The sequence below is a fragment of the Dendrobates tinctorius genome, unplaced genomic scaffold, assembly GCF_039654945.1.
Source record: "Dendrobates tinctorius isolate UK_male_01 unplaced genomic scaffold, ASM3965494v1 ptg000130l, whole genome shotgun sequence".
Taxonomy (NCBI): domain Eukaryota; kingdom Metazoa; phylum Chordata; class Amphibia; order Anura; family Dendrobatidae; genus Dendrobates; species Dendrobates tinctorius.
In genome coordinates, this window is record NW_027361798.1 from 4,139,432 (window position 1) to 4,283,610 (window position 144,179).

Consider the following 144,179-nt stretch of genomic DNA (forward strand, 5'->3'; position numbering starts at 1 on the left):
TCCACGATCCACTGCCACCCAGTGTCCCGCTCTTCTCCCCTCCAAGATTCTCTGCCACCCAGTGTCCCGCTCTTCTGACTTCTAAGATCCACTGCTACCCAGTGTCTCGCTCTTTTGACCTCCAAGAGCCACTGCCACCCAGTATCCAGCTCTTCTTCCCTCTAAGATTCACTGCCACCCAGTGTCCCGCTCTTCTTCCCTCCAAGATCCACCGCCGCCCAGTGTCCCGCTATTCTACCCTCAAAGATCCTCTGCCACCCAGTGTCCCGCTCTTCTTCCCTCCAAGATCCTCTGCCACCCAGTGTCCCGCTCTTCTTCCCTCTAAGATCCACTGCCAGCCAGTGTCCCGCTCTTCTTCCCTCTAAGATCCACTGCCACTCAGTGTCCCGCTCTTCTTCCCTTCAAGATCCACTGCCACCCAGCGTTCTGCTTTTTTCCCCTCCAAGATCCACTGCCACCCAGTGTCGCGCTTTTTCCCCTCCAAGATCCACTGCCACCCAGTGTCTTGCTCTTCTTCCCTCCAAGATCCTCTGCCACTCAGTGTCCCTCTCTTCTTCCCTTTAAGATCCACAGCCACCCAGTGTCCAGCTCTTCTTCCCTCCAAGATCCACTGCCACCCTGTGTCCCGCTCTTCTTCCCTCTAAGATTCACTGCCACCCAGTCTCCCGCTCTTCGTCCCTCCAAGATCCACCGCCGCCCAGTGTCCTGTTATTCTCCCCTCAAAGATCCTCTGCCACCCAGTGTCCTGCTCTTCTTCCCTCCAAGATCCTCTGCCACCCAGTGTCCCGCTCTTCTTCCCTCTAAGATCCACTGCCACTCAGTGTCCCGCTCTTGTTCCCTTCAAGATCCACTGCCACCCAGTGTTCTGCTTTTTTCCCCTCCAAGATCCACTGCCACCCAGTGTCTCGCTCTTCCTCCCTCCAAGATCCACTGCCACCCAATGTCCTGCTTTTTTCCCCTCCATCATCCACTGCCTCCCAGTGTCCCACTCTTCATCCCTCCAAGATCTACTGCCACCCAGTGTCCTGCTATTCTCCCCTCAAAGATCCACTGCCACCCAGTGTCCCGTTCTTCTCCCCTCCAAGATCCACTGCCACCCAGTGTTCTGCTTTTTTCCGCTCCAAGATCCACTGCCACCCAGTGTCCCGCTCTTCTTCCCTTCAAGATCCACTGCCACCCAGTGTTCTGCTTTTTTCCCCTTCAAGATCCACTGCCACCCAGTGTCGCGCTTTTTCCCCTCCAAGATCCACTGCCACCCAGTGTCCCGCTCTTCCTCCCTCCAAGATCCACTGCCACCCAATGTCCCGCTTTTTTCCCCTCCATCATCCACTGCCTCCCAGTGTCCCACTCTTCATCCCTCTAAGATCTACTGCCACCCAGTGTCCTGCTATTCTCCCCTCAAAGATCCACTGCCACCCAGTGTCCCGTCGTTCTCCCCTCCAAGATCCACTGCCACCCAGTGTACCGCTTTTTTCCGCTCCAAGATCCACTGCCACCCAATGTACCGCTCTTCTTCCCTCCAAGATCCACTGCCACACAGCGTCCCGCTCTTTTGACCTCCAAGATCCACTGCCACCTAGTGTCCTGCTCTTCTCCCCTCCAAGATCCTCTACCACCCAGTGTCCCACTCTTTCCTTCTCCAAGATCCTCTGCCACCCAGTGTCCCGCTCTTTCCCTCTCCAAGATCCTCTGCCACCCAGTGTCCCGCTCTTCTTCCCTCCAAGATCCACTGCTACCTAGTGTCCCGCTCTTCTTCCCTCCAAGATCCACTGCTACCCAGTGTCCTGCTCTTTTGACCTCCAAGATCCACTGCCACCTAGTGTCCCGCTTTTCTCCCTTCCAAGATCCTCTACCACCCAGTGTCCCGCTCTTTCCCTCTCCAAGATCCTCTGCCACCCAGTGTCCCGCTCTTTCCCTCTCCAAGATCCTCTGCCACCCAGTGTCCCGCTCTTTCCCTCTCCAAGATCCTCTGCCACCCAGTGTATCGCTCTTTCCCTCTCCAAGATCCTCTGCCACCCAGTGTACCGCTCTTTCCCTCTCCAAGATCCTCTGCCACCCAGTGTACCGCTCTTTCCCTCTCCAAGATCCTCTGCCACCCAGTGTCCCGCTCTTTCCCTCTCCAAGATCCTCTGCCACCCAGTGTCCCGCTCTTTTCCTCTGCCACCCAGTGTCCCGCTCTTTCCCTCTCCAAGATCCTCTGCCACCCAGTGTACCGCTCTTTCCCTCTCCAAGATCCTCTGCCACCCAGTGTCCCGCTCTTTCCCTCTCCAAGATCCTCTGCCACCCAGTGTCCCGCTCTTTCCCTCTCCAAGATCCTCTGCCACCCAGTGTCCCGCTCTTTCCCTCTCCAAGATCCTCTGCCACCCAGTGTTCCGCTGTTTCCCTCTCCAAGATCCTCTGCCACCCAGTGTCCCGCTCTATTCCCAAACGGTATCTGCTGCTTTAGAGATTTTTAGTGATGAGTGAAAGTGCTCATTACTCGAGTTTGCCGAGGGTGCTCAGGTATGCACTGAGTAGCCCGGGTGGTCAAGTGACATGTTCAAGTCCCTGCGGCCACATGTTTTGCGCTGTTGAATAGTCACAAAACATGCGGGGATTGCATGTCTTGTGATTGTTTAACAGCCGCATTATACCAACATGGGGGACATTGTACCAGGATGGAGGGCATTATACCAAAATAGGGACAATATATCAGAATGGAGGACATTATACCATGATAGAGGGGAATTATACCAACATGAGGGGGGCAATATACCAGAATGGGGGACATTATGTCATTATACAAGGATGGGGACAATATAATAGGATGGGGGGCATTATAGCAGGATGGGGGGGGAATTATACCAGAATGGGTGACATTGTACCAGGATGGGGACATTATACCAAAATAGGGATAATATATCAGAATGTAGGACAGTATACCAGGATGGGGGGGCAATATGTCATTATACAAGGATGTGGACAATATACCAGAATGGGGGACATTGTTCCAGGATGAGGACAATATACCAGAAAAGGGACAATATACCAGAATGCGACATTATACCAGGATGGGGGACATTACACCAGGATGAGGGACATTGTACCAGGATGGTGGGCATTATACCAATATGGGGCCATTATACCAGGATGAGGGTGTCTATACAAGGATGAGAGACATTATGCCAGGATGAGGGACATTATACCAGGATGGTGCTCAGGGCGGAAAAGAATATTACAGGGAGCCAGGACAGGGAACATTTTTACATGAGAGGTGAACACGTATATGAGGTGGGGGCCCAACAGACTCTAGTTATGTCACTGGGACTGTATATGGATTCTCCGCTCTCTCATAGCTTTATTCATAGAGGGTATTACCTTTATGAATCCTCTTCTCCCAGCTGCTGATTGGCACCAGGCTGTAATGGAAGCAGGTGTGCCCCAGAGCTGAACTTTGTCCTTCTAAGAAATGTGAGGCATCAGTTCAGGGCAGAATTCAAATGCATCACCTATGGGGGTCCGGTCAATAATTACCCATGTACACATCTTACAGGCTTCATAGAGGGGCATCCCCTAGTTGGAAGCATCCACATGAAACCAGTGTGTTTCCTTCATATATAGGGTTAATGAACTGTGAACGATCACCTTTTGTGATCATCAGGGCACCGTCACATGAATGAATCAGGTCAATATGCTCAACTGAGAAAGAAGAAAACCCACATCTTCCTCCAACATCCCAGGTGGCCCTAACAATAAACCATTTATGAATTACTGGAAATGTCTCCTCGGAGTTGGAAGACAATGCTCCTTCCTCTGTTATTCTTCAGTGTCACTGAGGTGATGGTGACGGGAATATCTGATTACGGCAGGAACTCCTTTTCTCCGAATGGCTTCTGGAGCACAGAACCCCACCCCTGAGTGTGGGGGGGTGACCCCACCCCCGAGGGATCACAAATGATCCGAACCCCGAGGATGGAGCACATGGCCCAGGGATCAGTGAGAGACCTGATGGAGGGCGCGTGACCAGGTCAGTCCATCAGGCTCGTCCACTTAAGGGAAACCGGGGAGAGGAGCCCACCCATCCGGAGCCTGCGGGATATTGGGTGCTGTTAGCAGTTCTTACATGTTATCAGCCTGTAGAATGTAAGTCCGCAAGGACAGGGTCCTCTCCCCTCTGTACCAGTCCGTCATTTGTTTACTGTTATCGATATCTATAACTTTGTATGTAACCCCCTTCCCATGTACAGCACCATGGAATTAATGGCGCTATATCAATAAATAATAATAATCAGCACTGTACACACAATGAGGACACGGCTAGAGGAGAACAGCTTTATTCGAGCACATTATACTGTGTGTATTCCACCATGTACAGGTGCCAGGAGGGAAGGACACGTACAGTGAAGTCTCCGCTCGCTGCAGACATTGCTGCAGTCACCATAGAAGCAGATGACGTCCTCACACTCATCACACGTAGTAGTCACCGAGCGCCCGCTCTGCAGCCTGGTGGAATCCATGTCAGTAGTATAACCAGTGCTGCCCCAGTGCGACACGGAGCGCGGGAAAATACGGCCGGGTCCATCACACAATCACTCCACTAACCGCATTGTGGCAGCAAAAAATACTTGGTTTCCATTCCTCACACTTTACAAAATATCTGAATGTAAACTATGAGCATTGCCATTCCTGGACAGCAAGCAGAGGATGAAAGCACACAGTGCACTGGTGCTGCCCCGGAGATGCGGCTGTGTCACAATGTATCAGCGCCGCCCCGGTTCTGCGGCTGTGTCACAATGCGTCAGCGCCACCCCGGATCTGCGGCAGTGTCACAATGTATCAGCGTCGCCCCGGATCTGTGGCTGTGTCACAATGTATCAGCGCATAACTTATCTCTCCAGTAGAGATGATCAAAGCGGCAAAACACAAAATGCCTAAATTCAATCAAATTTGTGCAGGAAATTGGAATTGTATCGAATTTATTTCATGTGAACCGAATGTGCGCTGTTCGGCTCTCAGCTCTCTGCCTAGGCAAAAAGAAACCTCAAGCGGCCCCGCAGGCCTGCACCCGTCCTGTCCTTTGCACCGTCCCATCCTCACAGTCTTCAGCCGCCCACCATCTCCTGCGCCTCCTGCCCCCATTCACTCTCACGACGCTGTGGAGCCGTCAGTGCAACAGGCGCCGGAGATGGTGGGCAGCGGATGCGGATGATGGCCACGTGAAGATGCCCAAAGTGGGGATGTGCCGTGGGGTTTGTTTTTTTCTAACCCCTTCCCAGCTTTTTATAATGTAGAATTGTGTTCGGCTGGATTTAACCAATGCGATTGGTGAATAATGTGGATTCATTTTTGTAAAATTTGATGCAGATTCGATTTGCTCATATCTAACCTGCAGAACCAGAACGGTGTTGGGTTTTCAGCCTCTGAATGTAAACAAGACTTTGTGTTCACTGACAGAAGGCAGAGATCTTGCAAATGGCGAGGAATGGAAAAGTCAAGTCTGTTAGGAAGTTCCAGAACTCTTAATTCCACAAAGACTGTCCTTTAGTTTTCGGCCTTCCTGTATACTGCACTGCTGGAATGAATCCTATGTATTGCGGTATCTCCCCACTAGAATCCTACAATAGGAGGAGCAACCAATGGGGCAGCCTCCTGCACCATGCTTGTAATGACTTCCCCAACGATCCTTCAGGACCGTAGACCACCCCAGAGTTAGTGCCAGGAAACCATCAGTCACAGGCTTTACATACTGCTAAGAAATATACACAGCTATATACAAATTTGTAGAAAAATCTGGAATAGTTCAGTGCTTCAACACAATGAGCCCATGCGGCCTCCATGCGACGTTTGTCATTCGGTACCGGTCAAGTTTTTTCCCTCCATTGAATAAATTAATATTGGATTCTGAGTCAGGAATTTCTGAAGCTCGGAGTCCCACCAAGACACAAGCACAATGAGTCTTGTAGCTGTAGAAGAGGCAGTAGTCATGGCCAAGACAAAAGGCACCGGGTGGGATCGTTCTTTGGCGACAGGTCGGAGGTCAGTACCATTTCTGAAGGTTCAGTTCATGCAGAGATTTCTGTCTAGCTATATGGAAGTTTCCATGACACAAGTGTCCAGATAAGCCAAAGATGGAGATTTTCATGTGCGACCTCTGCGGGGGTTAGGATACAGAACATTATTGGCACCAGATGGAAACACTTGGATCAGGTCTGTGGTCATTTCTTAATAAAAGTTCCTAATTTCCCCAGCAGTTTCCCCACTTTCTTATCCTTTGAGTCATCCTCGATCTCCTCTACTTCTTCCTTTTTGCAAAACACTTCAAACCTGCTATAAACACGTTTCTCTTTCCGGATACTCTCCATTCGCTTTAGCAGGTTATCTCTGTCCTCGGGAGAGGTCGGAGAAGGTCGTGAGAATCGACTTCGACTTAGGAAACTTCCTGTCCTGGTGACAGAAGTTGAGTCTGAAGTGCTGGTATCATCTGCTTTAGTCTCTGTTGAGGTGGAATTGGCAGTAGCGATGTCCGAATCATTGGTGCTCAAAGCCTGAGATTGTTTGGCCATCTCCGCCCGATTCTTCTGGCTGTTGGCGGATATTTGCTCTAATATCACTTTGGTGTCATCACGGAGGTTACTACTGAAGATAACATTTGAGGTTGAAGAGGACAACCTGGACTGAGAAGTAGATGTGGCTTTGGGTGGAGAAGTAGATATTATCTTAGTGGTCTTGTCTTCAGTTTCCGCCACTGAGGTTGGCTCTGAGACCTCGGTTTTTGAGAGGCGTCTGAGGGCATTGTTCTGTTTCTCTACTTTAGCTGCATCTGAAACAGCCTCTTCTTCTGCCTTCTTTTCTGTTTTTGACTGGAGAAATTGCTTGAGTCTCAAGGAGCCTCTCCGGATAAACTCCATTGGTGTTGGCTCTGTTTTTGACAGTTCCTCCTCTGGTTTGGTTGTGGTGGGAGAAGTGATGATAGGTGTTGGATTTTGGGACATACTTTCTAGAGCATTTCCAAACAGAAGACCAGAGTTTATTACTTTGCTCGAGGGCTTTGGCACTTCAACCTCTGGAGATTTTGGTGGGTCTATAATTTCAGTAATAATAGGTCCACTTTCTTTTGGCTCTGGGAGAGCAGCCATGTTGCTATCTACTGTCTGGATACTTGAAACCCTTTGTTCCACCTTGGTCATCGAGCTTGTCTGTCTATCTTTGCTGAAAAGATCTTGGAACTGAGAAGTGACTGAAGAGCGATACTGCGACTCGAGAAGTGTTCGGCTGAAAGAATCCTTATCTAGAAGTTTGGATTCTAGAGATTTGTAAGCCACAGTTTCAGTAGTGCTCTTCTTCTGCCCATCTTCTCTCTCCTCCTGGATGACTTTGGTGGCCGCTTTGGCTTGCATTACGGCGGTCACGTCATTGTCTTTGCTGCCTCCCCTGTATTTCTCCAGGATCTCAGCTACTTTTGATGATGTCTTGATGATTTCATTGTCTTTGACCACCTCACTCGTGCTCTGCTCCTTCTGAATCACCTGTACCGCCTCAGCAGTGGAGCTATGCTGCTCCAATTTTGAGTTACTAAATATCAGTGATGATCGTAGGCGGGAACTTCTTTGAATTAAGGGGTTAGTTCGCGATCGGAAAGAATCATGTCGTGATAAGAAGGTGTCTTCTTTCTCCTTCTCTATCATAGCCATCTCTTTGTTTGCATCTACTTGCATAGGGGCTTCGCTAACAGCTACTATTGGTTTATATGGGGGGATCGGATCAATGGAATACTTTGCTAATGTCTCATTTGTAGATACTGGTTTTTCCACCATAACTGGACCTTGTTCAAAAGGTTCAGAATCTAAAGTCATTATCATTCCCTCTTCATCCTGGTCTGGCTGAATTCCACTCAAGTATGAAGAGATGCGCCAGCTACGTAAACCTTGTTTGTTTTCTTGAACTTTTTTATCTGCATCTTGGTCTTGAAAAAATTGCTTTTGCTCAGTGCTCTGCTTTTGTGTGGGAGACATTTGACACATAAACTTCTGACGTCCTTGAGATCTTTGTCCAAATCTTCCTTCGTTTCCCAGAACCACTTGGTCTGAGCCATGCTTAACTTCTCGTGAGGAGCTGGAGGGGTTGTAGCCCAGTCTGGTGTGTGGACCCTCAATAGCAAAATTACCTTCTCCCTGCAAAGCTTTGTAAGGGGGAAACCTGGAATCCATGTCATCTGAGTCTTGGAAACCCTGTCGGTTGCCTCGAATCTTTTCGAACAGTCCCTGAGTCCTCCCTGTGCGATCCATTTGTATAAACTGACTTTTCTGGAACTGGCTTGACTGGAAGCGGTACTCGTTATTGTCGGTGTTCATAAACATCTGCCTCGAGTACTGCTTAGAAGCTGAGTAGTTCTCAAAGGTGCCTTCTGCAAAGCTGTGCCTCTTATAGGCGTCAATGTCCAAGTGCTTGTTTTGCATGAAGGACATCTGCAATTTATCCATTTGCATCTGCATTTGGTCAGGAATTTTTGGCCCATGGAATCTCATGCCAGTATTTTCCATTGTGTGTCTCATCATATCTTCTCTGCGGAACGACTGCAGATAATGTCGATCAGGATCTACACCGAAGGAATTGAAAGAGTTCTGGGAGCCGTCATCTCTGGGGTACATGAAGTGAAGCTTACGATCATAGAAAGGACGAGGGCCAGCAAATGGGACCATCCCCATGGAAGGCTTTTCCATCTTGATCAAAGCATTCTCAGGGGGGATAAGAGGGTCAGACTGTGCAAACAGAATCCGGAACTCTTCATCAAAGCTGGAAACCAGTTCTCCCTGGAAGATGTGAGCGATGCTGCGATGGATCTTCTCAAATGACCACATAAAGCTGTGAAAACAGAAGAACATAGCACAGGTCTCAACGAAAATCCACAAAAATATACAAAAACATACACTGGATCCAACTTGCAGTACTCATCACATCAGTCAGGCAGATAAGGATTCTGACACGCAGCTCACCTGTATGTACCACTCAACACCACCGTACAGTCCACCAGCATGAACTTCTCCAGGAGGTTCCCCTTGAACGTAGTTCCTGTCCTGCAGAAATACGTGGGGCCAGAGACGGTCCGCACCCTCAGGAACTGTGAAGGAAAACAAAAAAGAGGCACACGAGTGTGATGTGCAGAAGAGTCCACATTTCATGGTCAGAAGACCTGGATCCAATAATTAGGAGACAGCAGGACCATGTCACGGGAAAAGAACCAGAACCTTGCAGGCTCCCAAATACCAGTATCACTCAAAATACAAAAAACTTTTATAAACTATTCCATGAATCCCAGAGGATCCAAAAATTTGTAAAGACGACACCTATCCATCCAGTGTAGTCCAGACTGGAAATGTCACTGGATGTACCGTAAGTTACATCTGTGTACACAGCAGGGCAGATGTCACATTGAACATAGTCTGATGACTGTTATCTACATATACCATACAGTGTGATAGTGAAAGCCCGTGCCCCTCCAGCAGCAGATTGAGCGGGTGTGACAGCAGTGCACCCGAACAGTTACACCTGTCTCAGCCCAAAAGCTGCTTGGTTTTATCTGCACAGATACAGAGAAATAGAGCAGACGACATACAGAGGGTCAGACGGCATCTGAGAGACAAGGTCACACTGCACCGTCCTTACAGGAAGAAAAAGTCACACCGTCATGAGGGAAGAGTTCGGATATTTACAAGTAAATACAGTGAGAGCGTAAGTCTAACATGGCCAAAAGGTGCCACCTGCAACCAGGCGCTACAGTTGTGTCCCAGGGCCCCATTCACTCCTACGCTGTGGTTATCATTCCGCACCAGTCATTGTCAGGCTCTGGTCATTGTCCCGCACCAGTCGCTGCCTGACTGATCATTGTCTTCCCTGTCATTCTCTGTGGTCATCATCCTGCATTAGTCATTCAATCATTCTAAGGCTCTGGTCACCGTACTGCCCTGGTCATTCTCACGCTGTGGTCATCATCCTGCCCCAGTCGTTCTCAAGCTGTGATAACTGTCTTGCCCTAATCATTCTCACACTGTGGTCATCATCCTGCCCCAGTCAATCTCATGCTCTGCTCATCATCTTGCCCTGGCCATTCTCACACTGTGGTCATTGTCCTGCCTCAGTCATTCTCATACTCTGGTCATAGTCTTTCCCCAGTCATTCCAACACTATGGTCTTCATCCTGAGCAGGTCACCGTCCTGCCACTGTCATCTTCACTCTGTGGTCAATGTCTTGCCCCGGTCATTCTTACTGTGTGGTCATCGTCTTGCCCTGGTCATTCTCACACACTGTTCATCCTCACGCACAGGTCATCCTCACGCTCCGGTCACGATCACAGTCTTCCCCCAATGATTCTCACGCACCGGTCATTGTCTTCCCCGATGATTCTCACGCACAGGTCATCATCTGGTCATCGTCTTGCCTGGGTTATTCTCTTGCACCAGTCATCTTCTTGCCTTGGTCATTCTCACGCATTGGTCATCATCTTGCCCAGGTCATTCTCACACACCAGTCATCGTCTTCCTCTGTCCATTCTCACGCATTGGTCATCATCTTTCCCCAGTCAATCTCATGAACCAGTCATCGTCTTCTTCTGACCATTCTCATGCACCAGTGATCGTCTTGCCCCGGTAATTCTCATTCACCAGTCATCGACTTGCCTAGGTCATTCTCATGTACTGGTCATAGTCTTCCTCTGACCATTCTCAGGCATCGGTCATTGTCTTGCCCTGGTCATTTTCACACACTAGTCATTGTGTTCCTTCGACCATTCTCACGTACCAGCCATCGTCTTGCCCCGGTCATTCTTATGCACCAGTCATCTTCTAGCCTCAGTCATAGAATCATAGAATCGTAGAGTTGGAAGGGACCTCCTGGGCCATCTGGTCCAACGCCCTGCTCAAAGCAGGATTCGCTAAATCATCCCAGACAGATATCTGTCCAGCCTCTGTTTGAAGACTTCCATTGAAGGAGAACTCACCACTTCTCATGGCAGCCTGTTCCACTCATTGATCACTCTAACTGTCAAAAAGTTTTTTCTAATATCTAATCTGTGTCTCCTCCCATTCAGTTTCATTCCATTGCTTCTAGTCTTTCCTTGTGCAAATAAGAATAAAGTTGATCCTTCTACAATGTGACAGCCCTTTAGATATTTGTAGACAGCTATTAAGTCTCCTCTCAGTCTTCTCTTTTGCAAACTAAACATTCCCAAATCCTGCAACCTTTCCTCATAAGACAGGGTTTGCAGACCGGTCACCATTCTGGTCGCTCTTTTCTGAACTTGCTCCAGTTTGTTGTTTGTCATTCTCACGCATCAGTCATCGTCTTCATCTGACAATTCTCACGCACCGGGCATCGTCTTCATCTGACAATTCTCACGCACCGGCCATCGTCTTCATCTGACAATTCTCACGCACCGGCCATCGTCTTGACCAGGTAATTTTCATGCACCAGTCATTGACTTTCCCTGAAAATTCTCACGCATCGGTCATCGTCTTGCCCAGGTTATACTCACGCACCGCTCATAGTCTTTCCCAGGTCGTGTTCTATGTGATCACAATTATTTGCAGAATGCCTGTCATATTTGCCTAAAAATTAGTCAAAAACTTTAAACTTCTGATTTTAAACTTTAGTAAAAACACAAATGTGCCAAGAAAAATCTCCATTAATGACACACCTGTAGCGAGGACTGTAGAAGCTCCGCTCACTGTCCTGATGGGACAAATCTTCAAGAAGGTGAATCCACATAGAAAATGTAAAAATATTAAAGGAGGGATAGAGAACAGACAAGCAAAGAAAGTAGTGGTACGAGAACCGGGAACCAAAGTGAGGAGCTCAGCAGCGAAGGCGCGCAATATGAAATGCGCAATAGTGCCAAGGCTAATGGCGGAGAACAGAAGTGCATGATGGGAACTGTAGTCCATTACCCACGTGAGCAGCTGGTGAACCAAGACCACTCTTCATGCTCCAAGAAGAAGCAACAGTGTGGCAAAAAAAGGTCATGAAACATGATTAGGATGTAGTACAAGAGTCCTGCAGACCTCTGTTAAGTTTCTCATCTGAAAACCAGAGTACTCCCTTTAATGAATTAATTTTACCTCCTTCACAGGGGCTTTTATGGTAATTTCTTCTATACTCTGCAACATGGCGCAGTCAGCATAATGCATGCGAATATGGCAATTAATGGAGCTCCATCATCATCCTGCAGCAGATGAATCATCTCCAAGGTTCAATGGATCCACCTTGTGGTTAGAGGACTGGAGACTCCAGGGGGCAGCCAACTGCTCTGTGGCCCCACGTCTAGAGGCAGAAGTGACCCTCAGCATTGGTGGGTGACCGGCACAGCGAGCAGCAGGGGCCCAGCAGACATATTAGCAGATTTCTTGTGTATGGAGGTACAGCTGAGGCCAGGCTGCGGAGGACACATTGTCCCAGATCATGGACAGTCTATGGGAAGTGATGCCCTTCAGTAATGCTGGGGTTGTGCTGCAGGACCAGTATGTGGTCGGCGTCAGATAAGCCATTGTGGAAAGACCAGGAGGAGAAACCCAAGATAAGGCCTGAACGGCCTGGACGCCAGCTGCAGAAGGGAGGGACCACGTCAGAAAAGGAGGAGAAGGTGGTGACTGTGCCAGAGGCCGAGAAGTCAGAGCTGGAGACTGAAACAGCCAAGAACATGGAAGCCCCAGATGGGAGGCAAGCTGAAGGAAGAGGCCAGAGGGACGGTGCTCAGCATCTGCCCAGGACTGACCACAGCGCCACATTTAGAAACCGGGGGCTTGGTGACAGAGAGCCCGAGGCAATTTATCTTTTATACATCAACAGATCACGAGGAAATAAGAAACTTTGTAAAAGATCTGATCAGGCACGACTGCTTCTTTCTCCACCAGGACTGAGCGTCCATTCTCAAAATTCTCAATTCTCAGTGATAGGAGCGGTCACTCACAGACTCCGTCTCTGCTGCATCGTGGCAAGAGGAGAGAGGGGCGCAAGGAGAGAGGGGCGCGAGGAGAGAGGGTCGCGAGGAGAGAGGGTCGCAAGGAGAGAGGGTCGCAAGGAGAGAGGGTCGCAAGGAGAGAGGGACACGAGGAGGAGGAGGGACGCGAGGAGAGAGGGACGCAAGGAGCGAGGGACGCAAGGAGGAGGAGGGACGCAAGGAGGAGGAGGGACGCGAGGAGAGAGGGACGCGAGAAGGAGGAGGGACGCGAGGAGAGAGGGACGCGAGAAGGAGGAGGGACGCGAGAAGGAGGAGGGACGCGAGGAGAGAGGGACGCGAGAAGGAGGAGGGACGCGAGGAGAGAGGGACGCGAGGAGAGAGGGACGCGAGAAGGAGGAGGGACGCGAGAAGGAGGAGGGACGCGAGGAGAGAGGGACGCGAGAAGGAGGGACGCGAGGAGAGAGGGACGCGAAGAGGAGGAGGAGGGACGCGAGGAGAGAGGCGTGAGGAAGGAAGGGCGCCAGGAGAGAGGCGCGAGGAGAGAGGGACACAAAAGAGAGGGATGCGAAGAGGAGGAGGGGGGACGCAAGGAGGAGAAGGGGGGACGCAAGGAGGAGAAGGAGGGGAGCAAGGAGGAAGAAGGGCGAGAGGAGAGGGGCACAATCAGAGCCTGTGGACAGTATTTTTTTTTCAAAGATTCTGGTTCAGTGCTAAACATATTCAAGAGTTCACCACAAGCGACGGAGCCAGAGGAGCCAAAGTGAGCACAGCAAAAGGGCACCTGGTGTGCCGAGGGGCTGAGGGCACCAGGAGAACGGAGAGCATTTACCCCTCAGGCCCTGCCTTAGGAGTATACAATGTTTTTCCTGGAGCATCCCTTTAACATGTGTGACATGAGCAGTATAATCCCCTGTAGAGTCCTTAGTCTGAACAGGATCTACAGTTTCATATGATCACCATCAGGTATTGACGACCTTTGCACCACGACGTTACGCTGAACATTCTGGAAGCTCATGCTCAGCAGCTGCCGCATAGTCGGCCGCTCCCTGCTGCACGGCGCAGTGTTTACAGATGGTGGACAGAAAAGCATGGCCCACCCGGACTGCAGCTACACTAGGAGGGGATCAGCAGCTGTACAGAAATAACAGAAAATACTCCCCCCCCCCTTCAGAGATATGATCCCATGCAGTGAGGCCAATGTCCCAAGAGAGCGCTGTGCACGTTCATTCATGGGGGATCAACGATGGGAGGGAAAATAAAAGTACCCTGGATGTCTCCAGACCATACAGCTCTGCAGGAAGAGGGGCTACATGAAACTCTGGGGCCCAACACAAAATCTGTAACTGGCCCCCAGCAACTGTGAGCCATGAACTGGGAACTGATGTGGAAAGCCCTGAGGGACAGATGGCCCTGTCTACACCATCGCCTGCAGGCCTGAGGGCCATCTTTCTCTGGGGGTCTCACCTCCACAAAGTTCAGGTTGACTCTGCACTTGGATGCCATGTCAAGAAAGTGCTGAGAATTCATCTCGTCCAGGATGACGTAGACTGGAACCCGTCGAGCGGCAGCATCCAGGAGGTCAGAGAGGATGTCCACGTCGGTGAAGATGTCCATGACAATCCCGATGACCTGAAAAGTGAACACAACACAAATGATAGTTACATCCAGGAGGAGCTCTGCAAGTGTGAGACGGAGCAAAGCTCTGCAGGCGTCAGACACGGAGCAAAGCTCTGCAGGCGTCAGACACGGAGCAATGCTCCGCAGGCGTCAGACACGGAGCAATGCTCCGCAGGCGTCAGACACGGAGCAATGCTCCGCAGGCGTCAGACACGGAGCAAAGCTCCGCAGGCGTGAGACACGGAGCAATGCTCCGCAGGCGTGAGACACGGAGCAATGCTCCGCAGGCGTGAGACACGGAGCAAAGCTCCGCAGGCGTGAGACAAGGAGCAATGCTCCGCAGGCGTGAGACACGGAGCAATGCTCCGCAGGCGTGAGACACGGAGCAATGCTCCGCAGGCGTGAGACACGGAGCAATGCTCCGCAGGCGTGAGACACGGAGCAAAGCTCCGCAGGCGTGAGACAAGGAGCAATGCTCCGCAGGCGTGAGACACGGAGCAATGCTCCGCAGGCGTGAGACACGGAGCAATGCTCCGCAGGCGTCAGACACGGAGCAAAGCTCCGCAGGCGTCAGACACGGAGCAATGCTCCGCAGGCGTCAGACACGGAGCAAAGCTCCGCAGGCGTGAGACACGGAGCAAAGCTCCGCAGGCGTGAGACACGGAGCAAAGCTCCGCAGGCGTGAGACACGGAGCAATGCTCCGCAGGCGTGAGACACGGAGCAATGCTCCGCAGGCGTGAGACACGGAGCAATGCTCCGCAGGCGTGAGACACGGAGCAATGCTCCGCAGGCGTGAGACACGGAGCAAAGCTCCGCAGGCGTCAGACACGGAGCAAAGCTCCGCAGGCGTCAGGCACGGAGCAAAGCTCCGCAGGCGTCAGGCACGGAGCAAAGCTCCGCAGGCGTCAGACACGGAGCAATGCTCCGCAGGCGTCAGACACGGGGCAATGCTCCGCAGGCGTCAGACACGGGGCAATGCTCCGCAGGCGTCAGACACGGAGCAATGCTCCGCAGGCGTCAGACACGGAGCAATGCTCCGCAGGCGTCAGACACGGAGCAATGCTCCGCAGGCGTCAGACACGGAGCAATGCTCCGCAGGCGTGAGACACGGAGCAAAGCTCCGCAGGCGTGAGACACGGAGCAAAGCTCCGCAGGCGTGAGACACGGAGCAATGCTCCGCAGGCGTGAGACACGGAGCAATGCTCCGCAGGCGTGAGACACGGAGCAATGCTCCGCAGGCGGGAGACACGGAGCAATGCTCCGCAGGCGGGAGACACGGAGCAATGCTCTGCAGGCGTGAGACACGCAGCAATGCTCTGCAGGTCCCAGATAAGTTTCAATCACATTTGTCAGAGAGTTTAAGGGACAAATGTATCTGGAAAAGACAGCGAAAAGAGGAGAACGGAGGAGCCAGGAAGGAGGAGGAGAAAGGAGGTGCCTGGAAAGAGGAGGAGAACAGAGGAGCCTGGAAGGAGGAAGAGAACAAAAGAGCCTGGAAGGAGGAGGAGAACAAAGGAGCCTGGAAGGAGGAGGAGAATGGAGGAGCCTGGAAGGAGGAGGGGAACGGAGGAGCCTGGAAGGAGGAGGGGAACGGAGGAGCCTGGAAGGAGGAGGAGAGCAGAGGGGTCTGAAAGGAGGAGGGGAACGGAGGAGCCTGAAAGGAGGAGAACGAAGGAGCCTTAAAGGAGGAGGAGAACGGATGAGCCTGGAAGGAGGAGGAGAACAGAGGAGCCTGGAAGGAGGAAGAGAACGGAGGAGCCTGAAAGGAGGAGAAGAACAGAGGAGCCTGAAAGGAGGAAGAGAACGAAGGAGCCGGGAAGGAGGAGGAGAACAGAGGAGCCTGGAAGGAGGAGGAGAACGGATGAGCCTGGAAGGAGGAGGAGAACAGAGGAGCCTGGAAGGAGGAAGAGAAGAACAGAGGAGCCTGAAAGGAGGAATAGAACAGAGGAGCCTGGAAGGAGGAAGAGAACAGAGGAGCCTGGAAGGAGGAAGAGAACAGAGGAGCCTGGAAGGAGGAGCAGAACGAAGGAGCCTGGAAGGAGGAGGAGAACAGAGGAGCCTGGAAGGAGGAGGAGAACGGAAGAACCTGGAAGGAGAACGGAGGAGCCTGGAATGAGGAGGAGAACGGAAGAACCTGGAAGGAGGAGGAGAACGGAGAAGCCTGGAAGGAGGAGAACAAAAGAGCCTGGAAGGACGAATAGAACAGAGGAGCCTGAAAGGAGGAAGAGAACAGAGGAGCCTGGAAGGAGGAAGAGAACAGAGGAGCCTGGAAGGAGGAAGAGAACAGAGGAGCCTGGAAGAAGGAGGAGGAGGAGGAGAACGGAGAAGCCTGGAAGGAGGAGGAGAACAGAGGAGCCTGAAAGGAGGAGAACGGAAGAACCTGGAAGGAGAACGGAGGAGCCTGGAATGAGGAGAACGGAAGAACCTGGAAGGAGGAGAACGGAGAAGCCTGGAAGGAGGAGGAGAACAAAAGAGCCTGGAAGGAGGAAGAGAACAGAGGAGCCTGGAAGGAGGAGAACGGAAGAACCTGGAAGGAGGAGAACGGGGGAGCCTGGAATGAGGAGGAGAACGGAAGAACCTGGATGGAGGAGGAGAACGGAAGAACCTGGAAGGAGGAGAACGGAGAAGTCTGGAAGGAGGAGGAGAACGAAGGAGCCTGGAAGGAGGAAGAGAACAGAGGAGCCTGGAAGGAGGAGGAGAACGGAAGAACCTGGAAGGAGGAGAACGGAGGAGCCTGGAATGAGGAGGAGAACGGAAGAACCTGGAAGGAGGAGGAGAATGGAGAAGCCTGGAAGGAGGAGGAGAACGAAGGAGCCTGGAAGGAGGAAGAGAACAGAGGAGCCTGGAAGGAGGAAGAGAATGGAAGAACCTAGAAGGAGGAGAACGGAGGAGCCTGGAAGGAGGAGAACGAAGGAGCCTGGAAGGAGGAGGAGAACGGAGGAGCCTGGAAGGAGGAGGAGAACAGAACAGAGCAGCCTGAAAGGAGGAAGAGAACAGAGCAGCCTTGAAGGAGGAGAAGAACGGAAGAACCTAGAAGGAGGAGAACGGAGGAGCCTGGAAAGAGGAGGAGAGTGGAAAAACCTGAAAGGAGGAGGAGAACAGAGGAGCCTGGAAGGAGGAGGAGAATGGAAGAACCTGGAAGGAGGAGAACGGAGAAGCCTGGAAGGAGGAGGAGAACAGAGGAGCCTGGAATGAGGAGGAGAACGGAAGAACCTGGAAGGAGGAGGAGAACGGAGAAGCCTGGAAGAAGGAGGAGAACAGAGGAGCCTGAAAGGAGGAGGAGAACAGAAGAACATGAAAGGAGAGGGAGAACAAAAGAGCCTGGAAGGAGGAGAACGAAGGAGCCTGGAAGGAGGAGGAGAACGGAGGAGCCTGAAAGGAGGAAGAGAACGGGGAAGCCTGGAAGGAGGAGGAGAACAGAGGAGCCAGGAAGGAAAAGGAGAACTGACGAGCCTGAATAGAGGAGGAGAACGGAAGAACTTGGAAGGAGAACGGAGGAGCCTAAAAAAAGGAGGAGAACAGATGAGCCTGAATGGAGGAGGATAACAGACGAGCCTGGAAGGAGGAGAACGAAGGAGCCTGAAACGAGGAGGAGAACGGAGGAGCCTGAAAGGAGGAAGAGAACAGAGGAGCTTGGAAGGAGGAGGAGAATGGAAGAACCTGGAAGGAGGAGAACGGAGAAGCCTGGAAGGAGGAGGAGAACAGAGGAGCCTGGAATGAGGAGGAGAACGGAAGAACCTGGAAGGAGGAGGAGAACGGAGAAGCCTGGAAGGAGGAGGAGAACAGAGGAGCCTGGAATGAGGAGGAGAACGGAAGAACCTGGAAGGAGAACGGAGGAGCCTGGAATGAGGAGAACGGAGAAGCCTGGAAGGAGGAGGAGAACAAAAGAGCCTGGAAGGAGGAAGAGAACAGAGGAGCCTGGAAGGAGGAGAACGGAAGAACCTGGAAGGAGGAGAACGGAGGAGCCTGGAATGAGGAGGAGAACGGAAGAACCTGGAAGGAGGAGGAGAACGGAGAAGTCTGGAAGGAGGAGGAGAATCAAGGAGCCTGGAAGGAGGAAGAGAACAGAAGAGCCTGGAAGGAGGAGGAGAACGGAAGTACCTGGAAGGAGGAGGGGAACGGAAGTACCTGGAAGGAGGAGGAGAACGGAGAAGCCTGGAAGGAGGAGAACAGAGGAGCCTCGAAGGAGGAGAACTGACGAGCCTGAATAGAGGAGAACGGAAGAACCTGGAAGGAGAACGGAGGAGCCTGGAAGGAGGAGGAGAACAGAGGAGCCTGAAGGGAGGAGAACAGACGAGCCTGAAAAGAGAAGTAGAACAAAAGAGCCTGGAAGGAGGAGGAGAACGAAGGAGCCTGGAAGGAGGAGGAGGAGAACGGAGGAGCCTGAAAGGAGGAGAACAGAACAGAGCAGCCTGAAAGGAGGAAGAGAACAGAGCAGCCTAGAAGGAGGAGGAGAACGGAAGAACCTAGAAGGAGGAGAACGGAGGAGCCTGGAAAGAGGAGAATGGAAAAACCTGGAAGGAGGAAGAGAACGGAGAAGCCTGGAAGGAGGAGAACAGAGGAGCCAGGAAGGAAAAGGAGAACTGACGAGCCTGAATAGAGGAGGAGAATGGAAGAACCTGAAAGGAGAATGGAGGAGACTAAAAATAGGAGGAGAACAGATGAGCCTGAATGGAGGAGGAGAACAGACAAGCCTGGAAGGAGGAGGAGAATGGAAGAACCTGGAAGGAGGAGTACGGAGAAGCCTGGAAGGAGGAGGAGAACAGAGGAGCCTGGGATGAGGAGGAGAACTGAAGAACCTGGAAGGAGAACGGAGGAGCCTGGAATGAGGACAACGGAAGAACCTGGAAGGAGAAAGAGAACGGAGAAGCCTGGAAGGTGGAGGAGAACAAAAGAGCCTGGAAGGAGGAAGAGAACAGAGGAGCCTGGAAGGAGGAGAACGGAAGAACCTGGAAGGAGGAGAACGGAGGAGCCTGGAATGAGGAGGAGAACGGAAGAACCTGGAAGGAGGAGGAGAACGGAGAAGTCTGGAAGGAGGAGAACGAAGGAGCCTGGAAGGAGGAAGAGAACAGAGGAGCCTGGAAGGAGGAGGAGAACGGAAGAACCTAGAAGGAGGAGAACGGAGGAGCCTGGAATGAAGAGGAGAACAGAGGAGCCTCGAAGGAGGAGAACTGACGAGCCTGAATAGAGGAGGAGAACGGAAGAACCTGGAAGGAGAACGGAGGAGCCTGGAATGAGGAGAACGGAGGAGCCTGGAATGAGGAGAACGGAGAAGCCTGTAAGGAGGAGGAGAACGGATGAGCCTGGAAGGAGGAGGAGAACGAAGGAGCCTGGAAGAAGGAAGAGAACAGAGGAGCCTGGAATGAGGAGGAGAACGGAAGAACCGGGAAGGAGGAGGAGAACAGAGAAGCCTGGAAGAAGGAGGAGAACAGAGGAGCCTGAAAGGAGGAGGAGAACAGTCGAACATGAAAGGAGAGGGAGAACAAAAGAGCCTGGAAGGAGGAGGAGAACGAAGGAGCCTGGAAGGAGGAGGAGAACGGAGGAGCCTGGAAGGAGGAGAACAGAACAGAGCAGCCTGAAAGGAGGAAGAGAACAGAGCAGCCTTGAAGGAGGAGAAGAACGGAAGAACCTAGAAGGAGGAGAACGGAGGAGCCTAAAAAGAGGAGAACAGATGAGCCTGAATGGAGGAGGATAACAGACGAGCCTGGAAGGAGGAGGAGAACGAAGGAGCCTGGAAGGAGGAGAACGAAGGAGCCAGGAAGGAGGAGGGGAACAGAGGAGCCTGAAAGGAGGAAGACAATAGAGGAGCCTGGAAGGAGGAGAATGGAAGAACCTGGAAGGAGGAGAACGGAGAAGCATGGAAGGAGGAGGAGAACAGAGGAGCCTGGAATGAGGAGGAGAACGGAAGAACCTGGAAGGAGAACGGAGGAGCCTGGAATGAGGAGAACGGAAGAAACTGGAAGGAGGAAGAGAACGGAGAAGCCTGGAAGGAGGAGGAGAACAAAAGACCCTGGAAGGAGGAAGAGAACAGAGGAGCCAGGAAGGAGGAGAACGGAAGAACCTGGAAGGAGGAGAACGGAGGAGCCTGGAATGAGGAGGAGAACGGAAGAACCTGGAAGGAGGAGGAGAACGGAAGAACCTGGAAGGAGGAGGAGAACGGAGAAGTCTGGAAGGAGGAGAACGAAGGAGCCTGGAAGGAGGAAGAGAACAGAGGAGCCTGGAAGGAGGAGAACGGAAGAACCTAGAAGGAGGAGAACGGAGGAGCCTGGAATGAGGAGGAGAACGGAAGTACCTGGAAGGAGGAGGAGAACGGAGAAGCCTCGAAGGAGGAGAACTGACGAGCCTGAATAGAGGAGGAGAACGGAAGAACCTGGAAGGAGAACGGAGGAGCCTGGAAGGAGGAGGAGAACGGAGAAGCCAGGAAGGAGGAGGAGAACAGAGGAGCCTGAAAGGAGGAGAACAGACGAGCCTGAAAAGAGAAGTAGAACAAAAGAGCCTGGAAGGAGGAAGAGAACGAACGAGCCTGGAAGGAGGAGGAGGAGAACGGAGAAGCCTGAAAGGAGGAGAACAGAACAGAGCAGCCTGAAAGGAGGAAGAGAACAGAGCAGCCTAGAAGGAGGAGGAGAACGGAAGAACCTAGAAGGAGGAGAACGGAGGAGCCTGGAAAGAAAAGAATGGAAAAACCTGGAAGGAGGAAGAGAACGGAGAAGCCTGGAAGGAGGAGGAGAACAGAGGAGCCAGGAAGGAAAAGGAGAACTGACGAGCCTGAATAGAGGAGGAGAATGGAAGAACCTGAAAGGAGAATGGAGGAGCCTAAAAAGAGGAGAACAGATGAGCCTGAATGGAGGAGGAGAACGAAGGAGCCTGAAAGGAGGAAGAGAACAGAGGAGCCTGAAAGGAGGAAGAGACCAGAGGAGCCTGGAAGGAGGAGGAGAATGGAAGAACCTGGAAGGAGGAGGAGAACGGAGAAGCCTGGAAGGAGGAGAACAGAGGAGCCTGGAAGGAGGAGGAGAACTGAGGAGCCTGGAAGTAGGAGGAGAACGAAGGAGCAAGGAAGGAGGAGGGGAACAGAGGAGCCTGAAAGGAGGAAGAGAACATAGGAGACTGGAAGGAGGAAGAGAACGGAAGAACCTGGAAGGAGGAGGAGAACGGAAGAACCTGGAAGGAGGAGGAGAACAGAGAAGCCTGGAAGGAGGAGGAGAACAGAGAAGCCTGGGAGGAGGAGAACGGAAGATCATGGAAGGAGGAGAACGGACTAGCCTGGAATGAGGAGGAGAACGGAGAAGCCTGGAAGGAGGAGGAGAAGAGAGAAGCCTGGAAGCAGGAGGAGAACAGAAGAGCCTGGAAGGAGGAGAACAGAGGAGCCTGAATAGAGGAGGAGAACGGAAGATCATGGAAGGAGGAGAACGGAGGAACCTGGAATGAGGAGGAGAACGGAGAAGCCTGGAAGGAGGAGAACAGAGGAGCCTGAAAGGAGGAGAACTGACGAGCCTGAATAGAGGAGGAGAACAGAAGAACCTGGAAGGAGGATAATGGAGGAGCCTGAAAAGAGGACGAGAACAGATGAGCCTGAAAGGAGGAGGAGAACAGACGAGCCTGGAAGGAGGAGGAGAACGAAGGAGCCTGAAACGAGGAGGAGAACGGAAGAGCCTGAAAGGAGGAGGAGAACGGAGAAGCCTGGAAGGAGGAGAACAGAGGAGCCTGGAATGAGGAGAACGGAAGAACCTGGAAGGAGGAGGAGAACGGAGAAGCCTGGAAGGATGAGGAGAACAAAAGAGCCTGGGTGGAGGAGGAGTACAGAGGAACCTGGAAGGAGGAGGAGAACAGAGGAGCCTGGAAGGAGGAGGAGAAAGAAGGAGCCTGGAAGGAGGAGGAGAACGGAGGAGCCTGGAAGGAGGAGGAGAACGGAGGAGCCTGGAAGGAGGAGGAGAACGGAGGAGCCTGGAAGGAGGAGGAGAACAGAGGAGCCTGAAAGGAGGAAGACAACAGAGGAGCCTGGAAGGAGGAGGAGAACGGAAGAACCTGGAAGGAGTAGAACGGAGGAGCCTGGAATGAGGAGGAGAACAGAAGAACCTGGAAGGAGGAGGACGAAGGAGCCTGGAAGGAGGAAGAGAACAGAGGAGCCTGAATAGAGGAGGAGAACAGAAGAACCTGGAAGGAGAACGGAGGAGCCTGAAATGAGGAGAACGAAGAACCTGGAAGGAGGAGGAGAACGGAGAAGCCTGGAAGGAGGAGAACGGAGAAGCCTGAAAAGAGGAGAACAGATGAGCCTGAAAGGAGGAGGAGAAGAGACGAGCCTGAAAGGAGGAGGAGAACAGACGAGCCTAGGAGGAGGAGAACAGACGAGCCTAGGAGGAGGAGAACAGACGAGCCTAGGAGGAGGAGAACAGACGAGCCTGAAAGGAGGAGAACAGACGAGCCTGAAAGGAGGAGAACAGACGAGCCTGAAAGGAGAAGGAGAACAAAAGAGCCTGGAAGGAGGAGAACGAAGCAGCCTGGAAGGAGGAAGAGAATGGAGAAGCCTGAAAGGAGAACGGAGGAGCCTGAAAGGAGGAAGAGAACAGAGCAGCCTAGAAGGAGGAGAATGGAAGAACCTGGAAGGAGGAGAACGGAGGAGCCTGGAATGAGGAGAACGGAAGAACCTGGAAGGAGGAGGAGAACGGAGAAGCCTGGAAGGAGGAGAACAGAGGAGCCAGGAAGGAGCAGGGAACTGACTAGCCTGAATAGAGGAGGAGAACGGAAGAACCTGGAAGGAGGACAGATGCGCCTGAAAGGAGGAGGAGAACAGACTAGCCTGAAAGGAGGAGGAGAACGGAGGAACCTGAAACGAGGAGAACAGAGGAGCCTGAAAGGAGGAGGAGAACGGAAGAACCTGGAAGGAGAATGGAGGAGCCTGGAATGAGGAGGAGAATGGAAGAACCTGGAATGAGGAGGAGAAGGGAAGAACCTGGAAGGAGGAGGAGAACAAAAGAGCCTGGAAGGAGGAAGAGAACAGAGGAGCCTGGAAGGAGGAGGAGAACGGAGGAGCCTGGAAGGACGAGGAGAACGGAGGAGCCTGGAAGGACGAGGAGAACGGAGGAGCCTGGAAGGACGAGGAGAACGGAGGAGCCTGGAAGGACGAGGAGAACGGAGGAGCCTGGAAGGACGAGGAGAACGGAGGAGCCTGGAAGGACGAGGAGAACAGAGGAGCCTGGAAGGACGAGGAGAACGGAGGAGCCTGGAAGAACGAGGAGAACGGAGGAGCCTGGAAGGACGAGGAGAACGGAGGAGCCTGGAAGGAGAACGGAGAAGCCTGGAAGGAGGAGGAGAACAAAAGAGCCTGGAAGGAGGAGAACGAAGGAGCCTGGAAGGAGGAGGAGAACGAAGGAGCCTGGAAGGAGGAAGAGAACAGAGGAGCCTGGAAGGAGGAGGAGAACGGAAGAACCTGGAAGGAGGAGAACGGAGGAGCCTGGAATGAGGAGAACGGAAGAACCTGGAAGGAGGAGAACGGAGAAGCCTGCAAGGAGGAGGAGGAGAACTGACGAGCCTGAATAGAGGAGGAGAACGGAAGTACCTGGAAGGAGGAGAACGGAGGAGCCTGGAATGAGGAGGAGAACGGAAGAACCTGGAATGAGGAGGAGAACAGAGGAGCCGGAAAGGAAGAGGAGAACAGACGAGCCTGAAAGGAGGAGGAGAACGAAGGAGCCTGGAAGGAGGAGGAGAATGTAGGAGCCTGAAAGAAGGAGGAGAATGGAGGAGCCTGAAAGGTGGAGAACGGAGAAGCCTGCAAGGAGGAGGCGGAGAACTGACGAGCCTGAATAGAGGAGGAGAACGGAAGAACCTGGAAGGAGGAGAACGGAGGAGCCTGGAATGAGGAGGAGAATGGAAGAACCTGGAAGGAGGAGGAGAACGGAGAAGCCTGAAAGGAGAAGAACAGATGAGCCTGAAAGGAGGAGGAGAACAGACGAGCCTGGAAGGAGGACGGAGGAGCCTAAAAGGAGGAAGAGAACAGAGGAGCTTGAAAGGAGGAAGAGAACACAGGAGCCTGGAAGGAGGAAGAGAACACAGGAGCCTGGAAGGAGGAGAACGGAAGAACCTGGAAGGAGGAGAACGGAGGATCCTAGAATGAGGAGGAGAATGGAAGAACCTGTAAGGGGGAGGAAAACGGAGAAGCCTGGAAGGATGAGGAGAACAGAGGAGCCTGGAAGGAGGAGGAGAACGGAGGAACCTGAAAGGAGGAGGAGAACGGAGGAACCTGAAAGGAGGAGGAGAACGGAGGAACCTGAAAGGAGGAGGAGAACGGAAGAACCTGAAAGGAGGAGGAGAACGGAGAAGCCTGGAAGGAGGAGAACAGAAAAGTCTGAAAGGAGGCAGAGAAAGATAAAAAAAAAAGGATGAGAACAGAGGAGCCTGGAAGGAAGAGGAGAACAGAGGAGTCTAAAGGAGGACAAGGGGGAGGACAGAGGAGTCGGTTAGAGAAATGGGAGGACAGAGGAGTCCAGAAGAGTAGGTAGAGCAAAAAGGTGGCCAGAGGTGTAGGAGAACAGAGGAGTCAAGAGGAGGAAGAGGACAGAGGAGTCTGGAAGGAGGCAGAGAAGGAGAAAAAAAGAAGGATGAGAATAGAGGAAACTGGAAGGAAGAGGAGGAGAATGGAGAAGCCAGGAAGGAGGAGGAGACTGGAGGAGCCAGGAAGGAGGAGGAGAATGGAGAAACCAGGAAGGAGGAGGAGAATGGAGAAGCCAGGAAGGAGGAGGAGAATGGAGGAGCCAGGAAGGAGAAGTAGAATGGAGGAGCCTGGAAAGAAGAAGAGAACAGAGGATCCTGGAACGAGGAGGAGAATGGAGGAGCAGATTAGAGGAGTCTGGAAGGAGGAAGAACAGATCAGAGGAGTCTGGAAGGAGGAGGAGAAGAGAGGAGTCATGAAGGGGTAGGAAAAGGAGAACAGGAGTGTCTTGAAGGTTTAATGATATATGCTGCCAACACCACAGAGGAGTCTGCCTGCAGGCAGAAAAGTCTAAAGAGGAAAAAATAAAAATCAAGAGAAAAAACAGGAGTCTGGAAAGAAAAAAAAAGGGTTCTGCTAAAGGACAGATGAGAGCAGGGGAACAAAGCAGTCTGGAGAATGACAATAGGAAAGAGGATTCAGGAGAACATAAGTGTGGAGCAGGAAACAAAACATGAGTCTGGAGGAGGACACATGAGTCGGGGGAGGAAAAAGAATTGTGACTCGTGTGTCCCCCTCACGAAATATAGGAGTTCTGAGAAAAACAGAAGTCTGAAAGGCAAGATATGAGTCGGGAGGGGGAAAAAGAATTCTGGAGAACAATGCAGTCTGCAGGAGAACAGAGTATAAAACGGAGAGTCCAGAATGAGAATCTAGAGATTGAAATCAATATACTACAGTCATGGCCAAAAGTTTTGAGAATGAGACAAATATTATATTTTCACATGATCTGCTGGCCTCTGGTTTTTATGTGTGTTTGTCAGATGTTTTTATCACATACAGAAATATAATTGCAATCATATTATGAGTAACAAAAGGTTATATTGACAGTTAGAATGAGTTAATGCAGCAAGTCAATATTTGCAGTGTTGACCCTTCTTCTTCAGGACCTCAGCAATTCTCCCTGGCATGCTCTCAATCAACTTCTGGATCAAATCCTGACTGATTGCAGTCCATTCTTGCAAAATCAATGCTTTTATTTTGTCTGAATTTGAAGGTTTTTGTTTGTCCACCCGTCTCTTGATGATTGACCACAAGTTCTCAATGGGATTAAGATCTGGGGAGTTTCCAGGCCATGGTCCCAAAATCTCTATGTTTTGTTCCCTGAGCCATTTAGTTATCACCTTTGCTTTATGGCAAGGTGCTCCATCATGTTGAAAAAGGCATTGTTGATCGCCAAACTGCTCTTGGACGGTTGGGAGAAGTTGCTCTTGGAGGACATTCTGGTACCATTCTTTATTCATGGCTGTGTTTTTAGGCAAGACTGAGAGAGAGCCCATTCCCTTGGCTGAGAAGCCACCCCACACATGAATGGTTTCAGGATGCTTGACAGTTGGCATGATACAAGACTGGTGGTAGCGCTCACCTGGTCTTCTCTGAATAAGCCGTTTTCCAGATGTCCCAAAAAATCGAAAAGGGGATTCATCAGAGAAAATGACTTTACCCCAGTCCTCAGCAGTCCACTCCCTGTACCTCTTGCAGAATATCAGTCAGTCCATGATGTTTTTCCTGGAAAGAAGTGGCTTCTTTGCTGCCCTCCTTGAGACCAGGCCTTGCTCCAAGAGTCTCCGCCTCACAGTGCGTACAGATGCACTCACACCTGCCTGCTGCCATTCCTGAGCAAGCTCTGCACTGCTGGTAGCCCGATCCCGCAGCTGAAACACTTTTAAGAGATGGTCCTGGCGCTTGCTGGTCTTTCTTGGGCACCCTGGAGCCTTTTTGGCAACAAGGGAACCTCTCTCCTTGAAGTTCTTGATGATGAGATAGATTGTTAACTGAGGTGCAATCTTTCTAGCTGCGATACTCTTCCCTGTTAGGCCATTTTTGTGCAGTGCAATGATGACTGCACGTGTTTCTTTAGAGATAACCATGGTTAACAGAAGAGAAACAATGATGCCAAGCACCAGCCTCCTTTTAAAGTGTCCAGTGGAGTCATTCTTACTTAATCATGACAGATTGATCTCCAGCCCTGTCCTCATCAACACCCACACCTGTGTTAATGGAGCAATCACTGAAACGATGTTAGCTGGTCCTTTTAAGGCAGGGCTGCAATTATGTTGAAATGTGTTTTGGGGGATAAAGTTCATTTTCTAGGCAAATATTGACTTTGCAACTAATTGCTGTTAAGCTGATCACTCTTTATAACATTCTGGAGTATATGGAAATTGCCATTAGAAAAAATGAAGCAGTAGACTTTGTAAAAATTAATATTTGTGTCATTCTCAAATCTTTTGGCCATGACTGTACTATGAGGAGGCTGAGGGCACAAAGGTGTCTAGAGAGGACAGAACGATCCAGGGGGCACAGAGGACATCGTGGCCGGACATCATACAGTATGAACATGGTAGGCCCAGCGAGAGTGAGTGCACAGGACTCTACAGGTATAGGAGGGTGTGCATTATATGGGTTACTGATCTCTCACCTGCTGTGCAGACCGGATCATCCGTCGCACCTCCTCCTTAATACTGGGGCTATCAGGTGGGGGTGGATGAATCAGAGTTGTCACCTCCGTCCCTTGAAAGCCAAATATAGTGGGCCACCCGAGGTCCAGCTCCGGGGCGGCTGTGTCTGAGTGCATGGGCCAGTAGGTCCCTGACGAGCCATCGTCCTCCTCTTGTCCAGTGTAGCTATGGTCCGGGTATAGGCTTTCCTGGGTGGGCTCTGGGGGTCTTTGCAGGTATTTTGAGATATGGTCAATTTCAGATTGACACAAGAAGTCCGGAGCCCCCTCCTCACACAGGAACCGATCATACGCCTCCGCTCCATCCTCCGCTAGGACATCAATAGCAATGCGGTAATACTCCTTGTAGTGTGGGGGCAGGTAATTGGGGTCCAGAGGATTATCCCCCTGTGAAGAGCTCTGGGACCGACGTGCCATGGGTCTACACCAGAGAGAGGGGAGGGAAGAGACCTAGAAAGAAGCATAAAAACCATTACAACGAGGCCCAATTACTGGGAGAGACCCCCAGCCTTCCCTCTGTACTGGGACCGGCCTCCATCATTCGGCTTCACACCATATTCTCGCTTTCTACTATGATGGAGAAACTTTTACAAAGCTGTGAGCTCCCACTATGGATACCCATGCTACTACTCCCTCTTAGCTGCTAAGACGATATGATACTAATGCACACTGACACATAATTGGCAAAAATGTAAAAAGGCAAGGCATGCTGGGTAATGCTCATCGTCATTTAATGCATTCTGAGTCAGAGCCGAACTGCCGGCAGATAGGAGAGGGTCCTGGAGAGGGGCAAGCGGGGCGAGACGGCAGGGTGGTGGAGAGGAACGAGCGGGGCAAGACGGCAGAGTGGTGGAGAGGAACGAGCGGGGCAAGACGGCAGGGTGGAGGAGAGGGACGAGCGGGGCGAGAAGGCAGAGTGGTAGAGAGGGACGAGCGGGGCGAGAAGGCAGGGTGGTGGAGAGGAACGAGCGGGGCAAGATGGCAGGGTGGTGGAGAGGGTCGAGCGGGGTAAGACGGCATGGTGGTGGAGAGGGACGAGTGGGGCAAGAAGGCAGGGTGGTGGAGAGGGATGAGCAGGGCGAGACGGCAGGGTGGTGGACAGGAACGAGCGGAGGAAGATGGCAGGGTGGAGGAGAGCGACGAGCGGGGCGAAACGGCAGGATAGTTGAGAGGAACGAGCGGGGCAAGACGGCATGGTGGTGGAGAGGGACAAGTGGGGCAAGACGGCAAGGTGGTGGAGAGGGATGAGAGGGGCGAGATGGCAGGGTGGTGGACAGGAACGAGCAGGGCAAGACGGCAGGGTGGTGGAGAGGGACGAGCGGGCAAGACAGCAGGGTGGTGGACAGGGACGAGCGGGGCAAGACGGCAGGGTGGTGGAGAGGGACGAGCGGAGCGAGACGGCAGGGTGGACGAGAGGGACGAGCAGGTAGAGACGGCAGGGTGGAGGAGAGGGACGAGCGGGTAGAGACGGCAGGGTGGTGGAGAGGGACGAGTGGGGAGTGACAGCAGGGTGGAGGAGAGGGACGAACGGAGCGAAACGGCAGGGTGGTGGAGAGGAACGAGTGGGGCAAGAAGGCAGGGTGGTGGAGAGGGACGAACGAGGCAAGACGGCAGGGTGGTGGAGAGGGCAGAGCGGGCAAGATAGCAAGATGGTGGAGAGGGACGAGCGGGGCGAGACGACAGGGTGGTGGAGAGGAAGAAGCGGGGCAAGACGGCAGGGTGGTGGAGAGGGACGAGCAGGGCAAGACGGCAGGGTGGTGGAGAGGGACGAGCAGGGCAAGATGGCAGGGTGGTGGAGAGGGACGAGCAGGGCAAGAAGGCAGGGTGGTGGAGAGGGACGAGCGGGGCGAGACGGCAGGGTGGTGGAGAGGGACGAGCGGGGCGAGACGGCAGGGTGGTGGAGAGGGACGAGTGGGGAAAGATGGCAGAGTGGAGGAGAGGGACGAGCGGGGCGAGGCGGCAGAGTGGTGGGGAGGGCCGAGTAGGGCGAGAAGGCAGGGTCAAGGAGAGGGACGAGCGTGGAGAGACGGCAGGGTCCTGGAGAGGAGCAAGCGGGACGAAAAGGCAGGATGCAGGAGAGGGATGAGTGCGGCGAGGCAGCAGGGTGGTGGAGAAGGACGAGCAGGGCAAGACGGCAGGGTGGTGGAGAGGGACGAGCAGGGCAAGACGGTAGGGTGGTGGAGAGGGACGAGCAGGGCAAGACGGCAGGGTGGTGGAGAGGGACGAGTGGGGAAAGACGGCAGGGTGGTGGAGAAGGACAAGCTGGGAGAGACAACAGGGTGCCGGATACGGACGAGTGGGGAGAAACAAAAGGGTGGTGGAGAGGCACGAGCGAGGCGAGACAGCAGGGGTTTTGGAGAGGGACGAGCTGGGCGAGACGGCAGGGTGGTGGAGAGGGATGAACTGGGAGAGACAACATGGTGCCAGGTACGTATGAGTGGGGCGAGACGGCAGGGCGTCAGAGATAGACGAGCGGGGCAATTCGGCAGGGTGCTGGAGTCAGGGACGCCAAGCGATACGGCAGGGTGCTGGAATGACGCCCGCTGGGTGCTGAGGCCTCGTTGAGCAGCTCTGGGTGTGACCAGGATTTACAAGGAGAGCATTTATGAATGGAATTTAAGAGGATTTGCAGATTGTCAGCTCCACTCCTGACACATAACTTGTATAAATATATATACAGCCGCAGCGACTCCACCCAAAACACTCAGCCCCAAACCAATAACCTTTACACTATGGACGCTGCTCTGAAGGCCCAGGCGTCCTGCAGGGGCCGAGCGGCAGCATCCAGCCTACCCCTGATGGACATACAGAGAGGCCTCTGCTGGCGGCAGCTCTGGCCGCCCCGGGGCACATGAAGGCCCAGGATCAGTGCCTCATACAACCAGGTGTATCACCTTCAGAGATTGGCCGCCGGCGGAGCCCACCCTGCACCATCGCTATGTCAGAAATGACAGGCAGCCTCCACAACTAGGTGATTACATCGAAAAACCAACCCAGAAGAGGCAACGGCTGAAAGAAGGAAAGAAGACGAAAAGACGATCTTACAGCGAAGTCTCCACCGTCCGGGACACCACGTGTGAGGAGACACCCTGGTCCTACGTCACTTCCTCACTGCTCGGAACAGAATGATTACTTTACAGTAGTTGTGGTACTACAACTCTCAGCAATCCTTGAGCAGACTGTAGGGCTTGGAGTAGATTAGTCATTCTCTACTCGTAGCACCAAACACCTATTCACTGAGGTGTGTCTCGATGATGGTTCGTCTATGGGAATCTGTTCACTATGGATCGCTGAGATCCACCACTAAATCACACGGTCCACAATTCTTAGTTCTGGAGATCATTTGGGTTCTTATAAGGATCATCAGTGCCCCTGCGACATGTCACCAGCTCCAGTATGCGTAGGCTGCGGGGACTTCAGGCCGATGCATGTACCAGGTTTTTTCATCTTCATATGAAGTCATTGACGCATTTGAGGAGAAGAAACCTGGGGAACGTCCATGCACCAAACATGCCGGACCATGATGGTTGGTGAATACTCTGGGACATCTGAGACCTCTTGCCGATGACCAGTGGGCACTCATCAGATCTCTCTAAGGTCAATGACTTTACAGACTTTTTTTCAAGACACAACTGCAAATAAATATGGTGGAGATCAATGACCCCAAGAAGAGGAAAATCTGAAAATACAAGGACAACACCAAATGCAAACATGAGGATCTGGGACCAGATCAACCCCAAACCTCTACATGCCTCATAAGCTTTATTCTAGGAGACAACTATCAACAAAATGGACACAACCACAAAAGAAATCATAGATCCGGAGAAGACAGAAGCCGACATCCTGGGGGAACACGAAATCTCTACAGTCTGAAGTACCAATGTACAAAAATACAGTGTACCTCCAAAACAAGAGATAATAAAAAGTTCAATATTTTATTATATTAGAAAACATCACATAAGTATATAAATACATGGACAAGGGATACAAAAAAAGAGAGCGATAGGGACATGCAAATAAATATGTAAAACCAGGTCTTACATAGCATATGTATAGAGGAGGGGAAGGACAGCACTAGTCCCTCAAAAACGAATAGGTCAAATCTACAACAAATAAGTGCAAAAAAAGCAGTCCATAAAAGTCAATTGGACCACTAAAGGTCCTCCTTAATAAAGTGCATATGCAGCCTCAATATGTCACACCATGGTAGATGTGACCACACAATATAATTACATACAATCCTAGTGGTCAAAATAGGCCACACAAAGCGATATAAAGCGAAAAAAGGCATCAAAAGCGTCACTCTTACCCATAGTACCTCTCCAGAAAAACCCGGTGTATACAGCCCCAACGCGCGTTTCGCGTTTTGCTTTCTATCGTTTTTGTGGCCTATTTTGACCACTAGGATTGAATGTAATTATATTGTGTGGTCACATCTACCATGGTGTGACATATTGAGGCTGCATATGCATTTTATTAAGGAGGACCTTTAGTGGTCCAATTGACTTTTATGGACTGCTTTTTTGCACTTATTTGTTGTAGATTTGACCTATTCGTTTTTGAGGGACTAGTGCTGTCATTCCCCTCCTCTATACATATGCTATGTAAGACCCGGTTTTACATATTTATTTGCATGTCCCTATCGCTCTCTTTTTTTGTATCCCTTGTCCATGTATTTATATACTTATGTGATGTTTTCTAATATAATAAAATATTGAACTTTTTATTATCTGTACAAATCTCTGGTTAGACCACACATGAAGCACTGTGGACAGTTTTGGGCACCGGTGCTCAGGAAGAATATAATGGAACTAGAGCGGATACAAAGGAGGGCACCAAAATTAATAAAGGGGATGGGGGAACTACAATACCCAAAGGGATTAGCAAAATTAGGATTATTTAGTCTAGAAAAAAGACGACTGAGGGGCGCTCTAATAATAACAATAATACATTTTATTTCTATAGCGCCGACATATTCCGCAGCACTTTACATTTCAGGGGGGACTTGTACAGACAATAGACATTACAGCATAACAATAATCACATAGATCATAACAGATACCAAGAGGAAAGAGGGCCCTGCTCGCAAGCTTACAGTCTATGAGGAAAGAGGGAGACACGAAAGGTGGGTGGTAACAGTTGCCCTGATTGTATGGACCAGCCATAGTGTTAAGTGTGTAACAGTACAGACACAGAGGGCTAATGGATGCATAAAGCATGTGGGAACATGATGCGGGGAACCTGGTTATGGTAAAACTTTTGGCTGTGCCACACAGGGATAGATTAGGTTGATGTGTTGAGGCGATCTAATAACCATGTATAAGTATATAAGGGGACAATACAAATCTCTCTCCGAGGATCTGTTTACACCAAGGAAGGTGACGGTCACAAGGTGGCATTCTCTGCGTCTGGAGGGGAAAAGGTTTCTCCACCAACATAGAAGAGGATTCTTTACTGTTAGGTCAGTGAGAATCTGGAATTCCCTGCCTGAGGAGGTGGTGATGGCGAACTCAGTCGAGGGGTTCAAGAGAGGCCTGGACGTCTTCCTGGAGCGTAACGATATTGTATCTGACAGTGATTAGGTTCTTTAGAAGGACGTAGATCTGGGGATTTATTCTGACAGAATTTTATAGGCTGAACTGGATGGACTAATGTCTTTTTTCGGCCTTACTAACTATGTTACTATGTTTTGGAGGTGCACTTTGTATTTTTGTACATCAGTATTTAGTGAGTGTTCCAAATTAACATTGTTTTTTGGTCCTTTCAAACTTTTTGGATCATTTATGATGAAGGAATAATGCATTCCGTTCTAATTTGCATATAGTGTGAATTACCAGCAGAGGAGCAGCGGCATGTTGTGTACACTGTGCGGCACATGTCCTCGCTATCTGACGTCCATAGGCCCGGTCCTCCTCACTGATATGTTTGGATTTGGAATGATGAATGATTGACATCTTGGTCCCCTCCCCGCTGTCACCCACCAGTCCGGATCTGGCCTCATAATGGAGTCACTCAACACAGAATGCCAGGAATGAGCCCGAGAATTTGGAAATTGTAAAACCACATTTTTGTTCTAAACCACAAAACAGGTACAAGTGCAGCAAAAAAACCTTTGTGAATGAACTGCCCATCCCCCAGCACGCAACGGCCCCCCCAGCACCCCAAGGCATGACTTTACCCCAACACCCAGGCGTATAACTCTCCCACCAAACATCGCAACGCATGAATCTCTCCCCAATATACGACTGCCCCCCAGCACCCCAAGACATGACTTTACCCCAACACCCCAGCGCATGTCTCTCCACACAAACATCCCAATGCACGAATACCTCCCCATACTGTGTGAGGGGGCATCATACTGTGTGTGGGGAAATCATACTGTGTGTGGGGGCATCATACTGTGTGTGGGGGCATCATACTGTGTGTGGGGGCATCATACTGTGTGTGGGGGCATCATACTGTGTGTGGGGGCATCATACTGTGTGTGGGGGCATCATACTGTGTGTGGGGGCATCATACTGTGTGTGGGGGCATCATACTGTGTGTGGGAAAATCATACTGTGTGTGGGAAAATCATACTGTGTGTGGGAAAATCATACTGTGTGTGGGGGCGTCACACTGTGAGTGAAGGTGTCATACTGTGTGGGAGAATCATACTGTGTGGGGGCACCATACTGTGTGTGGGGGCATCATACTGTGCGGGGGCATCATACTGTGTGGGGGCATTATACTGTGTGGGAGCATCATTCTGTGTGTGAGGGCATCATACTGTGTGGGGGCATCATACTGTGTGGGGGCATCATACTGTGTGTGGGGGCGTCATACTGTGTGTGGGGGCGTCATACTGTGTGTGGGGGCGTCATACTGTGAGTGAAGGCGTCATACTGTGTGGGAGCATCATACTGTGTGGGGGCATCATACTGTGTGTGGGAGCATCAAACTGTGTGTGGGAGCATCAAACTGTGTGTGGGAGCATCAAACTGTGTGTGGGAGCATCAAACTGTGTGGGGGCATCATACTGTGTGGGGGCGTCATACTGTGAGTGGGGGCGTCATACTGTGAGTGGGGGCGTCATACTGTGAGTGGGGGCGTCATACTGTGAGTGGGGGCGTCATACTGTGAGTGGGGGCGTCATACTGTGAGTGGGGGCGTCATACTGTGAGTGGGGGCGTCATACTGTGAGTGGGGGCGTCATACTGTGAGTGGGGGCGTCATACTGTGAGTGGGGGCGTCATACTGTGAGTGGGGGCGTCATACTGTGTGGGGGCATCATACTGTGTGTGGGGAAATCATACTGTGTGGGGGCATCATACTGTGTGTGGGCATCATACTGTCTGTGGTGGCATCATACAGTGTGGGGGCATCATACAGTGTGGGGGCATCACACTGTGTGGGGGCATCATACTGTGTGGGGGCATCATACTGTGTGTGGGGGCATCATACTGTGTGTGGGGGCATCATACTGTGTGTGGGGGCATCATACTGTGTGTGGGGGCATCATACTGTGTGGGGGCATCATACTGTGTGTGGGGGCGTCATACTGTGAGTGAAGGCGTCATACTGTGTGGGAGCATCATACTGTGTGGGGGCATCATACTGTGTGTGGGAGCATCATACTGTGTGTGGGAGCATCAAACTGTGTGTGGGAGCATCAAACTGTGTGTGGGAGCATCAAACTGTGTGGGGGCATCATACTGTGTGGGGGCATCATACTGTGTGGGGGCGTCATACTGTGTGGAGGCGTCATACTGTGTGTGGGGGTCTCATACTGTGTGTGGGGGCGTCACACTGTGAGTGAAGGTGTCATACTGTGTGGGAGAATCATACTGTGTGGGGGCACCATACTGTGTGTGGGGGCATCATTGTGTGTGAAGGCATCATACTGTGTGGGGGCATCATACTGTGTGGGGGCATTATACTGTGTGGGAGCATCAATCTGTGTGTGAGGGCATCATACTGTGTGGGGGCATCATACTGTGTGGGGGCATCATACTGTGTAGGAGCATCATACTGTGTATGGGGGCATCATACTTTGTGGGGGCGACATACTGTGGGTGGGTGCGTCATACTGTGTGTGGGGGCATCATACTGTGAGTGAAGGCGTCATACTGTGAGTGAAGGCGTCATACTGTGTGAGAGCGTCATACTGTGTGAGAGCATCATACTGTGAGAGAGCATCATACTGTGTTGGGGCATCATACTGTGTGTGGGGGCATCATACTGTGTGTGGGGGCATCATACTGTGTGTGGGGGCATCATACTGTGTGTGTCGTAGCTTTATACTGTGTGTGATGAAATCATACTGTGTGGGGTCATCATACTGTGTGGGGGGCATCATACTGTGTGGGGCATCATACTGTGTGTGGGGTATCATACAGTGTGGGGGCATCATATTGTGTGGGGGGGCATCATATTGTGTGGGGGGGCATCATACTGTGAGGGGGCATCATACTGTGAGGGGGCATCATACTGTGTGTGGGGGCATCACACTGTGTGGGGGAATCATACTGTGTGGGGGGCATCAAACTGTGTAGGGGCATCAAACTGTGTAGGGGCATCATACTGTGTAGGGGCATCATACTGTGTGGGAGCATCATACTGTGTGGGAGCATCATACTGTGTGGGAGCATCATACTGTGTGTGGGGAAATTATACTGTGTTGGGGCATCATACTGTGTGTGGGGGCATCATACTATGTGCGGGGGCATCATACTATGTGCGGGGCATCATACTGTGTGGGGGCATCATACTGTGTGGGGGCATCATACAGTGAGGGCGCGTCATACTGTGTGTGGGGGTGTCATACTGTGTGTGGGAGCATCATACTGTGTGTGGGGGCGTCATACTGTGTGTGGGGGAGTCATACTGTGTATGGGGGCATCATACTGTGTGGGGGCATCATACTGTGTGGGGGCATCATACTGTGTGGGGGCATCATACTGTGTGTGGGGGCATCATACTGTGAGTGAAGGCGTCATACTGTGAGTGAAGGCGTCATACTGTGTGAGAGCGTCATACTGTGTGAGAGCATCATACTGTGAGAGAGCATCATACTGTGTTGGGGCATCATACTGTGTGTGGGGGCATCATACTGTGTGTGGGGGCATCATACTGTGTGTGGGGGCATCATACTGTGTGTGTCGTAGCTTTATACTGTGTGTGATGAAATCATACTGTGTGGGGTCATCATACTGTGTGGGGGCATCATACTGTGTGGGGGCATCATACTGTGTGTGGGGGCATCATACAGTGTGGGGGCATCATATTGTGTGGGGGGGCATCATACTGTGAGGGGGCATCATACTGTGAGGGGGCATCATACTGTGTGTGGGGGCATCACACTGTGTGGGGGAATCATACTGTGTGGGGGGCATCAAACTGTGTAGGGGCATCATACTGTGTAGGGGCATCATACTGTGTAGGGGCATCATACTGTGTGGGAGCATCATACTGTGTGGGAGCATCATACTGTGTGTGGGGAAATTATACTGTGTTGGGGCATCATACTGTGTGTGGGGGCATCATACTATGTGTGGGGGCATCATACTATGTGCGGGGCATCATACTGTGTGGGGGCATCATACTGTGTGGGGGCATCATACAGTGAGGGCGCGTCATACTGTGTGTGGGGGCGTCATACTGTGTGTGGGAGCATCATACTGTGTGTGGGGGCGTCATACTGTGTGTGGGGGAGTCATACTGTGTGTGGGGGAGTCATACTGTGTGTGGGGGCATCATACTGTGTGGGGGCATCATACTGTGTGGGGGCATCATACTGTGTGGGGGCATCATACTGTCTGTGGGGGCATCATACTATGTGTGGGGGCATCATACAGTGTGGGGGCATCAAACTGTGTGTGGGGGCATCATACAGTGTGGGGGCATCATACAGTGTGGGGGCATCATAAAGTGTGGGAGCATCATACTGTGTGTGGGAGCATCATACTGTGTGTGGGAGCATCATACTGTGTGGGGGGCATCATACTGTGTGGGGGGCATCATACAGTGTGGGGGGCATCATACAGTGTGGGGGCATCATACTGTGTGTGGGGGCATCATACTATGTGTGGGGGCATCATACTGTGTGGGGGCATCATACAGTGTGGGGGCATCATACTGTGTGGGGGAGCATCATACTGTGTGTGGGAGCATCATACTATGTGGGGGGCATCATACAGTGTGGGGGCATCATACAGTGTGGGGGCATCATACTGTGTGGGGGGCATCATACTGTGTGGGGGCATCATACTGTCTGTGGGGGCATCATACTATGTGTGGGGGCATCAAACTGTGTGGGGGCATCATACAGTGTGGGGGCATCATACTGTGTGTGGGAGCATCATACTGTGTGTGGGAGCATCATACTGTGTGGGGGGCATCATACTGTGTGGGCATCATATAGTGTGGGGGCATCATACTGTGTGGGGGCATCATACTGTGTGGGGGCATCATACTGTGTGGGGGCATCATACTGTGTGGGGGGCATCATACTGTCTGTGGGGGCATCATACAGTGTGGGGGCATCATACAGTGTGGGGGCATCATACAGTGTGGGGGCATCATACTGTGTGGGGGCGTCATACTGTGTGTGGGGGTGTCATACTGTGAGTGAAGGTGTCATACTGTGTGGGGGAATCATACTGTGTGGGGGCTATCACACTGTGTGGGGGCATCATACTGTGTAGGGGCATCAAACTGTGTGTGGGGGCATCATACTCTGTGCGGGCATCATACTCTGTGGGGGCATCATACTGTGTGTGGGGGCGTCATACTGTGTGTGGGGGCTTCATACTGTGTGTGGGGGCTTCATACTGTGTGGGGGCTATCATACTGTGTGGGGGCTTCTTACTGTGTGGGGGCATCATACTGTGTGTGAGAGCATCATACAGTGTGGGGGCATCATACTGTGTGGGAGCATCATACTGTGTATGGGGGCATCATACAGTGTGGGGGTGACATACTGTGGGTGGGGGCGTCATACTGTGGGTGGGGGCGTCATACTGTGTGAGAGCGTCATACTGTGTGAGAGCATCATACTGTGAGAGAGCATCATACTGTGAGAGAGCATCATACTGTGTTGGGGCATCATACTGTGTGTGGGGGCATCATACAGTGTGGGGGCATCATACAGTGTGGGGGCATCATACTGTGTGGGGGGCATCATACTGTGTGTGGGGGCATCATACTATGTGTGGGGGCATCATACAGTGTGGGGGCATCATACTGTGTGTGGGAGCATCATACTGTGTGTGGGAGCATCATACTGTGTGTGGGAGCATCATACTGTGTGGGGGGCATCATACTGTGTGGGCATCATACAGTGTGGGGGCATCATACTGTGTGGGGGCATCATACTGTGTGGGGGGCATCATACTGTGGGGGGCATCATACTGTCTGTGGGGGCATCATACTGTCTGTGGGGGCATCATACTATGTGTGGGGGCATCAAACTGTGTGGGGGCATCATACAGTGTGGGGGCATCATACTGTGTGGGGGCGTCATACTGTGTGTGGGGGTGTCATACTGTGAGTGAAGGTGTCATACTGTGTGGGGGCTATCATACTGTGTGGGGGCATCATACTGTGTAGGGGCATCAAACTGTGTGTGGGGGCATCATACTCTGTGGGGGTATCATACTGTGTGGGGGCATCATACTGTGTGTGGGGGCGTCATACTGTGTGTGGGGGCTTCATACTGTGTGTGGGGGCTTCATACTGTGTGTGGGGGCTTCATACTGTGTGGGGGCTATCATACTGTGTGGGGGCTTCATACTGTGTGGGGGCTTCATACTGTGTGGGGGCTATCATACTGTGTGGGGGCTATCATACTGTGCGGGGGCTTCATACTGTGTGGGGGCTATCATACTGTGTGGGGGCTTCATACTGTGTGGGGGCTATCATACTGTGTGGGGGCTTCATACTGTGTGGGGGCTATCATACTGTGTGGGGGCTTCATACTGTGTGGGGGCTATCATACTGTGTGGGGGCTATCATACTGTGTGGGGGCTATCATACTGTGCGGGGGCTTCATACTGTGTGGGGGCTATCATACTGTGTGGGGGCTATCATACTGTGTGGGGGCTCTCTCTTTTTCCCACCTGGCGATTCTCAAGACTTCATGCGGATTAAAAATGTGCAAACTATTGAACATGTGAACGGGAAAATGGTTTTACAATAGAAATGAAGAGGAAAAACCTTTTTTGGGAGAGATTTTTCAGGCAGTTTTTGAAGCGGACCTGATCCAAACGCTCCTCACAAAGCTCAGTGCACACAAACCCTTATTGCCACAACGAATGTCCCCAACTGTGAAAGAGGGGAACACATCCATGTCTGCCCAGGATCACCGGGAGGAGAGAGCACGGCCATAACCACCAGCTCAAGTTACACGACAGAGAGCAGCGTCTTGTAGAGCCGGGGAAGTGTCTGCCAGCGCCCGGTCCCATATCAAGGAAGAGGCCGGAGACACCTTGAACTTTACTCCAGAGCGTTATCAACCAGTGCCAAATCCAATGAAACTGCACGTTGGCCGCTGAGTCACATTCTACCTGCGGAATACCTGCAGTGCCAGTCCTCAGTTACACCGGTCACCTCCAGAGCTGCAAATATAGTATAATGGGGGGTCCAGAGCCAAAATCTGTACATCGGTGACTACATCGACAGGAAGGAAATGAACAATGCTCCGGATTCAGCCGTTGCTCGGAGAGCGGAGCGACAGGGGAATAATCACTGGATGAGAAGAATTAGAAGAGGTCATCTCATGTACAGCACCATGGAATCAATGGTGCTATATAAATAAATAATAATCATCTCTGGCCTCAAGGAAACCTCTAAAAGTGCTGCCGAGGCCTGCGCGGTATCTGGCCCTCTCCCAGCACGGATGTAGAAATACAGCGCTGTGCATGCATGCTGCGGAGAATATAAGGGCTCATCCACACATCACTGATTGTTCGCATGCACAAAAAACAACGCTGAGTTTTATTTGCGGTTTTGTTGGTTTTTTTAGGGAAAAAAAACCTGATGTCAGTTTCTCCAGCTTCTCCTACCACAGTCTGAGGAATGGACAGTGTCCGGGTGCCATAGACAGAGTTGGATCTGAACCTCCGATCAGAACCGGACGTGTCTGTGTTCTTATGTGGACAGTCGCTCTGCAAACATCCCCCGACATGTGAACAGAGCCATAGACTACAATGGCAAGAGCGCTCCATGAGAATCACGGCTAGAGCTCGTACAAAGAAACCCACATCTGAACAAGGCCTTAATAGTTCAAAAGGCGAAGAGAATGGAGTTTATGGAGGATCTCGGCAGGAGTTTGGGCCAAACACCCTGGAGAACTTGCCCCAGATCTTCTGTGCATGAGGCTTGTGCGGATCCTTCTTGTGATCCTACACAGCAGTGCTATCAGCACAGACCCGGCAGTGACCAAAGATGCCATCCACTGAGCGAACGCCATCCACTGGATGGTCACTGAGCGGACGCCATCCACCGAGCGGACGCCATCCACTGAGCGGACACCATCCAGTGAGCGGACGCCGTCTACTGAGCGGACGCCGTCTACTGCCGAGCAGACGCCATCCACCGAGCGGACGCCGTCTACCGAGCGGACGCCGTCTACCGAGCGGACGCCGTCTACTGAGCGGACGCCGTCTACTGAGCGGACGCCATCCACTGAGCGGACGCCATCTACTGAGCGGACGCCATCTACTGAGCGGACGCCATCCACTGAGCGGACGCCATCCACTGAGCGGACATCAACTACTGAGCGGATGCCATACACAGAGCGGACATCATCTACTGAGCGGACACCATCTACTGAGCGGACGCCATCCACTGAGCGGACGCCATCCACTGAGCGGACTCCATCCACTGAGCGGACATCAACTACTGAGCGGATGCCATCTACTGAGCGGACACCATCCACAGAGCGGACACCATCCACAGAGCGGACGTCATCTACAGAGCGGACGTCATCTACTGAGCGGACGCCATCCACAGAGCGGACGCCATCTACTGAGCGGACGCCATCTACTGAGCGGACGCCATCTACTGAGCGGACGCCATCTACTGAGCGGACGCCATCTACTGAGCGGACGTCAACTACTGAGCGGACGTCAACTACTGAGCGGATGTCATCTGAGGTTACACCATCTACTGAGCGGACGCCATCTACTGAGCGGACGCCATCTACTGAGCGGACGCCATCTACTGAGCGGACGTCAATTACTGAGCGGATTTCATCTGAGTGGATGCCATCTACTGAGCAGACGCCATCTACTGAGTGGATGTCATCTGAGGTCACACCATCTACTGAGCGGACGCCATCTACTGAGTGGATGCCATCTACTGAGCAGACGCCATCTACTGAGTGGATGTCATCTGAGGTCACACCATCTACTGAGCGGACGCCATCTACTGAGCGGACACCATCTACTGAGTGGATGCCATCTACTGAGCGGACGCCATCTACTGAGTGGATGTCATCTGAGGGGACGCCATCTACTGAGCGGACGCCGTCAACAGAGCGGACGCCATCTACTGAGCGGACGCCATCTACTGAGTGGATGTCATCTGAGGGACGCCATCTACTGAGCGGACGCCATTTACTGAGCGGACGCCATCTACTGAGCGGACGCCATCTACTGAGCGGACGCCATCTACTGAGTGGATGTCATCTGAGGGACGCCATCTACTGAGCGGACGCCATCTACTGAGCGGATGCCATCTACTGAGCGGACGCCATCTACTGAGCGGACGCCATCTACTGAGCGGACGCCATCTACTGAGCGGACGCCATCTACTGAGCGGACACCATCTACTGAGCGGACGCCGTCTACTGAGCGGACGCCGTCTACTGAGCGGACGTCATCTGAGTGGATGCCATCTACTGAGCGGACGCCATCTACTGAGCAGACGCCGTCTACTGAGCGGACACCATCTACTGAGCGGACGCCATCTACTGAGCGGACGTCATCTGAGTGGATGCCATCTACTGAGCGGACGCCATCTACTGAGCAGACGCCGTCTACTGAGCGGACACCATCTACTGAGTGGATGCCATCTACTGAGCGGACGCCATCCACTGAGCGGACGCCATCCACTGAGCGGATGCCATCCACTGAGCGGACGCCATCCACTGAGCGGACATCAACTACTGAGCGGATGCCATCTACTGAGCGGACACCATCCACAGAGCGGACGTCATCTACAGAGCGGACGTCATCTACTGAGCGGACGCCATCCACAGAGCGGACGCCATCCACAGAGCGGACGCCATCTACTGAGCGGACGCCATCTACTGAGCGGACGCCATCTACTGAGCGGACGCCATCTACTGAGCGGACGCCATCTACTGAGCGGACGCCATCTACTGAGCGGACGTCAACTACTGAGCGGACGTCAACTACTGATCGGATGTCATCTGAGGTTACACCATCTACTGAGCGGACGCCATCTACTGAGCGGACGCCATCTACTGAGCGGACGCCATCTACTGAGCGGACGTCAATTACTGAGCGGATGTCATCTGAGTGGATGCCATCTACTGAGCAGACGCCATCTACTGAGTGGATGTCATCTGAGGTCACACCATCTACTGAGCGGACGCCATCTACTGAGCGGACACCATCTACTGAGTGGATGCCATCTACTGAGCAGACGCCATCTACTGAGTGGATGTCATCTGAGGTCACACCATCTACTGAGAGGACGCCATCTACTGAGCGGACACCATCTACTGAGTGGATGCCATCTACTGAGCGGACGCCATCTACTGAGTGGATGTCATCTGAGGGGACGCCATCTACTGAGCGGACGCCGTCAACAGATCGGACGCCATCTACTGAGCGGACGCCATCTACTGAGTGGATGTCATCTGAGGGACGCCATCTACTGAGCGGATGCCATCTACTGAGCGGACGCCATTTACTGAGCGGACGCCATCTACTGAGCAGACGCCATCTACTGAGCGGACGCCATCTACTGAGCGGACGCCATCTACTGAGCGGACGCCATCTACTGAGCGGACACCATCTACTGAGCGGACGCCACCTACTGAGCGGACACCATCTACTGAGTGGATGCCATCTACTGAGCAGACGCCATCTACTGAGTGGATGTCATCTGAGGTCACACCATCTACTGAGCGGACGCCATCTACTGAGCGGACACCATCTACTGAGTGGATGCCATCTACTGAGCGGACGCCATCTACTGAGTGGATGTCATCTGAGGGGACGCCATCTACTGAGCGGACGCCGTCAACAGAGCGGACGCCATCTACTGAGCGGACGCCATCTACTGAGTGGATGTCATCTGAGGGACGCCATCTACTGAGCGGATGCCATCTACTGAGCGGACGCCATTTACTGAGCGGACGCCATCTACTGAGCGGACGCCATCTACTGAGTGGATGTCATCTGAGGGACGCCATCTACTGAGCGGACGCCATCTACTGAGCGGACGCCATCTACTGAGCGGACGCCATCTACTGAGCGGACACCATCTACTGAGCGGACGCCACCTACTGAGCGGACACCATCTACTGAGTGGATGCCATCTACTGAGCAGACGCCATCTACTGAGTGGATGTCATCTGAGGTCACACCATCTACTGAGCGGACGCCATCTACTGAGCGGACACCATCTACTGAGTGGATGCCATCTACTGAGCGGACGCCATCTACTGAGTGGATGTCATCTGAGGGGACGCCATCTACTGAGCGGACGCCGTCAACAGAGCGGACGCCATCTACTGAGCGGACGCCATCTACTGAGTGGATGTCATCTGAGGGACGCCATCTACTGAGCGGATGCCATCTACTGAGCGGACGCCATTTACTGAGCGGACGCCATCTACTGAGCGGACGCCATCTACTGAGTGGATGTCATCTGAGGGACGCCATCTACTGAGCGGACGCCATCTACTGAGCGGACGCCATCTACTGAGCGGACGCCATCTACTGAGCGGACGCCGTCTACTGAGCGGACACCGTCTACTGAGCAGACGCCGTCTACTGAGCGGACGCCGTCTACTGAGCGGACGCCGTCTACTGAGCGGACGCCATCTACTGAGCGGACGCCATCTACTGAGTGGATGTCATCTGAGGGGACGCCATCTCCTGAGCGGACGCCATCTACTGAGCGGACACCATCTACTGAGGGAACGCCATCTCCTGAGCGGACGCCATCTACTGAGCGGACACCATCTACTGAGGGGACGCCATCTACTGAGGGGACGCCATCTACTGAGCGGACGCCATCTACTGAGCGGACGCCATCCACCGAGCGGACGCCATCTACTGAGCAGACGCCATCTACTGAGCAGACGCCATCTACTGAGCAGACGCCATCTACTGAGCAGACGCAACCTACTGAGCAGACGCCATCTACTGAGCGGACGCCATCTACTGAGCGGACGCCATCTACTGAGCGGACGCCATCTACTGAGCGGACGCCATCTACTGAGCGGACGCCATCTACTGAGCGGACGCCATCTACTGAGCGGACGCCATCTACTGAGCGGACGCCATCTACTGAGCGGACGCCATCTGCTGAGCGGACGCCATCATCAGAATAATCTATTAACCCTTCTGTGTCTGGAGCTTCTGACTACAGCGGTTATTACCCCCACCTAACACTTCTGCTCAGCGCTGTATTTCAAGACACAATGACGACGGGAAACTGTGGACAAACGCCAGCCGATCACAAGCCCTCTACAAGAGGAGACCCCTGACTTGCCGGCCTAGAATCACCCGCCTCAGGCGGTCCTGGATCTGAGGGTGGCTTCTGACAAGGACTCATGTTCTCACTTGTTCTTCTTGTGTTTCGCCACCGCCACCCCACCATGAGACATCCTGTCATATCAGGTCCGCAGCAGCCGATCCACGGGAGAGGGGATCAGTCACAGGACAGAGGGACACAATGTAGCAAGTCACGACACATTGTATCCAGACACTCACTAGGGAGCAAAGCACCCCACAGTCAGGGAACCCCATCTACTATCTGTTACATGGGACCGCAGGTGACATCTACTACATTATCAGTACTCAGAGTTATCACTGTGTTATCTGTGGTATTACATAGGACTGCAGGTGACATTTACTACATTATCAGTACTCAGAGTCATCACTGTGTTATCTGTGGTATTACATAGGACTGCAGGTGACATTTACCACATTATCAGTACTCAGAGTCATCACTGTGTTATCTGTGGTATTACATAGGACTGCAGGTGACATTTACTACATTATCAGTACTCAGAGTCATCACTGTTATCTGTGGTATTACATAGGACTGCAGGTGACATTTACTACATTATCAGTACTCAGAGTCATCACTGTTATCTGTGGTATTACATAGGACTGCAGGTGATATTTACTACATTATCAGTACTCAGAGTCATCACTGTGTTATCTGTGGTATTACATAGGACTGCAGGTGACATCTACTACATTATCAGTACTCAGAGTCATCACTGTGTTATCTGTGGTGTTACATAGGACTGCAGGTGACATCTACTACATTATCTGTACTCAGAGTTATCACTGTGTTATCTGTGGTGTTACATAGGACTGCAGGTGACATTACTACATTATCTGTACTCAGAGTTATCACTGTGTTATCTGTGGTGCTACATAGGACTGCCTGTGACATCTACTACATTATCTTAGTTATCACATTGTGTTACATAGGACTGCACCTCCCACCTCCCTCGGGGCTGTCAGCCATCTCTCGCTCCCAGTCCCTCACATCGCAGGGCCCTATAGGTGATGGGGGTCCTGTACTCACCAGGCGTCGTCGGGGTCCCCACCATGTGGAGGTGTCTGCGGAGCCTCCCTCCTCGCCGTGTGCTGCGTACCTGTCTCTACCTGTCCTCGCTGCATACCTCTCTGACAACCTGCCTCTACCTGAGCGCGTCTCCCAGCGGGGACAGTCATGTGTAATTACCCCCGGCCGGTAACCCCTTCACTGCTGGCACGCTCTGTCAGCAGACACCTGACGAGGTGCACACATTGGAGAGCAGTGGAGCTGCGTACATTATGTGTCCACACCAGGAGTTTTCGGTGCGGATTTTCGCTGTGTCACAAACACAGAATCTTCCAGCTCCGGCAGAGAGGACGGATTTATAGAAATGTGCGGCAGAATGCGACCTGCAGTGCGATATGTGCGGATCCTCATAGAAAATCCACAGGAAAAAACCCGTCATCTGCACGGGACTGTACCACTAACGCAGAACACCAGGAGGGTCAGAAACAATTCTAGAAGATCGGGGGCTTCATAGACTTACGACACGCTATGGAAATGACAAACATCACGGCATTCGAGGCTTTTCTGGGCCTTCTCTTTATTTAATAAAGAATATACAAAAAAAACACAAGGAACCTGATTTACCCAATAGGTGCAGAAGTACTGCAGGAAATCTGCACCAAAAACTCCCCAAATCCTCCTTGTGGGAACAAAGCCCAATATGCCCCGGCCGATATCAGTCATCTCCCCCCTCTGCCGGGGTCCGGAGGTGTCAGACAGCAGATCTGTGCGCAGATCAGCGCAGGATGATCGATCTGGAGATAAGACATCACCTGGATCCTCCGACCATCATCTGCTGGTGGAGGCGCTGATATTGGGGAGTATCACTGCTATGAAGGGGGCGCTGTACAACGCGAGATTGATGATACATGCTACATCCACATGATGCCTGCGGAGCGTCCGTCCTGTCTGTTTCCCATACTGCATTTTGCTACCATCTCTTTCCCAGGTAAGTGACGGACACAACAGTCCTCATGATGGAAAATACAATTCCTCAGACCAGGCCACTCCACCTTACAGGGGAACTAATTAAATCACACCGGGGGACACTGCCCCAGGGCCGCCGTCACCACGCACCGGGGGACACTGCCCCAGAGCCGCCATTACCACGCACCGGGCGACACTGCCCCAGAGCCGCCGTCACCACGCACCGGGGGACACTGCCCCAGAGCCACCGTCACCACGCACCGGGGGACACGGCCCCAGAGCCGCCGTCACCACGCACCGGGGGACACTGCCCCAGAGCCGCCGTCACCACGCACCGGGGGACACTGCCCCAGAGCCGCCGTCACCACGCACCGGGGGACACTGCCCCAGAGCCGCCGTCACCACGCACCGGGGGACACTGCCCCAGAGCCGCCGTCACCACGCACCGGGGGACACTGCCCCAGAGCCGCCGTCACCACGCACCGGGGCACACTGCCCCAGAGCCGCCGTCACCACGCACCGGGGGACACTGCCCCAGAGCCGCCGTCACCACGCACCGGGGGACACTGCCCCAGAGCCGCCGTCACCACGCACCGGGGGACACTGCCCCAGAGCCGCCGTCACCACGCACCGGGGGACACTGCCCCAGAGCCGCCGTCACCACGCACCGGGGGACACTGCCCCAGAGCCGCCGTCACCACGCACCGGGGGACACTGCCCCAGAGCCGCCGTCACCACGCACCGGGGGACACTGCCCCAGAGCCGCCGTCACCACGCACCGGGGGACACTGCCCCAGAGCCGCCGTCACCACGCACCGGGGGACACTGCCCCAGAGCCGCCGTCACCACGCACCGGGGGACACTGCCCCAGAGCCGCCGTCACCACGCACCGGGGGACACTGCCCCAGAGCCGCCGTCACCACGCACCGGGGGACACTGCCCCAGAGCCCCCGTCACCACGCACCGGGGGACACGGCCCCAGAGCCGCCGTCACCACGCACCGGGGGACACTGCCCCAGAGCCGCCGTCACCACGCACCGGGGGACACTGCCCCAGAGCCGCCGTCACCACGCACCGGGGGACACTGCCCCAGAGCCGCCGTCACCACGCACCGGGGGACACTGCCCCAGAGCCGCCGTCACCACGCACCGGGGCGACACTGCCCCAGAGCCGCCGTCACCACGCACCGGGGGACACTGCCCCAGAGCCGCCGTCACCACGCACCGGGGGACACTGCCCCAGAGCCGCCATTACCACGCACCGGGGGACACTGCCCCAGAGCCGCCGTCACCACGCACCGGGGGACACTGCCCCAGAGCCGCCGTCACCACGCACCGGGGGACACTGCCCCAGAGCCGCCGTCACCACGCACCGGGGGACACTGCCCCAGAGCCGCCGTCACCACGCACCGGGGGACACTGCCCCAGAGCCGCCGTCACCACGCACCGGGGGACACTGCCCCAGAGCCGCCGTCACCACGCACCGGGGGACACTGCCCCAGAGCCGCCGTCACCACGCACCGGGGGACACTGCCCCAGAGCCGCCGTCACCACGCACCGGGGGACACTGCCCCAGAGCCGCCGTCACCACGCACCGGGGGACACTGCCCCAGAGCCGCCATCACCACGCACCGGGCGACACTGCCCCAGAGACGCCGTCATCAAACACCAGGGGACACTGCACCAGAGCCACCATCATCAAACACCGGGGGACACTGCCCCAGAGCCGCCGTCACCACGCACCGGGGGACACTGCCCCAGAGCCGCCATCACCACGCACCGGGGGACACTGCCCCAGAGCCGCCGTCACCACGCACCGGGCGACACTGCCCCAGAGACGCCGTCATCAAACACCAGGGGACACTGCACCAGAGCCACCATCATCAAACACCGGGGGACACTGCCCCAGAGACGCCGTCATCAAACACAGGGGGACACTGCACCAGAGCCACCGTCACCACGCACCGGGGGACACTGCCCCAGAGCCACCGTCACCACGCACCGGGGGACACTGCCCCAAAGCCACCGTCACCACGCACCGGGGGACACTGCCCCAGAGCCACCGTCACCACGCACCAGAGGACACTGCCCCAGAGCCACCGTCACCACGCACCGGGGGACACTGCCCCAGAGCCGCCGTCACCATGCACCGGAGGACACTGCCCCAGAGCCGCCGTCACCACGCACCGGAGGACACTGCCCCAGAGCCACCGTCACCACGCACCGGGGGACACTGCCCCAGAGCAGCCGTCACCACGCACCGGGGGACACTGCACCAGAGCCACCGTCACCACGCACCGGGGGACATTGCCCCAGAGCCACCGTCACCACGCACCGGGGGACACTGCACCAGAGCCACCGTCACCACGCACCGGGGGACACTGCACCAGAGCCACCGTCACCACGCACCGGGGGACACTGCACCAAAGCCACCGTCACCACGCACCGGGGGACACTGCACCAGAGCCACCGTCACCACGCACCGGGGGACACTGCACCAGAGCCACCGTCACCACGCACCGGGGGACACTGCACCAGAGCCACCGTCACCACGCACCGGGGGACACTGCCCCAGAGCCACCGTCACCACGCACCGGAGGACACGGCCCCAGAGCCGCCGTCATCAAACACCGGGGGACACTACACCAGAGCCACCGTCACCACGCACCGGGGGACACTGCCACAGAGCCGCCGTCACCACACACCAGGGGACACTGCCCCAGAGCCGCCGTCATCAAACACCGGGGGACACTGCCCCAGAGCCACCGTCACCACGGAACGGGGACAATGTCCCAGAGCCGCCATCACCACGCACCGGGGGACACTGCCCCAGAGCCACCGTCACCACGCACTGGGGGACACTGCCCCAGAGCCACCGTCACCACGCACCGGGGGACACTGCCCCAGAGCCGCCATCATCAAACACCGAGGGACACTGCCCCAGAGCCACCGTCACCACGCACCGGGGGACACTGCCCCAGAGCCACCGTCATCAAACACCGGAGGACACTGCCCCAGAGCCACCGTCACCACGGAACGGGGACAATGTCCCAGAGCCGCCATCACCACGCACCGGGGGACACTGCCCCAGAGCCACCGTCACCACGCACTGGGGGACACTGCCCCAGAGCCACCGTCACCACGCACCGGGGGACACTGCCCCAGAGCCGCCATCATCAAACACCGGGGGACACTGCCCCAGAGCCACCGTCACCACGCACCGGGGGACACTGCCCCAGAACCGCCGTCATCACGCACGGGGGGACACTGCCCCAGAGCCACCGTCACCACGCACCTGGGGACAATGACCCAGAGCCGCCATCACCACGCACCGGAGGATGCTGCCCCAGAGCCACCGTCACCACGCACCGGGGTACATTGCCACAGAGCCGCCGTCACCACACACCAGGGGACGCTGCCCCAGAGCCACTGCCACCACGCACCGGAGGATGCTGCCCCAGAGCCGCCGTCATCAAACACCGGGGGGCAGTGCCCCAGAGCCGCCGTCATCAAACACCGGGGGACAGTACCCCACAGCCACCGTCACCACGCACCAGGGGACACTGCCCCAGAGCCACCGTCATCAAACACCGGGGGACAATGCCACAAAGCCGCCGTCACCACGCACTGGGGGACACTGCCCCAGAGCCACCATCACCACGCACCGGAGGATGCTGCCCCAGAGCCACCGTCACCACGCACCGGGGACACTGCAACAGAGCAGCCGTCATCACACACCAGGGGACACTGCCACAGAGCCGTCGTCTCCACACACCAGGGGACGCTGCCCCAGAGCCACTGCCACCACGCACCGGAGGATGCTGCCCCAGAGCCGCCGTCATCAAACACCGGGGGACAGTTCCCCAGAGCCACCGTCACTACGCACCGGAAGATGCTGCCCCAGAGCAGCCGTCATCAAACACCGGGGGACACTGCACTAGAGCCACCGTCACCACGCACCGGGGGACACTGCCACAGAGCCGCCGTCACCACACACCAGGGGACACTGCCCCAGAGCCGCCGTCATCAAACACCGGGGGACACTGCCCCAGAGCCACCGTCACCACGGAACGGGGACAATGTCCCAGAGCCGCCATCACCACGCACCGGGGGACACTGCCCCAGAGCCACCGTCACCACGCACTGGGGGACACTGCCCCAGAGCCACCGTCACCACGCACCGGGGGACACTGCCCCAGAGCCGCCATCATCAAACACCGGGGGACACTGCCCCAGAGCCACCGTCACCACGCACCGGGGGACACTGCCCCAGAGCCACCGTCATCAAACACCGGAGGACACTGCCCCAGAGCCACTGTCACCACGGAACGGGGGACAATATCCCAGAGCCGCAATCACCACGTACCAGTGGACGCTGCCCCAGAGCCACCGTCACCACGCACCGGGGACACTGCCCCAGGGCCGCCGTCACCACGGACCAGAGGACACTGCCCCAGAGCCGCCGTCATCAAACACCGGGGGGACACTGACCTAGAGCCACCATCACCACGCATCGGGGGACACTGCCCCAGAGCCACCGTCACCACGCACCGGGGGACACTGCCCCAGAACCGCCGTCATCACGCACGGGGGGACACTGCCCCAGAGCCACCGTTACCACGCACCTGGGGACAATGACCCAGAGCCGCCATCACCACGCACCGGAGGATGCTGCCCCAGAGCCACCGTCACCACGCACCGGGGTACATTGCCACAGAGCCGCCGTCACCACACACAAGGGGACGCTGCCCCAGAGCCACTGCCACCACGCACCGGAGGATGCTGCCCCAGAGCCGCCGTCATCAAACACCGGGGGGCAGTGCCCCAGAGCCGCCGTCATCAAACACCGGGGGACAGTACCCCACAGCCACCGTCACCACGCACCAGGGGACACTGCCCCAGAGCCGCCGTCATCAAACACCGGGGGACAATGCCACAAAGCCACCGTCACCACGCACTGGGGGACACTGCCCCAGAGCCACCATCACCACGCACCGGAGGATGCTGCCCCAGAGCCACCGTCACCACCCACCGGGGACACTGCAACAGAGCAGCCGTCATCACACACCAGGGGACACTGCCACAGAGCCGCCGTCTCCACACACCAGGGGACGCTGCCCCAGAGCCACTGCCACCACGCACCGGAGGATGCTGCCCCAGAGCCGCCGTCATCAAACACCGGGGGACAATTCCTCAGAGCCACCGTCACTACGAACCGGAAGATGCTGCCCCAGAGCAGCCGTCATCACACACCGGGGGACAGTGCCCCAGAGCCACCGTCACCACGCACCGGAGGATGCTGCCCCAGAGCCACCGTCACCACGCACCGGGGACACTGCAACAGAGCAGCAGTCATCACACACCAGGGGACACTGCCCCAGAGCCACCGTCACCACGCACCGGAGGATGCTGCCCCAGAGCCAACGTCACCACGCACCGGGGGACACTGCCACAGAGCCGCTGTCACCACACACCAGGGGACGCTGCCCCAGAGCCACTGCCACCACGCACCGGAGGATGCTGCCCCAGAGCCGCCGTCACCACACACCGGGGACACTGCAACAGAACAGACGTCATCACACACCAGGGGACACTGCCACAGAGCCGCCGTCACCACACACCAGGGGACACTGCCACAGAGCCGCCGTCACCACACACCAGGGGACGCTGCCCCAGAGCCACTGCCACCACGCACCGGAGGATGCTGCCCCAGAGCCGCCGTCATCAAACACCGGGGGACAATTCCTCAGAGCCACCGTCACTACGAACCGGAAGATGCTGCCCCAGAGCAGCCGTCATCACACACCGGGGGACAGTGCCCCAGAGCCACCGTCACCACGCACCGGAGGATGCTGCCCCAGAGCCACCGTCACCACGCACCGGGGACACTGCAACAGAGCAGCAGTCATCACACACCAGGGGACACTGCCCCAGAGCCACCGTCACCACGCACCGGAGGATGCTGCCCCAGAGCCAACGTCACCACGCACCGGGGGACACTGCCACAGAGCCGCTGTCACCACACACCAGGGGACGCTGCCCCAGAGCCACTGCCACCACGCACCGGAGGATGCTGCCCCAGAGCCGCCGTCACCACACACCGGGGACACTGCAACAGAACAGACGTCATCACACACCAGGGGACACTGCCACAGAGCCGCCGTCACCACACACCAGGGGACACTGCCACAGAGCCGCCGTCACCACACACCAGGGGACGCTGCCCCAGAGCCACTGCCACCACGCACCGGAGGATGCTGCCCCAGAGCCGCCGTCATCAAACACCGGGGGACAGTGCCCCAGAGCCACCGTCACTACGCACCGGAAGATGCTGCTCAGAGCAGCCGTCATCACACACCGGGGGACACTGACCCAGAGCCAACGTCACCACGCACCGGGGGACACTGCCCCAGAGCCACCGTCACCACGCACCGGGGACACTGCAACAGAGCAGCAGTCATCACACACCAGGGGACACTGCCCCAGAGCCACCGTCACCACGCACCGGAGGATGCTGCCCCAGAGCCAACGTCACCACGCACCGGGGGACACTGCCACAGAGCCGCTGTCACCACACACCAGGGGACGCTGCCCCAGAGCCACTGCCACCACGCACCGGAGGATGCTGCCCCAGAGCCGCCGTCACCACACACCGGGGACACTGCAACAGAACAGACGTCATCACACACCAGGGGACACTGCCACAGAGCCGCCGTCACCACACACCAGGGGACACTGCCACAGAGCCGCCGTCACCACACACCAGGGGACGCTGCCCCAGAGCCACTGCCACCACGCACCGGAGGATGCTGCCCCAGAGCCGCCGTCATCAAACACCGGGGGACAGTGCCCCAGAGCCACCGTCACTACGCACCGGAAGATGCTGCTCAGAGCAGCCGTCATCACACACCGGGGGACACTGACCCAGAGCCAACGTCACCACGCACCGGGGGACACTGCCCCAGAGCCGCCACAAGCCAGGGGGACACTGCCCCAGAGCCCATGTCACCACGCACCGGGGAATGCTGCCCCAGAGCCGCCTTCACCACGCACCGGGGGACACTGCCCCAGAGCCACCGTCACCACGCACCGGGGGACACTGCCCCAGAGCCGCCACAACACAGGGGGACACTGCCCCAGAGCCCCATCACCACGCACCGGGGGACACTGCCCCAGAGCCGCCGTCATCACGCACCGGGGGACACTGCCCCAGAGCCACCGTCACCACTCACCAGGGGACGCTGCCTCGGAGCCTCCGTTGCCACGCGCCAGGGGGACACTGTCCCAGAGCCGCCTTCACCACGCACCGGGGGACACTGTCCAAGAGCCACCATCACTCCATACGGGTGACACCCCTGGAGACCCACAGTATAGTGAGGGTCACTTTCCGAGACAGGCAGCATAAAGGGGGACCTCCACAAGGCCCGTCATTCTAGACGCAGACCTCGTCGTCTAGACTTTACAGACTCTTGTCAGTCGCTTAGATCCTTGTGCTTTCCCATTTTTCCTTGTGAGAAAGAGAATAATGAGGGACCTACCAACTATACTGGGATCAGCCCAACACGTACTTAATATGCCACGAACAAACAAGAAAAAAGGAGTATGCAATACCATGTAATGTAAACTTTATTACAAATCAAGGGACAAATCAAGACAAATATTAAAAACATTACAAAGCCAATAGGCTCCATAGAAACAAAACAGGACAAGCACCAAAGAACCTGATGGCGACCAAAAAAACCCCCCCAAAATATCAATGTCCAAAAGAAGTTTCCCAAAAATGAGAAGCAATAAAGAGATCTGCTCTTCCCAAACGAATGAATGATTGCAGCCGAAGACGACCGGAGGGATCAATAAAATACAAGTCACAAACAACCCATCCCCAATAACTGAGCCAGCATTATCAGAAGAAGATCCATGATGGTCAATGCTGCAAGACATGAGCTCAAGGTGGGACTAGATACAAGAGGGACCTGTGCATGGGGCAAAGAGATGGGTGAGCAAGAGACCCCTGCGTATTGCCACCAGCCCAGGGGTAAAGGGGATAGGACGTGTATGATATTACTAGTGGTCTTCTGCTGCGATCATTCATTCGCTTTATTGCTTCTCATTGCTTGGGAGTCGTCTTTTGGGCATGCGGTCGTCCTCAGGAGGCAGATCAAGCTCTAAGGTGCTTGTCCTATTTTGTATCTATGGCGCATATTTGCTTTTTAATATGTTTTTAATATTTGTGTCTTTTTTTGATCCCAGCTTCCCGGGTCGTCTCTGGAGGTGCTCGACGATTAGTCACTAATTAACCGCAACAGTAGTAAAATCCCCATCATTATTGTAAGCGTTCACAGTCCAAGTACCAAACCTTCACTGGAGTTTATATATATATATATATATATATATATATATATATATATATATATATATATATATTGCCGGGAGGGTCTATAGAGCACATACCCCCCTCCTCTATCCCATTCAGAAGGCTTTAGAATGATGGCACCTACCGGAGACTGCCGCCAGGAGCCATCCGAGGAGCAGAGCGACTCCTGCAGGTTGCCATGCAGCAGGAGCGGCGGCGGGGTCACTGCCATCCACACCTCTCTGCCCCACGCTTTTGCCTCCTGGATCAAAGGCAGGTACAGACTCCATGTTGCCGGCCACTGAGGTTGCATTGACCGGCTGTGGTGTTTGCACACAGGATAAGACATCCTTGCTCTCTTCCTCGGTCACAGCGTCCGGACTGGGAGGCCCATAGGTGATTGTGAGCTGGATCAGGGCCTGGATAATGGTGTGACACACAGGGAGGGATCGCACGTCAGGGACAGGTCGACTCGCCGCCGCCATGTGTCACGTAATCCTTCACTCGGACCAAACTCTCATTAAAAACTTCAATCGTTCTCCTGCGCTGAGTCCTCCAGCTTTTGAAGACGACTAAAACATGCTTGAGAAGCATTATAAGAAGTAATCCTACCCCACCAAGGGGCAAAAGATCCCAAGAAAAGTAATCCCACCTCACTGTGGGCCAAAATAACCCAAGGGAAGTAATCTCACCCCACCACGAGGAAAAATAACCCAAGGGAAGTAATCTCACCCCACTGTGGGGCAAAATAACCTAAGGTAAGTAATCCCACCTCACTGCGGGCCAAAATAACCCAAGGGAAGTAATCCCACCCCACCGCGAGGAAAAATAACCCAAGGGAAGTAATCCCACCCCACCGCAGAGCAAAATAACCCAAGGGAAGTAATCTCACTCCGCCGCGGAGCAAAATAACCCAAGGGAAGTAATCTCACCCCACCGCGAGGAAAAATAACCCAAGGGAAGTAATCCCACCCCACCGTGGGGCAAAATAACCTAAGGGAAGTAATCTCACCCCACTGCGGGGCAATGTAACCCAAGGGAAGTAATCCCACCTCACTGTGGGCCAAAATAACCCAAGGGAAGTAATCTCACCCCACCGCGAGGAAAAATAACCCAAGGGAAGTAATCTCACCCCACCGCAGAGCAAAATAATTCTGGATGGAGAAAGAAAAATGTTGTGAAGAAGAAGCGGAGAGTGGTGGTCATGGGGGATTCCCTGTTGAGAGGAACAGAGGCCGCTATCTGCAGACCGGATATAACCTCAAGAGAAATGTGCTGTCTTCCAGGTGCAAAAATTAAAGATGTGTCTGACAGGATATCAGGACTCTTCAGACCTACAGATGACTACCCATTCCTGCTACTACAAGTGGGGACAAATGACACCGCAAGAAACGACCTGGAAATCATCTGCAGAGACTTTGAAGACTTAGGCAAGAAAGTGAAAGAACTGGGAGCGCAGGTGGTCTTCTCTTCCATCCTCCCAGTGGATGGCCATGGAACAAGGAGGTGGAATAAGATTCTGCAGGTGAACAACTGGCTACGTCGATGGTGCCGTCAGCAACGATTTGGATTTATGGATCACGGAGTGAATTACCTATACGATGGACTACTTGCTAGAGATGGGGTGCACCTTACAAAGACTGGAAAACATGTATTTGGAAGTTGCCTTGCTACACTTGTAAGGAGAGTTTTAAACTAGAACAACATGGGAAGGGAAGCAAAAGACCAGAAAAAGCCATACACCTGACAAATGCTATTGAGAACTCTGCTATTAGAAGTGGAAAGGAAGAACAAAGACAAAAGAATCTAATTAATAAAAATATTGGAGAAAGAGAAACCAATCACAAACTAAAATGTTTCTATACTAATGCACAAAGCATGGGCAACAAACAAGGAGAATTGGAACTACTAACACAGGAAAAGAAATATGATGTAATTGGAATCACTGAAACTTGGTGGGACAATACACATGATTGGAATACAAGACTAGAAGGATACAACTTATTTGCTAGAACCAGACTTGATAAACGAGGAGGAGGTGTCGCATTGTATGTTAGAAACTCGTATATCTGCACAGAGATCCAAGCTTCAGAGACTGGGAGTTCTGTGGAAACTGTTTGGGTAAGAATACAAGGACAGAACAATGGAAAGGACACCATTGTAGGCATTTACTACAGGCCGCCTGTGCAAGCTGAAGATATGGATGAACTCTTTATGCATCAAATGGCCAAGTTCTCCAAAAAATATGACATAGTTGTCATGGGAGATTTCAACTATCCAGACATTTGTTGGGAATCTCTCTCAGGCAAAACTAACAGGTCAAGGAAATTCTTATCCTCTCTTGCTGACAACTTTATCTTCCAAAAGGTAGGGGAGAAAACAAGGGGATCTGCTACCTTGGATCTAATCCTTATAAACAGGGAGGAAATGGTTGAGGAGGTAAAAGTGGCTGGGACCCTAGGAGGTAGCGACCATGCTATTTTAGAATTTTGGATAACTAGAGGAGGAAGACCTGTGAAGACTCAGACGTCAAGGTTAGATTTCAGAAAGGCAGATTTAAAGGGATTCAGAAAGAGAATTGGAGGGATCCAATGGCTGGATATCCTTAAGGACAAAAATGTCCAGGAAGGATGGGAAATCTTGAAAAATGAAATTCTCAAAGCATAATTGTTAACAATTCCGAAAAGAGGGAAGAATAGGAAGCATTTAAGGAAACCAGGATGGATGAACACAGAACTTAAGCACATGCTAAAAAGGAAGAAAGAAATGTTTATAAAATGGAAAGAGGGAGGCATATCTAAAGAAGAATATAATGCTGTCTGCAGAACGTGCAGGGCACAAATCAGATTATCTAAAGCTGACAATGAATTGAGGCTTGCAAGAGATGTCAAAAGCAATAATAAAGGATTTTAGGGATATGTCAAAAGTAAAAGAAAAGTCAAAGATGCTATAGGATTTTTACAGGATGAAAATGATGAAATGGTAAGACAGGATGTTGAGAAGGCCAAACTTTTAAATTCCTATTTTGCATCTGTTTTCTCTCAGAAAGGAAATGTAACAGCAACTGTTCTTCACTGTCCTATTAAGGGAATAGAAGAATCCAGGATATCTATAAACAGAAGATAGTGAGGAAACACTTAGCTAACCTAAATGCAGTTCTGTGGAGTCGGTAAGCCAAACCTGCGACTCCGACTCCTCAATTTCCCTTACACCGACTCCGACTCCAACTCCGACTCCACGACTCCGACTCCCACACATATTGCTTATATTTAAGTGAAAAATTTATTGTAGTACAATGTGAACCTCAGACATTTAATCATTTTTATGATCCAATAATCAAGATATTTAGATAGAACAGAATATATATTGGTGTACTACCCGGTTTTCATTCTTTTTGGTACAGATACGATATAGATAGACAGATATGGATAAATGGATAGATAGAGCAGATTTCTAATCTGCTTTTGCTATTGAAAACATTATCTATAAGCTCAAAAACCTTTCAGGTGATGCAGTTTTTTAAAAAGATGATCAGCTTTTGCAGCTGAAAAACGTATCCTCAAAAAACACAGGAAAAACGCTGTGTTAATGTAGCCTTAGATCAGGAATATAACAGCCATTTATAGGACATTTCATAACTTTCCCAAACTCCTATGAAAAAATATTCAGCACATCCTGCATTGAATTACTGTAACCAATTTATTATATATTTTAGGAGTCGGTCCATTTTATACCGACTCCAACTCCGACTCCGACTCCACCAAAATGAGCACCGACTCCGACTCCACAGCCCTGCCTAAATAAATTCAAGTCTCCAGGTCCAGATGAATTACACCCCAGAGTACTGAAGGAGATAGCAGAAGAAATTTTTGAACCCCTCTCCATAATCTTTGAAAATTCTTGGAGAACATGAAAAGTCCCAGAAGACTGGAGAAGAGCAAATGTTGTTCCTATCTTCAAAAAGGGGAAGAAGGTGGACCCAGGCAACTATAGGCCGGTGAGTCTGACTTCTATACCAGGAAAGATCTTTGAACAAATTATTAAACAACATGTATGTCAATACCTGGATAAGGATGAAGTGATTAAACAGAGTCAGCATGGGTTTGTAACTAATAAGTCATGTCAGACTAACTTAATTTCCTTCTATGACGGAATCACTGATTGGGTGGATGAAGGAAATGCTGTAGATATAGTATATCTTGACTTCAGCAAAGCATTTGACAAAGTATCTCATACAATCCTTATTGAAAAAATGACTAAGTATGGAATGGACAAGGCAACTGTTAGGTGGATTCATAACTGGCTTAGTGATCGGACCCAAAGAGTGGTCGTAAATGGCTGCACATCCAGTTGGAAGAATGTCTCAAGTGGGGTACCACAGGGCTCTGTCCTGGGCCCTGTATTGTTCAACATCTTTATCAATGATTTAGATGAAGGAATTGAGGGTAAACTGATTACATTTGCTGATGACACAAAGCTAGGAGGGATAGCATATACTAGAGAAGAAAGAGAGAGGATTCAAAAAGATATAAATAGACTGGAGCAGTGGGCAGCAACTAACAGAATGGTTTTTAACAGGGAAAAATGCAAAGTACTACATCTGGGCAATAAAAATGAAAATAGCATATACAGAATGGGAGGAATAGGGCTAAGCAACAGCACATGTGAAAAAGACTTGGGTATACTAATAGATCACAGACTGAATATGAGTCAACAGTGTGATGCATCAGCAAAAAAGGCAAATGCAATTCTAGGATGTATTAACAGAAGCATACAGTCTAGATCACGTGAAGTCATTATTGCCCTCTACTCCTCTTTGGTCAGACCTCATCTGGAATATTGTGTCCAGTTTTGGGCACCACATTTTAAAAAAGACATCAACAAACTGGAGCAAGTTCAGAAAAGAGCGACCAGAATGGTGACCGGTCTGCAAACCCTGTCTTATGAGGAAAGGTTGCAGGTTTTGGGAATGTTTAGTTTGCAAAAGAGAAGACTGAGAGGAGACTTAATAGCTGTCTACAAATATCTAAAGGGCTGTCACATTGTGGAAGGATCAACTTTATTCTCATTTGTACAAGGAAAGACTAGAAGCAATGGGATGAAACTGAATGGGAGGAGACACAGATTAGATATTAGAAAAAACCTTTTGACAGAGTGATCAATGAGTGGAACAGGCTGCCACGAGAGGTGGTGAGTTCTCCTTCAATGGAAGTCTTCAAACAGAGGCTGGACAGACATCTGACTGGGATGATTTAGCGAATCCTGCTTTGAGCGGGGGTTGGACCAGATGGCCCAGGAGGTCCCTTTCAACTCTACGATTCTATGATTCTATAACCCAAGGGAAGTAATCTCATCCCACTGCAAGGAAAAGTAACCCAAAGGAAGTAATCTCACCCCACCGTGGGGCAAAAGAACCCTAGAGACCTAATACCACCGGGGTGGGGCAAAAAACCCAAGGGAAGTAATCTCACCCCACCGCAGGGCAAAGGAACCCAAGAGAAGAAATCTCACCCCGCCACGGGGCAAAATAACCCAAGGGAAGTAATCTCATTCCACCACGAAAACAAGAGAACCCAAGAGAACTAATCTCACCCTACTGCGGGGCAAAAGATCCAAAGGGAAATAATCCCACCCCACTGCTGGGAGACATCTGACTGAACAAAATATAAAATTGAACATCCAGCCGCCAACAAAACCTGCTGCATCTACGTGGAGAAGATTCATTATGAAGATTGTTCTATGACAAGATCTAGACGACTTTAGACTCCAGACACATGGCGACCAGTGGACCAACAACGGAGAACAAGGAGGACTCGGATGCACTACTATCCCTATTATTGTTTCCTGCAAGAAGATAAATAATACCATGAAGAATCCCATGTTTACTGGAGAATCCCTCACAGATCCATCAGGAGGAAAACAGACAGCGGATCCACCGGGTCCCAATTATCAGAAATTACCAACACAAATGCTGTCCTTGTTGTCCATGGCAACCAATCAGAGCACAAATTGCCTTTCACAAACCGCTCTGGGCAGATGAAAGCTGCACTGTGATTCGTTGCTAAGGACAGCTTCTCTATTGCTTATGAGGCCTAACTGGAGACTCCCGAAATCGTGGATCTGAGTGCGGACCACTCACTGACTCGCACCGGACATGGCTATAGAGAATGGCAGGACCCCGCCGGAGTAAGAGGATAGCACTGTGTGACTGCTGGGACCTGAGTGCGGACCACTCACACCGTACATGACTATAGAGAATGGCAGGACCCCGCAGGAGTAAGAGGACAGCACTGTGTGACTGCTGGGACCTGAGTGCGGACCACTCACACCGGACATGACTATAGAGAATGGCAGGACCCCGCCGGAGTAAGAGGATAGCACTGTGTGACTGCTGGGACCTGAGTGCGTACCACTCACACCGGACATGGCTATAGAGAATGGCAGGACCCCGCCGGAGTAAGAGGACAGCACTGTGTGACTGCTGGGACCTGAGTGCGGACCACTCACACCGGACATGGCTATAGAAAATGGCAGGACCCTGCCGGAGTAAGAGGATAGCACTGTGTGACTGCTGGGACCTGAGTGCAGACCACTCACACCGGACATGACGATAGAGAATGGCAGGACCCCGCCGGAGTAAGAGGACAGCACTGTGTGACTGCTGGAACCTGAGTGCGGACCACTCACACCGGACATGGCTATAGAGAATGGCAGGACCCCGTCGGAGTAAGAGGATAGCACTGTGTGACTGCTGGGACCTGAGTGCGGACCACTCACACCGGACATGGCTATAGAGAATGGCAGGACCCCGCCGGAGTAAGAGGATAGCACTGTGTGACTGCTGGGACCTGAGTGCGGACCACTCACACCGGACATGGCTATAGAGAATGGCAGGACCCCGCCGGAGTAAGAGGAGAGCACTGTGTGACTGCTGAGACCTGAGTGGGGACCACTCACACCGGACATGGCTATAGAGAATGGCAGGACCACGCCGGAGAAAGAGGATAGCACTGTGTGACTGCTGGGACCTGAGTGCGGACCACTCACACCGGACATGACTATAGAGAATGGCAGGACCCCGCCGGAGTAAGAGGAGAGCATTGTGTGACTGCTGGGACCTGAGTGCGGACCACTCACACCGGACATGGCTATAGAGAATGGCAGGACCCCGCCGAAGTAAGAGGAGAGCACTGTGTGACTGCTGGGACCTGAGTGCGGACCACTCACACCGGACATGACTATAGAGAATGGCAGGACCCCTCAGGAGTAAGAGGAGAGCACTGTGTGACTGCTGGGACCTGAGTGCAGACCACTCACACCGGACATGGCTATAGAGGATGGCAGGACCCTACCGGAGTAAGAGGATAGCACTGTGTGACTGCTGGGACCTGAGTGCAGACCACTCACACCGGACATGGCTATAGAGAATGGCAGGACCTCACCGGAGTAAGAGGAGAGCACTGTGTGACTGCTGGGACCTGAGTGCGGACCACTCACACCGGACATGGCTATAGAGAATGGCAGTACCCTGCCGGAGTAAGAGGAGAGCACCGTGTGACTGCTGGGACCTGAGTGCGGACCACTCACACCGGACATGACTATAGAGAATGGCAGGACCCCGCCGGAGTAAGAGGAGAGCATTGTGTGACTGCTGGGACCTGAGTGCAGACCACTCACACCGGACATGGCTATAGAGAATGACAGGACCCCGCCGGAGTAAGAGGATAGCACTGTGTGACTGCTGGGACCTTAGTGCGGACCACTCACACCGGACATGGCTATAGAGAATGGCAGGACCTCGCCGGAGTAAGAGGATAGCACTGTGTGACTGCTGGGACCTGAGTGCAGACCACTCACACCGGACATGGCTATAGAGAATGGCAGGACCCCGCCGGAGTAAGAGGATAGCACTGTGTGACTGCTGGGACCTGAGTGCGGACCACTCACACCGGACATGGCTATAGAGAATGGCAGGACCCCGCCGGAGTAAGAGGATAGCACTGTGTGACTGCTGGGACCCGAGAGCGGACCACTCACACCGGACATGGCTATAGAGAATGGCAGGACCCTGCCGGAGTAAGAGGAGAGCACTGTGTGACTGCTGGGACCTGAGTGCGGACCACTCACACCGGAAATGGCTATAGAGAATGGCAGGACCCCGCCGGAGTAAGAGGATAGCACTGTGTGACTGCTGGGACCTGAGTGCAGACCACTCACAGCGGACATGGCTATAGAGAATGGCAGGATCCCGCCGGAGTAAGAGGAGAGCACTGTGTGACTGCTGGGACCTGGGTGCGGACCACTCACACTGGAAATGGCTATAGAGAATGGCAGGACCCCGCCGGAGTAAGAGGATAGCACTGTATGACTGCTGGGACCTGAGTGTGGACCACTCACACCGGAAATGGCTAAAGAGAATGTCAGGACCCCGCCGGAGTAACAGGATAGCACTGTGTGACTGCTGGGACCCGAGTGCGGACCACTCACACCGGACATGGCTATAGAGAATAGCAGGATCCCGCCGGAGTAAGAGGAGAGCACTGTGTGACTGCTGGGACCTGAGTGCGGACCACTCACACCGGAAATGGCTATAGAGAATGGCAGGACCCCGCCGGAGTAACAGGATAGCACTGTGTGACTGCTGGGACCCGAGTGCGGACCACTCACACCGGACATGGCTATAGAGAATGGCAGGACCCCGCCGGAGTAAGAGGAGAGCACTGTGTGACTGCTGGGACCTGAGTGCGGACCACTCACACCGGACATGGCTATAGAGAATGGCAGGACCCCTCCGGAGTAAGAGGAGAGCACTGTGTGACAGCTGGGACCTGAGTGCGGACCACTCACACCGGACATGGCTATAGAGAATGGCAGGACCCCGCCGGAGTAAGAGGAGAGCACTGTGTGACTGCTGGGACCTGAGTGCGGACCACTCACACCGGACATGACTATAGAGAATGGCAGGACCCCGCCGGAGTAAGAGGAGAGCACTGTGTGACTGCTGGGACCTGAGTACAGACCACTCACACCGGACATGACTATAGAGAATGGCAGGACCCCGCCGGAGTAAGAGGACAGCACTGTGTGACTGCTGGGACCTGAGTGCGGACCACTCACACCGGACATGGCTATAGAGAATGGCAGGACCCCGCAGGAGTAAGAGGACAGCACTGTGTGACTGCTGGGACCTGAGTGCGGACCACTCACACCGGACATGACTATAGAGAATGGCAGGACCCCGCCGGAGTAAGAGGAGAGCACTGTGTGACTGCTGGGACCTGAGTGCGGACCACTCACACCGGACATGACTATAGAGAATGGCAGGACCCCGCCGGAGTAAGAGGACAGCACTGTGTGACTGCTGGGACCTGAGTGCGGACCACTCACACCGGACATGGCTATAGAGAATGGCAGGACCCCGCCGGAGTAAGAGGATAGCACTGTGTGACTGCTGGGACCTGAGTGCGGACCACTCACACCGGACATGACTATAGAGAATGGCAGGACCCCGCCGGAGTAAGAGGACAGCACTGTGTGACTGCTGGGACCTGAGTGCGGACCACTCACACCGGACATGACTATAGAGAATGGCAGGACCCCGCCGGAGTAAGAGGAGAGCACTGTGTGACTGCTGGGACCTGAGTGCAGACCACTCACACCGGACATGGCTATAGAGAATGGCAGGACCCCGCCGGAGTAAGAGGACAGCACTGTGTGACTGCTGGGACCTGAGTGCGGACCACTCACACCGGACATGGCTATAGAGAATGGCAGGACCCCGCCGGAGTAAGAGGAGAGCACTGTGTGACTGCTGGGACCTGAGTGCAGACCACTCACACCGGACATGGCTATAGAGAATGGCAGGACCCCGCCGGAGTAAGAGGAGAGCACTGTGTGACTGCTGGGACCTGAGTGCGGACCACTCACACCGGACATGGCTATAGAGAATGGCAGGATCCCGCCGGAGTAAGAGGATAGCACTGTGTGACTGCTGGGACCTGAGTGCGGACCACTCACACCGGACATGACTATAGAGAATGGCAGGACCCCGCCGGAGTAAGAGGATAGCACTGTGTGACTGCTGGGACCTGAGTGCAGACCACTCACACCGGACATGGCTATAGAGAATGGCAGGACCCCGCCGGAGTAAGAGGACAGCACTGTGTGACTGCTGGGACCTGAGTGCAGACCACTCACACCGGACATGGCTATAGAGAATGGCAGGACCCCGCCGGAGTAAGAGGAGAGCACTGTGTGACTGCTGGGACCTGAGTGCGGACCACTCACACCGGACATGGCTATAGAGAATGGCAGGACCCCGCCGGAGTAAGAGGAGAGCACTGTGTGACTGCTGGGACCTGAGTGCGGACCACTCACACCGGACATGACTATAGAGAATGGCAGGACCCCGCCGGAGTAAGAGGAGAGCACTGTGTGACTGCTGGGACCTGAGTGCGGACCATTCACACCGGACATGGCTATAGAGAATGGCAGGACCCCGCCGGAGTAAGAGGAGAGCACTGTGTGACTGCTGGGACCCGAGTGCGGACCACTCACACCGGACATGGCTATAGAGAATGGCAGGACCCCGCCGGAGTAAGAGGACAGCACTGTGTGACTGCTGGGACCTGAGTGCAGACCACTCACACCGGACATGGCTATAGAGAATGGCAGGACCCCGCAGGAGTAAGAGGACAGCACTGTGTGACTGCTGGGACCTGAGTGCGGACCACTCACACCGGACATGACTATAGAGAATGGCAGGACCCCGCCGGAGTAAGAGGAGAGCACTGTGTGACTGCTGGGACCTGAGTACAGACCACTCACACCGGACATGGCTATAGAGAATGGCAGGACCCCGCCGGAGTAAGAGGACAGCACTGTGTGACTGCTGGGACCTGAGTGCAGACCACTCACACCGGACATGGCTATAGAGAATGGCAGGACCCCGCCGGAGTAAGAGGACAGCACTGTGTGACTGCTGGGACCTGAGTGCGGACCACTCACACCGGACATGACTATAGAGATTGGCAGGACCCCGCCGGAGTAAGAGGAGAGCACTGTGTGACTGCTGGGACCTGAGTACGGACCACTCACACCGGACATGACTATAGAGAATGGCAGGACCCCGCCGGAGTAAGAGGACAGCACTGTGTGACTGCTGGGACCTGAGTGCGGACCACTCACACCGGACATGGCTATAGAGAATGGCAGGACCCCGCAGGAGTAAGAGGACAGCACTGTGTGACTGCTGGGACCTGAGTGCGGACCACTCACACCGGACATGGCTATAGAGAATGGCAGGACCCCCCCGGAGTAAGAGGACAGCACTGTGTGACTGCTGGGACCTGAGTGCGGACCACTCACACCGGACATGACTATAGAGAATGGCAGGACCCCGCCGGAGTAAGAGGACAGCACTGTGTGACTGCTGGGACCTGAGTGCGGACCACTCACACCGGACATGGCTATAGAGAATGGCAGGACCCCCCCGGAGTAAGAGGATAGCACTGTGTGACTGCTGGGACCTGAGTGCGGACCACTCACACCGGACATGGCTATAGAGAATGGCAGGACCCCGCCGGAGTAAGAGGACAGCACTGTGTGACTGCTGGGACCTGAGTGCGGACCACTCACACCGGACATGGCTATAGAGAATGGCAGGACCCCCCCGGAGTAAGAGGATAGCACTGTGTGACTGCTGGGACCTGAGTGCGGACCACTCACACCGGACATGGCTATAGAGAATGGCAGGACCCCTCCGGAGTAAGAGGATAGCACTGTGTGACTGCTGGGACCTGAGTGCGGACCACTCACACCGGACATGGCTATAGAGAATGGCAGGACCCCGCCGGAGTAAGAGGATAGCACTGTGACTGCTGGAACCTGAGTGCGGACCACTCACACCGGACATGACTATAGAGAATGGCAGGACCCCGCCGGAGAAAGAGGACAGCACTGTGTGACTGCTGGGACCTGAGTGCAGACCACTCACACCGGACATGGCTATAGAGAATGGCAGGACCCCGCCGGAGTAAGAGGACAGCACTGTGTGACTGCTGGGACCCGAGTGCAGACCACTCACACCGGACATGACTATAGAGAATGGCAGGACCCCTCCGGAGTAAGAGGACAGCACTGTGTGACTGCTGGGACCTGAGTGCGGACCACTCACACCGGACATGACTATAGAGAATGGCAGGACCCCGCCGGAGTAAGAGGAGAGCACTGTGTGACTGCTGGGACCTGAGTGCGGACCACTCACACCGGACATGGCTATAGAGAATGGCAGGACCCCTCCGGAGTAAGAGGACAGCACTGTGTGACTGCTGGGACCTGAGTGCGGACCACTCACACCGGACATGGCTATAGAGAATGGCAGGACCCCTCCGGAGTAAGAGGACAGCACTGTGTGACTGCTGGGACCTGAGTACGGACCACTCACACCGGACATGGCTATAGAGAATGGCAGGACCCCGCCGGAGTAAGAGGAGAGCACTGTGTGACTGCTGGGACCTGAGTGCGGACCACTCACACCGGACATGACTATAGAGAATGGCAGGACCCCTCCGGAGTAAGAGGAGAGCACTGTGTGACTGCTGGGACCTGAGTGCAGACCACTCACACCGGACATGACTATAGAGAATGGCAGGACCCCTCCGGAGTAAGAGGACAGCACTGTGTGACTGCTGGGACCTGAGTGCGGACCACTCACACCGGACATGACTATAGAGAATGGCAGGACCCCGCCGGAGTAAGAGGAGAGCACTGTGTGACTGCTGGGACCTGAGTGCGGACCACTCACACCGGACATGGCTATAGAGAATGGCAGGACCCCGCCGGAGTAAGAGGAGAGCACTGTGTGACTGCTGGGACCTGAGTGCAGACCACTCACACCGGACATGGCTATAGAGAATGGCAGGACCCCGCCGGAGTAAGAGGACAGCACTGTGTGACTGCTGGGACCTGAGTGCGGACCACTCACACCGGACATGGCTATAGAGAATGGCAGGACCCCTCCGGAGTAAGAGGACAGCACTGTGTGACTGCTGGGACCTGAGTACGGACCACTCACACCGGACATGGCTATAGAGAATGGCAGGACCCCGCCGGAGTAAGAGGAGAGCACTGTGTGACTGCTGGGACCTGAGTGCGTACCACTCACACCGGACATGACTATAGAGAATGGCAGGACCCCGCCGGAGTAAGAGGATAGCACTGTGTGACTGCTGGGACCTGAGTGCGGACCACTCACACCGGACATGACTATAGAGAATGGCAGGACCCCGCCGGAGTAAGAGGATAGCACTGTGTGACTGCTGGGACCTGAGTGCGGACCACTCACACCGGACATGACTATAGAGAATTGCAGGACCCCGCCGGAGTAAGAGGATAGCACTGTGTGACTGCTGGGACCTGAGTGCGGACCACTCACACCGGACATGGCTATAGAGAATGGCAGGACCCCTCCGGAGTAAGAGGACAGCACTGTGTGACTGCTGGGACCTGAGTGCGGACCACTCACACCGGACATGACTATAGAGAATGGCAGGACCCCTCCGGAGTAAGAGGACAGCACTGTGTGACTGCTGGGACCTGAGTACGGACCACTCACACCGGACATGGCTATAGAGAATGGCAGGACCCCGCCGGAGTAAGAGGAGAGCACTGTGTGACTGCTGGGACCTGAGTGCGGACCACTCACACCGGACATGACTATAGAGAATGGCAGGACCCCGCCGGAGTAAGAGGATAGCACTGTGTGACTGCTGGGACCTGAGTGCGGACCACTCACACCGGACATGACTATAGAGAATGGCAGGACCCCGCCGGAGTAAGAGGATAGCACTGTGTGACTGCTGGGACCTGAGTGCGGACCACTCACACCGGACATGACTATAGAGAATTGCAGGACCCCGCCGGAGTAAGAGGATAGCACTGTGTGACTGCTGGGACCTGAGTGCGGACCACTCACACCGGACATGGCTATAGAGAATGGCAGGACCCCTCCGGAGTAAGAGGACAGCACTGTGTGACTGCTGGGACCTGAGTGCGGACCACTCACACCGGACATGACTATAGAGAATGGCAGGACCCCGCCGGAGTAAGAGGAGAGCACTGTGTGACTGCTGGGACCTGAGTGCGGACCACTCACACCGGACATGGCTATAGAGAATGCCAGGACCCCTCCGGAGTAAGAGGATAGCACTGTGTGACTGCTGGGACCTGAGTGCGGACCACTCACACCGGACATGGCTATAGAGAATGGCAGGACCCCTCCGGAGTAAGAGGAGAGCACTGTGTGACTGCTGGGACCTGAGTGCGGACCACTCACACCGGACATGACTATAGAGAATGGCAGGACCCCGCCGGAGTAAGAGGATAGCACTGTGTGACTGCTGGGACCTGAGTGCGGACCACTCACACCGGACATGGCTATAGAGAATGGCAGGACCCCTCCGGAGTAAGAGGACAGCACTGTGTGACTGCTGGGACCTGAGTGCGGACCACTCACACCGGACATGACTATAGAGAATGGCAGGACCCCGCCGGAGTAAGAGGAGAGCACTGTGTGACTGCTGGGACCTGAGTGCGGACCACTCACACCGGACATGGCTATAGAGAATGGCAGGACCCCGCCGGAGTAAGAGGAGAGCACTGTGTGACTGCTGGGACCTGAGTGCAGACCACTCAGACCGGACATGGCTATAGAGAATGGCAGGACCCCGCCGGAGTAAGAGGAGAGCACTGTGTGACTGCTGGGACCTGAGTGCGGACCACTCACACCGGACATGGCTATAGAGAATGGCAGGACCCCTCCGGAGTAAGAGGACAGCACTGTGTGACTGCTGGGACCTGAGTACGGACCACTCACACCGGACATGGCTATAGAGAATGGCAGGACCCCGCCGGAGTAAGAGGATAGCACTGTGTGACTGCTGGGACCTGAGTGCGGACCACTCACACCGGACATGGCTATAGAGAATGGCAGGACCCCGCTGGAGTAAGAGGAGAGCACTGTGTGACTGCTGGGACCTGAGTGCGGACCACTCACACCGGACATGACTATAGAGAATGGCAGGACCCCGCCGGAGTAAGAGGAGAGCACTGTGTGACTGCTGGGACCTGAGTGCGGACCACTCACACCGGACATGGCTATAGAGAATGGCAGGACCCCGCCGGAGTAAGAGGACAGCACTGTGTGACTGCTGGGACCTGAGTGCGGACCACTCACACCGGACATGGCTATAGAGAATGGCAGGACCCCTCCGGAGTAAGAGGACAGCACTGTGTGACTGCTGGGACCTGAGTGCGGACCACTCACACCGGACATGACTATAGAGAATGGCAGGACCCCGCCGGAGTAAGAGGATAGCACTGTGTGACTGCTGGGACCTGAGTGCGGACCACTCACACCGGACATGGCTATAGAGAATGGCAGGACCCCGCCGGAGTAAGAGGAGAGCACTGTGTGACTGCTGGGACCTGAGTGCGGACCACTCACACCGGACATGGCTATAGAGAATGGCAGGACCCCGCCGGAGTAAGAGGATAGCACTGTGTGACTGCTGGGACCTGAGTGCGGACCACTCACACCGGACATGACTATAGAGAATGGCAGGACCTCGCCGGAGTAAGAGGATAGCACTGTGTGACTGCTGGGACCTGAGTGCGGACCACTCACACCGGACATGACTATAGAGAATGGCAGGACCCCGCCGGAGTAAGAGGATAGCACTGTGTGACTGCTGGGACCTGAGTGCGGACCACTCACACCGGACATGGCTATAGAGAATGGCAGGACCCCGCCGGAGTAAGAGGAGAGCACTGTGTGACTGCTGGGACCTGAGTGCGGACCACTCACACCGGACATGGCTATAGAGAATGGCAGGACCCCGCCGGAGTAAGAGGATAGCACTATGTGACTGCTGGGACCTGAGTGTGGACCACTCACACTGGACATGACTATAGAGAATGGCAGGACCCCGCCGGAGTAAGAGGATAGCACTGTGTGACTGCTGGGACCTGAGTGCGGACCACTCACACCGGACATGGCTATAGAGAATGGCAGGACCCCGCCGGAGTAAGAGGAGAGCACTGTGTGACTGCTGGGACCTGAGAGCGGACCACTCACACCGGACATGGCTATAGAGAATGGCAGGACCCCGCCGGAGTAAGAGGACAGCACTGTGTGACTGCTGGGACCTGAGTGCAGACCACTCACACCGGACATGGCTATAGAGAATGGCAGGACCCCGCCGGAGTAAGAGGAGAGCACTGTGTGACTGCTGGGACCTGAGTGCGGACCACTCACACCGGACATGACTATAGAGAATGGCAGGACCCCGCCGGAGTAAGAGGAGAGCACTGTGTGACTGCTGGGACCTGAGTGCGGACCACTCACACCGGACATGGCTATAGAGAATGGCAGGACCCCGCCGGAGTAAGAGGAGAGCACTGTGTGACTGCTGGGACCTGAGTGCGGACCACTCACACCGGACATGGCTATAGAGAATGGCAGGACCCCGCCGGAGTAAGAGGACAGCACTGTGTGACTGCTGGGACCTGAGTGCAGACCACTCACACCGGACATGGCTATAGAGAATGGCAGGACCCCGCCGGAGTAAGAGGAGAGCACTGTGTGACTGCTGGGACCTGAGTGCGGACCACTCACACCGGACATGGCTATAGAGAATGGCAGGACCCCGCCGGAGTAAGAGGAGAGCACTGTGTGACTGCTGGGACCTGAGTGCGGACCACTCACACCGGACATGGCTATAGAGAATGGCAGGACCTCGCCGGAGTAAGAGGAGAGCACTGTGTGACTGCTGGGACCTGAGTGCGGACCACTCACACCGGACATGGCTATAGAGAATGGCAGGACCCCGCCGGAGTAAGAGGAGAGCACTGTGTGACTGCTGGGACCTGAGTGCGGACCACTCACACCGGACATGGCTATAGAGAATGGCAGGACCCCGCCGGAGTAAGAGGAGAGCACTGTGTGACTGCTGGGACCTGAGTGCGGACCACTCACACCGGACATGGCTATAGAGAATGGCAGGACCTCGCCGGAGTAAGAGGAGAGCACTGTGTGACTGCTGGGACCTGAGTGCGGACCACTCACACCGGACATGGCTATAGAGAATGGCAGGACCCCGCCGGAGTAAGAGGAGAGCACTGTGTGACTGCTGGGACCTGAGTGCGGACCACTCACACCGGACATGGCTATAGAGAATGGCAGGACCCCGCCGGAGTAAGAGGACAGCACTGTGTGACTGCTGGGACCTGAGTGCAGACCACTCACACCGGACATGGCTATAGAGAATGGCAGGACCCCGCCGGAGTAAGAGGAGAGCACTGTGTGACTGCTGGGACCTGAGTGCGGACCACTCACACCGGACATGACTATAGAGAATGGCAGGACCCCGCCGGAGTAAGAGGAGAGCACTGTGTGACTGCTGGGAACTGAGTGCGGACCACTCACACCGGACATGGCTATAGAGAATGGCAGGACCCCGCCGGAGTAAGAGGAGAGCACTGTGTGACTGCTGGGACCTGAGTGCGGACCACTCACACCGGACATGGCTATAGAGAATGGCAGGACCCCGCCGGAGTAAGAGGACAGCACTGTGTGACTGCTGGGACCTGAGTGCAGACCACTCACACCGGACATGGCTATAGAGAATGGCAGGACCCCGCCGGAGTAAGAGGAGAGCACTGTGTGACTGCTGGGACCTGAGTGCGGACCACTCACACCGGACATGGCTATAGAGAATGGCAGGACCCCGCCGGAGTAAGAGGAGAGCACTGTGTGACTGCTGGGACCTGAGTGCGGACCACTCACACCGGACATGGCTATAGAGAATGGCAGGACCTCGCCGGAGTAAGAGGAGAGCACTGTGTGACTGCTGGGACCTGAGTGCGGACCACTCACACCGGACATGGCTATAGAGAATGGCAGGACCCCGCCGGAGTAAGAGGAGAGCACTGTGTGACTGCTGGGACCTGAGTGCGGACCACTCACACCGGACATGGCTATAGAGAATGGCAGGACCCCGCCGGAGTAAGAGGAGAGCACTGTGTGACTGCTGGGACCTGAGTGCGGACCACTCACACCGGACATGGCTATAGAGAATGGCAGGACCTCGCCGGAGTAAGAGGAGAGCACTGTGTGACTGCTGGGACCTGAGTGCGGACCACTCACACCGGACATGGCTATAGAGAATGGCAGGACCCCGCCGGAGTAAGAGGAGAGCACTGTGTGACTGCTGGGACCTGAGTGCGGACCACTCACACCGGACATGGCTATAGAGAATGGCAGGACCTCGCCGGAGTAAGAGGAGAGCACTGTGTGACTGCTGGGACCTGAGTGCGGACCACTCACACCGGACATGGCTATAGAGAATGGCAGGACCCCGCCGGAGTAAGAGGAGAGCACTGTGTGACTGCTGGGACCTGAGTGCGGACCACTCACACCGGACATGGCTATAGAGAATGGCAGGACCCCGCCGGAGTAAGAGGACAGCACTGTGTGACTGCTGGGACCTGAGTGCAGACCACTCACACCGGACATGGCTATAGAGAATGGCAGGACCCCGCCGGAGTAAGAGGAGAGCACTGTGTGACTGCTGGGACCTGAGTGCGGACCACTCACACCGGACATGGCTATAGAGAATGGCAGGACCCCGCCGGAGTAAGAGGAGAGCACTGTGTGACTGCTGGGACCTGAGTGCGGACCACTCACACCGGACATGGCTATAGAGAATGGCAGGACCCCGCCGGAGTAAGAGGAGAGCACTGTGTGACTGCTGGGACCTGAGTGCGGACCACTCACACCGGACATGGCTATAGAGAATGGCAGGACCTCGCCGGAGTAAGAGGAGAGCACTGTGTGACTGCTGGGACCTGAGTGCGGACCACTCACACCGGACATGGCTATAGAGAATGGCAGGACCCCGCCGGAGTAAGAGGAGAGCACTGTGTGACTGCTGGGACCTGAGTGCGGACCACTCACACCGGACATGGCTATAGAGAATGGCAGGACCCCGCCGGAGTAAGAGGAGAGCACTGTGTGACTGCTGGGACCTGAGTGCGGACCACTCACACCGGACATGGCTATAGAGAATGGCAGGACCTCGCCGGAGTAAGAGGAGAGCACTGTGTGACTGCTGGGACCTGAGTGCAGACCACTCACACCGGACATGACTATAGAGAATGGCAGGACCCCGCCGGAGTAAGAGGACAGCACTGTGTGACTGCTGGGACCTGAGTGCAGACCACTCACACCGGACATGGCTATAGAGAATGGCAGGACCTCGCCGGAGTAAGAGGAGAGCACTGTGTGACTGCTGGGACCTGAGTGCAGACCACTCACACCGGACATGGCTATAGAGAATGGCAGGACCCCGCCGGAGTAAGAGGAGAGCACTGTGTGACTGCTGGGACCTGAGTGCGGACCACTCACACCGGACATGACTATAGAGAATGGCAGGACCCCGCCGGAGTAAGAGGAGAGCACTGTGTGACTGCTGGGACCCGAGTGCAGACCACTCACACCGGACATGGCTATAGAGAATGGCAGGACCCCGCCGGAGTAAGAGGAGAGCACTGTGTGACTGCTGGGACCTGAGTGCGGACCACTCACACCGGACATGACTATAGAGAATGGCAGGACCCCGCCGGAGTAAGAGGAGAGCACTGTGTGACTGCTGGGACCTGAGTGCGGACCACTCACACCGGACATGGCTATAGAGAATGGCAGGACCCCGCCGGAGTAAGAGGACAGCACTGTGTGACTGCTGGGACCTGAGTGCGGACCACTCACACCGGACATGGCTATAGAGAATGGCAGGACCCCTCCGGAGTAAGAGGACAGCACTGTGTGACTGCTGGGACCTGAGTGCGGACCACTCACACCGGACATGACTATAGAGAATGGCAGGACCCCGCCGGAGTAAGAGGATAGCACTGTGTGACTGCTGGGACCTGAGTGCGGACCACTCACACCGGACATGGCTATAGAGAATGGCAGGACCCCGCCGGAGTAAGAGGAGAGCACTGTGTGACTGCTGGGACCTGAGTGCGGACCACTCACACCGGACATGGCTATAGAGAATGGCAGGACCCCGCCGGAGTAAGAGGATAGCACTGTGTGACTGCTGGGACCTGAGTGCGGACCACTCACACCGGACATGACTATAGAGAATGGCAGGACCTCGCCGGAGTAAGAGGATAGCACTGTGTGACTGCTGGGACCTGAGTGCGGACCACTCACACCGGACATGACTATAGAGAATGGCAGGACCCCGCCGGAGTAAGAGGATAGCACTGTGTGACTGCTGGGACCTGAGTGCGGACCACTCACACCGGACATGGCTATAGAGAATGGCAGGACCCCGCCGGAGTAAGAGGAGAGCACTGTGTGACTGCTGGGACCTGAGTGCGGACCACTCACACCGGACATGGCTATAGAGAATGGCAGGACCCCGCCGGAGTAAGAGGATAGCACTATGTGACTGCTGGGACCTGAGTGTGGACCACTCACACCGGACATGACTATAGAGAATGGCAGGACCCCGCCGGAGTAAGAGGATAGCACTGTGTGACTGCTGGGACCTGAGTGCGGACCACTCACACCGGACATGGCTATAGAGAATGGCAGGACCCCGCCGGAGTAAGAGGAGAGCACTGTGTGACTGCTGGGACCTGAGAGCGGACCACTCACACCGGACATGGCTATAGAGAATGGCAGGACCCCGCCGGAGTAAGAGGACAGCACTGTGTGACTGCTGGGACCTGAGTGCAGACCACTCACACCGGACATGGCTATAGAGAATGGCAGGACCCCGCCGGAGTAAGAGGATAGCACTGTGTGACTGCTGGGACCTGAGTGCGGACCACTCACACCGGACATGGCTATAGAGAATGGCAGGACCCCGCCGGAGTAAGAGGAGAGCACTGTGTGACTGCTGGGACCTGAGTGCGGACCACTCACACCGGACATGGCTATAGAGAATGGCAGGACCTCGCCGGAGTAAGAGGAGAGCACTGTGTGACTGCTGGGACCTGAGTGCGGACCACTCACACCGGACATGGCTATAGAGAATGGCAGGACCCCGCCGGAGTAAGAGGAGAGCACTGTGTGACTGCTGGGACCTGAGTGCGGACCACTCACACCGGACATGGCTATAGAGAATGGCAGGACCCCGCCGGAGTAAGAGGAGAGCACTGTGTGACTGCTGGGACCTGAGTGCGGACCACTCACACCGGACATGGCTATAGAGAATGGCAGGACCCCGCCGGAGTAAGAGGAGAGCACTGTGTGACTGCTGGGACCTGAGTGCGGACCACTCACACCGGACATGGCTATAGAGAATGGCAGGACCTCGCCGGAGTAAGAGGAGAGCACTGTGTGACTGCTGGGACCTGAGTGCGGACCACTCACACCGGACATGGCTATAGAGAATGGCAGGACCCCGCCGGAGTAAGAGGATAGCACTATGTGACTGCTGGGACCTGAGTGTGGACCACTCACACTGGACATGACTATAGAGAATGGCAGGACCCCGCCGGAGTAAGAGGATAGCACTGTGTGACTGCTGGGACCTGAGTGCGGACCACTCACACCGGACATGGCTATAGAGAATGGCAGGACCCCGCCGGAGTAAGAGGAGAGCACTGTGTGACTGCTGGGACCTGAGAGCGGACCACTCACACCGGACATGGCTATAGAGAATGGCAGGACCCCGCCGGAGTAAGAGGACAGCACTGTGTGACTGCTGGGACCTGAGTGCAGACCACTCACACCGGACATGGCTATAGAGAATGGCAGGACCCCGCCGGAGTAAGAGGAGAGCACTGTGTGACTGCTGGGACCTGAGTGCGGACCACTCACACCGGACATGACTATAGAGAATGGCAGGACCCCGCCGGAGTAAGAGGAGAGCACTGTGTGACTGCTGGGACCTGAGTGCGGACCACTCACACCGGACATGGCTATAGAGAATGGCAGGACCCCGCCGGAGTAAGAGGAGAGCACTGTGTGACTGCTGGGACCTGAGTGCGGACCACTCACACCGGACATGGCTATAGAGAATGGCAGGACCCCGCCGGAGTAAGAGGACAGCACTGTGTGACTGCTGGGACCTGAGTGCAGACCACTCACACCGGACATGGCTATAGAGAATGGCAGGACCCCGCCGGAGTAAGAGGAGAGCACTGTGTGACTGCTGGGACCTGAGTGCGGACCACTCACACCGGACATGGCTATAGAGAATGGCAGGACCCCGCCGGAGTAAGAGGAGAGCACTGTGTGACTGCTGGGACCTGAGTGCGGACCACTCACACCGGACATGGCTATAGAGAATGGCAGGACCTCGCCGGAGTAAGAGGAGAGCACTGTGTGACTGCTGGGACCTGAGTGCGGACCACTCACACCGGACATGGCTATAGAGAATGGCAGGACCCCGCCGGAGTAAGAGGAGAGCACTGTGTGACTGCTGGGACCTGAGTGCGGACCACTCACACCGGACATGGCTATAGAGAATGGCAGGACCCCGCCGGAGTAAGAGGAGAGCACTGTGTGACTGCTGGGACCTGAGTGCGGACCACTCACACCGGACATGGCTATAGAGAATGGCAGGACCTCGCCGGAGTAAGAGGAGAGCACTGTGTGACTGCTGGGACCTGAGTGCGGACCACTCACACCGGACATGGCTATAGAGAATGGCAGGACCCCGCCGGAGTAAGAGGAGAGCACTGTGTGACTGCTGGGACCTGAGTGCGGACCACTCACACCGGACATGGCTATAGAGAATGGCAGGACCCCGCCGGAGTAAGAGGACAGCACTGTGTGACTGCTGGGACCTGAGTGCAGACCACTCACACCGGACATGGCTATAGAGAATGGCAGGACCCCGCCGGAGTAAGAGGAGAGCACTGTGTGACTGCTGGGACCTGAGTGCGGACCACTCACACCGGACATGACTATAGAGAATGGCAGGACCCCGCCGGAGTAAGAGGAGAGCACTGTGTGACTGCTGGGACCTGAGTGCGGACCACTCACACCGGACATGGCTATAGAGAATGGCAGGACCCCGCCGGAGTAAGAGGAGAGCACTGTGTGACTGCTGGGACCTGAGTGCGGACCACTCACACCGGACATGGCTATAGAGAATGGCAGGACCCCGCCGGAGTAAGAGGACAGCACTGTGTGACTGCTGGGACCTGAGTGCAGACCACTCACACCGGACATGGCTATAGAGAATGGCAGGACCCCGCCGGAGTAAGAGGAGAGCACTGTGTGACTGCTGGGACCTGAGTGCGGACCACTCACACCGGACATGGCTATAGAGAATGGCAGGACCCCGCCGGAGTAAGAGGAGAGCACTGTGTGACTGCTGGGACCTGAGTGCGGACCACTCACACCGGACATGGCTATAGAGAATGGCAGGACCTCGCCGGAGTAAGAGGAGAGCACTGTGTGACTGCTGGGACCTGAGTGCGGACCACTCACACCGGACATGGCTATAGAGAATGGCAGGACCCCGCCGGAGTAAGAGGAGAGCACTGTGTGACTGCTGGGACCTGAGTGCGGACCACTCACACCGGACATGGCTATAGAGAATGGCAGGACCTCGCCGGAGTAAGAGGAGAGCACTGTGTGACTGCTGGGACCTGAGTGCGGACCACTCACACCGGACATGGCTATAGAGAATGGCAGGACCCCGCCGGAGTAAGAGGAGAGCACTGTGTGACTGCTGGGACCTGAGTGCGGACCACTCACACCGGACATGGCTATAGAGAATGGCAGGACCTCGCCGGAGTAAGAGGAGAGCACTGTGTGACTGCTGGGACCTGAGTGCGGACCACTCACACCGGACATGGCTATAGAGAATGGCAGGACCCCGCCGGAGTAAGAGGAGAGCACTGTGTGACTGCTGGGACCTGAGTGCGGACCACTCACACCGGACATGGCTATAGAGAATGGCAGGACCCCGCCGGAGTAAGAGGACAGCACTGTGTGACTGCTGGGACCTGAGTGCAGACCACTCACACCGGACATGGCTATAGAGAATGGCAGGACCCCGCCGGAGTAAGAGGAGAGCACTGTGTGACTGCTGGGACCTGAGTGCGGACCACTCACACCGGACATGGCTATAGAGAATGGCAGGACCCCGCCGGAGTAAGAGGAGAGCACTGTGTGACTGCTGGGACCTGAGTGCGGACCACTCACACCGGACATGGCTATAGAGAATGGCAGGACCCCGCCGGAGTAAGAGGAGAGCACTGTGTGACTGCTGGGACCTGAGTGCGGACCACTCACACCGGACATGGCTATAGAGAATGGCAGGACCTCGCCGGAGTAAGAGGAGAGCACTGTGTGACTGCTGGGACCTGAGTGCGGACCACTCACACCGGACATGGCTATAGAGAATGGCAGGACCCCGCCGGAGTAAGAGGAGAGCACTGTGTGACTGCTGGGACCTGAGTGCGGACCACTCACACCGGACATGGCTATAGAGAATGGCAGGACCCCGCCGGAGTAAGAGGAGAGCACTGTGTGACTGCTGGGACCTGAGTGCGGACCACTCACACCGGACATGGCTATAGAGAATGGCAGGACCTTGCCGGAGTAAGAGGAGAGCACTGTGTGACTGCTGGGACCTGAGTGCAGACCACTCACACCGGACATGACTATAGAGAATGGCAGGACCCCGCCGGAGTAAGAGGACAGCACTGTGTGACTGCTGGGACCTGAGTGCAGACCACTCACACCGGACATGGCTATAGAGAATGGCAGGACCTCGCCGGAGTAAGAGGAGAGCACTGTGTGACTGCTGGGACCTGAGTGCAGACCACTCACACCGGACATGGCTATAGAGAATGGCAGGACCCCGCCGGAGTAAGAGGAGAGCACTGTGTGACTGCTGGGACCTGAGTGCGGACCACTCACACCGGACATGACTATAGAGAATGGCAGGACCCCGCCGGAGTAAGAGGAGAGCACTGTGTGACTGCTGGGACCCGAGTGCAGACCACTCACACCGGACATGGCTATAGAGAATGGCAGGACCCCGCCGGAGTAAGAGGAGAGCACTGTGTGACTGCTGGGACCTGAGTGCGGACCACTCACACCGGACATGACTATAGAGAATGGCAGGACCCCGCCGGAGTAAGAGGAGAGCACTGTGTGACTGCTGGGACCTGAGTGCGGACCACTCACACCGGACATGGCTATAGAGAATGGCAGGACCCCGCCGGAGTAAGAGGACAGCACTGTGTGACTGCTGGGACCTGAGTGCGGACCACTCACACCGGACATGGCTATAGAGAATGGCAGGACCCCTCCGGAGTAAGAGGACAGCACTGTGTGACTGCTGGGACCTGAGTGCGGACCACTCACACCGGACATGACTATAGAGAATGGCAGGACCCCGCCGGAGTAAGAGGATAGCACTGTGTGACTGCTGGGACCTGAGTGCGGACCACTCACACCGGACATGGCTATAGAGAATGGCAGGACCCCGCCGGAGTAAGAGGAGAGCACTGTGTGACTGCTGGGACCTGAGTGCGGACCACTCACACCGGACATGGCTATAGAGAATGGCAGGACCCCGCCGGAGTAAGAGGATAGCACTGTGTGACTGCTGGGACCTGAGTGCGGACCACTCACACCGGACATGACTATAGAGAATGGCAGGACCTCGCCGGAGTAAGAGGATAGCACTGTGTGACTGCTGGGACCTGAGTGCGGACCACTCACACCGGACATGACTATAGAGAATGGCAGGACCCCGCCGGAGTAAGAGGATAGCACTGTGTGACTGCTGGGACCTGAGTGCGGACCACTCACACCGGACATGGCTATAGAGAATGGCAGGACCCCGCCGGAGTAAGAGGAGAGCACTGTGTGACTGCTGGGACCTGAGTGCGGACCACTCACACCGGACATGGCTATAGAGAATGGCAGGACCCCGCCGGAGTAAGAGGATAGCACTATGTGACTGCTGGGACCTGAGTGTGGACCACTCACACCGGACATGACTATAGAGAATGGCAGGACCCCGCCGGAGTAAGAGGATAGCACTGTGTGACTGCTGGGACCTGAGTGCGGACCACTCACACCGGACATGGCTATAGAGAATGGCAGGACCCCGCCGGAGTAAGAGGAGAGCACTGTGTGACTGCTGGGACCTGAGAGCGGACCACTCACACCGGACATGGCTATAGAGAATGGCAGGACCCCGCCGGAGTAAGAGGACAGCACTGTGTGACTGCTGGGACCTGAGTGCAGACCACTCACACCGGACATGGCTATAGAGAATGGCAGGACCCCGCCGGAGTAAGAGGATAGCACTGTGTGACTGCTGGGACCTGAGTGCGGACCACTCACACCGGACATGGCTATAGAGAATGGCAGGACCCCGCCGGAGTAAGAGGAGAGCACTGTGTGACTGCTGGGACCTGAGTGCGGACCACTCACACCGGACATGGCTATAGAGAATGGCAGGACCTCGCCGGAGTAAGAGGAGAGCACTGTGTGACTGCTGGGACCTGAGTGCGGACCACTCACACCGGACATGGCTATAGAGAATGGCAGGACCCCGCCGGAGTAAGAGGAGAGCACTGTGTGACTGCTGGGACCTGAGTGCGGACCACTCACACCGGACATGGCTATAGAGAATGGCAGGACCCCGCCGGAGTAAGAGGAGAGCACTGTGTGACTGCTGGGACCTGAGTGCGGACCACTCACACCGGACATGGCTATAGAGAATGGCAGGACCTCGCCGGAGTAAGAGGAGAGCACTGTGTGACTGCTGGGACCTGAGTGCGGACCACTCACACCGGACATGGCTATAGAGAATGGCAGGACCCCGCCGGAGTAAGAGGAGAGCACTGTGTGACTGCTGGGACCTGAGTGCAGACCACTCACACCGGACATGGCTATAGAGAATGGCAGGACCCCGCCGGAGTAAGAGGAGAGCACTGTGTGACTGCTGGGACCTGAGTGCGGACCACTCACACCGGACATGACTATAGAGAATGGCAGGACCCCGCCGGAGTAAGAGGAGAGCACTGTGTGACTGCTGGGACCTGAGTGCGGACCACTCACACCGGACATGGCTATAGAGAATGGCAGGACCCCGCCGGAGTAAGAGGAGAGCACTGTGTGACTGCTGGGACCTGAGTGCGGACCACTCACACCGGACATGGCTATAGAGAATGGCAGGACCCCGCCGGAGTAAGAGGACAGCACTGTGTGACTGCTGGGACCTGAGTGCAGACCACTCACACCGGACATGGCTATAGAGAATGGCAGGACCCCGCCGGAGTAAGAGGAGAGCACTGTGTGACTGCTGGGACCTGAGTGCGGACCACTCACACCGGACATGGCTATAGAGAATGGCAGGACCCCGCCGGAGTAAGAGGAGAGCACTGTGTGACTGCTGGGACCTGAGTGCGGACCACTCACACCGGACATGGCTATAGAGAATGGCAGGACCTCGCCGGAGTAAGAGGAGAGCACTGTGTGACTGCTGGGACCTGAGTGCGGACCACTCACACCGGACATGGCTATAGAGAATGGCAGGACCCCGCCGGAGTAAGAGGAGAGCACTGTGTGACTGCTGGGACCTGAGTGCGGACCACTCACACCGGACATGGCTATAGAGAATGGCAGGACCCCGCCGGAGTAAGAGGAGAGCACTGTGTGACTGCTGGGACCTGAGTGCGGACCACTCACACCGGACATGGCTATAGAGAATGGCAGGACCTCGCCGGAGTAAGAGGAGAGCACTGTGTGACTGCTGGGACCTGAGTGCGGACCACTCACACCGGACATGGCTATAGAGAATGGCAGGACCCCGCCGGAGTAAGAGGACAGCACTGTGTGACTGCTGGGACCTGAGTGCGGACCACTCACACCGGACATGGCTATAGAGAATGGCAGGACCTCGCCGGAGTAAGAGGAGAGCACTGTGTGACTGCTGGGACCTGAGTGCGGACCACTCACACCGGACATGGCTATAGAGAATGGCAGGACCCCGCCGGAGTAAGAGGAGAGCACTGTGTGACTGCTGGGACCTGAGTGCGGACCACTCACACCGGACATGGCTATAGAGAATGGCAGGACCCCGCCGGAGTAAGAGGAGAGCACTGTGTGACTGCTGGGACCTGAGTGCGGACCACTCACACCGGACATGACTATAGAGAATGGCAGGACCCCGCCGGAGTAAGAGGAGAGCACTGTGTGACTGCTGGGACCTGAGTGCAGACCACTCACACCGGACATGGCTATAGAGAATGGCAGGACCCCGCCGGAGTAAGAGGAGAGCACTGTGTGACTGCTGGGACCTGAGTGCGGACCACTCACACCGGACATGGCTATAGAGAATGGCAGGACCCCGCCGGAGTAAGAGGAGAGCACTGTGTGACTGCTGGGACCTGAGTGCGGACCACTCACACCGGACATGGCTATAGAGAATGGCAGGACCTCGCCGGAGTAAGAGGAGAGCACTGTGTGACTGCTGGGACCTGAGTGCAGACCACTCACACCGGACATGACTATAGAGAATGGCAGGACCCCGCCGGACTAAGAGGACAGCACTGTGTGACTGCTGGGACCTGAGTGCGGACCACTCACACCGGACATGACTATAGAGAATGGCAGGACCCCGCCGGAGTAAGAGGAGAGCACTGTGTGACTGCTGGGACCTGAGTGCAGACCACTCACACCGGACATGGCTATAGAGAATGGCAGGACCCCGCCGGAGTAAGAGGAGAGCACTGTGTGACTGCTGGGACCCGAGTGCAGACCACTCACACCGGACATGGCTATAGAGAATGGCAGGACCCCTCCGGAGTAAGAGGAGAGCACTGTGTGACTGCTGGGACCCGAGTGCAGACCACTCACACCGGACATGGCTATAGAGAATGGCAGGACCCCGCCGGAGTAAGAGGACAGCACTGTGTGACTGCTGGGACCCGAGTGCAGACCACTCACACCGGACATGGCTATAGAGAATGGCAGGACCCCGCCGGAGTAAGAGGACAGCACTGTGTGACTGAGGGCGGCCATGTTGTCTGTGCCCGGTCCCGCACACCAGGCGGGCTCCATGGCGGGTGAGGCGATGACACAGCTGTGAGGATCCCGGAGACTGACTCACTCCCTGGGAGCGGTGCAGCTGCCTCCGGCCTCCTCTCTATTCCCACCCAGTGATTAGGCAGAGTGTGGAGATGGCATTCGGCTGAGTCACGGCCGAGGATTATCCCGGGAAGGCTCGGTGACGGTGTGGCTGCCCCCGCTGGCCGGTGCACTGTCCGCGTCCATGGTGAGGGCCGTCGGGCTCGGCCTGTTGTGGTCTCTCCGGTAATGGCGCGGCTAGAATTCCCGGAGCCGCGTAACACCCGACCATCAGAGCACGCCACATACCGGTTTATCAGCCCCAACATGTTACCGCGCCGCCCCGGAGGATGCTGGGAGCAGGAGAGCGAGGAGTCATCCGGAGTGAAACCGGAGTCACACCAGAAGGAAACGCCACCTCTGTCCTGCTTGTTGTCAGTGAGTGGAAACACTGAGACCTGGTGCCGCTGACACAGAGATGGCGCCGTGTGTGAGGGCAGGAGGAGGCTCACAGAGGATTGTCTGACACATTGCGACAGCCCTTCAGCTGTGGTCAGACCATCACATACAGACTGACAGATCTGCGCTTAACCCCTCACTGCCTGCACATCTGCTGCTGGAGGGGATTTCTAACGATAACTGCTGACAGCTTTCTCACTCTCCTCCTCGCCCCATCACCTCCGAAGGGTGCCGGCCAAGAGAAGCTGCTCAACCAGTGCACCCGAGGCGACTCTCCTCTGCCCCGTGCACCCGAGGCGACCCTCCTCTGCCCCCATGGCGACTCACCTCTGCCCCCGAGGCGACCCTCCTCTGCCCCCATGGCGACTCACCTCTGCCCCCGAGGCGACTCTCCTCTGCCCCGTGCACCCGAGGCGACCCTCCTCTGCCCCCATGGCGACTCACCTCTGCCCCCGTGGCGACTCTCCTCTGCCCCCGTGCACCTGAGGCGACTCTCCTCTGCCCCGTGCACCCGAGGCGACCCTCCTCTGCCCCCATGGCGACTCACCTCTGCCCCCGTGGCGACTCTCCTCTGCCCCCGTGCACCTGAGGCGACTCTCCTCTGCCCCGTGCACCCGAGGCGACCCTCCTCTGCCCCCGAGGCGACCCTCCTCTGCCCCCATGGCGACTCTCCTCTGCCCCCGAGGCGACCCTCCTCTGCCCCGTGCACCCGAGGCGACCCTCCTCTGCCCCCATGGCGACTCTCCTCTGCCCCCGTGGCGACTCTCCACTGCCCCCGTGCACCCGAGGCGACTCTCCACTGCCCCCGTGGCGACCCTCCTCTGCCCCCGTGCACCCGAGGCGACCCTCCTCTGCCCCCGTGGCGACTCTCCACTGCCCCCGTGCACCCAAGGCGACTCTCCTCTGCCCCCAAGGCGACCCTCCTCTGCCACGTGCACCCGAGGCGACCCTCCTCTGCCCCCATGACGACTCTCCTCTGCCCCCGTGGCGACTCTCCTCTGCCCCCGTGCACCCGAGGCGACCCTCCTCTGCCCCCATGACGACTCTCCTCTGCCCCCGTGGCGACTCTCCTCTGCCCCCGTGCACCCGAGGCGACTCTCCACTGCCCCCGTGCACCCGAGGCGACTCTCCACTGCCCCCGTGCACCCGAGGCGACTCTCCACTGCCCCCGTGCACCCGAGGCGACTCTCCACTGCCCCCGTGGCGACCCTCCTCTGCCCCCGTGGCGACTCTCCACTGCCCCCATGGCGACCCTCCTCTGCCCCCGTGCACCCGAGGCGACCCTCCTCTGCCCCCGTGCACCCGAGGCGACCCTCCTCTGCCCCCGTGGCGACTCTCCACTGCCCCCGTGCACCCGAGGCGACTCTCCACTGCCCCCGTGGCGACCCTCCTCTGCCCCCGTGGCGACCCTCCTCTGCCCCCGTGGCGACCCTCCTCTGCCCCCGTGGCGACCCTCCACTGCCCCCGTGGCGACCCTCCTCTGCCCCCGTGGCGACCCTCCTCTGCCCCCGTGGCGACCCTCCTCTGCCCCCGTGGCGACCCTCCTCTGCCCCCGTGGCGACTCTCCACTGCCCCCGTGGCGACCCTCCTCTGCCCCCGTGGCGACCCTCCTCTGCCCCCATGGCGACTCTCCACTGCCCCCGTGGCGACCCTCCTCTGCCCCCGTGGCGACTCTCCACTGCCCCCGTGGCGACCCTCCTCTGCCCCCATGGCGACTCTCCACTGCCCCCGTGGCGACCCTCCTCTGCCCCCGTGGCGACTCTCCACTGCCCCATGGCGACCCTCCTCTGCCCCATGGCGACCCTCCTCTGCCCCCGTGGCGACCCTCCTCTGCCCCCGTGGCGACCCTCCTCTGCCCCCGTGGCGACCCTCCTCTGCCCCCGTGGCGACTCTCCACTGCCCCCGTGGCGACCCTCCTCTGCCCCCGTGGCGACCCTCCTCTGCCCCCGTGGCGACCCTCCTCTGCCCCCGTGGCGACTCTCCACTGCCCCCATGGCGACCCTCCTCTGCCCCCGTGGCGACCCTCCTCTGCCCCCGTGGCGACCCTCCTCTGCCCCCGTGGCGACTCTCCACTGCCCCCGTGGCGACCCTCCTCTGCCCCCGTGGCGACCCTCCTCTGCCCCCGTGGCGACTCTCCACTGCCCCCATGGCGACCCTCCTCTGCCCCCGTGGCGACTCTCCACTGCCCCCGTGCACCCGAGGCGACTCTCACCTGCCCCCGTGCACCCATGGCGAACCTCCACTACCCCCGTGGACACACACTGCTGCCTCAGTGACCACTCTCTGCTGTCCCCATGGGACCCTCCGCCGCTCGTGGAGACCCTTTGCGGCCCCCAAGGTCCCGTGGCAACCTGTCCGCCGGCCCCATGGTTACTTTCTGCTGCCCCCAAGATGCCATGGCCACCCTCTGCTGCCCCTGTGGTCTGCCAGTTATCATAAGACCAGGCCACATGAGAATGAGATTTGGAATGGAAATTAGAGATCTGATTGGCTCCTAGAAGATCCAGTGTCCCCATGGTAACACTAAGATGCAAAGGACAGGAAGTGTTGACATAGGGACACAGGCTTAGGAGATGCCAATAGCAAAGTGAACGCACGTGAAGCCTCGATCAGAGATGGGGTGGGCTGGACTGTGCGCTCCGGCTGTTACAGGAGAGAGTGAACGTCGCTGCCCTACGATTAACCCCCTCCCTGCTGGGCTCCTCAGCAGTGCATTGTGGGTGCGGTGCCGGTGCCTGCCAACAACGCTGCACGGTGGAGAAGGCCAAATCCTGATGTATCTGGGCCGGGCGAGGCTCAACGGCGGGGAGCAGCAGGGATCACAACCTTAAAGGGGCCTCCAGTCTGTAAGAAGAAACCTCCACAGAATGAGGACACATCACAGCCCGTCACCTACTCACAGCTGAGGCTTTGTTACAATGTATCAGTCCAGGCCTCATCTGGAAGAGGATGGTACAGACTGGATACAAGTGTAACAACCCCTCAGCTGTGAGCAGGATGAGCTGTGAGATGGACACATGGCTTTTTCCGGCCTCACTATGTTCCTATGAGACTGTCAGCTCCTGTGGTGTCACACACGGACCCAGGGGCCCAAGATCCAGCTCGGGGGCCAAGGGACGCTCCACTTACGTTTCATTATCTACTGACATGACAGAAATGCCATCATCGTCTCATCACCTCCTGCATGATGGAGGTAGTAGTCACCAGCAATCCAGCCGGAGTACAACTCTCTTCAGCTAATGACCGGAGGAGGAGGGCGGCGATTTCAGAAAACAGAGAAAGGGGCCAATAACGGCGAACCCAGGAGCATCGTAGGTAACCGGTGACCGGACCTGTGCTGCCGGCCTAGTCATGAAGCAGGAGGCTCAGCATGAGCGCCGCAGTGCCTCCATCCCGCTCAGACGACGCAGTGATAATACCTCTGGGCAAGCGGCCAAAGCCTCCCCACATAAAGCAGAGAGCGGTGGCCAAAGCCTCCCCACATAAAGCAGAGAGCGGCGGCCAGAAATAACAGAGAGACGCAGGGAAAGCCACACAGACACAAACAACAACTCCCAGCATGCCCGGCAGCTGCAGACCCCATCTCTGACAGTCTATCCAGATAATATATAGTTATACAGGCTGGAGAAAGACCCCGTCCCCAGCAGAGCTGTGGAGTCGGTAAGCCAAACCTGCGACTCCGACTCCTCAATTTCCCTTACACCGACTCCCACATACATTGCTTATATTTAAGTGAAAAATGTATTGTACAATGTGAACATCAGACATTTAATCATTTCTATGATCCAATAATCAAGACATTTAGATAGAACAGAATATATATTTATTGGAATACAACTTTAGAACACAAAAACTAATAAATTGTAAATATGTAATACACTGTATAATATCGATTACATTATATATATATCACTATGTAATAAACTATAAGTGGCAAAAAACAGTTTTCAACAAAAACATACTAAGGCTATGTGCCCACGCTAGCGTTTTTAAACGCTCAGGAAAAGGATCCCCTTCCCAGAAATCGCGCGTCTTTTTCCGCGCGTTTTTTGCGCGATTTTTGACGCGTTTTTGACGCGTTTTTTGACACGCGATTTCTGGGATCATTGGGGATGGCTAAAAACGCTCAGCAATGCGGGAATTAATGAGCATGCTGCGTTTTTAGCAGCTAAGCGATTCCTGAGCGGTTAAAAACGCATGCATTGGCACAAAAAGCCAAAAACGCATGCTAATTGGATGCATCTTTTAAGCGTTTCTGCAGCGTCTGATCCGGCGGAAACGCTTACAAAAACGCAACGTGGGCACACAGCCTCAATAACATTTGTGCAGTCTATGAATTTGTTCTAAGAAATAGAATCGCCTCCATCAGATCCTCCTTCATAGATGACCTCACATCTGACCTAATAATGTTAAGGCCAGAGAACAACCTCTCTACAGTAACTTGGGTTGGAGGCAAAGCCGTAACCACATGGGATCATCTCTAACAATTTCCGGGTATAAAGGAATTGCCTCGTGCACAGTCAGTTTTGATGAAAGGTTGAATTTTCTTTTTCTTTGAGAACAAGTGAAACATTTTGCTGAAATCTGGTCAATCTGCTGCTATAGGAGACGGAGTGAAGTCTTTTTCCTTGCGGCAACGCTTTGCCTGCTCCATATCATCCAAATACTTGTCAAGGTCAAACTCCGCATCTGATGAGGATGAAGATATGGCAGCAGCAGCACTGTCAGGACCCGAGTCCTCTTGCGCCTGGCAGTCCTCCTGTAGGCCACTCATCCTAACTGCTACCTCAGTCAGAGCTTCTTTTCCTTTAGTAAGCTGTTGATCATCAAGCAATATACGATGACTCGGGTCCACATAAACAGCTGCCAGAAAAATGTTATTTTCCAATAGCTGTGTCTCTCTCCATTTCATTGAAGCAGAAATGCCATCTGCGATTAAACCTCCTCTTTGGGACAGGCAAAATAGCAAGTTCTTCCACTCCCTTATGAAAATGCCAGGAGTTAAATCCTCAGCTTGTAATTTTTTAGTCGCTGTAAATGGGTGATTAAGCAAATCCTTCAATTCAGCCACCTGTGTCCATTGACCTTCATTTAGGGTTACCTGAGGGTTCATGATATCTATAAGAAACGGTTTTAGTTGATCAACAATTGCCCTATCCCAGCATGTCTCTTCAAGGTGGAATCAATTTTAGGGGTTCTGGCGGCAATAACCAATTTCCTCACTTTTCCAATCAGATTTCCAGCATGTCCCTCTTGCAGACTCTCTCTTATTGCCAGCTGCAGCATGTGATGAATAGGAAAGAGGCGTGAGGCAGCTTCAACAAGATCATCTATTTCTACAGTATAATGTTCTGTTCTTCTGGTGTAGTATCTGTTTGTTCCTCAGTTCCATGAACAGCACTGTGGCCTTCCACCTCATTCTGAATCCTGAATGTTCCTCTGGCTGTTGTTCATTACTCTCACTCATCAGTGTCATTGCACTTATGTGTGAAGCATTGTCCGTTACAATAGCAAGAACCTGTTCTTTTTTGAGTTCGTAATCTTGCAGAACTTTTTCCACTAAGGCCTGGAGAAACCGGCTGCTGTGAGGAGCTTTAGGATCTGTTACTGCCAGCGTGTTGGTAACAATTTCTTTGTCACAAACATATCGAACAATGATGGTAAAACAGTTCACTCTGTGACGTGTGCAGGCGTCCAGTGTAAGGAACATGAAGCGTCTTTTGAAAGTCTTTTTAAGATCTTCCTTTTGGTTAAGGGCTTCTTCAATCACTAATTTTCTAATACTTTCTCTTTCCAGAGAAACACCGAGTTTGCGGCCATTTCTCCATTAAGAGCTGTAACAGCCGGTCGTGCCAATAGTGATAATGGTGCACCGTCCTTCACAACAAGCTGGAGGAGCCGTCTGTTAGACATATCTGCTGTCACTGTTACAGGAACTATGTCACTTACAAAATATCTTGTTAATGATGTTTGAGACGCTCTTTCCTCCTCCTTTGCCTGGCGGGAAGTGTCAGTCTGTGTGCTGCCCGGCTTTCATTCTTTTTGGTACAGATATGATATGGATACAGATATGGATAAATGGATATATAGATAGAGCAGATTTCTAATTGTAAACATTATCAATGAGCTCAAAAACCTTTCAGGTGATGCCATTAAAAAGCTGATCGGCTTTTGCAGCTGAAAAACGTATCCTCAAAAAACGCAGGAAAAACGCTGTGTGTGAATGTGGCCTTAGATCAGGAATAGAACAGCCATTTATAGGACATTTCATAACTTTCCCAAATTCCTATGAAAACATATTCAGCACATCCTGCATTGAACTACTCTGCCTTCTCCACCAATTGTGCATGTCACTAATTCGGCTGGAACCCTGCAGCCCTTGTAGGAGAGCGTCGGTGTCAGCCATTACTGCCTCTGTGGTCGGCACTTCGCAGCCTGACTGCTGGAACTGGAAAGAAGCCTTTCCTAATTAGCTGCCGGAATCGCCTTTCTTCCCCCCATAGTGAGTGGTCATTAGTAGGAATGAGTCCTGTGCCGTCCTCTATCATGACCTCACATATTACACAAGGAGATCAGATCCCGTCTGAGGCGGCTGCAAGCCATACGAGAGCCCTCCATCCCGTGTAATATAGGAGCGGCCTCCGTCCCGTGTAATAGAGGAGAGGCCTCCGTCCCGTGTAATAGAGGAGAGGCCTCCGTCCCGTGTAATAGAGGAGAGGCCTCCGTCCCGTGTAATATAGGAGAGCCCTCCATCCCGTGTAATATAGGAGAGCCCTCCGTCCCGTGTAATAGAGGAGAGGCCTCCATCCCGTGTAATAGAGGAGAGGCCTCCATCCCGTGTAATAGAGGAGAGCCCTCCATCCCGTGTAATATAGGAGAGGCCTCCGTCCCGTGTAATATACGAGAGCCCTCCGTCCCGTGTAATATACGAGAGCCCTCCGTCCCGTGTAATATACGAGAGCCCTCCGTCCCGTGTAATATACGAGAGCCCTCCGTCCCGTGTAATATACGAGAGCCCTCCGTCCCGTGTAATATAGGAGAGGCCTCCGTCCCGTGTAATATAGGAGAGGCCTCCGTCCCGTGTAATATAGGAGAGGCCTCCGTCCCATGTAATATAGGAGAGCCCTCCGTCCCGTGTAATATACGAGAGCCCTCCGTCCCGTGTAATATAGGAGAGGCCTCCGTCCCATGTAATATAGGAGAGCCCTCCGTCCCGTGTAATATACGAGAGCCCTCCGTCCCGTGTAATATACGAGAGCCCTCCGTCCCGTGTAATATAGGAGAGCCCTCCGTCCCGTGTAATATAGGAGAGCCCTCCGTCCCGTGTAATATAGGAGAGCCCTCCGTCCCGTGTAATATAGGAGAGGCCTCCGTCCCGTGTAATATAGGAGAGGCCTCCGTCCCGTGTAATATACGAGAGCCCTCCGTCCCGTGTAATATAGGATCGGCCTCCGTCCCGTGTAATATAGGAGAGGCCTCCGTCCCGTGTAATATAGGAGAGGCCTCCGTCCCGTGTAATATAGGAGAGGCCTCCGTCCCGTGTAATATAGGAGAGCCCTCCGTCCCGTGTAATATAGGAGAGGCCTCCGTCCCGTGTAATAGAGGAGAGGCCTCCGTCCCGTGTAATAGAGGAGAGGCCTCCGTCCCGTGTAATAGAGAGGCCTCCGTCCCGTGTAATATAGGAGAGGCCTCCGTCCCGTGTAATATAGGAGAGCCCTCCGTCCCGTGTAATATAGGAGAGGCCTCCGTCCCGTGTAATAGAGGAGAGCCCTCCGTCCCGTGTAATAGAGGAGAGCCCTCCGTCCCGTGTAATAGAGGAGAGCCCTCCGTCCCGTGTAATAGAGGAGAGCCCTCCGTCCCGTGTAATATAGGAGAGGCCTCCGTCCCGTGTAATAGAGGAGAGGCCTCCGTCCCGTGTAATATAGGAGAGGCCTCCGTCCCGTGTAATATAGGAGCGGCCTCCGTCCCGTGTAATATAGGAGAGGCCTTCGTCCCGTGTAATACAGGAGAGGCCCCCGTCCCGTGTAATATAGGAGAGGCCTCTATCCCGTGTAATAGAGAGGCCTCCATCCTGTGTAATAGAGAGGCCTCCGTCCCGTGTAATATAGGAGAGGCCTCCATCCCGTGTAATAGAGAGGCCTCCATCCCATGTAATAGAGGAGAGCCCTCCATCCTGTGTAATATAGGAGAGGCCTCCATCCCGTGTAATAGAGAGGCCTCCGTCCCATGTAATATAGGAGCGGCCTCCATCCCATGTAATAGAGGAGAGGCCTCCGTCCTGTGTAATAGAGGAGAGGCCTCCATCCCGTGTAATATAGGAGAGGCCTCCGTCCCGTGTAATATACACTCACTGGCCACTTTATTAGGTACACCTGTCCAACTGTGTGTTAAGACTTAATTTCTAATCAGCCAATCACATGGCGGCAACTCAGTGCATTTAGGCATGTAGACATGGTCAAGACAATCTCCTGCAGTTCAAACCGAGCATCAGTATGGGGAAGAAAGGTGATTTGAGTGCCTTTGAACGTGGCATGATTGTTGGTGCCAGAAGGGCTGGTCTGAGTATTTCAGAAACTGCTGATCTACTGGGATTTTCACGCACAACCATCTCTAGGGTTTACAGAGAATGGTCCGAAAAAGAAAAAAAATCCAGTGAGCGGCAGTTCTGTGGCCGGAAATGCCATGTTGATGCCAGAGGTCAGAGGAGAATGGGCAGACTGGTTCGAGCTGATAGAAAGGCAACAGTGACTCAAATTGCCACCCGTTACAACCAAGGTAGGCAGAAGAGCATCTCTGAACGCACAGTGCGTCGAACTTTGAGGCAGATGGGCTACAGCAGCAGAAGACCACACTGGGTACCACTCCTCTCAGCTAAGAACAGGAAACTGAGGCTACAATTTGCACAAACTCATCGAAATTGGACAGTAGAAGATTGGAAAAACGTTGCCTGGTCTGATGAGTCTCGATTTCTGCTGCGACATTCGGATGGTAGGGTCAGAATTTGGCGTAAACAACATGAAAGCATGGATCCATCCTGCCTTGTATCAACGGTTCAGGCTGGTGGTGGTGGTGTCATGGTGTGGGGAATTTTTTCTGGGCACTCTTTGGGCCCCTTGGTACCAATTGAGCATCGTTGCAACGCCACAGCCTACCTGAGTATTGTTGCTGACCATGTCCATCCCTTTATGACCACAATGTACCCAACATCTGATGGCTACTTTCAGCAGGATAATGCGCCATGTCATAAAGCTCGAATCATCTCAGATTGGTTTCTTGAACATGACAATGAGTTTACTGTACTCAAATGGCCTCCTCAGTCACCAGATCTCAATCCAATAGAGCATCTTTGGGATGTGGTGGAACGGGAGATTCGCATCAGGGATGTGCAGCCGACAAATCTGCGACAACTGTGTGATGCCATCATGTCAATATGGTCCAAAATCTCTGAGGAATGCTTCCAGCACCTTGTTGAATCTCTGCCACGAAGAATTGAGGCAGTTCTGAAGGCAAAAGGGGGTCCAACCCCTTACTAGCATGGTGTACCTAATAAAGTGGCCAGTGAGTGTAGGAGAGCCCTCCATCCTGTGTAATATAGGAGAGCCCTCCATCCTGTGTAATATAGGAGAGGCCTCCATCCCATGTAATAGAGAGGCCTCCATCCCGTGTAATAGAGAGGCCTCCGTCCCATGTAATAGAGGAGAGGCCTCCATCCTGTGTAATATAGGAGAGGCCTCCGTCCCGTGTAATAGAGGAGAGGCCTCCATCCCATGTAATAGAGGAGAGGCCTCCGTCCCGTGTAATAGAGAGGCCTCCGTCCCATGTAATATAGGAGAGGCCTCCGTCCCGTGTAATATAGGAGAGGCCTCCGTCCCGTGTAATATAGGAGAGGCCTCCATCCCATGTAATAGAGGAGAGGCCTCCATCCTGTGTAATATAGGATCCCCCACCGTATGTATAACCATACACTCCCACCATGTACAACCCCCATCACATGGTATGGTCAGCTCCTCGGGGGCTGTCACTTCAAATCCTGCTTGATCTGCCTGGGGAAAACATGGTGACACTTTTAAAGGGGCAGCAAGCCAAAATTCTAAAAGTCTTATAAAAGGAGCAACTGACATCAGCGCTGAAGATGCAGGACATAAATGGCTGATAACAGGGAGTAATAGCCTCTCCCAGCCCTGATATCTGTACACAATGAGAGTCCGGGGATCAGTGTCAATCATGGAGGATGACGTGACCCCCTCACCCCAGACTGGTCGCACCAGTAACCCATTCCAGTCTGGGTGTGAAGGGCAGGATCTGGAATCTCCAGCGTATCATTCCTTGCTTCATCTGATAAGACCATCATGTAAAGCCCAACGCCGGGGGGCCAAGGCAGAACCTGCCGAAAAATAGAGCCCAACGCCGGGGGGGGGGCCGGAGACAGAACCTGCCGAAAAGTAGAGCCCAACGCCGGGGGGGGGGCCGGAGACAGAACCTGCCGAAAAGTAGAGTCCAACGCCGGGGGGGGGGCCGGAGACAGAACCTGCCGAAAAGTAGAGCCCAACGCCGGGGGGGGGGCCGGAGACAGAACCTGCCGAAAAGTAGAGCCCAATGCCGGGGGGCCAAGACAGAACCTGCCGAAAAGTAGAGTCCAACGCCGGGGGGGGGCCGGAGACAGAACCTGCCGAAAAGTAGAGCCCAACGCCGGGGGGGGGCCGGAGACAGAACCTGCCGAAAAGTAGAGCCCAACGCCGGGGGGGGGGGCCGGAGACAGAACCTGCCGAAAAGTAGAGCCCAACGCCGGGGGGGGGGGGGCCGGAGACAGAACCTGCCGAAAAGTAGAGCCCAACGCCGGGGGGGGGGGGGCCGGAGACAGAACCTGCCGAAAAGTAGAGCCCAATGCCGGGGGGCCAAGACAGAACCTGCCGAAAAGTAGAGCCCAACGCCGGGGGGGGGGGCGGAGACAGAACCTGCCGAAAAGTAGAGTCCAACGCCGGGGGGGGGGCCGGAGACAGAACCTGCCGAAAAGAAGAGTCCAACGCCGGGGGGGGGGGCCGGAGACAGAGCCTGCCGAAAAGTAGAGTCCAACGCCGGGGGGGGGGGCCGGAGACAGAACCTGCCGAAAAGTAGAGCCCAACGCCGGGGGGGGGGGGCCGGAGACAGAACCTGCCGAAAAGTAGAGCCCAACGCCGGGGGGGGGGCCGGAGACAGAACCTGCCGAAAAGTAGAGTCCAACGCCGGGGGGGGGGGCCGGAGACAGAACCTGCCGAAAAGTAGAGTCCAACGCCGGGGGGGGGCCGGAGACAGAACCTGCCGAAAAGTAGAGTCCAACGCCGGGGGGGGGCCGGAGACAGAACCTGCCGAAAAGTAGAGTCCAACGCCGGGGGGGGGGCCGGAGACAGAACCTGCCGAAAAGTAGAGTCCAACGCCGGGGGGGGGTCGGTGCAGATCTGACGGCAGCACACGTTACACAGCGACCTCCCCGCATCCAGAGAGGACGGAGGGGCTGACAATCGGCCGCACAGCGCGGACACCCCGACCCCGGCTCCGGCTCCTACCTTGGCTGCGGATCCGTCTCTCTCGCTCTCCAGCTCCGGGTTTCTTTCCTTCTCCGAACTTCAGGAAGAGAAAACATAATAGCTCCACCCGGGGGCAGAGATCGAGACATTCCGCAGCTGCACCTCCTCCTCCTCCTCCTCCCTGCACCCTCTGCCCAGCCGGCAGTGCCTGTGTGCAACCGGAATCACCGTCCCCACACCTGTGTGCAACCAGAATCACCTTCCCCACACCTGTGTACAACCGGAATCACCGTCCCCTCACCTGTGTGCAACCGGAATCACCGTCCCCACACCTGTGTGCAACCAGAATCACCTTCCCCACACCTGTGTGCAACCAGAATCACCGGCCCCACACCTGTGTGCAACCAGAATCACCGTCCCCACACCTGTGTGCAACCAGAATCACCGTCCCCACACCTGTGTGCAACCAGAATCACCGTCCTCTCACCTGTGTGCAACAGGAATCACCGTCCCCACACCTGTGTGCAACCAGAATCACCTTCCCCACACCTGTGTGCAACCAGAATCACCTTCCCCACACCTGTGTACAACCGGAATCACCGTCCCCTCACCTGTGTGCAACCGGAATCACCTTCCCCACACCTGTGTGCAACCAGAATCACCGTCCCCTCACCTGTGCGCAACCAGAATCACCGTCCCCACACCTGTGTACAACCGGAATCACCGTCCCCTCACCTGTGTGCAACCGGAATCACCGTCCCCACACCTGTGTGCAACCAGAATCACCGTCCTCTCACCTGTGTGCAACAGGAATCACCGTCCCCACACCTGTGTGCAACCAGAATCACCGGCCCCACACCTGTGTGCAACCAGAATCACCGTCCCCTCACCTGTGTGCAACCAGAATCACCGTCCCCACACCTGTGCGCAACCAGAATCACCGTCCCCTCACCTGTGCGCAACCAGAATCACCTTCCCCACACCTGTGCGCAACCAGAATCACCGGCCCCACACCTGTGTGCAACCAGAATCACCGTCCCCTCACCTGTGTGCAACCAGAATCACCGTCCCCACACCTGTGCGCAACCAGAATCACCGTCCCCTCACCTGTGCGCAACCAGAATCACCGGCCCCACACCTGTGTGCAACCAGAATCACCGTCTCCACACCTGTGTGCAACCAGAATCACCGTCCCCACACCTGTGTACAACCAGAATCACCGTCCCCTCACCTGTGTGCAACCAGAATCACCGTCCCCTCACCTGTGCGCAACCAGAATCACCGGCCCCACACCTGTGCGCAACCAGAATCACCATCCCCTCACCTGTGGGCAACCAGAATCACCGTCCCCACACCTGTGCGCAACCAGAATCACCTTCCCCTCACCGGTGTGCAACCAGAATCACCATCCCCTCACCTGTGCGCAACCAGAATCACCGTCCCCTCACCTGTGTGCAACCAGAATCACCGTCCCCTCACCTGTGCGCAACCAGAATCACCGGCCCCACACCTGTGCGCAACCAGAATCACCGTCCCCTCACCTGTGGGCAACCAGAATCACCTTCCCCACACCTGTGCGCAGCCAGAATCACCGTCCCCTCACCTGTGCGCAACCAGAATCACCGTCCCCTCACCTGTGCGCAACCAGAATCACCTTCCCCACACCTGTGCGCAGCCAGAATCACCGTCCCCTCACCTGTGCGCAACCAGAATCACCATCCCCTCACCTGTGCGCAACCAGAATCATTGTCCACACACCTGTGCGCAGCCAGAATCACCGTCCACACACTTGTGCGCAACCAGAATCACCGTCCCCACACCTGTGCGCAACCAGAATCACCGTCCCCACGCCTGTGCGCAACCAGAATCACCATCCCCACGCCTGTGCGCAACCAGAATCACCGTCCCCACACCTGTGCGCAACCAGAATCACCGTCCCCTCACCTGTGGGCAACCAGAATCACCTTCCCCACACCTGTGCGCAGCCAGAATCACCGTCCCCTCACCTGTGCGCAACCAGAATCACCGTCCCCTCACCTGTGCGCAACCAGAATCATTGTCCACACACTTGTGCGCAACCAGAATCACCGTCCCCACACCTGTGCGCAACCAGAATCACCGGCCCCACGCCTGTGCGCAACCAGAATCACCATACCCACACCTGTGCGCAATCAGAATCACCGTCCCCTCACCTGTGCGCAACCAGAATCACCGTCCCCTCACCTGTGCGCAACCAGAATCACCGTCCACACACTTGTGCGCAACCAGAATCACCTTCCCCACACCTGTGCGCAACCAGAACCGGCCCCACGCCTGTGCGCAACCAGAATCACCGTCCCCACACCTGTGCGCAATCAGAATCACCGTCCCCTCACCTGTGCGCAACCAGAATCACCGTCCCCTCACCTGTGCGCAACCAGAATCACCGGTTCCTCACCTGTGCGCAACCAGAATCACCGCCCCTCACCTGTGCGCAACCAGAATCATTGTCCACACACCTGTGCGCAGCCAGAATCACCGTCCACACACTTGTGCGCAACCAGAATCACCGTCCCCACACCTGTGCGCAACCAGAATCACCGTCCCCACGCCTGTGCGCAACCAGAATCACCATCCCCACGCCTGTGCGCAACCAGAATCACCGTCCCCACACCTGTGCGCAATCAGAATCACCGTCCCCTCACCTGTGCGCAACCAGAATCACCGTCCCCTCACCTGTGCGCAACCAGAATCACCGGTTCCTCACCTGTGCGCAACCAGAATCACCGCCCCTCACCTGTGCGCAACCAGAATCATCGTCCCCTCACCTGTGCGCAACCAGAATCACCGTCCCCTCACCAGTGCGCAACCAGAATCACCGTCCCCTCACCTGTGTGCAACCAGAATCACCGTCCCCTCACCTGTGTGCAACCAGAATCACCGTCCCCTCACCTGGGCGCAACCAGAATCACCGTCCCCTCACCTGTGTGCTACCAGAATCACCGTCCCCACACCTGTGCGCAACCAGAATCACCGTCCCCTCACCTGTGCGCAACCAGAATCACCGTCCCCTCACCTGTGCGCAACCAGAATCACCATCCCCTCACCTGTGCGCAACCAGAATCATTGTCCACACACCTGTGCGCAGCCAGAATCACCGTCCACACACTTGTGCGCAACCAGAATCACCGTCCCCACACCTGTGCGCAACCAGAATCACCGTCCCCACGCCTGTGCGCAACCAGAATCACCATCCCCACGCCTGTGCGCAACCAGAATCACCGTCCCCACACCTGTGCGCAACCAGAATCACCGTCCCCTCACCCGTGGGCAACCAGAATCACCTTCCCCACACCTGTGCGCAGCCAGAATCACCGTCCCCTCACCTGTGCGCAACCAGAATCACCGTCCCCTCACCTGTGCGCAGCCAGAATCACCGTCCCCTCACCTGTGCGCAACCAGAATCACCGTCCCCTCACCTGTGCGCAGCCAGAATCACCGTCCACACACTTGTGCGCAACCAGAATCACCGTCCCCACACCTGTGCGCAACCAGAATCACCATCCCCACACCTGTGCGCAATCAGAATCACCGTCCCCTCACCTGTGCGCAACCAGAATCACCGTCCCCTCACCTGTGCGCAACCAGAATCACCGTCCACACACTTGTGCGCAACCAGAATCACCTTCCCCACACCTGTGCGCAACCAGAATCACCGGCCCCACGCCTGTGCGCAACCAGAATCACCGTCCCCACACCTGTGCGCAATCAGAATCACCGTCCCCTCACCTGTGCGCAACCAGAATCACCGTCCCCTCACCTGTGCGCAACCAGAATCACCGGTTCCTCACCTGTGCGCAACCAGAATCACCGCCCCTCACCTGTGCGCAACCAGAATCACCGGTTCCTCACCTGTGCGCAACCAGAATCATTGTCCACACACCTGTGCGCAGCCAGAATCACCGTCCACACACTTGTGCGCAACCAGAATCACCGTCCCCACACCTGTGCGCAACCAGAATCACCGTCCCCACGCCTGTGCGCAACCAGAATCACCATCCCCACGCCTGTGCGCAACCAGAATCACCGTCCCCACACCTGTGCGCAATCAGAATCACCGTCCCCTCACCTGTGCGCAACCAGAATCACCGTCCCCTCACCTGTGCGCAACCAGAATCACCGGTTCCTCACCTGTGCGCAACCAGAATCACCGCCCCTCACCTGTGCGCAACCAGAATCATCGTCCCCTCACCTGTGCGCAACCAGAATCACCGTCCCCTCACCTGTGCGCAACCAGAATCACCGTCCCCTCACCTGTGTGCAACCAGAATCACCGTCCCCTCACCTGTGTGCAACCAGAATCACCGTCCCCTCACCTGGGCGCAACCAGAATCACCGTCCCCTCACCTGTGTGCTACCAGAATCACCGTCCCCACACCTGTGCGCAACCAGAATCACCGTCCCCTCACCTGTGCGCAACCAGAATCACCGTCCCCTCACCTGTGTATGTCTGTGTGTATGTGGTGCGACGGTGTTCCGTTGGTGGTACCAGCAGCAGTTTCCATATTGAGACCCCCATCACTTGGGTGTCCCAATATGGCGGTCTATGAACTTCCTCCGCTTGGAATTCTGGGATACGGTGACATCTGGACAGAACAGGGAATGCAAACATTGCAAGGCAATAATATAACTAGATATTGCACAGAAGTTATTGCTGTATTATTATTGTAGCATTTCTTCAGCGGTGGAGCTGTCAGCGTGTCCGCAGTGGGAGAAGAGGCTGCAGTCACAATCCAACACAATGGGCCGCACTCTGAACACATTTTATAGGTGGTCATAAACTTGTAAATAACTCATGAAAGAATAAAGTTACACAGTAACACAGTAACATAGTTTTGAAGGCTGAAGGAAGACCTTATGTCCATCTAGTTCAGCCTATTGTTAGTGCAGCTGTTCTGCATTGTTGATCCTGGGGAAGGCAAAAAACCCACAGAGTAGAAGCCAATTTTCTCCATAGGGAAAAAGATTCCTTCCCCTAAGCTGGGTCACCCATCTACCTATAATATTCTGTTATTCGTAACCTTCTATACTGTTACTCACAAGAAAAGCCTCCATTCCTTTCTTACATTCATTCAGTGAGTTGGCCATCACCACTTCCTCAGGAAGAGAATTCCAGAGCCTCACTGCTCTTACCGTGAAGAACCCTCTTCTGTGCTGGTGCAGAAATTGTCTTTCCTCCAAACGAAGAGAATGCCCCCTTGTTCTTGTCACAGTCCTTGGTAAAGTTACGTTAAAACCAAGCACACCATTGTTTTTCTTGTGAAATTCTCAATAAGTTTGATGCGTCACATGACCCTCTACCCATTGGAAAAAATAATGTTGGATCCAAAATGGCCGACTTCAAAATGGCCAACATGGTCACCACCCATCTTGAAAAGTTTCCCCCCTCCCATATACTAATGTGCCACAAACAGGAAGTTGGTAATCACCAAACATTCCCATTTTATTTAGGTGTATCCATATAAATGGCCTACCCTGTATATAATATGCACCTGTATGTCAAATCTCCTGTATATAGTACATACCTGTATGTCATCTCCTCCTGTATATACTATATACCTGTATGTCATCTCCCCTGTATATAGTATATACCTGTTTGTCATCTCCTCCTGTATATAGTACATACCTGTATGTCATCTCCTCCTGTATATAGTACATACCTGTATGTCATCTCGCCTGTATATAGCATATACCTGTGTGTCATCTCCCCTGTATATAATATGTACCTGTATGTCATCTCCCCTGTATATAGTATATACCTGTGTGTCATCTCCTCCTGTATATATGTACCAGTATGTCATCTCTCCTGTATATAGTATATACCTATATGTCATCTCTCCTGTATATAGTATATACCTGTGTGTTATCTCCTCCTGTATATGGTGTATACCTGTATGTCATCTCTCCTGTATATAGTATATACCTATATGTCATCTCTCCTGTATATAGTATATACCTGTGTGTTATCTCCTCCTGTATATATGTACCTGTATGTCATCTCCTCCTGTATACAGTATATACCTGTATGTCATCTCCTCCTGTATATATGTACCTGTATGTCATCTCCTCCTGTATACAGTATATACCTGTGTGTCATCTCCTCCTGTGTATAGTGTATACCTGTATGTCATCTCCCCTGTATATAATATGTACCTGTATGTCATCTCCCCTGTATATAGTATATACCTGTGTGTCATCTCCTCCTGTATATACTATATACCTATATCTCATCTCTCCTGTATATAGCATATACCTGTATTTCATCTCACCTGTATATAGTATATACCTGTGTGTCATCTCTCCTGTATATAGTATATACCTGTATGTCATCTCACCTGTATATAGTATATACCTGTGTGTCATCTCTCCTGTATATAGTATATACCTGTATGTCATCTCACCTGTATATAGTATATACCTGTGTGTCATCTCTCCTGTATATAGTATATACTTGTATGTCATCTCTCCCTGTATATAGTATATACCTGTATGTCAACTTCCCCTGTATATAGTATATACCTGTATTTCATCTTCCCTGTATATAGTATATACCTGTATGTTATCTCAACCTGAATATAGTATATACCTGTATGTCATCTCCCCTGTATATAGTATATACCTGTATGTTATCTCCCCCTGTATATAGTATATACCTGTATGTCAACTTCCCTGTATATAGTATATACCTGTATGTCATCTCCTCCTGTATATAGTATATACCTGTATGTCATCTCCTCCTGTATATAGTAAATACCTGTATGGCATCTCCTCCTGTATATAGTATATACCTGTATGTCATCTCCCCTGTAAATAGTGTATACCTGTATGTCATCTCCTCCTGTATATGGTATATACCTTTATGTCATCTCCTCCTGTATATAGTATATACCTGTTTGTCATCTCCTCCTGTATATGGTATACACCTGTATGTCATCTCCCCTGTATATAGTATATACCTGTATGTCATCTCTCCTGTATATAGTATATATCTGTATGTCATGTCCTCCTGTGTATAGTATATACCTGTATGTCATCTATCATGTACATAGTATATACCTTTATGTCATCTCCTCCTGTACATAGTATATAGTATATACCTTTTGGTCATCTCCCCTGTATATAGTATATAACTGTGTGTCATCTCCCCTGTATATAGAATATACCTGTGTGTCAACTCCCCTGCATATAGTATATACCTGTGTGTCATCTCACCTGTATATAGTATACACCTGTATGTCAACTTCCCCTGTATATACCTGTATGTCATCTTCCCTGTATATAGTATATACCTGTATGTTATCTCCCCCTGTATATAGTATATACCTGTATGTCATCTTCCCTGTATATAGTATATACCTGTATGTTATCTCCCCCTGTATATAGTATATACCTGTATGTCATCTCCCCTGTATATAGTATATACCTGTATGTTATCTCCCCCTGTATATAGTATATACCTGTATGTCATCTCTCCTGTATATAGTATATACCTGTATGTCATCTCCCTCTGTATATAGTATATACCTGTGTGTCATCTTCTCCTGTATATAGTATATACCTGTATGTCATCTCCTCCTGCATATAGTATATACCTGTATGTCATCTCCTCCTGCATATAGTATATACCTGTATGTCATCTCCCCTGTAAATAGTGTATACCTGTATATCATCTCCTCCTGTATATGGTATATACCTGTATGTCATCTCCTCCTGTATATAGTATATACCTGTTTGTCATCTCCTCCTGTATATGGTATATACCTGTATGTCATCTCCCCTGTATATAGTATATACCTGTATGTCATCTTTCCTGTATATAGTATATATCTGTATGTCATGTCCTCCTGTGTATAGTATATACCTGTAAGTCATCTATCATGTACATAGTATATACCTTTATGTCATCTCCTCCTGTACATAGTATATAGTATATACCTTTTGGTCATCCCCCCTGTAAATAGTATATACCTGTGTGTCATTTCCCCTGTATATAGTATATACCTGTGTGTCATCTCCCCTGCATATAGTATATACCTGTGTGTCATCTCACCTGTATATAGTATATACCTGTATGTAATCTCCCCTGTATATAGTATATACAGGGGAGATGACACAGATACATACACACATACATACATACAGTACATACATACATACACACACACTTGAGCTTTATATATTAGATATACCTGTATGTCATCTCCCCTGTATATAGTATATACTTGTATGTCATCCTCCTGTATATAGTATATAGCTGTATTTCATCTCCCCCTGTATATATTATATACTTGTATGTCATCTCCCCTGTATATAGTATATACCTGTATGTCATCTCCTCCTGTATATGGTATATACCTGTATGCCATCTCCCCTGTATATAGTATATACCTGTATGTCATCTCCTCCTGTATATAGTATATACCTGTATGTCAACTTCCCCTGTATAGGGTTTTTTACGGATTGCAGACAGCAGCTTTTCTATCCTGTCCTTTTTAGTTAGCTTGGGCCCCATCGTTTGCTCAACCTATCTTTCTATCTGTGTTAGTGTTTTCATCTTGCTTCACCGTCATTATGTGTTGGGGGCTGCCTATTGCTTTGGGATCTGCTCTGGGGCAGTTTAGATTTCCCCTTTCTTTCTTTAGGCCTATTTAGTTCTCCGGCTGCGATCGAGGGGTCTAGGGCATCGTAGGAACCCCCCACGGCTACTGCTAGTTGTTGTGGATAGGATCAGGGGTCTGCAATCCGATAGCTGCCAACCTCTCCGGTTTTCTAGACTTAGCTTGTGTTTTTGTTTTTTCCTCCTTGGGTGACTCATTCATAACAGAATCACCAGCCATACCGCAGATCCTAGGGTACTCAATAGCAGGAAAGAATTGTAAAAAAAAAAAAAAAAAAGAGAGTTTGTCAGAATTTTTTTTTGTGTATATTTTTTCCTCTATGTCTCTGAGGCCGTAGGGGGAATTTTTTTTTTTGTCTGATCGTGTGGAGCAGCTCACTGCTGAAGTGCGGGGAATTTCCGCCTATCTTGCTCATTCACATGCTGCTGAACCAAAGATCCCTACTCCTGATGTGTTTTTTGGGGATCGGTCTAAATTTTTGAATTTTAAGAATAATTGTAAATTATTTTTTGCCTTGAAGCCTAACTCATCAGGGAGCTCCACGCAGCAGGTTAAAATTGTCATCTCTTTGCTGCGCGGCATTCCCCAGGATTGGGCGTTTTCTTTAAAACCTGATGATCCTATTCTTACTAATGTGAACGCATTTTTTCAAGCCTTGGGGCTGTTGTATGATGAACCTAATGCTATTGATCAGGCTGAAAAGGCCCTGTTGGCATTGAGCCAGGGTCGGTATTCTGCAGAGTTGTACTGTCAAAAATTCCAAAAGTGGGCGGTCCTAACTACCTGGAATGATGGTGCCTTGGCAGCTCTCTTTTGGAAGGGTTTGTCAGAAACCGTAAAAGATACTATGGTGGGATTTCCTCTGGTCTTGACGATTCTATGTCATTAGCCATTCAGGTTGATCGGCGTTTATGTGAACGTAAAATTACACGAGAAATGTTGCCACCTGTTGAACAAATGTCTGAACCTATGCAATGTGATGGGGTTTTGTCTAGGGTGCAACGTCAGGAGTTCAGAAGACGTAATAAGCTGTGTTTCTTCTGTGGTGATGCCTCTCATATTATTTCTGTCTGCCCTAAACGAGAGAAACGTTTTGCACACACATTTGCTGTGGGTGGTGTTCAACCTAAGATTCTTCTGGCAATTACTATGATCTGCTCCCTGTCCACATTTTCCGCTAAGGCTTTTGTGGATTCGGGAGCAGCTCTGAACCTGATGGACTTGGACTTTGCTAAACGTTGTGGTTTTCCTATGACACCTCTGCGGACGCCTATCCCTTTGAGGGGTATTGATGCTACTCCTTTGGCGAAGAATAAACCTCAGTTTTGGACCCAGGTGGTAATGCGGGTCGCCCCAGACCATCAAGAGAATTGCAGATTTTTGGTGTTGCATAATTTGCATGATATCATTGTTCTGGGGTTTCCCTGGTTGCAAATCCATAATCCAGTTTTGGATTGGAAATCTGTGTCTGTGGTGAGTTGGGGTTGTCGGTGTGCTCTTAGGGACGCTCCTGTTTCCTCCACCCCTCCTCAGTCGCATGATGTTCCTGACTATTTGGCTGATTTTTATGATGTATTTAGTGAGAATAAGTCTGCGTCTCTGCCTCCTCATAGGAGTTATGACTGTGCAATTGAGCTGAGCCCTGGGTGTAAATTTCCCAAGGGTCGGCTTTTCAATTTATCTGTACCCGAGCACGAGGCTATGCGATCCTATATTAAGGAGGCGTTGGAGAAGGGTTATATTAGACCATCCTCTTCACCCTTAGGTGCTGGGTTTTTTTTTGTGGCCAAGAAAGATGGTTCATTAAGGCCTTGTATTGACTATCGTTCCCTCAACAAAATTACTGTTAAATATCAGTATCCGTTACCCCTGATTTCTGATCTATTCTCCAGAGTTAAAGGTGCTTGCTGGTTTACCAAGCTTGACCTCAGGGGGGCATATAATCTTATTCGCATCAAGCATGGGGATGAATGGAAGACGGCGTTTAATACTCCGGAGGGACATTTTGAGTACCTGGTGATGCCTTTTGGGCTCACTAATGCCCCTTCTGTCTTCCAGTGCTTCATGAACGATATATTCTGAGACTTTGTGGATACATTTTTGATCATCTATCTGGATGATATTTTGATCTTCTCCAAGGATTGGGATTCTCATGTGGAACATGTTCGGACTGTGTTCTGGATTTTGAGGGAGAATTCCCTGTATGTCAAGGGATCGAAATGCCTTTTTGGTGTACAGAGGATTTCATTTTTGGGATTTATTTTGTCTCCGTCAACTATTGAAATGGACCCGGCCAAGGTACAGGCCATTTATGATTGGGTTCAGCCCACTTCTTTGAAGGCCCTCCAGAAGTTTTTGGGTTTTGCTAATTTTTATTGGAAATTTATAGCTAATTTTTCTGGTATTGCCAAACCACTGACTGATTTGACTAAGAAGGGTGCTGATGTCAGGCCCGGATTGGCAATATAACCAACCGGGCATTTTCCCACTGGGCCGCTGTCACGTGGGCCGCGGGCGGCAGCGCCGATCATCTGGCCGCTTGCCAGCTGCTGCGGCCACTGTTGCTCCTGCCGCCCGCCCTCTGCGGGCACGGCGGTGATAGTTTCCAAGTTCCTCCCGCACTGCAGGGAGATAAGCCGCCACACCCCCCCCTCGCCCCCCATCCTCGCCGCAGCATGAGACCCCCTCCCCCCCGCAGCCACTCACAGCGTCGCATTCGCTTGCCTGCTCGCTCTGTTCGCAGGACCTGTGATGAGGTCACAGGAGGGGAGGAGTCAGGGGGTCACATGATCAGGAGCCTTTGTCCAGACCCCCGATCATGTCACCCCTGACTCCACCCCTCCTGTGACCTCATCACAGGTCCTGTGCGCTCAGCCTTGCGTCTGCAAGACTCTGCTTTGCTGTTGTCATGGTGCTGGTTGAGGTAAGTATGTGTGGGGTCAGGATTTACAGTGTGGATGTAGCAGAGCTGTGTGTGTATGAGGTGTATGGAGCGGAGCCATGTGTGTACGAGGTGTACGGAGAGGAGCCGTGTGTGTACGAGGTGTACGGAACAGAGCCGTGTGTGTATGAGGTGTACGGAGCAGAGCCGTGGGTGTACGAGGTGTACAGAGCGGAGCCGTGTGTACGAGGTGTACGGAGCGGAGCCGTGTGTGCGAGGTGTACGGAGCGGAGCCGTGTGTGTACGAGGTGTACGGAGCGGAGCCGCGTGTGTACGAGGTGTACGGAGCGGAGCCACGTGTGTACGAGGTGTATGGAGCGGAGCCACGTGTGTACGAGGTGTACGGAGCGGAGCCGTGTGTGTACGAGGTGTACGGAGCGGAGCCGTGTGTGTACGAGGTGTACGGAGCGGAGCCGTGTGTGTACGAGGTGTACAGAGAGAAGCCGTGTGTACGAGGTGTACGGAGCGGAGCCGTGTGTGTACGAGGTGTACGGAGCGGAGCCGTGTGTGTACGAGGTGTACGGAACAGAGCCGTGTGTGTGCGAGGTGTACGGAGCGGAGCCGTGGGTGTACGAGGTGTACAGAGCGGAGCCGTGTGTACGAGGTGTACGGAGCGGAGCCGTGTGTACGAGGTGTACGGAGCGGAGCCGTGTGTGTACGAGGTGTACGGAGCGGAGCCGCGTGTGTACGAGGTGTACGGAGCGGAGCCACGTGTGTACGAGGTGTATGGAGCGGAGCCACGTGTGTACGAGGTGTACGGAGCGGAGCCGTGTGTGTACGAGGTGTACGGAGCGGAGCCGTGTGTGTACGAGGTGTACGGAGCGGAGCCGTGTGTGTACGAGGTGTACAGAGAGAAGCCGTGTGTACGAGGTGTACGGAGCGGAGCCGTGTGTGTACGAGGTGTACGGAGCGGAGCCGTGTGTGTGTACGAGGTGGAGCCGCGCGTGTACGAGGTGTACGGAGAGGAGCCGTGTGTGTACGAGGTGTACGGAGCGGAGCCGTGTGTGTACGAGGTGGAGCCGCGCGTGTACGAGGTGTACGGAGAGGAGCCGTGTGTGTATAAGGTATACGGAGAGGAGCCGTGTGTGCATGAGGTGTACGGAGAGGAGCCGTGAGTGTATAAGGTGTACGGAGAGGAGCCGTGTGTACGGAGCGGAGCCGTGTGTGTGTACGAGGTGTACGGAGCAGAGCCGCGCGTGTACGAGGTGTACGGAGCGGAGCCGCACGTGTACGAGGTGTACGGAGCGGAGCCGCGCGTGTACGAGGTGTACGGAGCGGAGCCGCGCGTGTACGAGGTGTACGGAGCGGAGCCGCGCGTGTACGAGGTGTACGGAGCGGAGCCGCGCGTGTACGAGGTGTACGGAGAGGAGCCGCGCGTGTACGAGGTGTACGGAGAGGAGCCGCGCGTGTACGAGGTGTACGGAGAGGAGCCGCGCGTGTACGAGGTGTACGGAGAGGAGCTGTGTGTGTATGAGGTGTACGGAGAGGAGCCGTGTGTACAAGGTGTACGGAGAGGAGCCGTGTGTGTATGAGGTGTACGGAGCGGAGCCGTGTGTGTACGAGGTGTACGGAGAGGAGCCATGTGTGTACGAGGTGTACGGAGAGGAGCCGTGTGTGTATGAGGTGTACGGAGCGGAGCCGTGTGTGTACGAGGTGTACGGAGCGGAGCCGTGTGTGTACGAGGTGTACGGAGCGGAGCCGTGTGTGTGTACGAGGTGGAGCCGTGTGTGTATGAGGTGTACGGAGAGGAGCCACGCGTGTACGAGGTGTACGGAGAGGAGCCGCGCGTGTACGAGGTGGACGGAGTGGAGCCGTGTGTGTATGGAGTGGAGCCATATGTGTACGGGATGCCAAGTGTGTACAAAGCGGGCTTTTCCCACGGACACAGGAGTACACGGCGGAGCCCCGAGGAACATTTTAAAACTCACACATGACGTTCCACCTGAAGTGATGTGCTGGAAGCTGACCGGAAATGAGATAATTTCTTGAGGAGATTGTGACGGAACCAGGAATGCTTCAGATCCATCACCGTGTCCTCCTCCGACAGCGCAGACAGCAGGATCACCTTGGAATCGGGGATGCCGGCCATGTGAGCGGATCATGATAGGTCCTGCACCGGGAGGCTCAGGTGGGCACTACAATGGGAGCAGGGCTGCTATAGTATCTTTGTAGAATCTTTCTTTATTTATTTCTCTCTTTTTCTTTCTTTCTCTGTTCTTTCATTCTCTGTTCTGTCTTTCCCTCATTTTCTTTCTCTCTGTTCTTTCTTTCTCTCTCTGTTCTTTCTTTTTTCTCTCTCTGTTCTTTCTTCCCCTCTTTCTTTCTTTTTCTTTCCTCTCTTTCTCTCTGTTCTTTCTTTCTTTACTTCTTTCTTTCTCTCTCTGTTCTTTCTCTGTCTCTCTCTGTTCTTTCTTTCTTTCCCCTTTCTTTCTCGCTCTCTCTGTTTTCTTTTTTCTCTCTCTCTCTGTTTTCTCTCTTCTTTAGTGCCAGTCAGTGTGCCCATAATGCCAGCCACTGTGCCCTCAGTACCAGTCAGTGTGATCAGCAGTGCTAAATGGGTGCGATTAGCTGTGGACATGGGTGTGACTAGTTGTGAAATGGGTGTGGCTGGGCGTGGTCAAAATTTGCAGCGGCGCGCTGGGCGCGCCGCAGTCTTTGTCCGTCTTTCCCTTCTTCAAAAGTTGGGAGGTATGATAGGGGCGGCTATGACCAGGGGGTCTGGTTGCCCAACAGAGAGCAGTTCTGCCAGGAATTCTGTAATCATGCATACAAAAGGGGACAGAGCTTTGGGAGGAGTACTGTACCTAAAAGCAATAAATAGGACTGAGCTGAAATACTGGGCACAGCTGTGACTACATGTTATATAGTCATGTTAATCTCCTCTCACTTCTTGTAACCTACAAGTGTACAAAGATATTATATAGTCACCATGTGACTAGTGGGCCTGTGTAACTTCAAGTGCCAGGGCTGAATTTTAGTCCCAGTCCGGCCCTGGCTGATGTGCTGAATTGGTCTCCGGAGGCTGTTTCTTCCTTTCAGGAGCTGAAGCGAAGGTTCACTTCTGCTCCTGTTTTGCGGCAACCTGATGTCTCACTCCCGTTTCAGGTAGAGGTGGACGCTTCTGAGATTGGTGCAGGAGCTGTTTTGTCCCAAAAAGATCCTGTAACATCTAAAATGAATCCCTGTGCTTTCTTTTCCCGAAAGTTCTCCCCATCCGAACTTAACTATGATGTAGGGAATCGGGAACTGTTAGCCATGAAATGGGCATTTGAGGAGTGGAGACATTGGTTGGAGGGAGCTAAACATCAAGTCGTGGTCCTTACTGACCACAAGAATTTGATTTACCTGGAGTCGGCCAAACGCTTGAATCCTAGACAGGCTAGGTGGGCCTTGTTTTTCACATGTTTTGATTTTGTGGTCTCTTTTCTTCCGGGCACTAAGAATGTCGAGACAGACGTCCTCTCTAGGAGTATCTTTGCTGATTCTCCTGTTGTGACCAAGCCTGCTACCATCTTAGGTGAGGGGGTAGTTCTTTCTGCCATCTCGCCCGATTTGAGACGTGCTCTGGAAGAGTTTCAGGAGGACAAACCTGAGCGTTGTCCCATTGGAAAATTGTATGTTCCTGACCAGAGGAGGAAGAGAGTGATGTCTGAAGTTCATTGCTCTGCATTGGCTGGTCATCCAGGTATTTTTGGTACTAGAGATTTGGTGAGTCGGTCTTTTTGGTGGCCCACCTTGTCTCGTGATATCAGGAATTTTGTGCAGTCCTGTGGGACTTGCTCTCGGTCTAAACCTTGTTCTCGCTCTAGTGGGTTGTTGATGCCTTTGCCGGTGCCCAGGAGGCCATGGACCCATATTTCAATGGATTTTATCTCTGATCTGCCTGTCTCTCAGAGAATGACTGTTATTTGGGTGATTTGTGATAGATTCTCTAAGATGGTCCATCTTGTACCACTCCCTAAGTTGCCATCTTCCTCAGAGTTGGTGCCCTTGTTTTTGCAACAGGCGGTTCGCTTACACGGGATTCCTGAGAACATTGTATCTGACAGAGGAGTTCAGTTTGTGTCTAGATTTTGGAGGACTTTCTGTTCCAAGCTGGGAATTCAGTTGTCCTTCTCCTCTGCGTTTCACCCTCAGACCAATGGGCAGACGAAGAGAACAAACCAGACTTTGGAGTCGTATTTGAGATGTTTATTTCTGCTGATCAGGATGATTGGGTTTCATTTTTGCCCTTGGCCGAATTTGCTTTAAATAATAGAGCTAGTTCTGCCACTTTGATGTCACCTTTTTTTTGTAACTTTGGGTTTCATCCTCGATTCTCTTCAGGGCAGGTGGAGCCTTCTGCCTGCCCAGGTGTTGACACTGTGGTGGAGAGAATGCACCAGACCTGGGACCAAGTGGTGGATAAGTTGTCTCTCTCCCAGGAAAAGGCCCAGCGGTTTTCCAACCGGCATAGGACCATTGGTCCACAGTTTAAGGTGGGTGATATGGTTTGGTTGTCATCAAAGAATATCGCTATGAAGGTGGCTTCTCCAAAGTTTAAACCTAGATTTATTGGACCTTACAAGATTTTGGAGATTCTTAATCGAGTCTCTTTTCGATTGGCTCTTCCTGTTACATTTAAGATCCATAACTTGTTTCATAAGTATCTGTTAAAGAGGTTTGTTGAGCCAGTAGTTCCTGTGGTGGCACCTCCTGACCCGGTATTGGTTGAAGGTAATGTGGAATATGAGGTTGAGAAGATACTGGATTGTCGCCTGGCTAGATGGAGACTCCAGTATTTGGTTAAATGGAAGGGTTATGGCCAGGAGGATAATTCTTGGGTCCCTGCATCCAATATTAATACCGAAAGATTGGTTCGTGCCTTTCATCGGGCCCATCCTGATCACCCTGGTGGCGTGGATGAGGGTTCGGTGACCCATCCTCAAGGGGGAGGTACTGTTGTGAGTTCATTTTCCCCTTCACCGTCGATGTCTGATGAACTCTCTCTTCTGGTGAAGGAAGGTAGTGAGGCTGATTACCAAACACCTGATCTTGTAGATGATGACTGGGTAACAGGAACTTCTGACTGGATATAAGGCAGCCGACACCCTTCTGAGTCGCTGGTGATTTCTCTGCTGGATTCTTGGAGACTAGTCTGATTCCTGCTTTCCAAGATAAGTTTTTGCTCTGCTATTGAACTTATTAGTTTTGTTTTGTTTACCTTGTTTTTTGGAGTTCAGCCATCCCCGGTCGGGGGTGTGCTGAGTTCCATTTTTGTCTCTGATCAGTTTGTCTCTTTGCTCTGTCTTCAGAATTTACCTGAGTGCTGTTATAGTCATTTTGAAGTCCTAGCGACTTCAGGGCCTGTTTTTCCTATCAGACGGTTGGGACATTTTTTGGTAGGGTTTTTTACAGATTGCAGACAGTAGCTTTTCTGTCCTGTCCTTTTTAGTTAGCTTGGGCCCCATCGTTTACTCAACCTATCTTTCTATCTGTGTTAGTGTTTTCATCTTGCTTCACCGTCATTATATGTTGGAGGCTGCCTATTGCTTTGGGGTCTGCTCTGGGGCAGTTTAGATTTCCCCTTTCTTTCTTTAGGCCTATTTAGTTCTCCGGCTGTGATCGAGGGGTCTAGGGCATCGTAGGAACCCCCCACGGCTACTGTTAGTTGTGGATAGGATCAGGGATCTGCAATCCGATAGCTACCAACCTCTCCGGTTTTCTGGAATTAGCTTGTGTTTTTGTTTTTTTCCTCCTTCGGTGACTCATTCATAACACCCGTCATACATATTCTCCATCCCATAGTTCCATACCCATATACCCGTCATACATATCCTCATCCCATAATTCAGTGCCCATATACCCATCACACATCCCCCATCCCATAGTCCCGTGCCCATATACCCGTCATACATATCCACCACCCCATAGGCCCGTGCCCATATACCTGTCATACATATTCTCCATCCCATACTTCCGTGCCCATATACCCGTCATACATATCCACCATCCCATAGGCCCGTGCCCATATACCCATCATTAATATCCTCCATCCCATAGTCCCGTGCCCATATACCCATCATACATATCCACCATCCCATAGGCCCGTGCCCATATACCCATCATACATATCCTCCATCCCATAGTCCCGTGCCCATATACCCATCATACTGTACATATCCGCCATCCCATAGTTCCGTGCCCATATACCCGTCATACATATCCTACATCCCATAGTCCCGTGCCCATATACCCGTCACACATATTCTCCATCCCATAGTTCCGTGCCCATATACCCGTCATACATATCCACCATCCCATAGGCCCGCGCCCATATACCCATCATTCATATCCTCCATCCCATAGTCCCGAGTCCATATACCCATCATACTGTACATATCTGCCATCCCATAGTTCCGTGCCCATATACCCATCACACATCCTCCATCCCATAGTCAACCATTATTACATCATAATGAGCGGAGGGGCTTGATACGCACACATTGTTTCCCCATTATGTAGACAGGGGCAAAATTGATTGGTGAATTGGAACGTGCGGGGTTAAAATTTCGCCTCACAACATAGCTTCGGACGCTCTCAGGGTCCAGACGTGTGACTGTGCCAAATTTTGTGGCTGTAGCTGCAACGGTGCGGATGCCTATCCCGGACATACACACATACACACACACATACATACATACACACTTTGAGCTTTATATATTAGATATACCTGTGTGGCATCTCCTCCTGTATATAGTATATACCGGTGTGTCATCTCTCCTGTATATAGTATATACTTGTGTGCCATTTCCCCCTGTATATATTATATACCTTATGTCATCTCCCCTGTGTATAGTATATACCTGTGTGTCATCTCCTCCTGTATATAGTATATGCCTGTATGTCATCTCCTCCTGTATATAGTATATACCTGTGTGTCATCCCCCTGTATATAGTATATATCTGTATGTCATGTCCTCCTGTATATAGTATATACCTGTATGTCATCTCTCCTGTATATAGTATATATCTGTATGTCATGTCCTCCTGTATATAGTATATACCTGTATGTCATCTCGTCCTGTATATAGTATATACCTGTATGTCATCCCCTTGTATATAGTATATACCTGTGTGTCATCTCTCCTGTATATAGTATATACATGTGTGTCATCTCCCCTGTATATAGTATATACCGTTATGTCATCTCCTCCTGTATATAGTATATACCTGTATGTCATCTCCTCCTGTATATAGTATATACCTGTGTGTCATCTCCCTGTATATAGTATATACCTGTGTGTCATCTCTCCTGTATGTAGTATATACCTGTATGTCATCTCTCCTGTATATAGTATATACTTGTATGTCATCCCCCTGTATATAGTATATACCTGTGTGTCATCTCTCCTGTATATAGTATATACCTGTGTGTCATCTCCCCTGTATATAGTATATACCTGTATGTCATCTCCTCCTGTATATAGTATATACCTGTGTGGCATCTCCTCCTGTATATAGTATATACCTGTATGTCATCTCTCCTGTATATAGTATATACCTGTGTGTCATCTCTCCTGTATGTAGTATATACCTGTGTGTCATCTCTCCTGTATATAGTATATACCTGTATGTCATCTCCCCCTGTATATAGTATATACCTGTGTCATCTTCTCCTGTATATAGTATATACCTGTATGTCATGTCCTCCTGTATATAGTATATACCTGTATGTCATCTCCTCCTGTATATAGTATATACCTGTATGTCATCCCCCTGTATATAGTATATACCTGTGTGTCATCTCTCCTGTATATAGTATATACCTGTATGTCATCTCCTCCTGTATATAGTATATACCTGTGTGGCATCTCCTCCTGTATATACCTGTATGCCATCTCTCCTTTATATAGTATATACCTGTATGTCGTCTCCTCCTGTATATAGTATATACCTGTGTGTCATCTCTCCTGTATATAGTATATACTTGTGTGTCATCTCCCCTGTATATAGTATATACCTGTACGTCATCTCTTCCTGTATATAGTATATACTTGTGTGGCATCTTCTCCTGTATATAGTATATACCTGTATGTCATCTCCTCCTGTATATAGTATATACCTGTATGTCATCTCTCCTGTATATAGTACATACCTGTGTCATCTCCTCCTGTATATACTATATACCTGTATCTCATCTCTCCTTTATATAGTATATACCTGTGTGTCATCTCCTCCTGTATATAGTATATACCTGTGTGTCATTTCCCCCTGTATATAGTATATACCTGTGTGGCATCTCCGCCTGTATATAGTATATACCTGTATGTCATCTCCTCCTGTATATAGTATATACCTGTGTGGCATCTCCCCTGTATATAGTATATACTTGTATGTCATTTCCCCCTGTATATAGTATATACCTGTGTGTCATCTCCCCTGTATATAGTATATACCTGTGTGTCATCTCTCCTGTATGTAGTATATACCTGTATGTCATCTCTCCTGTATATAGTATATATCTGTATGTCATGTCCTCCTGTATATAGTATATACCTGTATGTCATCTCGTCCTGTATATAGTATATACCTGTATATCATCCCCCTGTATATAGTATATACCTGTGTGTCATCTCTCCTGTATATAGTATATACCTGTGTGTCATCTCCCCTGTATATAGTATATACCTGTGTGGCATCTCCTCCTGTATATAGTATATACCTTTATGTCATCTCTCCTGTATATAGTATATACCTGTGTGTCATCTCTCCTGTATGTAGTATATACCTGTATGTCATCTCTCCTGTATATAGTATATACCTGTATGTCATCTCCTCCTGTATATAGTATATACCTGTATGTCATCCCCCTGTATATAGTATATACCTGTGTGTCATCTCTCCTGTATATAGTATATACCTGTATGTCATCTCCCCCTGTATATAGTATATACCTGTGTGGCATCTCCTCCTGTATATAGTATATACCTGTATGTCATCTCCTCCTGTATATAGTATATACCTGTATGTCATCTCTCCTGTATATAGTACATACCTGTGTCATCTCCTCCTGTATATACTATATACCTGTATCTCATCTCTCCTTTATATAGTATATACCTGTGTGTCATCTCCTCCTGTATATAGTATATACCTGTGTGTCATTTCCCCCTGTATATAGTATATACCTGTGTGTCATCTCCCCTGTATATAGTATATACCTGTATGTCATCTCCTCCTGTATATAGTATATACCTGTATCTCATCTCTCCTTTATATAGAATATACCTGTGTGTAATCTCCTCCTGTATATAGTATATACCTGTGTGTCATTTCCCCCTGTATATAGTATATACCTGTGTGGCATCTCCGCCTGTATATAGTATATACCTGTATGTCATCTCCTCCTGTATATAGTATATACCTGTGTGGCATCTCCCCTGTATATAGTATATACTTGTATGTCATTTCCCCCTGTATATAGTATATACCTGTGTGTCATCTCCCCTGTATATAGTATATACCTGTGTGTCATCTCTCCTGTATGTAGTATATACCTGTATGTCATCTCTCCTGTATATAGTATATATCTGTATGTCATCTTGTCCTGTATATAGTATATACCTGTATATCATCCCCCTGTATATAGTATATACCTGTGTGTCATCTCTCCTGTATATAGTATATACCTGTGTGTCATCTCCCCTGTATATAGTATATACCTGTATGTCATCTCCTCCTGTATATAGTATATACCTGTGTGGCATCTCCTCCTGTATATAGTATATACCTTTATGTCATCTCTCCTGTATATAGTATATACCTGTGTGTCATCTCTCCTGTATGTAGTATATACCTGTATGTCATCTCTCCTGTATATAGTATATACCTGTATGTCATCTCCTCCTGTATATAGTATATACCTGTATGTCATCCCCCTGTATATAGTATATACCTGTGTGTCATCTCTCCTGTATATAGTATATACCTGTATGTCGTCTCCTCCTGTATATAGTATATACCTGTGTGTCATCTCTCCTGTATATAGTATATACCTGTGTGTCATCTCCCCTGTATATAGTATATACCTGTACGTCATCTCCTCCTGTATATAGTATATACTTGTGTGGCATCTTCTCCTGTATATAGTATATACCTGTATGTCATCTCCCTCTGTATATAGTATATACCTGTATGTCATCTCCTCTGTATATAGTATATGCCTGTGTGTCATCTCTCCTGTATGTAGTATATACCTGTATGTCATCTCTCCTGTATATAGTATACAGTATATCTGTATGTCATGTCCTCCTGTATATAGTATATACCTGTATGTCATCTCGTCCTGTATATAGTATATACCTGTATGTCATCTCCTCCTGTATATAGTATATACCTGTATGTCATCTTCTCCTGTATATAGTATATACCTGTATGTCATGTCCTCCTGTATATAGTATATACCTGTATGTCATCTCCTCCTGTATATAGTACAGTATATACCTGTATGTCATCCCCCTGTATATAGTATATACCTGTGTGTCATCTCTCCTGTATATAGTATATACCTGTATGTCATCTCCTCCTGTATATAGTATATACCTGTATGTCATCTTCTCCTGTATATAGTATATACCTGTATGTCATGTCCTCCTGTATATAGTATATACCTGTATGTCATCTCCTCCTGTATATAGTATATACCTGTATGTCATCCCCCTGTATATAGTATATACCTGTGTGTCATCTCTCCTGTATATAGTATACACCTGTGTGTCATCTCCCCTGTATATAGTATATACCTGTATGTCATCTCCTCCTGTATATAGTATATACCTGTATGCCATCTCTCCTGTATATAGTATATACCTGTGTGTCATCTCTCCTTTATATAGTATATACCTGTATGTCGTCTCCTCCTGTATATATTATATACCTGTGTGTCATCTCTCCTGTATATAGTATATACTTGTGTGTCATCTCCCCTGTATATAGTATATACCTGTACGTCATCTCCTCCTGTATATAGTATATACTTGTGTGGCATCTTCTCCTGTATATAGTATATACCTGTGTCATCTCCTCCTGTATATACTATATACCTGTATCTCATCTCTCCTTTATATAGTATATACCTGTGTGTCATCTCCTCCTGTATATAGTATATACCTGTGTGTCATTTCCCCCTGTATATAGTATATACCTGTGTGGCATCTCCGCCTGTATATAGTATATACCTGTATGTCATCTCCTCCTGTATATAGTATATACCTGTGTTGCATCTCCCCTGTATATAGTATATACTTGTATGTCATTTCCCCCTGTATATAGTATATACCTGTGTGGCATCTCCTCCTGTATATAGTATATACCTGTATGTCATCTCCTCCTGTATATATTATATACCTGTGTGTCATCTCTCCTGTATATAGTATATACATGTGTGTCATCTCCCCTGTATAAAGTATATACCTTTACGTCATCTCCTCCTGTATATAGTATATTTCTTGTGTGGCTTCTTCTCCTGTATATATTATATACCTGTATGTCATCTCCTCCTGTATATAGTATATACCTGTATGTCATCTCTCCTGTATATAGTATATACCTGTGTCATCTCCTCCTGTATATACTATATACCTGTATCTCATCTCTCCTTTATATAGTATATACAGTGGGGAAAAAAAGTATTTAGTCAGTCAGCAATAGTGCAAGTTCCACCACTTAAAAAGATGAGAGGCGTCTGTAATTTACATCATAGGTAGACCTCAACTATGGGAGACAAACTGAGAAAAAAAAATCCAGAAAATCACATTGTCTGTTTTTTTTTCATTTTATTTGCATATTATGGTGGAAAATAAGTATTTGGTCAGAAACAAAATTTCATCTCAATACTTTGTGATATATCCTTTGTTGGCAATGACAGAGGTCAAACGTTTTCTGTAAGTCTTCACAAGGTTGCCACACACTGTTGTTGGTATGTTGGCCCATTCCTCCATGCAGATCTCCTGATGTTTTGGCTTTTCGCTTGGCAACACGGACTTTCAACTCCCTCCAAAGGTTTTCTATAGGGTTGAGATCTGGAGACTGGCTAGGCCACTCCAGGACCTTGAAATGCTTCTTACGAAGCCACTCCTTCATTGCCCTGGCGGTGTGCTTTGGATCATTGTCATGTTGAAAGACCCAGCCACGTTTCATCTTCAATGCCCTTGCTGATGGAAGGAGGTTTGCACTCAAAATCTCACGATACATGGCCCCATTCATTCTTTCATGTACCCGGATCAGTCATCCTGGCCCCTTTGCAGAGAAACAGCCCCAAAGCATGATGTTTCCACCACCATGCTTTACAGTAGGTATGGTGTTTGATGGATGCAACTCAGTATTCTTTTTCCTCCAAACACGACAAGTTGTGTTTCTACCAAACAGTTCCAGTTTGGTTTCATCAGACCATAGGACATTCTCCCAAAACTCCTCTGGATCATCCAAATGCTCTCTAGCAAACTTCAGACGGGCCCGGACATGTACAGGCTTAAGCAGTGGGACACGTCTGGCACTGCAGGATCTGAGTCCATGGTGGCGTAGTGTGTTACTTATGGTAGGCCTTGTTACATTGGTCCCAGCTCTCTGCAGTTCATTCACTAGGTCCCCCCGCGTGGTTCTGGGATTTTTGCTCACCGTTCTTGTGATCATTCTGACCCCACGGGGTGGGATTTTGCATGGAGCACCAGATCGAGGGAGATTATCAGTGGTCTTGTATGTCTTCCATTTTCTAATTATTGCTCCCACAGTTGATTTCTTCACTCCAAGCTGGTTAGCTATTGCAGATTCAGTCTTCCCAGCCTGGTGCAGGGCTACAATTTTGTTTCTGGTGTCCTTTGACAGCTCTTTGGTCTTCACCATAGTGGAGTTTGGAGTCAGACTGTTTGAGGGTGTGCACAGGTGTCTTTTTATACTGATAACAAGTTTAAACAGGTGCCATTACTACAGGTAATGAGTGGAGGAAAGAGGAGACTCTTAAAGAAGAAGTTACAGGTCTGTGAGAGCCAGAAATCTTGATTGCTTGTTTCTGACCAAATACTTATTTTCCACCATAATATGCAAATAAAATGAAAAAAAAACAGACAATGTGATTTTCTGGATTTTTTTTTCTCAGTTTGTCTCCCATAGTTGAGGTCTACCTATGATGTAAATTACAGACGCCTCTCATATTTTTAAGTGGTGGAACTTGCACTATTGCTGACTGACTAAATACTTTTTTTCCCCACTGTACCTGTGTGTCATCTCCTCCTGTATATAGTATATACCTGTGTGTCATTTCCCACTGTATATAGTATATACCTGTGTGGCATCTCCCCTGTATATACTTGTATGTAATTTCCCCCTGTATATAGTATATACCTGTGTGGCATCTCCCCTGTATATACTTGTATGTCATTTCCCCCTGTATATAGTATATACCTGTGTGGCATCTCCCCTGTATATACTTGTATGTCATTTCCCCCTGTATATAGTATATACCTGTGTGTCATCTCCCCTGTATATAGTATATACCTGTTTGTCATCTCCTCCTGTATATGGTATATACCTGTATGTCATCTTCTCCTGTATATACTGTATACCTGTATGTCATATCCCCCTGTATATAGTATATACCTGTGTGTCATTTTCCCCTGTATATAGTATATTCCTGTATTTCATCTCCCCTGTATATAGTATATAACTGTGTGTCATCTCCTCCTGTATTTTGTATATACCTGTATGTCATCTCCTCCTGTATATAGTATATACCTGTATGTCATCTCCTCCTGTATATAGTATATACCTGTGTGTCATCTCTCCTGTATATAGTATATACCTGTATGTCATCTCCTACTGTATATAGTATATACCTGTGTGTCATCTCTCCTGCATATAGTATATACCTGTATGTCATCTCCTCTTGTTTATAGTATATACTTGTGTGGCATCTCCTCCTGTATATAGTATATACCTGTATGTCATCTCCTCCTGTATATAGTATATGCCTGTATGTCATCTCCTCCTGTATATAGTGTATACCTGTATGTCATCTCCTCCTGTATATAGTATATACCTGTACGTCATCTCCTCCTGTATATAGTATATACTTGTGTGGCATCTTCTCCTATATATAATATATACCTGTATGTCATCTCTCCTGTATATACTATATACCTGTGTCATCTCCTCCTGTATATACTATATACCTGTATCTCATCTCTCCTTTATATAGTATATACCTGTGTGTCATCTCCTCCTGTATATAGTATATACCTGTATGTCAACTCCTCCTGTATATAATATATACCTGTGTGGCATCTCCCCCTGTATATAGTATATACTTGTATGTCATTTCCCCCTGTATATAGTATATACCTGTGTGGCATCTCCTCCTGTATATAGTATATACCTGTATGTCATCTCCTCCTGTATATAGTATATACCTGTATGTCATCTCCTCCTGTATATAGTATATACCTATGTGGCATCTCCCCCTGTATATAGTATATACTTGTATGTCATTTCCCCCTGTATATAGTATATACCTGTATGTCATCTTCTCCTGTATATAGTATATACTTGTATGTCATTTCCCCCTGTATATAGTATATACCTGTGTGTCATTTCCCCCTGTATATAGTATATATAGTATATACCTGTTTGTCATCTCCTCCTGTATATGGTATATACCTGTATGTCATCTCCTCCTGTGTATAGTATATACCTGTATGTCATCTCCTCCTGTATATAGTATATACCTGTATGTCATCTCCCCCTGTATATAGTATATACCTGTGTGGCATCTCCGCCTGTATATAGTATATACCTGTATGTCATCCCCCTGTATATAGTATATACCTGTGTGTCATCTCTCCTGTATATAGTATATACCTGTATGTCATCTCTCCTGTATATAGTATATACCTGTATGTCATCTCTCCTGTATATAGTATATACCTGTATATCAACTTCCCCTGTATATAGTATATACCTGTGTGTCATTTTCCCCTGTATATAGTATATACCTGTATGTCATCTCTCCTGTATATGGTATATACCTGTGTGTTATCTCCTCCTGTATATAGTATATACCTGTATGTCATCTCTCCTGTATATAGTATATACCTGTATGTCATCTCTCCTGTATATAGTATATACCTGTATGTCAACTTCCCCTGTATATAGTATATACCTGTGTGTCATTTTCCCCTGTATATAGTATATACCTGTATGTCATCTCTCCTGTATATGGTATATACCTGTGTGTTATCTCCTCCTGTATATAGTATATACCTGTATGTCATCTCCTCCTGTATATAGTATATACCTGTATGCCATCTCTCCTGTATATAGTATATACCTGTGTGTCATCTCCTCCTGTATATAGTATATACCTGTATGTCATCTCCTCCTGTATATAGTATATACCTGTATGCCATCTCTCCTGTATATAGTATATACCTGTGTGTCATCTCTCCTGTATATAGTATATACCTGTGTGTTATCTCCTCCTGTATATAGTATATACCTGTGTGCTATCTCCTCCTGTATATAGTATATACCTGTGTGTCATTTTCCCCTGTATATAGTATATACCTGTATGCCATCTCTCCTGTATATAGTATATACCTGTATGTCATCTCTCCTGTATATGGTATATACCTGTGTGTTATCTCCTCCTGTATATAGTATATACCTGTATGTCATCTCTCCTGTATATGGTATATACCTGTGTGTTATCTCCTCCTGTATATAGTATATACCTGTATGTCATCTCTCCTGTATATGGTATATACCTGTGTGTTATCTCCTCCTGTATATAGTATATACCTGTGTGCTATCTCCTCCTGTATATAGTATATACCTTTATGTCATCTCTCATGTATATAGTATATACCTGTGTGTTATCTCCTCCTGTATATACTATATATACAGGAGTACACACTGCTTCCCCAGTATGCAAATAGGGGCATTATGACATCATAATGAGGGGCGAGGCTTGACACACACACACTTTTTCCCCAGTATGTAGATAGGGGCAAAATTGTTTGGTGAATTAGAATACGCGGGGTTAACATTTCACCTCACAACATAGCTTAGGACGCTCTCGGGGTCCAGACGTGTGACTGTGCCAAATTTTGTGGCTGTAGCTGCGACGGTGCGGATGCCTATCCCGGCCATACACAGACTTTTTTGGGTAGGCCATCTATATGGACACACCTAAATAAAATGGGAATGGTGATAGTTTTCTTGCATTGACATCTGCTACAATGACCCGGGTACTGCGTTCACCAGACATCAACACAATTTCTATCTGCTCCTCAATTATTAACCTCTGCGACATATCTATGGCTGTAAACAAAGAGAAACTTGCAAATTACTCACGAAAGAATAAAGCTATGTTAAAACCAGGCACACACCATTGTTTTTCTTGTGAAATTCTCAATAGGTTTGATGTGTCACATGACCCTCTTCCCAATGGAAAAAATAAAGTTGGATCCAAAATGGCCAACTTCAAAATGGCCGCCATGGTCACCACCCATCTTGAAAAGTTTTCCCCCTCCCATATACTAATGTGCCACAAACAGGAAGTAGATATCACCAACCATTCCCATTTGGCCCACCATATATATATATAATTAGATATTATACGGGGCTTTGCTTGTGGAATGAGTGTGGCTATGTGGACTGGGTGTGGCCTGATACATACATACATACACACATACATACATACACACTTTGAGCTTTATATATTAGATATATATAATTAGATATTATACGGGGCTTTGCTTGTGGAATGAGTGTGGCTATGTGGACTGGGTGTTGCTTGATACATACATACACACATACATACACTCAGTTTTATATATATAGATGATGTGAGTTGTTGTACATGGAGGGGTTAAACAGATATTTAGATAATTGTTTTGGCAGTAGGGTCCTGGGGTGGATGACGAGAGTTGTAGTACACGGAGGAGAAGGGTAGTGATTCTCGACCTCTGATGTCATAACATTTTTCTCTGAAATTCTTTAAACAAGTACAAACTAGTTACCAAAAATTGCAAGAGTTCAGAAAATAGAGAAACGGAGTAAAATGGGGGTAGTAGTTGTGTCCAGGAGGGTGGTCTTCGTGGAGGCAGTAGTTCTGTTAGGTGAGATTCCTGGAGGTGTTCTGGCTCTGAATATAAGGGACGGCTGGATTAGGGTTGTAGTTTTCCTCTTCAGCTTCTCTTATACAATATCCCACTCACAGGAGACCAGGGCTGGACGGTAAGGCTGAGTTCACACTTTTCCTTTTGCTGTGCTTTTTTTCCTCAGGCAAAACCTGCTCTCGTGGCAGTAAAGGAGCCACTTATTAAAAAGCAGGATTTGCTGAATTTTTGTGTCGTGTTTTTGTTGTCTTTTGCATGTTGATAAAGTTTAGTGCCCCCCCTCCCCAAAAAAAATACATGATGCAACTTCCTTAAGGTTTGTGCAAGAAAAACACAGAAAAAACCTGACACCTGTGCTTTTTGCTGCTTTTCCCGGTAAGGGTGTTGCTGTAGGGGGAGCTCTCTTGTAGATGGGTTGTCCTCTAGAGGAGTTCTCCTGTACTCGGCTTTCTTCTTTGGCAAGGTTCTCTTGTAAGGTGTGTTCTGCTATAGTGCAGTTCTCCTGTAGGGGGTGCTGACCTGTAAGGGGTGTTTTCATGTAGTGAGGCTCATCTGTGGACAGGTTGTCTCCTGTAGAGGAGGTTCCCTCTAGAGGGGTTGTCCTGTAGATAGGATGTCTCCTGTAGAGAGTGTTCTCCTTGTAGATGGGTTCTTCTGTAGAAATGTTCTCCTTTAGGGGGATTCTCCTCTAGAAATGTTCTCCTATAAAAAGTGTTCTCCAGTAGAGCGGTTCTTCTCTAGAGTGTGTTCTTCTGTAGAGGTCCCCCTGCTGTAGTGAGGGGGAGTCTTGTCCCACAGAGGTTTTGTCCCATGCAGGCCTTGTCCCGCGCAGGTCTTGTCCCGCGCAGGCCTTGTCCCGTGCAGGCCTTGTTCCGCGCAGGCCTTGTCCCGCGCAGGCCTTGTCCCGCGCAGGTCTTGTCCCGCGCAGGCCTTGTCCCGCGCAGGCCTTGTGCCGCGCAGGTCTTGTCCCGCGCAGGCCTTGTCCCGCGCAGGCCTTGTCCCGCGCAGGTCTTGTCCCGCGCAGGCCTTGTCCCGCGCAGGCCTTGTGCCGCGCAGGTCTTGTCCCGTGCAGGCCTTGTCCCGCGCAGGCCTTGTCCCGTACAGGTCTTATCCTTTAAATGGTTTCTTCTGTAGAAAATGAAAACAGAATGGGAGAACCCCATTGCATAACACTCACTAACAGGCCATAAAACTGAACTTTTATTCCGGAACAAAATAAATGAAAGCATTGCAGGTAATTATTTTTCAAAAGAAATCTGTCCCTAATTTGCAATTATTGCACATGTTGTATGAGCTATTGCTTTTGAAATGTCCTATATAATTTAAGTTTTACGGCCTGTTAGTGAGGGTTATGCAATGGGGTTCTCCCCTTCTGTTTTAAATTAGTAATATATCCCTCCCAGGTCATTTGTTCCCCACTAGTTTTCTCTTCTGTAGAAAGGTTTTCCTTTAGAGAGATTTTACTGCAGAGATGTTCTCTTTTAGATGGGTCTTCCTGCAGGGGTTGTTCTCCTGTAGAGAGGTTGTCTCCTTTAGAGGGTGTTCTCCTGTGGATGGGCAGATGCTCACCTGTAGAGGAGGGGGGTGTTCTGTAGGGGGAGTTCTCCTTGAGGGGTTCTTCTGCAGAGATGTCCATCTACAGAGGTGCTTTCTTGCAGAGGTTCTCCTATAGTGGGTCTTATCTTGTAAAGTTGCTCTCCTGTAGATGGGTTCATGTGTAGAGACTCTTCTCTACAGTGATTCTCCCGTAGAGGGGTTCTCGCGTACAGAGGTAATCCTGTAGTGGGTCTTCTCCTGTAGAGAGGTTCTCCTGTAGTGGGTCTTCTCCTGTAGAGAGGTTCTCCTGTAGTGGGTCTTCTCCTGTAGAGAGGTTCTCCTGTAGTGGGTCTTCTCCTGTAGAGAGGTTCTCCTGTAGTGGGTCTTCTCCTGTAGTGGGTCTTCTCCTGTAGAGCGGTTCTCCTGTAGTGGGTCTTCTCCTGTAGAGAGGTTCTCCTGTAGTGGGTCTTCTCCTGTACAGAGGTTCTCCTGTAAAGGGCTTCTCATGTAGGGGTGAGTGTCCAGAAAGTGGGGGGGTAGTTTCTCCAGTGGAGGTTTTTTTTCGTAGCGGTGGTCTCCTGTAGGGGGGGATGATATTCTGTAGATAAGTTCTTTGGTAGGGGGGATTCTTCTGTAGTTTTTTTCTGTATAGAGGTACTCCAGTAGGTGTAGGGGGGTTTCTCCTGCAGAGACATTTTCCTGTAATCCAGCTCTCGGGAATATTTTTGTGCCACGATTTGGAATATTTTTATTTTATTGCCAACAGAGAAGAGATTGTGGCCGTGGAGCCTTCCAGCAGTGCACAGGTTAAGCCAGGGCCGGGATGGAGCCAACTGTGTTGTTTTACCTGGTAACTGGGACAACAGGTTGTATACTGGGTGCGGCCGGGCAGCTGGGAGGGAGCGCCAGTGTTTACCCCCAGGGGCAGGGGGAAGGAATGGTGGAAGCAGAGAACTGACAGCAGGAAACTTTGCAGCCTTCTCCCCCTCTTAACTAGGACTCATGGTCCCACCCGCTGTCAGAGTGTGAACGACCTGTGTGTCAGCGTCGCTCTTATCCCGCACTCCGAGTGTCAGCGTCGCTCTTATCCCACATCCTGAGTGTCAGCGTCGCTCTTATCCCACACCCCGAGTGTCAGCTTCGCTCTTATCCCACATCCTGAGTGTCAGCGTCGCTCTTATCCCACACCCCGAGTGTCAGCGTCGCTCTTATCCCGCACCCCGAGTGTCAGCTGTCTACTTGCCATAGACCTGTATAGACATATAGTGGGTACGGAAAGTATTCAGACCCCTTTACATTTTTTACTCTTTCTTGACTTTACCAAATGGCTGTAATGAAACAAAGTTCATTTTTCCTCATTAATGTGCACTCTGCACCCCATCTGGACTGAAAAAAAACAGAAATGTAGAAATTTTTGAAAATTTATTAAAAAGAAAAACTAAAATATCACATGGTCATAAGTATTCAGCCCCTTTGCTCAGACACTCATGTAAGTCACTTGCTGTCCATTTCCTTGTGATCCTCCTTGAGATGGTTCTGCTCCATCATTGGAGTCCAGCTGTGTGCAATTACACTGATAGGACTTGATCTGTAAAGGCGCACACCTGTCTATATAAGACCTCACAGCTCACAGTGCATGTCACACCAAATGAGAATCATGAGGCCAAAGGAACTGGCCAAGGAGCTCAGAGACAGAATTGTGGCAAGGCACACATCTGGCCAAGGTTACAAAAGAATTTCTGCAGTACTCAAGGTTCCTAAGAGCACAGTGGCCTCCATAATCCTTACATGGAAGAAGTTTGGGACCACCAGAAGTCTTCCTAGACCTGGCCATCCAGCCAAACTGAGCAATCGTGGAAGAAGAGCCTTGGTGAGAGAGGTAAACAAGAACCCCAAGATCACTGTGGCTGAGCTACATCAATGCAGTAGGGAGATGGGATAAAGTTCCACAAAGTCACCTATCCCTGCAGCCCTCCACCAGTTGGGCCATTATGGCAGAGTGGCCTGACAGAAGCCTCTCCTCAGTGCCAGACATATGAAAGCCCACATAGAGTTTGCTGAAAAACACATGAAGGACTCCCAGACTATGAGAAATAAGATTCTCTGGTCTCATGAGACGAAGATAGAACTTTTGGTAATAATTCTAAGCGATATGTGTGGAGAAAACCAGGCACTGCTCATCACCTGCCCAATACAATCCCAACAGTGAAACATGGTGGTGGCAGCATCATGCTATGGGGGTGTTTTTCAGCTGCAGGGACAGGACGACTGGTTGCCATTGAAGGAAACATGAATGCGGCAAAGTACAGAGATATCCTGGATGAAAGCCTCTTCCAGAGTGCTCTGGACCTCAGACTTGGCCGAAGGTTCACCTTCCAACAAGACAATGACCCTAAGCACACAGCTAAAATAACAAAGGCGTGGCTTCAGAACAACTCTGTGCCCATTCTTGACTGGCCCAGCCAGAGCCTTGACCTAAACCCAAGCCTTGTCTTGTTGGAAGGCATCTCTGGAGAGACCTGAAAATGACTGTCCACCAACGTTCACCATCCAGCCTGACGGAACTGGAGAGGATCTGCAAGGAAGAATGGCTGAGGATCCCCAAATCCAGGGGTGAAAAACTTATGGCATCATTCCCAAGAACACTCATGGCTGTACTAGCTCAAAAGGTGCCTCTACTCAAGACTGAGCAAAGGGACTGAATACTTATGACCATGTGAGATTTCAGTTTTTCTTTTTTAATAAATTCGCAAAAATTTCTACATTTTTGTTAGAAAAATATTCAGGATTGAGAGTCCTCAGTGGTTGATACCTTTTAATGGCTAACTGAAAAGATGGTAACACATTGCAAGCTTTCGAGACTACTCAGGTCTCTTCATCAGGCTAGACTAATACAAAATCTGAAGTCACATATTTATGCACAATACAGCCTAGAAAAAATGCAATGGATAAGACAAGTGACGTGAAGCAGAACTATCAATATGGGAGAGGGAGAAACATAAATATAAACATTGGTCCATACAGTACAATGGGCTCAATAAAATGCTCCGTAGAGTATAATGGGTCCAATATATTACTTGACACATTATAATGGCCCCGTATAATGCTCCATACAGTAAAATGCTCCTATATAATGCTCCATATCATAGAATCATACAATAGAATCAGAATCGTAGAGTTGGAAGGGACCTCCTGGGCCATCTGGTCCAACCCCCTGTTCAAAGCAGGATTCGCTAAATCATCCCAGACAGATGTCTGTCCAGCCTCTGTGTGAAGACTTCCATTGAAGGAGAACTCACCACTTCTCGTGGCAGCCTGTGCCACTCATTGATCACTCTGTCAAAAAGTTTTTTCTCATATCTCCTCCCATTCAGTTTCATCCCATTGCTTCTTGTGCAAATGAGAATAAAGATGATCCTTCTACAATGTGAGAGCCCTTGAGATATTTGTAGACAGTGTTGCAGCTACTTTTTGTTCTGACCAAGCATCAGATATGCCAGATCACCAGTGAGGCCGGATTAGGAGGTTTTCGCCCTTCTGATGACAAGCGCTTGGAGACAAAGAGACTCAACACACACGAGCCGTGGTCAAATCACTTTATCTGACGTAATGAAATACAAGGCAATATTTTATACCATTTACAACAATATGTAATTTGATGGAGCTCATGTGGCCCCCACTATCACCTTCAGGGTTACAACAGGTTTACAATGTACCCACAACATGTTGTTACTGACTATGGAGAACAAATATGATAACAAGTATAGTCTCCTTGAAACCAGAGACTAGTAGTTTACATAAGAATAATTCTAGCAATAATAGGCAAAAGGCAATTGAAGTCTTAAAGGCAATTAAAGGGATATAAAAGCAAACCATTAACTCTTCTATATCAATTTCCCCCTTTTGTAAATGGTATAACTTTTGCCACAGGGTCAGCTGATGGCCACAAAGGAGCTACTGTCTCATGGGTCTAGTACCCATAAGGGGGCTTCCTCCCTGCTTCACCCATCCACCCTCAGTTTGGACACTCACTTTCCCCATCAGCAATGGCTACCTGGGGTCTATGATGCACTACAGAAGGTTCAGCCATAGATTCTTTTTCCCATACATACATTATTCAGTAGCTTAAGTAATACATATATTAGCGCTTTTACGGCTACATAAAGCAATAAGCAAAACAAAATTTGCATACAAGTCTGTACAATGCCAAAAATCCATCCTGCAAGGCCACTAAACCAATTTGCTGGATTTAGGAAAGAGAATGTGTTACCCCACCAGGAGTCTCTGGTTGCACTGTGTCGCTTTAACCATTGGTGTCTGAGTTCACCTATTTTGTCTATACCGGCCCTGATCTGGAGATTGCCAGCAGGGTCGATATAATTACAACAGGTGGGACCAATTATCTGACACGTTCCTCCTCCTTCTTTTGCGGTCAGGTAATCTAGGACTATAGTATGCTGGTTAGTAACTACGATTAATTGTCTCTGTATTGTGTTAGTTTCATTAAGAACTTCAAGAATCTGGAAAATCTGATCGTCCAGGTAGTCGGTGGCTTCCACTAATTTATCCCACAGTTGTGTTATGAAGGGGTATATTAGCATCCTACTGAATATTTTATGTGTTATCACCATGTGGCCGGGGCTTATTGTCTGCATCCCTTCTATACAAGGTGTGAATTGGAACTGCTGCTGTGTCTATTTTACTATGAGGATCTATGAAAGTGGCTGGTGTCAGTTTGGCAAGAGTGTAAACCCCTCTTACAGTCATATGTTAAAGTTTGGGCACCCCTATTAATGTTAACCTTTTTTCTTTATAACAATTTTGGTTTTGGCAACAGCTATTTCAGTTTCATATATCTAATAACTGATGGACTCAGTTATATTTCTGGATTCAAATGAGGTTAATTGTACTAACAGAAAATGTACAATCTGCATTTAAACAAAATTTGACCGGTGCAAAAGTATGGGCACCCTTATCATTTTCTTGATTTGAACACTCCTAACTACTTTTTACTGACTTCCTGAAGCACTAAATTGGTTTTGTAACCTCATTGAGCTTTGAACTTCATAGCCAGGTGTATCAAATCATGAGGAAAGGTATTTAAGGTGGCCACTTGCAAGTAGTTCTCCTATTTGATTCTCCTATGAAGAGTGGCATCATGGGCTCCTCAAAACAACTCTCAAATGATCTGAAAACAAAGATTATTCAACATAGCTTTTCAGGGGAAGGATACAAAAAGTTGTCTCAGAGATTTAACCTGTCAGTTTCCACTGTGAGGAACATAGTAAGGAAATGGAAGAACACAGGTACAGTTCTTGTTAAGCCCAGAAGTGGCAGGCCAAGAAAAATATCAGAAAGGCAGAGAAGAAGAATGGTGAGAACAGTCAAGGACAATCCACAGACCACCTCCAAAGACCGGGAGCCTCATCTCGCTGCAGATGGTGTCACTGTGCATCGGTCAACAATACAGCGCACTTTGCACAAGGAGAAGCTGTATGGGAGAGTGATGCGAAAGAAGCCGTTTCTGCAAGCACGCCGCAAACAGAGTCGCCTGAGGTCTGCAAAAGCACATTTGGACAAGCCAGTTACATTTTGGAAGAAGGTCCTGTGGACTGATGAAACAAAGATTGAGTTTTTTGGTCATACAAAAAGGCGTTATGCATGGAGGCTAAAAAACACAGCATTCCAAGAAAAACACTTGCTACCCACAGTAAAATTTGGTGGAGGTTCCATCATGCTTTGGGGCTGTGTGGCCAATGCCGTCACCGGGAATCTTGTTACAGTTGAGGGTCGCATGGATTCAACTCAGTATCAGCAGATTCTTGACAATAATGTGCAAGAATCAGTGACGAAGTTGAAGTTACGCAGGGGATGGATATTTCAGCAAGACAATGATCCAAAACACCGCTCCAAATCTACTCAGGCATTCATGCAGAGGAACAATTACAATGTTCTGGAATGGCCATCCCAGTCCCCAGACCTGAATATCATTGAACATCTGTGGGATGATTTGAAGCGGGCTGTCCATGCTCGGCGACCATCAAACTTAACTGAACTGGAATTGTTTTGTAAACAGGAATGGTCACAAATACCTTCATCCAGGATCCAGGAATCATTAATAGCTACAGGAAGCGACTAGAGGCTGTTATTTTTGCAAAACGAGGATCTACGAAATATTAATGTCACTTTTATGTTGAGGTGCCCATACTTTTGCACCGGTAAATTTTGTTAAAATGCAGATTGCACATTTTCTGTTAGTACAATAAACCTCATTTGAATCCAGAAATATAACTGAGTCCATCAGTTATTAGTAGAGTTGAGCGACTTTGGTCGGATCGGGTTTCGTGAAACCCGAATGAAGCAAAATAAGTTTCAGATGAAACTCGTCCGACTAGAGCAAAACAAAGTCGGAGTTTCGTCCGAAACCCGACCCCAATGCAAGTCAATGGGAAATAAAAGTCGGACGAAACTCCGACTTTTTTTGCTCTAGTCGGACGAGTTTCATCTGAAACTTATTTTGTTTCATTCGGGTTTCACGAAACCCGATCCGACCAAAGTCGCTCAACTCTAGTTATTAGATATATGAAACTGAAATAGCTGTTGCCAAAACCAAAATTGTTATAAAGAAAAAAGGTTAACATTAATAGGGGTGCCCAAACTTTAACATATGACTGTATGTCTGGGCTCACCCACCTGTAGGCACAATGTCCACAAACCAAGAATACTCCTTCTGGGAGAACACAGACGTGACCCGGGGTCTGTATACATTGGTATAAACTCACAAGTCCTGACATAGGCTGATGGGTACACCGAGTATTATTCATTCCACCAGATGTACATTTACCCCTTTCTTTCCTTATTATTTTACCGATATATGCTCTATAGCCTTCAACACCATCCTGGTACACCGTCTCATTCAGTGGCGTATCCAGGGGGGGGCAGCCGGGGCAGTTGCCCCGGGCGCAGGCAGCAGGGGGGCGCAGTCGGGCCGCCCGGCCGCCTAATGCAGCGGTCCGCAGTATCTCCCCCCCCGGCGGCTGCGTTCTGCCGCTACCAGTCCTGGGAGTCGGCGGTTCTCTGTGTCGGCTGTCAAGCTGACAGCCGACGCAGAGAAGGAGGCCACGCCGACTCCCACGCAGCAATTGTACTTGGCGTCTATACAGAAGCCAGTACAATTGAAGCTCTGACCGCCGGGTCAGAGCGACGTCAGCAGCGTGATCAGGTCATGTGATCACGCTGCTGACGTCACTCCCGGCACCCAGAGCGAACGCTGGTGGTAAGTGTGCTCCTCTGTGGAGCTGAAGAACCACCGAAGATGGGAGATGGGGGGGTGCTCATGAGTGGAGATGGGGGTTAATGAGCGGAGATGGGGCTTAATGTGGGAATGGGGGTTAATGAGTGGAGATGGGGGTTAATGTGGGAATGGGGGTTAATGTGTGGGGGTTAATGAGTGGAGATGGGGGTTAATCTGTGGGGGTTAATGTGCGGGGGTTAATGAGTGGAGATGGGATTAATGTGGGGATGGGGGTTAATGAGTGGGGGGGTTAATGTGTGGGGGTTAATGAGTGGAGATGGGGGTTAATGAGTGGAGATGGGATTAATGTGGGGATGGGGGTTAATGAGTGGGGGGTTAATGTGTGGAGATGGGGGTTAATGTGTGGGGGTTAATGAGTGGAGATGGGATTAATGTGGGGGGTTAATGTGGGGATTGGGGTTAATGAGTGTGGGGGTTAATGAGTGGAGATGGGGGATTAATGAGTGGAAATGGGGGTTAATGTGTGGAGGGGTTAATGAGTGGGGATGGGGGTTAATGTGTGGGGGGATTTGGAGTGGGGATACATAATGTGTGGGGGGATTTGGGAGTAGGGACGAGGGGTTATTGAGTGGGGATGGGTGTACTTAATGTGTGTGGGGGATTGGGGATGGGGGGATTTGGAGTGGGGGGTACATAATGTGTGTGGGGATTTGGAGTGGGGGGTACATAATGTGTGGGGGGATTTGGGAGTAGGGACGAGGGGTTATTGAGTGGGGATGGGGGGTACTTAATGTGTGTGGGGGATTGGGGATGGGGGGATTTGGAGTGGGGATGGTATTTAATGTATGTGGGGAGATTTGAGGACACAAAATGAAGAGTATGTATGAGGAAACAGTATGGGGGATGGGTGCAGACAGTAAGGGTGCGAACGGGTGAATGCATGTGGACACAGTATGGGGAGTCGGGGATATGTGTGAGCAGACAGTATAGAGAGTGAGGGGGTAAATATATGAGGAGACAGTATGGTGAACAGGAGGGATGATAGAGGAGACAGTATGAGGAGGGAGGGGAATAGTGTGAGGTGACAGTATATTGCAGACATTTTTATTCAGGAGCATTATAATGACACTTCTATCTTTAAGGGCATCGTGTGGAGATTTGCTGCAGAAGACCGGAGAAGATGGAAGTCTGCAGAGACGGCTGTGGATGAGAAAACTCATCATGGGGTCTGGACAAGAAGAAGAAAAGGAGAACGACTGCAGAGACGACGTCATCTATAAGGTACTTGGATGTAAATGTTATTTGTGATACTGACTAATTCTCATGTTTTTATTTGTTAGGAACATTACAGGGGTTGTCCAGGTTTGTGCTGAGTCTGCAGACATTCTATGTGACTGCAGACTTCTGAATTCTCACAGTGCTCACTGAACGCTGTCAGGATTCTCTCGTGCCGGTAATTTACATACGTACGGTCACATGCTGACTAGACATGTGTGGCCTCACTCAATGAAAGTGAACGGAGCGAGACCGGGCACGTCTAGTCGGAATGTGGCCAGAAGTATATAAATCACATACTTGTGCTGACATGACTGTACATCGGCAAGGGAGAATCCTAAAAGTGTGCAGTGCAATAGGTGTGAGAATTCAGAAGCTGCAATGTCAGGATTCAGCTCTGCAGGTTCCAGTAGTCATCACATGGACACTTCACTCATATGCGATTTTCATAGTTATGGTCCTGTGACAACGAGCATCTCATCCTGCTTTCAGTTTTTTACTGAACATTGAGAGAATTAGGGAGAGCGGCTCGTGGGTACATGGCTAAGTGTGCAAGTCACATATGTACTTGGGGGGGGTGCCAAACCAAATTCTTGCCCCGGGTGCCAGAAAGCCTAGATACGCCTCTGGTCTCATTAACCTGTGTCTGATCATGAGTGTATATGCGGAAGCAATTATTGTCCTCACCACAGGTGTCTGCTCCAGTGTGTTGAAGACTGAACCACAGTCCATCATTGGGAATGGGGTCTGAATGAGGGATCTCAGTCCTCTATACCTTTTGGAAGATAAAGTTGTCAGCAAGAGAGGATAAGAATTTCCTTGATCTGTTAGTTTTGCCCTAGAGAGATTCCCAACAAATGTCTGGATAGTTGAAATCTCCCATGACAACTATGTCATATTTTTTGGAGAACTTGGCCATTTGATGCATAAAGAGTTCATCCATATCTTCAGCTTGCACAGGCGGCCTGTAGTAAATGCCTACAATGGTGTCCTTTCCATTGTTCTGTCCTTGTATTCTTACCCAAACAGTTTCCACAGAACTCCCAGTCTCTGAAGCTTCAATCTCTGTGCAGATATACGCATTTCTAACATACAATGCGACACCCCCTCCTCGTTTATCAAGTCTGTTTCTAGCAAATAAGTTGTATCCTTCTAGCCTTGTATTCCAATCATGTGTATCGTCTCACCAAGTTTCCGTGATTCCAATGACATCATATTTCTTTGATTCCAATATAGCATAATGGGCTCCATATATTTTTCCATATACTATAATGGGCCCCATATATTGCACCGTACACTATGATAGACCTATATAATGCCCCATACCGTATTATGGGCACCATATAGTCCTCCATACAGTATTATGAGCATATATTTTTCACCATACAGTATAATAGACCCATATAATGCTCCATATAGTATTAATTTCTATAGCCCCATTGGTTCCATGGTGCTGTACATGAGAAGGGGTTACATGCAAATTACAGATATCACTTACAGTAAACAAACTAACAATCACAGACTGATATAGAGGGGAGAGAGGACCCTGCCCTTTCGGGCTTACATGCTACAAGATGGTGGGGAAGAAGACAGTAGGTTGGGGGATCATTGCAGGCTGTAGGCTTTCCTGAAAAGATGGGTTTTGAGGTTCCGTCTGAAGGATCCGAATGTGGTTGATAGTCGGACATGTTAGGGCAAAGAATTCCAGAGGATGGGGGCTATTCGGTAGAAGTCTTGGAGGCTGTTGGGTGAGGAATGAATAAGTGTGGAGGAGAGAAGGAGGTCTTGGTAGGACCGGAGATTACGTGAGGGAAGGTATCAAGCTGGAGTACCTCTTTCAGTACCACCCCGTGTTTTCGGAGGTCCGCTCTGCGTTGGCTGGAGTCTGAATGAATGATGCTGGCTGGAATTCCTTGGTTACATGGGCGCATATAAAAGATCACTGCTTCTCCATGTATTTCCCGTCTGACAACACTTTACTCACAGGACACAGAATATATCACACAGATACAGAGGGCAGGACAATAGAAAAGCGGCAGACCAGACATGCATTACAAAAGCCGCAGGTGGCCGGAGCCTGCCGATGTTTACTGTGGGAATTACAAAGGTGGGGGGAGGGTGGACAAAAAGAGAATATCATGTCCCCTCTGCCCAGGGGCGCAGCCTGTGGGCTGATGCATTAGGGACATGCATCTCACATAGAACCTATTATACATACTGTGAGAATCATGTGGGAATAGTAGATGAGGGCAGGTATATCTCGCCCAGATTCCTTTCCTATGTGGCCTAGTCTGGTCAGTATCGCACCTGCTTGCTAATGAATAATGGGAGGTGGATATAAAAGGATGCCAGGTGGTTGTGTGAGTGTCTCAGCCTGGGAACACAGAGAGCCTGTCTGTGTGAGAGACACAAGTGAGTGAAAGCAGTGCCCACTGCAACTGTGGTTTGGCTGGACGGGAGAAGCCCGCCAGTTGGTAGTTAGGTTGTCCATTGTTTAGTTAGTGCCGGACAGGCAAGGATTTGTTTTATGTTTTATTTCCTTTTGCATTGCTTTCACCGTTAATAAACCTGACCCAGGGTCAGTTATACACGAATCCCAGCTCTGCGCCTGAGTTTCATGCTGAATGCACATGACTTTTGACCCCAGCAAAGGCGATCCCGGAGTGTTTTATCACATTGTGGTGGAGAACGCGGGCATCACGTTGCAAGCATGAGCATGGAGGACGTGGTGAAAGCGCTGGTACAGTCCACCGCCGTCCAGCAAGAAGCTAATCGGGTGATGATGGCCCAGCTGAAGGAGTTGGTGGACATGACAGTTACCGATCGTTCGCTTCTCCAGCAGGTGGCGCAGCGCTTGGCAAGCTTACCTGAGCTTAACCTGGAAGCCGAGTCGAGAGTGATTCACGTGAGTCGGTACTGGCAGAAAATGACGACCGAAGATGACGTCAAGGCATACCTGACCACGTTTGAACGGACGGCGGTGAGAGAAAAATGGCCGAAGGCACGATGGGCCGGCCTGATTGCCCCGTTTCTTTCCGGTGAGGCCCAAAAAGCTTATTATGACTTAGAGCCTGAAGCCCCGCAGGACTTTGACAAACTGAAAGCCGAGATCTTGGCCCGGCTGGGAGTGACGACCGCTGTCCGTGCACAGAGAGTGCATCAATGGACTTATCAGCCGGATAAACGACCGCGGTCCCAGATGTTCGACCTGATCCACGTGACGAAGAAGTGGCTACAACCCGAGGTGTTGACAGCGCCAGAGATAATCCAGAGAGTCGTCATGGACAAGTACCTGAGAGCTCTACCGCCAGCCCTGAGGAAGTGGGTAAGCCATGGAAATCCTACGACGGCAGATCAACTGGTGGATCTGGTTGAACGTTACTCCGTGGCGGAAGGACTCCGAGACGACGCTACCCCACCTCGTTCTTCATCATCTCCACGTGGAACCGGTAAGACTGTTCCAGGGAGTAGGGGAGATGGAAAAATCCCTAAGACAGTGGGGGAGGAAAACGGGACTGCCCGCACTGCGAGGCCGAGAGTAACGAACTATGGTCTAAGCAAGGGGCCCGTTAGGTGTTTCCGCTGCCAAGAGATGGGACATATTGCTGCGAACTGTCTGGTCACTACTGAACCCATGCAGTGCGACGTCACAGACTCTAAAAACCGCATGTCTATGGTTGCACGGGTAGTGAGTGTGAATGCCGGTCAAAAGGATGTGGAAAAACACTTGTGTGATTTAACTGTTGATGGCAAAAATGTGGTGGCATTGTTAGACTCAGGAAGTGTGGTGACTCTGGTGAAGGCCAGTCTGGTGTCAGCCCCGACTGGACCATCAGACAAATTTTCTGTAACGTGTGTGCATGGAGACACCTGTTCGTACCTCACCACAGTCATATGCATTACTACTTCCTATGGGTCTGTGCAACATAAAGTGGGACTCGTCCCGGCGTTATTGCATGATGTTATCCTGGGCCGGGATTTTCCCCACTTCTGGCAATTGTGGGAGAATCAGTTGATACCCCAGGGTAATAGTGTACATGATTCTTCTCCCAGGGCGCGTGTGGGTCCCGAACCCCTGGAAGAGGTCTCCCCGGAAGACTCGGGGGAAGAGTCTGCGGGAAATGACCTGCAGTTCCCATTTTCAGTCATGGCGGGTGATACGGAGGAGACCGGGGAAGAGGAGGAGGCCGACAGCCGTCCACCTCCCCGTTTGCCGGATTTGGAAGTTCAGAAAGATGACTTCCAAAGCGAGCAAATAAAGGATCCTACCCTTTCTCAGGCTAGGACAAATGTGAAAGTGATAAATGGGGTACCCGTAGAACCTGGCTCTAGGCTGGCATATCCTTACATGGTTCTGGAGAATGATTTACTCTATCAGATAGAGAAAAAGGGGGAAGATACGGTGCAACTATTAGTCGTGCCAAAACCCTACCGGCGGCAGGTGCTGGACCTGGCCCACGGACATGTGATGGGAGGTCACCTGGGAGTCCAGAAAACCACCGAAAGGATATTACACTGTTTTGTTTGGCCAGGCATGCATCACGATATTCGTGTATATTGTGAGTCTTGTCCTGACTGCAAAGCCTCTGCACCTAAGCCCCGGTTCTGTAGCCCTTTGGTACCCCTACCTATTATTGAAGTCCCATTTGAGAGGATTGGGATGGATTTAGTTGGGCCCCTTCCACGGTCTGCATGTGGACACCAACATATCCTGGTCATCTTGGATTATGCCACTCGTTACCCGGAGGCCATCCCTTTGCGTAACACGGCCACCAAGACGATTGCCAAGGAGCTGGTGCATGTGTTTAGTCGGGTCGGTATACCAAAACAGATACTCACCGACCAGGGGACCCCCTTTATGTCCAGGATAATGAAGGAGCTCTGCCGATTGTTACAAATCGAACCGTTACGCACATCCGTGTATCACCCTCAAACAGACGGGTTGGTTGAACGGTTCAATAAAACTCTGAAGCAGATGCTGAGAAAGGTGATAGACAAGGATGGGAAGAACTGGGACTATTTACTTCCGTATTTGCTTTTTGCCATCAGGGAAGTACCCCAGTCTTCCACGGGATTCTCGCCTTTCGAGTTATTGTACGCCCGACGTCCTCGCGGACTGTTAGACGTTGCAAAAGAAACCTGGGAGGGTCAGGTCACTCCATTTAAAACAGTGATAGATCACGTCACACAAATGCAGGACCGTATTGCGGCTGTTATGCCTATCGTCAAAGAACACATGATACAGGCTCAAGGAGCCCAAAAAAGAGTCTATGATAGGGGCGCCAAGATCCGTACGTTTGCACCCGGAGATAGGGTGTTGATCCTGGTCCCCACGGTGGACAGTAAGTTCCTGGCAAAGTGGCAGGGCCCCTTTGAGATCAAGGAAAGAGTTGGTGAAGTAAACTACAAAGTATATCAGGCAGGTAAACGGAAACCTGAACAGATTTATCATGTGAATCTGATAAAGCCCTGGAAGGATCGGTCTGCCTTGTCAGCGGAGCTGGCCCGTCCTGTCTGCTCGCATACCGTACCGGAGGTACGGGTTGCAGAGACTCTCTCGGAGCGGCAAAAGACTGAGGTCAGGCAGTTTCTACTTCACAACCAAAAGTTTTTCTCAGAAAAACCCGGGCAGACTATGCTAATGAAACATGACATTGTAACGGAACCTGGGGTCACAGTTCACGTAAAGCCCTACCGAATCCCGGAAGCGCACCGTGAAGCCGTTTCCCGAGAAGTGAAGGCAATGTTAGAGTTAGGAGTCATTGAGGAATCGCACAGTGCGTGGTCCAGCCCGATTGTGCTAATTCCTAAACCGGACGGCACCATCCAGTTCTGCAATGACTTCAGGAAACTGAATGCGGTCTCAAAATTTGATGCCTACCCTATGCCCCGGGTCGACGAGTTAATAGATCGGTTAGGAAAAGCCCGGTATATTACGACCCTAGATCTAACAAAGGGGTATTGGCAGATCCCTCTGGCTGAGGCTGCCAGAGAAAAGACGGCATTTGCTACGCCGGAAGGTTTATTTCAGTATGTGTATATGCCGTTTGGACTGCACGGGGCACCGGCGACCTTCCAGAGACTGATGGATCGAGTCCTGAGGCCACATAGGCAGTACGCTTCAGCCTATTTGGACGACATTGTCATTTACAGCTTGGACTGGGAGACTCATCTCCAGAAAGTACAAGTTGTGATTGACGACCTGTGGGAGGCAGGTCTAACCGCGAACCCCAAGAAATGTCACATCGGGCTAGAAGAAGCCCGGTATTTGGGGTATGTAATTGGGAGGGGTGTTGTTAAACCCCAGGTTGATAAGATTCAGGCGGCTCAGGACTGGCCACAACCTGTCAACAAGAAGCAGGTGCAAGCCTTCCTGGGGATCGCCGGCTATTATCGCCGGTTCATACCCAATTTTGCAGCCATCGCTACCCCCCTGATGGATCTTACAAAAGGGAAAGACTCCGTCATGATTAAATGGAGTTTAGCGGCTGAAGAAGCCTTCCATGGCCTAAAACGGGCACTTTGCTCTCAGCCCGTACTGGTGACTCCAGACTTCCGCAGCGAGTTTGTGGTACAAACGGATGCCTCTGATACCGGTATCGGGGCCGTACTCTCACAAGTGAGGGACAGCGTGGAACACCCAGTCCTCTATCTCAGCAGGAAGCTGAATAAACACGAGCAAAAGTATGCAGTCGTAGAAAAAGAGTGCCTCGCCATTAAGTGGGCTCTAGAGGCCCTCAAATATTACCTGGTGGGCCGAAAGTTCAGGCTGATCACTGACCATGCCCCACTCAAGTGGATGCACTTGAACAAGGAACGGAATAGCCGGGTGACCCGGTGGTTCCTTGCCCTGCAGGCCTACACTTTTACGGTGGAGCACCGCCCAGGGGTACAGATGGGAAATGCAGATGCCCTGTCCCGAGTGCACTGTTTGGCGGGTGTCATTGCTCGACCAGAGTGGTCTGAGCAGAGGGGGGGGGATATGTGAGAATCATGTGGGAATAGTGGATGAGGGCAGGTATATCTCGCCCAGATTCCTTTCCTATGTGGCCTAGTCTGGTCAGTATCGCACCTGCTTGCTAATGAATAATGGGAGGTGGATATAAAAGGATGCCAGGTGGTTGTGTGAGTGTCTCAGCCTGGGAACACAGAGAGCCTGTCTGTGTGAGAGACACAAGTGAGTGAAAGCAGTGCCCACTGCAACTGTGGTTTGGCTGGACGGGAGAAGCCCGCCAGTTGGTAGTTAGGTTGTCCATTGTTTAGTTAGTGCCGGACAGGCAAGGATTTGTTTTATGTTTTATTTCCTTTTGCATTGCTTTCACCGTTAATAAACCTGACCCAGGGTCAGTTATACACGAATCCCAGCTCTACGCCTGAGTTTCATGCTGAACGCACGTGACCTTTGACCCCAGCAAAGGCGATCCCGGAGTGTTTTATCACAATACATATAACTGCACAACATATTCTGGGTGCTGAGTGGTTCTGTAGCACGGCTCCCCCTTTTCAGCGACGCGATCGGCATACACAGTCTGATCCTCAACGGATCGGTTTGGGGATGACCGAAGTTTATGGGGTTGGTACAAGTTCCGTTTGTCGACTTAGTCCATCAGCGTTACTGTTTTGTTTGCCGGGTCTGTGGTGGATAGTGAAGTCCAGAGGTTGTAGGGCTAAATTCCACCGCAGCAATCTGGCGTTGTCTCCGGAGACCCGATTAAGCCAGACTAGGGGATTATGGTCCGTTAGGAGGGAAAAGTGTCGTCCATACAAATATGGTTGCAACTTCTTGAGTGCCCATACTACCGCCAGGCACTCCTTCTCGATGGCCGCATAGCTTACTTCACAGGGCAGTAGTTCCTGACTCAGGTAAGCTACCGGGTGTTCTTGGCCGTCCGGCCCGACTTGGCTCAGTACTGCCCCCAATCCAAACATAGAAGCGTCTGTGTGAACCAGGAAACGTTTAGTTGGATCGGGTGCGGCCAATACAGGGGTATTGGTGAGGGCGTCCTTTAGTTGGTGGAAGGCTTCCTCACACTCTGAGGTCCAGGTTACCTGGCGGGGTTGGTTCTTACGGGTCAGATCAGTGAGGGGCTTGGCTACGCTGCTGTAATTGGGAACGAATTTCCTGTAACACCCCGCTGTCCCTAGAAGCGCCATGACCTGGGTTTTAGTGCGTGGGATGGGCCATTTGGCTATGGCCTCAATCTTGGCTGGTTATGGTCGCTGTTTCCCACTTCCCACCCAATGCCCTAAATACTGAACCTCTGCTTTGCCACGTGACACTTGTTTGGGTTCAGGGTGATTCCGGCCTCGTGGATCCTGTCCAATACTGTCTCTAGGTGATTTAGATGCTCTTCCCATGTCGCACTGTAGATGGCGATGTCGTCCAGGTAGGCACAAGCTGTGAGGAATCTGTGTCCTGCCATACTAATGCAGAGATCCAGATCCTCACATTCATCTCCAGAGGCTAAGTCCTTTCTGCCAGCT

General features: G+C 52.1%; 1 protein-coding gene across 3 annotated transcripts; it reads right to left on the reverse strand.

Annotated features, from left to right (window-relative positions):
* Positions 1-4,297: 4,297 nt before the first annotated feature.
* Positions 4,298-97,088, reverse strand: FAM83H (family with sequence similarity 83 member H). 3 transcript variants are annotated; one of them, XM_073543271.1, is made up of 5 exons: positions 96,918-97,088; positions 27,672-28,160; positions 14,394-14,558; positions 8,973-9,097; positions 4,298-8,841 (listed from the first exon to the last, which is right to left on the reverse strand). In XM_073543271.1, exons 2-5 carry the CDS (start codon positions 28,125-28,127, stop codon positions 6,195-6,197), a joined length of 3,393 nt encoding a protein of 1,130 aa, XP_073399372.1. In that variant the 5' UTR covers positions 28,128-28,160; positions 96,918-97,088; the 3' UTR covers positions 4,298-6,194. The 3 variants fall into 3 exon arrangements, with proteins under 3 accessions (XP_073399372.1, XP_073399374.1, XP_073399373.1); XM_073543273.1 differs by lacking the exon at positions 96,918-97,088 and adding an exon at positions 85,225-85,466; XM_073543272.1 differs by lacking the exon at positions 96,918-97,088 and adding an exon at positions 46,494-46,599.
* Positions 97,089-144,179: the final 47,091 nt, after the last annotated feature.

Excerpts from the sequence above, each read along its gene's own strand:
- FAM83H (XM_073543271.1), bottom strand. The coding sequence starts at position 28,127 with ATGGCACGTCGGTCCCAGAGCTCTTCACAGGGGGATAATCCTCTGGAC. Across the intron at positions 14,559-27,671 it reads TGATCCGGTCTGCACAGCAG|GTCATCGGGATTGTCATGGA; the intron begins GTGAGAGATCAG and ends TTCACTTTTCAG. Across the intron at positions 9,098-14,393 it reads TCAACCTGAACTTTGTGGAG|TTCCTGAGGGTGCGGACCGT; the intron begins GTGAGACCCCCA and ends TTTCCTTCACAG.